Source organism: Eleutherodactylus coqui, chromosome 4, assembly GCF_035609145.1.
Source record: "Eleutherodactylus coqui strain aEleCoq1 chromosome 4, aEleCoq1.hap1, whole genome shotgun sequence".
NCBI lineage: Eukaryota > Metazoa > Chordata > Amphibia > Anura > Eleutherodactylidae > Eleutherodactylus > Eleutherodactylus coqui.
The window spans coordinates 157651155-157795333 of NC_089840.1; the positions used below are offsets into that span (position 1 = coordinate 157651155).

A 144179-nucleotide genomic window follows, 5' to 3' on the forward strand; every position below is an offset into this window, starting at 1 on the left:
TCCCCGACATTAGCACTTTATGCAACAGATGTAACACACTGCCCACGAGGCACGTCTGACCATAGTCCAATACTATTAACCCTTAAATTCCCCAGCTGTAGACTCGCCCCCACCTGGAAAATACATCCCTTTTGGCTCAAACTCCTAAAAACTAATGACCAAACCCCAATACATATTTCAATGTTTCTAGAGGCCCATGAGAATAACACCCACTACGCCTTGAAGTGGGATACCTTCAAGGCATACCTTAGGGGAAGCCTCAAATCAGCCATCTCCTATATTAAAAAATCAACATCCCAGGCCGATAAAGATCTTGAGACTCAAACATCAGAAGCTGAAAAAATCTATGTTGCCAACCCCACGGACTTTAATAGAACAAATTGGCTCGGCCTAGCCCGCCTATACAAAATCCAAATACATGAAAAAAATAAACGTAAATTATTCTTTACGAAACAACACTACTTTGAATTGGGTAACCAATCAAGTCATTTACTGGCGAATCTCATCAAACAGGAAGATCAAACAAATACGATCTTAAAAATTCAAAACACGCAGGGCATAAAACTAACAGATGCACAATCCATAACAGCTCGCTTCCAAGAATACTATGCAGACCTTTATAAGTCATCCTCGGATAAATCACTCCTGGACACTCTTAATTATCTACAAGACCTAAAATTTCCAACACTATCAACCGAACAAATAGAACAGCTGGAAGCCCCAATAACAATAGAGGAAATTCAACAAACAATTAAAGATATGGCACCCAATAAATCCCCTGGACCTGACGGCCTCCCAATAGAAATATATCGGAAATACAGCGAGCAAATAGTCCCACTTCTACACGAAACTCTTCATCAGGCCCAACTAGGAAATTCCCTCCCTCCTTCTCTATATGAAGCGTCTATTATAGTCCTTTTAAAACCTGACAAGGACCCAGTGGACTGTAACTCATACCGGCCCATCTCATTGGTAAATGTAGACTATAAAATCCTCACCAAAATCCTAGCTACCAGGCTGAACCAAGTAATACTATCCATTATACATCCTGACCAAACCGGTTTCATGCCAGGTAAATCCACCACGATTAATATTCGAAAAGTACAAACAGTGATCCAGCTGGGCAGGAAATACAACATGCCTTGGGCCCTCGTCTCACTAGACATGAAAAAAGCATTCGACTCCCTGGAGTGGAATTTTCTGGAAGCCTTCCTAACGCGTTTCGGGTTCGGTCCCAAGTTCAGACAATGGATCAACATCATATACAAATTCCCAAAGGCTAACGTAATAGTGAATGGGGTCCCCTCGGCAGAATTCCCACTTACGAAAGGCACCCGTCAAGGGTGCCCATTATCCCCAGCTCTGTTCGCCATAGCTATAGAAGCTTTGGCAATCCGGTTGAGATCTTCCGATAATGTGACGGGTGTCAGATGGGGGGGGGAGTAGAAAGCAAAGTGAGCCTATATGCGGACGATACCATTCTTTTTCTTTCAAACCCGGATATCTCCTTCTCCCAAGCCATGACCTACATAGACCAATTCTCCCAATTCTCCGGACTATTTGTGAACTGGACCAAATCCACAATTCTATACACTGACCTTAATCCCAAAACTGATCCCTATGTTACCAAATATAACCTGGCAATAGTCTCCAGATTTAGATATCTAGGGATAATCATGGCGCGTGAACACCATAATGCCATAGAAGATAATATTATTCCCTTGCAAGAAACTCTAAGACACAAATTTAAGAAATGGGCCAAATTACCATTATCAGTAGCAGGCCGTATAAACCTAATCAAAATGGCGATTCAACCTAAATGTTTATATATATTTCAACACATGCCACTACAGATCCCTAAACGGCTCTTTCAATCCTTCAACTCCCTCATCACGTCATTTGTGTGGAATTCCACCCGCCCCAAACTAAGCCTTACGACACTACAAAGGCCAAAAGACCGAGCGGGGATGGCCCTCCCAGATCTCCGATTATACTATCTAGCAGGACAGCTGAGGAATATCCAACCATGGTTCCGCTCTAAAAAGATGCCCACGGCAGACAGTTACTTGGCGGAACAAGTAAAAGGCAACAACCTACTAAATTACTTAGAATTCCCAGAATGCTCAAACTCAGCCGAAGTATTACCCCTACACAAGCTGGCACTCAGTGTCTGGAGAGAAGTTAAAAAACTACAAAATTTCCACGACGTGATGTCGGATCTCCCTCTCTGGGATAACCCCGGTCTGACCGCCTTACTTTCCATACCAGATACCCACTATTGGACCAACTTGGGAATTACTACGATAGGCGACATATATAAGGAAGGAGTATTCCCTACATTTACCCAGATATGTGAACAACTCCAGACCCCCCAACTGCAACTATTCAGGTTTTTTCAGCTGAGACATGCGCTGAACACTCAGTTCCCTCCGACCTCTACCCAAATATCAAAATTCCCCACGATCGGCATACTAAAATCACAAGGCCCCAAGGGTCTGATCTCAACCCTTTACACACACCTACTCTCTGCAAAGCTAAACTCTAATCCACTTCCCGCCTTCGATAAATGGAAAACTTGTATTCCTTCCCTAACACCGGAAGAATGGACAGAAATAGAGGAATCCCACTTAACAGTATCCCCCGCTATAAACAACAAATTGATTCAACTATACATTGTCCATCAAGCATATATAACCCCCAGTCGTCTATTTAAAATGGGAAACACCCAGTCAAACTCCTGCCATAGGTGCAACCAACCAAACGCGGACTTCTGGCATCTAATATGGAACTGCCCAGCTATCAAGACCTACTGGTCCAATGTAATAGTCCGAATAAACCAACTATTAGTACCTCCCTACATTATAAATACTGACCCCAAGATAATTCTGTTTGGCATGCTGGAGGAGGAGCACTGGCCAAAATACACCTCTATATTTCTTAAAGAAGTGCTTTTCCTGGCACGCAAAGAGATAGCCATGCACTGGATGGCCACGGACCCACCCTCGACCACACAATGGATTCAATTGGTAAACTCGATAATCCCATACGAAAAAATTATATATAAGAAGAGAGGGTGCCCAAACAAATACCACAAGATCTGGGGCACATCGCTGGAGTCCTACTCCACGCTATCTACAGACTAAACAGCATATAATCAGAAATAAAAACAAGACCAGCATGGATTGCTTCAGTTCAATTGTTTATAGTTATTTAGTTATCTCAGACTTTAGACATATACAACACAAGATTTATTTTGTTAAATAAAAAATAATAAACATGTGAATAAAACATGAAGATACAGCTAAAGTAAACCCCAGACGGGAAATTCTAAGTACAGCATTGAATTGTATTCTGATATCCTATATTTCTTTCTTCTGTATCGTATAATATGTGTGATAAATAAAGAGAAGTTAAAAAAAAAGTTTCATGGCGATTGGATGAATGGTGTAGTAATGTATAAAGGACAGACAGACAGACATTCATTCATTTTTATATATATAGATGACATCAGGAAGTGAGAGAATTAGATTTCGTACGAAAAATTTGGACGCTAATTCTTTTGCGCTTAGAATTGAATAATCGAGTTGGGACCCATTAACTTTTCCTATTTATGATATAATCAATGCTCGTGCCAAATTACATTGGGAAGTGAGAGAATTAGATTCCATACGTAAAATTTGGACGCTAATTCTTTTCCGCTTAGAATTATCGAGTTGGGACCCATTAACTTTTTCTATTCATGACATAATCAATGCTCGTGCCAAATTACATCGGCAAGTGAGAGAATTAGATTCCGTACGTAAAATTTGGACGCTAATTCTTTGGCGCTTAGAATTGAATAATCGAGTTGGGACCCATTAGCTTTTCCTATTTATGACATAATCAATGCTCGTGCCAAATTTCATGTTTCTACGACATCGGGAAGTGAGAGAATTAGTGGCAATGATGGAAATCGAACGATCTACGTAACTGTCGACGGCGCTCGCACGCGCGCCATTTATCATAGGATAGATGTACTATGCCAGTAATCTTCCCAGGAGTGTACTCAACAACTTCCCAAAGTTTCATGGCGATCGGATGAATACTGTGGGAGGGATGGACGGACGGACAGACAGTCCAATTTTATATATATAGATGAGTTTAAAATGGGTGCCAGCTGTCAGAAGCAGCCAGCTCCAACCAGCTATGGTGTGGGCTTGGCTCCCTATACCTGCAACCACCTGCTGTATATTTATGGGTGGTCCTAAATGGACTAAATGCACCTAAACCAAAAACTGAAAAGCATGAAGATTGTATTAAATGCTTTAATAAGAAACACACACTATATATATCATACATATATACACATACATACATTATATATATATATATATATATATATATATATATATATACACACACACACACACACACACACACACACACACACGCTATTTCAATAGGGAAGCATTTTGTTAGCTGGTCAGTGTTCTGTTCATTGTCAATTTGACCTTCACGGGAATGCTCAAGATTATGAAGATAGGTCAGTTTTTTCCCCGTGAAACGGTGCCATGTCTGGTGGTGCAGTTCACTGCCAATCCCTTGAATTGGAATGAGCTAGCATACAAGAAAGTCCATAAATTCAGCATGGTGCGGTTTCTGGAAAACATTGCAAACCCTTTCTTCTAATTTTGAGTATTCCCTTTAACTGGTTTTAAATATTTCTAAGACCTCGTTCAGATGGCATCATTTTGATTTAGCAATTGTAAGTGAAGACCAGAAGTGTAATCTACATTACAAAAACTGTAAAGGAAAGCTTTGCAACCCCTTCTGTGTTTTGGCTTACAAACATGGATCCAAATTACTGATTAAAATACAGCCATCTGAATGAGGCCTTAAAAACAGGCCTTGTAAAAATGTTATTAAGAAAATCACAATATTCATCTGCTTTTCTTTGTAGAATTATTGCTAAGTTGTAACACATCAAAATTACATTTAATATATAATTTCAGCCGATTGCCAAGTTTACTTTATTCTTGTATATTTCATTCGAGCCACCAGCCAATAACTTCAGCTTTGCGCAGTTACATATCATTTCTCGTTCTTCACATGTCCTTTGCTAGGAATATAATTATACAAAACAGATCGAAGATGAATTGCAGAGGTCACTTTATAAACAAGACATAGAAGGCCATGGCAAAACAGGACAAAGCAACGGGTAGATGCAGACGGGATCCAATCACTGCAGCTAGAAAAGAAAAAAAATTATTATTAACAACTGAACCAATAAACAACATTTATTAAAGAAGCACTGTGTGATTTTTCTTTTTTTTTTTTAAAGATTTTGAGAAAAACAATTACAATTTGAATGTGAAAAATCCAGTTCTGTAGCTCGCCTCCTCCAGACTATGTATTTTGCACTTTTTCCTTTGGTCTCCAGGTCACATGTCTCTGCTCTGTGCCCTGCAGGTAAAAGGTCAACTGCCATAAAAAAACTGCCTTTCTTGCCCATTGCACAGCTGTCATTTTGTAATCTGATCTTCAAAATGAAAGTTGCATTGTGATTGATTGCTGTGGGCAAGAAACAGTTTTTCTTTATTATCTGCAGGGCACAGAGTGCTGCTCATGTGACCTGGAGGACAGAAGAAAAGGGCAGAACACATGGCCTACAGGAGGTGAGCTATAGAAATGGATTCTTCACCGATATCGTGATTGATTTAGCAAAAATAAAAAAGGGGGCTTCTTTAAAAGGAGTTTCCCACTGTCCAGAAAACCTTACACAGAAGCCAGAATTTTGTATCCAGTGTCTCTTCCTCATGGTGCCAATTATAAAAACATATCTCATGGTGCCAATTATAAAAACATATTATTTCTCCTTAACCCCCAACACAGGGGTCCCCAGCCACCGGTCTGCGGACCAGGACTGGGCCGTTGGGGCTTTCTTGCTGGTCCACGGCGCTGCAGCAGACCAGCACAGTACTGTTGCACCTTGATTCCGCCGGAAGCTAGGGGCTGAGCGGGCTTTGGTGGAGTGAACACCCCCTAGCTTCCGATTGGCTAGTCCTGCGGCAGGAAGGACACTGACAGGCGAGCTATTCTGCCTACAGTAGGGAACACCGTCCGATGTGTACTACACCTGCTGCTGAGTGCTACCGCCGAGCCGACAACAGAGGAAAGTAAGGCTGTCCTGCAGAAAAGTTGTGTGGCTCGTTGTGCTGGGCTGCTGCTGCCCGCAGCGCCTCCTACGCTCCATCGTGTGCTGTCTGCTACTGGTGGCGGAGGGATTGCGAGCACAGTGGTGAGCGTGCAGGAGCGGAAAACCTAGCGTGGACCTCAGGAACTCCGCCGTCGGAACTGAACTGCCCTGCGCCGGAACAGGGACAATGCAGCAGGGCCAGATCAGCGCAGGATCAGAGATGACTGACACAAAAACTGACGGGGGTCGCTAGAGTTCTTGCAGCACAGGGGGGGGGGGGGGGGGGTGGACATGGCCACACGGACAGCACTTTGGATCCAGTGAGCGCACATCTGAGGGTGTCGGGGAGTGTAGCAGGCAGTGATTATGCATGTGTAACACACAGACTTCCCCCTCCAGCAAATCTTCATGGAATCCCAGCAGCTACTCTGAGAAAATCCTGCAGCCAATCAGGGACTGGGGGTGTCACCTGGCTGTCAAGTAGCCTAAGCCTTTCGGTGGTGACATAATATAACAGTACTGACCAGCACTAAACACTAACAGTGTGCTCTGGCGGCCCAGAGCACACTGTGTGGGCTGGCCTCAGTAGACACAACTCCCGGCAAAGAACATTATGCGGGGTGTTCCGGGGAGACCTCAGTGGTGCGGTTCCCAGCACAACACATGTGGGATGCGTTGGGACAGTTCGGCATGAAAATAAAACCAATGATTTTTAAGGATTTCATTCTCATTTGCGATGCTTTTACTGCACACTCGCATCGGTAAGGAAAATCTGCGCTGTCGACCATTGTTTTCAATAAAGTCGGCACCAGCAGCGCTGGTCACATTGAAAGCATATGGAGTACATCGGGCTCCCCTGACACAGCTGTGACAGCTATGGCAGGTGATTCCTTTATCCCCATGGGAACCATGGAGGTGAAGGAATCCCTTGCCACGGCTGTGGCAGGGGTCCGCAATGCTATTCCATTGCTTTCAATGGGGCCAGCGCTGCTGCCTGCCTATTGAAAGCAATGCGTTGCAGGCAACCCTCGAAAATCATCGCTGCGGGGGTTGCCTGCAACTCATTGCTTTCAATAGGCAGGCAGCAGCGCTGGCCCCATTGAAAGCAATGGAATAGCATCGCGGATCTCTGCCACAGCTGCTACAGCTGTGTCAGGGAAGCGCGATGTACTCCCTAAGTTTTTAATGAAGCCAACGCTGCTGGCGCCGACCCCATTGACAACAATGGTATAAAGGTAGAAAAAAGTCTGCCCACGCTGGCTCAACAATCCACCAGGATAACAATAGATCTTCTATTTGCCATAAATTTATTAAAGATAGTTTGTTCAACGCGTAGTTTGTACAACATCTCTTTATATAGTAGTTCACTTACATGTAATTGTGGCATCCCATACTGGTGGTGTTTCCGGGATCGGCATGACAGCGTGACGTATTCGTCATGTGAACGGCGTCACAATGCGGCCGTGACTTGCGGGGACATCATTACGTCACTGCGTGATGGACACGTGACCGGCGTGATTACGCCAGCTGGTTATAGTTACCTAATTGGCACGGGATCATACGGGGAGTTAGTGTAAAATGTCATGGCGTCATTACGTCATGGCGTGCAGATGTCACGGGACCGGTGCGATTACATCAGACTGTGAGAATCATTTGGAAATGCTGTAGTATAAGTATATAAACCCCGATGATTACTGCCATCCTACGGACCACAAAAGAAACCGCCATATCATATAATAATTGTTTCATAAGGCCATAAAGTACACAATATGCAATAAAAGACTTATTTAAAACAAAGACAAGGACGATAATGATGACTAAAAACATATACAATTTTTTCTATCAGTAACCGGATTCCCAGATTGGATGCTATTTACATCATATCAAATAACAGATAGATAATATATATAAATTACATCAAGTATATGTTACAACCAAAACTCTACATAGAAAATTTTTTAAAAACCATATAATGCGTAATATTATAAAATATATAAAAAAATTATGAATATATGTTTAAAATAATTCCCATATACATGTCATTTTCTATACATGTATATAAAAATCCTGTCAATAAAAGTACATAATATTAAAAAATACATCAGATTTTTTCTAATACCTCGTTAAGGCCATTTGGTACCAATGTGTCGAGTCTGAATATCCAATACATTTCCTTCTCGCGAAGTTCTTGTATAGATTTCGAATATATGGATTCAAGCGGTGTCACTTTTAGGCCCGTGTAGTCCCCGTTATGAAAATGTTAAAAATGACGGGACACGCTGTGTTTTAAGAAACCATTTTTTTATATTGCTTCTATGTTTGCAGATCCTTTCTCTTAAAGTGTTAATAGTTCTCCCTATGTATTTCATTTTGCATGGGCACTCTAATAAATAGATAACAGATTCAGTTTTACAGGGTAAATGGTGTCTAATGATTACAGGTTCCCCTTCTAATATAATTTCTTTCCTTCTATTAGTTGTTTTAGAGCAACATTTGCATTTTGTCCCGCCACATTTGTAGACCCCTCTAATTCCATTGTCTACTTTACGTATGTTATAGATTTTATTTTTTTCCTTTTTATGACATGATGGTGCCAAAAGGTTTTTCAGGGTTTTATTCTTCGTGAAGATGCATAGTGGGTTGTCTGGTATGCATTTTCTTAAGAGAGGATCTTCTTTCAATAAAGGCCAGTTTGAACGTATAATTTTCTTAATTGTACCATATTGCCTACTGTATTTGGTAGCAAAAGCTAATCTAAATTTATTTGTTGCCTCCTTATTTCCTTTATTACTCATATTTTGTACACATGTATCTGATTCTTGGTGTTCCCTATCTTTCTCTATTATATGCTGAATCAACTAAACTTTTTGGGTAACCTTTATTACAGAATCTGTCCTTTATTACTTCTGCTTGTCTTTTAAATTCATCAAAGTCTGTACAGTTTCTTCTTACTCTCTGTAGCGGTCCATAGGGTACATTCAGTTTCCACTTCTTATAATGACAGCTTCGAAAGTCTAAATAACTGTTTGTGTCAACAGGTTTAAAGTGAGTGCGAGTCGTAACTCTTTGTTCATGTGACATTAATTCAAGATCTAAATACACTATCCTATTTGAACTAATCGTATGTGTAAATTTGAAACCAAATTCATTATCCATTAGATTTATGATAAATGTTTTAGTTCTTCTTCATCTCCATCCCATATTAGCAGTAAGTTATCTATATATCTCCTAGGTAAGATCTTTTCCATGGTATCCCTTTGATAATCTGTAGTAGATGTCTCGAGTGCTTTATATATGATGGAAGGTTCTTGACATAGTTTTGCAATTGTAGGTCGATATATTCAGATAGGCGATTGGTAATCGCCTGCATGCCTGCTATGATTGGACGTCCAAGGGGGTTATATAGATCTTTATGAACTTTAGGAATGTGGTAAAAATAAGGCATACCCACTGGTGTTTCATGAATGTATTTATATTCTGGTTTCGTAATACAATTGTTAGTATGGGCCTCTGTGAGTAGTTTGTAAAATTCCACTTTGGTCGAGTCAGTTGGGTCCTTTTTTAATATCTTGTAATACTTCTTGTCACTCAATATTCTTAACGCTTCATTATTATATTGTTCGTAATCCACGATGACTATCACCCCCACCCCCTTTGTCAGCACCTCTAATGACTACGCTGTCCTCTTTAATCAAATGATTGAGTGTAATTCTTTGATTTTTAGTTAAATTATCTATCTTTGAATGTGTTCAAGTTCCTTTTTCACACATTTCTTTGAACTCCTTCAATTACGCAGTTTAAAAAAATAAAATAAAATTTATATAGAGTTTTTGTTGTAACATTTGTGATGTAATTTATATTTATTCTTCTCGATATAGAAGGAACACACTGCAGCATTATACAAATTACGGTATATATGTACACACATTATATATACATATACACACATATTAGTTATTTGATATGATCTAAATAGCATCCAATCTGGGAATCCGGTTACTGATATAACAAATTGCATAGAAGTAGGCATTGTATATGTTTTTACTCATTATCGTCAGTCTTTGTTTTAAATAAGCTTTAAATAAGTCTTTTCTTGCATATTATGCACTTTATGGCCTTCTGAAACAATTATTATAGGATATGGCGATTTCTTTTGCGGTCCGTAGGATGGCAGTAATCATCGGGGTTTATATACTTATACTACAGCATTTCCAAATGATTTTCACAGTCTGATGTAATCGTGCCGGTCCCCTGATATCTGCACGCCATGACGCAATGACGCCATGACATTTTACACTAACTCCCCGTATGATCCCGTGCCAATTAGGTAACTATAACCAGCTGACGTAATCACGCCGGTCACGTGTCCATCATGCAGTGACGTAATGATGTCCCCGCAAGTCATGGCCGCATTGAGACGCCGGTCACATGACGATTACGTCGCGCTGTCATGCCGATCCCAGAAATAGCACCAGTATGCGATGCCACAATTACATGTAAGTGAGCTACTATATAAAGAAGAGATGTTTTACTTTTGATATGTACTTGATAAAGTCGCCACATAGCGACGAAACGCGTTGTACAAACTATCTTTAATAAATTTATGGCAAATAGAAGATCTGTTATCCTGGTGGATTGTTGAGCCAGCACGGGCAGACTTTTTTCTACCTTTATACCATTAACCGTGTGGGTCCAACCTGACAGTTGGACACAGAAGGCCTGCAGCACACTCCAGACACCAGAAGGATCGACGAGCACTACTGCAAGATCCATTGTGATCTTATAAGTCCACTTGGATTTGGAGGTGTTGGTGAGGCTCCTTTTGCAGGAGATCTCACTATACACCGGGTGAGTCCTATCATTATTTACGGTTTTACTCTCTCAAATCAGTTTCTATTTTTCCTAATACTCCATGCTGCCCTTTGAAGCGCCTTCCTGACGTATTTATGTTTTCCATTGAAAACAATGGGCGATAGAGAAGATTTTTCTTAGCGCTGCGAGTGTGCTGTAAAAGTATTGCAAATGAGAATGAAACCATTGGAAATCATTGGTTTCATTTTCATGTGCTTTCACTCACTCTCGCAATGCAAGATAGGCTATCACCAGTGAGAAACCGGCCTTAACCTCATGGCCACTTGCCAGCACCGTTGAGATGGAGTCAGAGTTAGTAGAAATGTACCGACCCTGACTTAGTCTGAAAAATAAGGTACATCTATTTTATAAGTCACACCTAAGTTTTAGTTGGAAGACAGAAAAAAGAAAAATAGTTCAAACCTTTTACATGCTGTGGTTGCATTGACCGCAGCATGTAAATGGTTAAACAGAGGAGGATTGAAGGTTTCTCTGGTCCCCACTCACCAAACAGCCCAGTCCCCGTTCCTACGGCCTTAGGGAGAGCTGTGCAGTTATTCTAATGCAGCACCGTAATAAGGTACCGCAACAGAAAAAAATCCATTAGAGACCGCCGGAAAAAGGTGTATGGGTGATCACTCAGTAAAATAATATTTTCTGTCATGGATTCTGATCTCCCCCCCCCCCCCCCCCCTCACTAATCTCAGATTGTTTTCCTAATAAAACACTTCCTGAACCTTAGGTAAGCTTCATATGAGCATTAGTGTGATGACTGACTTTTTTTCTCAAAAATTCTTTCCTGTAGGACGAGTGAATTAAAATTTTTTCCTCTTAATGACTAAAATGACATTTATTCCATTGAAATATTGAAAAAGGTCACGCACAAACCACATTGAAATGTTATGTAGGCCATTTGTTCATTTTATTTAATTGTATTAAATAAATATTTATATATAAGTCATCAAACAGACTTAAGTAATAATTTAATGTACCAGAGAATAGTATAGAATTTTCCAGATTATAGAATCCTCTGCGCCGTCCGACCGGACAGTGACGGCACGCTGACGTAATTGCTCGGAAAGCTTCTGTAGAGTTCTAAAATTTTCTTGAGCTGTTTTGCAGTGTGGTATAAAACTATTATATAAGCGAGGTGTTCAAAGCAGGTAGTTGAGTTTTAACTAGCTTAATTTGATGTCAAAATTATTATTGCCTTACTATAACTATTGCGTATACTCCAGTGTTTAATTTATTATAGAGAGATCCTTGTATTATTTGATGAGCTGCATTTAACTCTCTCGGTAATTATAATTGAACAGTGAGCAATGAACATATAATTTATTAGTTTGTGGATTTTATTTTCTATAATTGGTATTTGCTTGTTATTGAGCTTTAATATATTTTATTCAATAACAGTTTCTTTAATTTGTTACGTACTTAATATTTACGTTAAGACCTTTTATATTTCAGTTGCTGATTAAAAGTCAACATGTGGTTCAGGAAGAGCTCTTCCAGCACAGAGAAGAATAAGGAAACCTGGACAAAGAACTTAGTGCAGTTTCAAGTGCCATCAAAAAGAGGCAAATTGGCAATTTATGAAGCACCCTTCAGTGAACGGACTCACATGCCCCTGAAAAGACACCTTGTTACAAGCTCAAAGCTGTCATCCCCCCCAGCAAAGGTGTGCCGCCATCATTCGGGTGAGGGCATTGAAATCCCAACCCCATATCAGTCAGCTATCTACACAAGAGTTGCTCAGGTGAAGAAGCACTTGATGAGCACGCTGCATCTGGAGAATTGGAACATACACTTTGACGGCAAACACATTGCGAACATTGAATGTCAGGCTGTGGTGCTCTAAAATGAAGCAAAAGAAATTAGGTTGACTGCGCTCACATTGAAAGATGGGAAAGCTTAAAGGGGTTGTCTCGCGGCAGCAAGTGGGGTTATACACTTCTGTATGGCCATATTAATGCACTTTGCAATGTACATCGTGCATTAAATATGAGCCATACAGAAGTTATTCACTTACCTGCTCCGTTGCTAGCGTCCCCGTCACCATGGATCCGTCTAATTTTGTTTTCTTCTGGCGTTTTTAGACGCGCTTGCGCTGTGCGGTCTTCTTCCTGGTGAATGGGGCAGTTCGTGCCGGAGAGCTGGTCATCGTAGCTCCGCCCCGTCACGTGTGCCGATTCCAGCCAATCAGGAGGCTGGAATCGGCAATGGACCGCAGAGCCCACGGTGCACCATGGGAGAAGACCCGCGGTGCATCGTGGGTGAAGATCCCGGCGGCCATCTTGGTGAAGGAAGAAGTAGGAAGAAGGAAGACGTCGCAGAGCGGGATTCGGGTAAGTAATATAATTTCTTTTTTTTTTTTTAACACATCCATTGGGGTTGTCCTGCGCCTATGGAAAAAAAAAAACCCCGTTTCGGCGCGAGACAACCCCTTTAAACTATCGCAGGAGGACTTCAGGATGTGTTAGAGGAGTTCAACCTGTGGGGATCAATTGTGATGAATAATGCCTACAAAACAAGCGTGAATACTGGCAGGAAGACAGGAGTTGTTGTTCGGCTGCAGCAAATGTTCAAAGAGAAAGGTCAACCCAAACCCAAGTTCATCAGTTGCCAGCACCATGTTTCATATAAATCATATTATAGCTTAAACCTACATGATTAGGAACATGTATAATTCTGATTTACAAAAACTGCTGGATATTCAGGCCCTGCAGACGCTACAAAGCCTGTGCAAAGTGAAAGTGTTGCAAGCGAGCATTATTTAGCCCCTTAATGACTGCTGATATGCCTTTTGACGACCTGTATCGGCGGGCTATGTATCAAGAGAGATCGTGCAGAGATACATCACGGGCGGCGCCTGTTTCTTACAGCAGACCCCTGGTGGCAGCAGCTCCAATACTCTTATAAGGGGTTATAACTATCAAGTAAGTTACTCAATACTCCGATAGGGGGTTAATATAATCGAGTATATATGATAAAGTCATTGTCAACTAGACTGGGAACACTAGTGCCCTAATGACCACCGATACGTGTTTTCACATCCTGGGTGTCTGGGCTTTGATCTACAGGGCCGTAAAAACACACTGGCCTGTAGATTAAAGCAGCGGGGTTGTGGAGTGTGATAGCTCCCGATTATCGGCTGCTGAGGGTAGTCGATAGCCTAAAGCGGTCATTGAGGGCCAACGTGTGCGATCCCCAGTCAGGCGACGGATATTATCCAATGGATAACGGCTAACAGATAGCAGTTTAAGAAGAAAAAAAAGTTTAAAAAAGTTAAAGCTTCATCTTCCCCAATAGATTGAAGCTCAAACTACTCATCTGCAGCTTCTGTGATGTCCCGCAAGGACCTGATGCCACCTTCTGCATATGAGGGCCAAATGTCAAAGTGCCGTGCACATGCGCAGAAGGCCATCAACAAAATGGCAGATGCAAGCGCAGAAGACGTGGAAGGTCTGGGAAATTTAAAATCTTCTTGCTCCTAGAGCAGTGACCAGAGGCCTCGTTGAAAGGTCCCCGGTACCATGATCACCATTATCAAATTGTATAAAAAGGAAGGCTGATCTGACACAACCAGATAGGAGTTGCGGAGTCTGCATGCATTTTAACCGCAGTAATATGGAGATCAATTAAATGCATTGCACTACACAATTTCGCTCACATTAGTGGGTCGGAATCATGTAATCCACTCACAGAAACCAGAACGCACTATGTTCTATTTTACCGCAGATATCCACGCCATAGAGCCCATGGAGCTCTATGGTAGCGGATATACCCACAGCCCATATGCAACTACATTACATTACTACATTACATTCCAGGCCATTACATTATTTTCCCGCGTAAATCGATAAGCGACGGCACAGGAAATATAAACAAACAGGTGTACTGCGCATGACTTCTTGTGTGAGTACGCAGTTATGTGCAGTACATTACGCGTCCCTACGCAGCGCCACGGCCAGGCTCATTGCTGGGATCTGCTGTGGGCCACCGAAACCGGATTCCACAGTCAGACGTGTGAGTCAGGCATTATTCAGATCACTACCTGTAACGTGTACGTAATTTACAAGTCGTCCTTGGGAACGCTCGCCTTTGTGCAGATCCAGGAGCAGCTTATTGAGAGCCTTCTGTGTGAGACTGCTGCACCTCAGTAAGCTTACGAAGCCTCAAAGAGCGCCACTTTTTACACCCCATCCCTGCCACTGAAGTCAAGAAATACCTCCCAAAAAGCATTGGGTTTGAAGCAAGCATGAGAGTGGGGGGACACTCTGTTTTGTGCCCATCCCAACCAGACCTTAGTAATCATCCGTTTTGAGACATATCACACAGTTTAACATTATTACTTTTATCAAAGATTTACGAAATGCCAAAGAAGTTGGGGGGTGGGGTGGGGGGTATATTTTTAGGGAGTATTTTTTTTTCTGCGCAATTGTGCAATGGGGCCAGGAATTTATTCAGTTGTGCCCTGAAATACAATGGGTGTTCCTCCATTACACGCCTAGCCATGTGTCCTGTTAGTAGATTGGGGCTACAATGGGAGTATTGCTGAACACAGAAGAACTAGTGCTATAACACTTGGGCTGCATCTACCCAGTTTTTGCTGCTTGAAACAAAGGAAGCGGTCATAAAAAAACTATTTATGAAAAAATTAAATTTTATTTATTTTTCACATGCTTTATAATAAATTTTTGCAAAAAATGCTTAGTACACACCTAAATAAATTCATTAGGGGTCTAGATTTCAAAATGGGGTTACTTGTGGGGGACAGTCTATTGTTTTAGCAGCTTGATGGCTCTACAAGTGAGCAATGGGGCCTGGAATTTATTCAGTTGTCTGCACATCACCAAAAGAGCCCCATACCCGCAGTGAAGATGCTGGGGACAGCATTATGTGGGGGGCTGTTTTTTTGCTGCTGGAACTGGGGCTCTAGTCAAAGTGTGTATAAGTATGAACAGTTCCAAGTATCCCTCCATTTTGGCACAAAACCTTCAGGCCTCTGCTAAGAAGCTGGAGATAGGAGTAATTTCACCTTTTAGCACAACGATTAACCAAATTAGGCCTCAGAGAAAAATCAAAAGAATGGCTTCACCAGAAGAAAATTAAAGTTTTGGAAGGGCCCAGCCAGAGCCCTGACTAAATCATATTGATGACCTGTGACCGACCTAAAATATTAGTTTCACGGTGTGAATATTTATACAACTGTATATTGTGGAACTGCCTCTCCTAATACTAGAGCTTTATACGAGTCCTAGTATCCCAAATATTATAGTCTTTGGTGGGTCAAACTATCACTTTAACATAGGATAACTCCATTAAGGTTTTGCATATCCAAGTGATTCTGACATTGTTTTTTCACCACATATTGTACTTTATTTAGGTAGTAAAAATAGACCGATAGATTTGTGTATATGTAATAAAAGCACCAAAATTGGGAACATTTTGAAAAACGCTTAATTTTTTTTACATTTTCAACTGAAATGTGTCAAATATGTGCAAACATACTGTACAAATTTTTGATCAGATATATATTTCTATCTGCTTACTTTATTGAAGAAGAACATTTGAAAAACTTTAGTTTTTCTAACCATTTAGGAGACACTTTTTTAAACAATAGTTTTTATTGAATTTTCAATTATGCATACAAAGGCATAGCAGTATGAAAAGATTTCCTATCATAACACAATAATGTAGCTATGAGCCCTATATCTTCTTTTGACACACAACATTAATTACTAACATTTTGAGGAACATTTTGTTTTCCTGCACCAATACAAGATTTCAAAGGCTCATAGGTGTCAGAATGAGAGATACCCCCCAAAATTACCCCATTAAAAAATACACTACTTAATATATTCACTGAGGGGCGTCATGAGTATTTTGACCCCACAGTTTTTTTTTCAGCCGTTGATGCAATTTAAAGGAGAAAAAAAAAAAAATTTCATATTTTTGCAAATTTGTCATTTTAAAGACATAATTTTTTTCTATAGTGCATAAGAAAATAAGGATTTACGCCCCAAAATGGATACCCCCATTTGTCCTGTGCTCAGAAACATACCCATTGTGGAACTAATCTTATGTCTGTATGCACAACAGGGCCCAAACCGAAAGGAGCAGCTGGTGGCTTTCAGAACAGAAATTTAGCTTCAAGGTGATTTAGACCCCATTGCCCACTTGTAGAACTCTTGAGCGGCCAAAACGATGGAGAACCCCCATAAATTACCCCATTTTGAAAACTAGACCCCTTAACAAATTCATCTAGGAGTGTGTTGCATTTTGTGGCCCCACAGTTTTTGAATAAATCTAAGCAAAGCAGAAGGAAAAAATTAAGTTTTTCCTTTTTTGAGTATTTGTGTCATTTTAAAAACTGTTTTTTTTTTTTTGTACAGCACACATATTAATGAAGACTTCTACCCCAAAACTGATCCTCCTCTTTTTCCCTTGTTCAGAAATCTACCCATTGTAGCCCCGATCTGCTTATAGGACGCATGGCTTGGCCTATAATGGAGGGAACACCCATTGGATTTCCGGGCACAACTGAATAAATTCCAGGCCCCATTGCTCACTTGTGCGGGAAAAAAATGACTCCCTAAAAATATCCCCCCCTCCCTTTTATGGCATTTCCTAAATATTAGATAAAAGTAAGCATGTAAAACTGTGTGGTATTTCTAAAGACAGGGGTAATTATGTGGGCCTGGTTGGGATTGGCACATGGGGCAATAAAACCGGATGTCCGCCGTCCTCCCGTGCTTTTTTGGGGGGTATTTCTTAACCTCAGGGGCAGGGATGGGGTGTAAAAGTGGCGCTCTATGAGGCTTCGTAAGCTTGCTGAGGTGCAGCATTCTGAAACAAAAGGCGCTCAACAAACTGCTCCTGGAACTGCAGAAAGAGAGCGTTCCCGGGAACGTCTTGTAAATTACACTTTAATAGGTAGCAATCTGAATAATGCCGGGTTCACACGGCCGGATGTGGAATCAGCTTGCAGGGCCCACAGCCGATCCCAGCTGTGAGCCCGGCTGTAGCCCTGCGTATGGCTGCATAATGTACTGCGGATAACTGCGTACTCACACCGGCGGTCATGCGCAGTACACTTTTTTTTAGTTTATACATCGCTTAGCGATGATGCGGGTACCCTCAGCCAGTACACAATGTAGTTGCGTATGGCCTGTGGGTATATCTGCGGCCGTGGAGCACAATGGGCTCTATGTCGCGGTAAAATAGAACATACTGTGTTCTGCTTTTTACGAGTGGATTATATAATGCAGACGCGCTGATTTGAGTAGAATTGTGTAATCTAATGCATTCGATTGATGCGCGCATTACCACAGATCAAACACATGTGGAATACATAATTCTTATCCAGTCACGTGAGACCAGCCTAAGGTAAATCGCTTTTTTTTTTTCAGTTGACCGGTGACCAGTCAATGAGGCTACCGGTCACTGCTCCAGGCTCTCTGCTACCATGGGTAAGGAGATTTTAAAATTTTCTGGGCTCCCCGGCTGTTGTGCATGTGTCTGGCATTTTGCCAGCGGCCGCATACACAGAAGCCTGGAAAGTCCACGAAGGACGATCGGGTCAGGGTTCAAATACGGAGGCCTCTGATAAGACATTTCATCTCCTCTCACCGATCGCATCAGTGAGGGGAGGTGAAACTTCAACTTTAACGTGATTGCCATTATCAACTGGATAATGGAGCTCACGTAACCAGGGACCGCATACCGCGGCATCCCGTGACATCTCCAGGCTCTTGGCTACCTTTGGTAGCCATGAGCAGGGAGATTTTAAATTCACTGGACAATTCTTGACTTTTGCACATGCGTCCGCCATTTTGCTGATGGGTGCAAGCACCAAAGCTGAGAAAGGTCGTCGGATAAAAGGTCTGATTAGAGAACAAATCTGGGGACCTTGGGTATGTCATTTTATCTCCCCTCATGGATACGATCTGTAAGGGGAGATGAAACTGACAGGTTTTTTTTTTAAACACTTTTTAACTTTAATTGATCACTGTTATCCAATGGATAACAGTGATCTTGTGACCAGGAACCATACAGCGGTCCCCGGTCACATCTCCCTGTACTCTGCTATTTTTGACAGCCCGGTGCAAAGAGATTTTGCATTTGTTGGTCCTTCCAGCCTTATGCACATGCGTGCCCCCCATCGGCGCATGCGCACAAGCCTGCGACAAGTGCAGATCGCCGTGGGACATCACAGAGGACAGGGGTGAGTATTTTCAACTGCTATCATGGAATCCAATCCATGGGGGCAGCTGAAACTAACTTTTTTTTTTTTTTTTTAACACCTTTCCATGATCTCTCAGTGATAGCTCCTGCCTGGGAGATATAATGCAGGTTTGTCTGACTTTAAGAAGTGTTATATTTGTAACTTTCTCCGGGGGTAGAGGATATTGTGAGTTTAGTTGCTTGAATGGGAAGAGAGAATCTTCTTGTGATCTAGAGGATGACCTGAGGATAGTTTATCAATAGAATTCTCCCTGGAAAACCCCTTAAACTCTTTGAAAAAAATTAAGGTTTTTGATCATTCCTTTTTCTGTCCTGATAAAGAAGCCCCATATGTATGCTTTATGGGCATCCCATAAGACATGGGGATTTATATCAGGAGAAGAAGTGCAAGTACTCCACTAAATATTTTTTCCAAATTAATCCTATGACTTAACGGAGATATAAAAATAAATAAATAAGTTTTCCGCTAAAAATATGTCAGCATTTGATTAGAGCAGAGGTTATCTGATCTCCTAAAGATTTGTAAGACCTGTAAATAGGTTAGGACTGCATGGTGTGATGTCTAAGTTGTGCAAACGCCGTTTTTTGTCATTTTTAAAATCCTGACAAAAAAAAGGGCATATTTATTACCTTTTCCATTTGGAACATCGACACCACTTTGTGGAAAAAAGGAGGGATCTAGTCTCATTGTCTAGTACAATTAAGTAGAACTCTCTATTGGATAATGCCCGTATCTCACCAATTCGTCTAGAGGTTGTAATGTGGAGCTTTTTTCTGGCTCACTAGTGTGCTAAACTGGTTAACCATCCGGATAAAGCATCCCGTAATGATGTCAGATGCCAGACAACGGGCGCCAGGAGTGGGGGAGCTAGCAGGGAGCAGGGGACACAGGAGCCAGCGCCACCAGGAGTCCAAGGATGCGGCCCATCAGTGGGCAGAAGCGGAGGAGCGGGTTACAGGAGGACAGAGTGCGGCCGTCAGGAGAGAGGTCCTGCTGGCGAGACTGCAGGAGCTGCCGACAAAGCTGATAAGTATAATCTGTGTGTCTTAGTGTGTGTGCCTGTGGGTCTAAGTGTGTGTGTGTCTCTAAGTGTGTGTTTTAGTGTGTGTGTCTGTGACTAAGGGAGGGGGTGTTATAGTGTGAGTGTAAAAGTGTCTGTATGCAAGGTGTAAATGCAGCAGGATTAGGGGATTGAGTGAGAGTGCGAGCGTTAGTTAAAAAAACAAAACAAACCAAAAAAAAAAGTGTGTGAACGGTTGCAGGCGGCAGCGTGTGAGCAAGTCTATCTTCACTACTTCCGTAATTTAATTGTAGATCCCCATTAAGCTGAGCTCCATGCCTGGCAATGTCATCCAGTGTGCTACTTGTGCAATGTATGCGGTCCTTGATCAGCCGATCGAGGGTGCATATTGCTGCGAAGATGCATGCACGTCGCACATTTTGAAGCCCAAATCCTGGATCTAAATGGGCAAATGGCAACACTGAGAGCCATTGACATCCTGGAAAGGAGTTTGGTGCTTACTGAGCAGACACTCGCTGGGGTAGAGGCAGGGGCAGATGCTAGTACGGAAGAGCAGGGGGAGCAGGCAGTAAGCTGGGTGACAGATAGAAGGAGGGGTAGAGGGCTAGTCCTGAACTGGCACAACCCAACAAGTTTGCAAAGTTGGTAGATAAGGGAGATGCCATTACAGAGCCAGCACCGCTGCAGCACAACATGCCCTCTGAACGCCAGGAAGATGACTGCTCCAGTGAGATGGGGACAGGGAGCAGGCTAGACAGGTCTCAGTGGTAGGGGACTCAATTATAAGGGGGACAGATAGGGCAAACTGCCATAAAGACCGGGATCGTCGAACAGTGTGTTGTCTTCCTGGTGCTCGATTTCGACACATTGCGGATCGGATTGACAGATTACTAGGAGGGGCTGGTGAGGATCCAGCGGTCATGGTGCACGTTGGCACCAATGAACAAGAGGTCAATGGAGGGCCCTCAAAAATGATTTCAGAGACTTGGGGTTCAAGCTTAGAAATACTACCTGCACCTAAAGCCACACTAGAAAGACAGCAGGATCTTAGGGAGGTGAACAAGTGGCTCCGGAGTTGGTGTAAGAAGGAGGGATTTTGGTTCCTGGAGAACTGGGCTGACTTTGCTGTCGGCTATAGGGTCTACCGTAGTGACGGTCTGCATCTTAATGGGGAGGGTGCAGCTGTGCTGGGTGAGACGATGGCTAGAAGGCTGCAGGAGTGTGTAAACTAGGGACTGGGGGGGGGGGCAAAAAGAGAAATAAGGGGGTAGTCAGTAAAAGTCAGACGTACGTAAAATTTGGACGCTAATTCTTTGGCGCTTAGAATTGAATAATCGAGTTGGGACCCTTGAACTTTTCCTATTTATGACATAATCAATGCTCCTGCCAAATTTTAAGTTTCTATGACATTGGGAAGTGAGAGAATTAGATTCCGTACGTAAAATTTGGACGCTAATTCTTTGGCGCTTAGAATTGAATAATCGAGTTGGCACCCATTAACTTTTCCTATTTATGACAATCAATGCTCGGGCCAAATTTGATGTTTCTACGACATTGCGAAGTGAGAGAATTAGTGGCAGTGATGGAAATCAAACGATCTACGTGGGGGGGGGGGGGCGTAACTGTCGACGACGCTCGCACGTGCGCCATTTATCGTAGGATAGTTGTACTATGCCTATAATCTTCCCAGGAGTGTACTCAACAACTTCCCAAAGTTTCATGGCGATCGGATGAATGGTGTAGTAGCGCATAAAGGACAAACAGACACGCACGCAGACACGCACGCAGACAGACATACATTCAATTTTATATATATAGACTAGCGTACCCGTCGCGCGTTGCTGCGAAGACAGACATACATACATACTACGTTTTTATATATCTAGATGACGGCAGCAGCGACCACTGAGGTTTACCGCTGGGGTATGTCACTCTTATTACTAATGGGGGGAGTGTCACTATTATTACTGCTGTGGGATGTCACTATTATCGCTGGGGTGAAGGTGTCACTATTACCGCTGGGGTATGTGTACATGTGGCAGAAATGGGCAGGGCTCTTTCAGAATAGACCGGGTGCAGATTTTGACTGCTTTTTAGATGCGGAAATGCTGCAGAATTTCATTCTGCAGTATTTCCGCGTCCAAAAAGCAGTCAGAATCTGCACCCGGTCTATTCTGAAACAGCCTTGTCCTTTTTAGAACGACGGGGGTAAAATCATACGTTGTGATAAGCCCCGCCCCCTGACGTGTTGGCACTTTGCGATACATAAGTGGGTTTTGGGTTGTAGTTTGGGCACTTGGTCCCTAAAAGGTTCGCCATCACTGGCCTAGTACATGTTTGCCCACTTCCAACTCCAATGGAGACTGACTGTAAATGGCTGGCGTGCTCTAGTATTTATGGTTTCAAGCTGTACGTGTCATTGCATACAGTCTATCTATCTATCTATCAGGGTTATTGCATACAGTCTATCTATCTATCTATCTATCTATGACATCAGGAAATCAGAGAATTAGATTTTGTAGGCCGCTGCTTCCCCCTTGCGGGCTGAATAAAATAGCCGTTGGGTGGAACATACAATTTATCCGGCTGCTGTGGCTTCTTAGGAAGATATCCTAGTACTTGTTTACCCACTTCCAACTCCAATGGTAATTGGCTGGCGTGCTCTAGTGGTTCCAAGCTGTACGTGTCATAATACAGCCTTAATGACATCACAATGCAGCTTTATAGAACATGTTGGGGCATGTTCAAGGGCGTCCGATGTTGATGACATCAGTGATGACATCACAATAGCAGGTGGCTTACTTATTCGATCTACGTGGGGGGGGGGGCGTAACTTTCGACGACGCTCGCGCGCCATTTATCGTAGGATATTTGTACTATGCCTATAATCTTCCCAGGAGTGTACTTAACAACTTCCCAAAGTTTCATGGCGATCGGATGAATGGTGTAGTAGCGCATAAAGGACAAACAGACACGCACGCAGACAGACATACATTCAATTTTATATATATAGATAACGCTGGGGTAACATAAGCTGCGCTGTGATTGGGTGTTATCTATATATATAAAATTGAATGTATGTCTGTCTGCGTGCGTGTCTGTTTGTCCTTTATGCGCTACTACACCATTCATCCGATCGCCATGAAACTTTGGGAAGTTGTTAAGTACACTCCTGGGAAGATTATAGGCATAGTACAAATATCCTACGATAAATGGCGCGCGAGCGTCGTCGAAAGTTACGCCCCCCCCCCCACGTAGATCGAATAAGTAAGCCACCTGCTATTGTGATGTCATCACTGATGTCATCAACATCGGACGCCCTTGAACATGCCCCAACATGTTCTATAAAGCTGCATTGTGATGTCATTAAGGCTGTATTATGACACGTACAGCTTGGAACCACTAGAGCACGCCAGCCAATTACCATTGGAGTTGGAAGTGGGTAAACAAGTACTAGGATATCTTCCTAAGAAGCCACAGCAGCCGGATAAATTGTATGTTCCACCCAACGGCTATTTTATTCAGCCCGCAAGGGGGAAGCAGCGGCCTACAAAATCTAATTCTCTGATTTCCTGATGTCATAGATAGATAGATAGATAGATAGATAGACTGTATGCAATAACCCTGATAGATAGATAGATAGAGACTGTATGCAATGACACGTACAGCTTGAAACCATAAATACTAGAGCACGCCAGCCATTTACAGTCAGTCTCCATTGGAGTTGGAAGTGGGCAAACATGTACTAGGCCAGTGATGGCGAACCTTTTAGGGACCGAGTGCCCAAACTACAACCCAAAACCCACTTATGTATCGCAAAGTGCCAACACGTCAGGGGGCGGGGCTTATCACAACGTATGATTTTACCCCCGTCGTTCTAAAAAGGACAAGACTGTTTCAGAATAGACCGGGTGCAGATTCTGACTGCTTTTTGGACGCGGAAATACTGCAGAATGAAATTCTGCAGCATTTCCGCATCTAAAAAGCAGTCAAAATCTGCACCCGGTCTATTCTGAAAGAGCCCTGCCCATTTCTGCCACATGTACACATACCCCAGCGGTAATAGTGACACCTTCACCCCAGCGATAATAGTGACATCCCACAGCAGTAATAATAGTGACACTCCCCCCATTAGTAATAAGAGTGACATACCCCAGCGGTAAACCTCAGTGGTCGCTGCTGCCGTCATCTAGATATATAAAAACGTAGTATGTATGTATGTCTGTCTTCGCAGCAACGCGCGACGGGTACGCTAGTCTATATATATAAAATTGAATGTATGTCTGTCTGCGTGCGTGTCTGCGTGCGTGTCTGTTTGTCCTTTATGCGCTACTACACCATTCATCCGATCGCCATGAAACTTTGGGAAGTTGTTAAGTACACTCCTGGGAAGATTATAGGCATAGTACAAATATCCTACGATAAATGGCGCGCGAGCGTCGTCGAAAGTTACGCCCCCCCCCCCACGTAGATCGAATAAGTAAGCCACCTGCTATTGTGATGTCATCACTGATGTCATCAACATCGGACGCCCTTGAACATGCCCCAACATGTTCTATAAAGCTGCATTGTGAGACCTCCTGCTCATCCTCATATACTAATATATTACACAAGACGACCTCCTCCTCATATACTAATTCTATGCGCAAAAGAATTAGCGTCCAAATTTTACGTACGGAATCTAATTCTCTCGCTTCGCGATGTAATAGAAACTTGAAATTTGGCACGAGCATTGAATATGTCATAAATAGGAAAAGCTAATCGGTCCCAACTCGATTATTCAATTCTAGGCGCAAAAGAATTAGCGTCCAAATTTTATGTACGGAATTTAATTCTCTCACTTCCCAATGTCATAGAAACTTGAAATTTGGCACGAGCATTGATTATGTCATAAATAGGAAAAGTTAATGGGTCCCAACTCGATTATTCAATTCAAAGCGCCAAAGAATTAGCGTTCAAATTTTACGTACGGAATCTAATTCTCTCATTTCCTGATGTCATAGATAGATAGAGACTGTATGCAATAACCCTGATAGATAGATAGATAGATAAATAGATAGATAGACTGTATGCAATGACACGTACAGCTTGAAACCATAAATACTAGAGCACGCCAGCCATTTACAGTCAGTCTCCATTAAGGCTGTATTATGACACGTACAGCTTGGAACCACTAGAGCACGCCAGCCAATTACCATTGGAGTTGGAAGTGGGTAAACAAGTACTAGGATATCTTCCTAAGAAGCCACAGCAGCCGGATAAATTGTATGTTCCACCCAACGGCTATTTTATTCAGCCCGCAAGGGGGAAGCAGCGGCCTACAAAATCTAATTCTCTGATTTCCTGATGTCATAGATAGATAGATAGATAGATAGACTGTATGCAATAACCCTGATAGATAGATAGATAGATAGATAGACTGTATGCAATGACACGTACAGCTTGAAACCATAAATACTAGAGCACGCCAGCCATTTACAGTCAGTCTCCATTGGAGTTGGAAGTGGGCAAACATGTACTAGGCCAGTGATGGCGAACCTTTTAGGGACCGAGTGCCCAAACTACAACCCAAAACCCACTTATGTATCGCAAAGTGCCAACACGTCAGGGGGCGGGGCTTATCACAACGTATGATTTTACCCCCGTCGTTCTAAAAAGGACAAGGCTGTTTCAGAATAGACCGGGTGCAGATTCTGACTGCTTTTTGGACGCGGAAATACTGCAGAATGAAATTCTGCAGCATTTCCGCATCTAAAAAGCAGTCAAAATCTGCACCCGGTCTATTCTGAAAGAGCCCTGCCCATTTCTGCCACATGTACACATACCCCAGCGGTAATAGTGACACCTTCACCCCAGCGATAATAGTGACATCCCACAGCAGTAATAATAGTGACACTCCCCCCATTAGTAATAAGAGTGACATACCCCAGCGGTAAACCTCAGTGGTCGCTGCTGCCGTCATCTAGATATATAAAAACGTAGTATGTATGTATGTCTGTCTTCGCAGCAACGCGCGACGGGTACGCTAGTATACTAATATATTACACAAGACGACCTCCTCCTCATATACTAATTCTATGCGCAAAAGAATTAGCGTCCAAATTTTACGTACGGAATCTAATTCTCTCGCTTCGCGATGTAATAGAAACTTGAAATTTGGCACGAGCATTGAATATGTCATAAATAGGAAAAGCTAATCGGTCCCAACTCGATTATTCAATTCTAGGCGCAAAAGAATTGGCGTCCAAATTTTACGTACGGAATGTAATTTTCTCACATAGAAACTTGAAATTTGGCACGAGCATTAAATATGTCATAAATAGGAAACGCTAATGGGTCCCAACTCGATTATTCGAGATTCTATGCGCAAAAGAATTAGCCTCCAAATTTTACATACGGAATGTAATTTTCTCACATAGAAACTTGAAATTTGGCACGAGCATTAAATATGTCATAAATAGGAAACGCTAATGGGTCCCAACTCGATTATTCGAGATTCTATGCGCAAAAGAATTAGCCTCCAAATTTTACATACGGAATGTAATTTTCTCACATAGAAACTTGAAATTTGGCACGGGCATTGAATATGTCATAAATAGGAAACGCTAATGGGTCCCAACTCCATTATTCAATTCTATGCGCAAAAGAATTAGCGTCCAACATGTTCTATAAAGCTGCATTGTGATGTCATTAAGGCTCTATTATGACACGTACAGCTTGGAACCACTAGAGCACGCCAGCCAATTACCATTGGAGTTGGAAGTGGGTAAACAAGTACTAGGATATCTTCCTAAGAAGCCACAGCAGCCGGATAAATTGTATGTTCCACCCAACGGCTATTTTATTCAGCCCGCAAGGGGGAAGCAGCGGCCTACAAAATCTAATTCTCTCATTTCCTGATGAGATAGATAGATAGATAGATAGACTGTATGCAATGACACGTACAGCTTGAAACCATAAATACTAGAGCACGCCACCATGCCCCCCTCCCCCCAACGATTCTCCCAGCAGTCATGCCTCCGCTCCCCCGCCAGCGATTCTCCCAGCAGTCAGAATGTCTCCCATCCCCCCCCCCAGCGATTCTCCCAGCAGTCAGAATGTCTCCCCCTCCCCCCCCCCAGCAATTCTCCCAGCAGTAAGAATGTCTCCCCCCCCAGCGATTCTCACACAACGGCTATTTTATTCAGCCTGGAAGGGGGAAGCAGCGGCCTACAAAACCTCAGTGGTCGCTGCTGCCGTCATCTAGATATATAAAAACGAATGTATGTATGTATGTATGTATGTCTGTCTTCGCAGCAACGCGCGACGGGTACGCTAGTATACTAATATATTAAACAGACGACCTCCTCCTCATATACTAATATATTACACAGACGACCTCCTCCTCATATACCAATTCTATGCGCAAAAGAATTAGCGTCCAAATTTTACGTACGGAATCTAATTTTCTCACATAGAAACTTGAAATTTGGCACGGGCATTGAATATGTCATCAATAGGAAACGCTAATCGGTCCCAACTCGATTATTCCATTCTATGCGCCAAGCGTCGTCGAAAGTTACGCCCCCCCCCCCACGTAGATCGTTTGATTTCCATCACTGGATGTCTGACAGTTAAAGCTGCATTGTGATGTCATTAAGGCTCTATTATGACACATACAGAGCCACGTAGATCGTTCGATTTCCATCATTGCCACTAATTCTCTCGCTTCCCAATGTAATAGAAACGTGAAGTTTGGCAGGAGCATTGATTATGTCATAAATAGGAAAAGCTAATGGGTCCCAACTCGATTATTCAATTCTATGCGCAAAAGAGTTAGCGTCCAAATTTTACGTACGGAATCTAATTTTCTCGCTTCCCAATGTCATAGAAACTTGAAATTTGGCACGAGCATTGATTATGTCATAAATAGGAAACCCTAATGGGTCCCAACTCGATTTAATTCTATGCGCAAAAGAGTTAGCGTTCAAATTTTGCGTACGGAATGTAATTTTCTCACATAGAAACTTGAAATTTGGCACGGGCATTGAATATGTCACAAATAGGAAACGCTAATGGGTCCCAACTCGATTATTCAATTCTATGCGCAAAACAATTAGCGTCCAAATTTTACGTACGGAATCTAATTTTCTCGCTTCCCAATGTCATAGAAACTCGAAATTTGGCATGAGCATTGAATATGTCATAAATAGAAAACGCTAATGGGTCCCAACTCGATTATTCAATTTTATGCGCAAAAGAATTGGCGTCCAAATTTTACGTACGGAATCGAATTCTCTCGCTTCCCGATGTAATAGAAACTCGAAATTTGACACGAGCATTGATTATGTCATAAATAGGAAAAGCTAATGGGTCCCAACTCGATTATTCAATTCTAGGCGCAAAAGAATTAGCGTCCAAATTTTACGTACGGAATGTAATTTTCTCGCTTCCCAATGTAATAGAAACTTGAAATTTGGCACGAGCATTGATTATGTCATAAATAGGAAAAGTTAATGGGAAGTTGTTGAGTACACTCCTGGGAAGATTACTGGCATAGTACATCTATCCTAGGATAGGTGGCGTGCGTGCGAGCGTCATCGACAGTTATGCCCCCCAGACAAAGATCGTTTGATTTCCATCTCAAGCACAAAAGCAAAAGGCATTACGAGCAACGGGATGCGTGTTCAACTACAAAATGATGATGCATCCGCCGAACGTTTTGCAAGACAATTCCTGGATATTGAGAATGCTGAGGTAAAATGAAAGCTGTGCTGTAATTGGTTGCAATTTCTTATACTGCTGAGGTAAAATGAAAGCTGTGCTCTGATTGGTTGCTATTTCTTATACTGCTGAGGTAACATGAAAGCTGTGCTGTGATTGATTGCTATATATTATACCGCTGAGGTAACATGAAAGCTGTGCTGTGATTGGTCGCTATATATTATACTGCTGAGGTAACATGAAAGCTGCTGTGCTGTGATTGTTATATATTATACCGCTGAGGTAACTTGAAAGCTGCGCTGTGATTGGTTATCTAGATATATAAAAACTATTGTATGTATGTCTGTCTTCGCAGCAACGCGCGACGGGTACGCTAGTTTTATATAAAGTAAACGTCACATGGTTACCTCCACGTGGTGTTTCCTGGGTAACGCAGAGAATTATGCAAAATGGTGAACATATGGTTTTCCGGTATCTCTAAAGTAAGCACGACTTCATAAGATTTTCCGTGTGAACACCAGATAAACACCAGTACCAAATTAACTCTGGCGAGGTCGGGTATATCAGCTAGTATATATATATATATATATATATATATATATATGTCTGTCTGTCCTTTTATGCATTACTACACCATTCATCCAATCGCCATGAAACTTTGGGAAGTTGTTGAGTACACTCCTGGGAAGATTACTGGCATAGTACAACTATCCTTCGATAAGTGGCGTGCGAGCATTGTCGACAGTTATGCCCCCCAGACAAAGATCGTTTGATTTCCATCTCAAGCACGAAAGCAAAAGGCATTATCAGCAACGGGATGCGTGTTCAACTACAAAATGATGCATCCGCCGAACGTTTCGCTTGACAATTGCTGGATATTGAGAATACCGAGGTAAAATGAAAGCTGCGCTGTGATTGGTTGCTATTTCTTATACTGCTGAGGTAACATGAAAGCTGTGCTGTAATTGATTGCTATATATTATACTGCTGAGGCAACATGAAAGCTGTGCTGTTATTAGTTATATATTGTACCACTGAGGTAACATGAAAGCTGCGCTGTGATTGGTTATCTAAATATATAAAAACAAAATGTATGTCTGTCTGTCTGTCTTCGCAGCAACGCGCGACGGGTAAGCTAGTCTATATATATATATAAAATTGAATGTATGCGTGTGTGTCTGTCTATCTGTTTGTCCTTTATGCGCTACTACACCATTCATCCGATCGCCATGAAACTTTGGGAAGTTGTTGAGTACACTCCTGGGAAGATTATAGGCATAGTACAACTATCCTATGATAAATTGCGCACGTGCGAGCGTCGTCGACAGTTACGGCCCCCCCCACGTAGATTGTTCGATTTCCATCATTGCCAATAATTTTCTTACTTCCCGATGTCGTAGAAACATGAAATTTAGCACGAGCATTGATTATGTCATAAATAGGAAAAGCTAATGGGTCCCAACTCAATTATTCAATTCTAAGCGCAAAAGAATCAGCGTCCAAATTTTACGTACGGAATCTAATTTTCTCAGTTCCCAATATCATAGAAACTTGAAATTTGGCAAGAGCATTGATTAGGTCAAAAATAGGAAAAGCTAATGGGTCCCAACTCGATTATTCAATTCTAAGCGCCAAACAATTAGCGTCCAAATTTTACATACGGAATCTAATTTTCTCACTTCCCAATGTCATAGAAAAATGAAATTTGGAATGAGCATTGATTATGTAATAAATAGGAAAAGTTAATGGGTCCCAACTCGATTGTTTAATTCTAAGCGCTCAACACTTAGCGTCCAAATCTTACGTACGGAATCTAATTCTCTCACTTCCCGATGTAATTTGGCACGGGAATGATGTCATAAATAGGAAAAGCTAATGGGTCCCAACTCGATTATGCAATTCTAAGCGCAGAAGAATCAGCGTCAAAATTTTACGTATGGAATCTAATTTTCTCACTTCCCAATATCATAGAAAATTGAAATTTGGCACGAGCATTGATTATGTCATAAATAGGAAAAGCTAATGGGGCGCAACTCGATTATTCAATTCTAAGCGCAAAAGAATTATCGTCCAACTTTTACGTACGGAATCTAATTCTCTCACTTCCCAATGTAATAGAAACTTGAAATTTAGCATGAGCATTGATTATGTCATAAATAGGAAAAGCTAATGGGTCCCAACTCGATTATTCAATTCTAAGCGCCAAACAATTAGCGTCCAAATTTTACGTACGGAATCTAATTCTCTCACTTCCCTTATGTCATATATATATATATATATATATATATATATATTTTTTTTTTTGAGTACACTTCTGGGAAGATAACTGGCATAGTACAACTATCCTACGATAGGTGGCGCGCGTGCGAGCGTCGTCGACAGTTATGCCCCCCAGACAAAGGTCGTTTGATTTCCATCTCAAGCACGAAAGCAAAAGGCATTATGAGCAACGGGATGCGCGTTCAACTACAAAATGATGCATCCGCCGAACACTTCGCAAGACAATTGCTGGATATTGAGAATGCTGAGGTAAAATGAAAGCTGTGCTATGATTGGTTGCTATTTCTTATACTGCTGAGGTAACATGAAAGCTGTGCTTGGTTGTTATATATATTATACCGCTGATGTAACTTGAAAGCTGCGCTGTGATTGGTTGTTATCTAGATATATAAAAACAAATGTATGTATGTCTGTCTTTGCAGCAACGCGCGACGGGTAAGCTAGTTTATTTATATAGTTGCAGGACAATTTAGGGTTAGTTTTATTCTCCTTGGCAATAAGTCTCACTGTCTCAATCTTTGCTGCTTTTATCTGATTTTTACATTATATGTTTTTAGTGCATCTTTGCTGCCTTTTTGTTTTAGTGCTCGAAACGCTTTATTTTTGCTGTTTAATTCCCCCTTTATAGCTTTATTAAAGGGGTTGTCCCGCGCCGAAACGGGTTTTTTTTTTTTTTCAATAGCCCCCCCGTTCGGCGCGAGACAAACCCGATGCATACGTTTAAAAAAAGAAACGGATAGTACTTACCCGAATCCCCGCGCTCCGGTGACTTCTTACTTACCTTGTGAAGATGGCCGCCGGGATCTTCACCCTCGGTGGACCGCAGGTCTTCTGTGCGGTCCATTGCCGATTCCAGCCTCCTGATTGGCTGGAATCGGCACACGTGACGGGGCGGAGCTACGAGGAGCCGCTCTCCGGCACGAGCGGCCCCATTCAGAAGGGAGAAGACCGGACTGCGCAAGCGCGTCTAATCGGGCGATTAGACGCTGAAGATTAGACGGCACCATGGAGACGGGGACGCCAGCAACGGAACAGGTAAGTGAATAACTTCTGTATGGCTCATAACTAATGCACAATGTACATTACAAAGTGCATTAATATGGCCATACAGAAGTGTATACCCCAACTTTGTTTCGCGGGACAACCCCTTTAAGCTATATTGTTTTTTCTCCTATTAACAAGTCTTTTATTTCTGTAAAGGTATGAACTACTCACAATAAGTAATTAGGGTGTTTTTAAATGTTTCCCACTTATTGTTTGTACTCTTATTTTTGAGGACATCCCAGTCAATAAGGTAAAGGGCATCACTAAGCTGATGGAACTTTGCCTTCTCAAAGTTTAGTATTTTCATAGCTCCCCTATAAAACTCTCTTGTAGGACAAGTTGAAATATTATTAGTCTATGGTGACCATTTCCCGGGTATCCCCAACCTGCACCCCTGTTAGGCCCAATGTCCACGGGCGGATTGAAGTCAATGGAAGCCATCTGATCCGTGTACCGCCCGCAGATGTCACTGTGTACGTGCCGCGGATCCGTGGAAAGCAGATTTGAAAGAGAAAAAAGCATTTCGCATGAGTTGGGCGCATGAAGAAAGAAGGAGACCTGCGCTGGATCTGGAGAGATAAGAAAATATCTTTTCCTCTCCATGTCCACGTACACGCAAGGATTCCACTGCGGGATTCAGCAGTAGAATTCGTGCGTGCAAGTAGACATTGGGCCTTTTCTGTCAGGTCTGCTGGTTAATATTAAGTCCACAATGGCCATCCCTCTTGTTGGGTCCGGTACAAGTTGTGTAAGGTAATTATCTTTAGTAATTGACAAAATCTTGTTACCTCTATGAGATCCACAGGATTCGGCTTTCCAGTTTCTATCCGGATATAAAGTGCCCTATAATAATTCATCATTGTGTCAGCCCCCTTACCAGTCAGACTGCCAGTATTAGGGCTTATGTCTATAAGCGTAGGTATAAACCATTGCGGGTTTTCCACATTGCTTTACACATACACAGCCCTTTGACTCTGCTGGCAGAGAACACATACGAGCTGGATAAGCACTGCGCATATCCAGTAATCTGATGACACGGACTTGCGCATTGTGATTTTTTTTCCCAAATTTCCCTCTATTCATAGCAATGCATGCGTATCAAAATGCTACCCTCTCACAGTGCAACACTTTAGATACCCTGACAAATTCCCCAACCACCTGCTTACCCTCGCTACCCTAATAACCCTAGCCGTGGGGGACATATCACCCAACCCTGGCCCACCCTGCACTGCTCTCTACCAACTCCCCCCCCCCCCATTCATTCCAAACCACCACACTAGGCCATGCGACCCCCTCTGCCCCGTTCAAATGTGCCTTATAGAACTCCCAATCTGCGTCCAACAAACTCCGAACTATCCACAAACTTTTCAACCAAACACTTCAACCTGCTCACCCTCAATGAAACATGAATAGAGCAGTCTGATTCAACCTCCCCCGATGCTTTGGCCTATGATGGTCTGCAGTTCTCCCACACCCCCAGTTCGGAACACAGACACAGCGGAGGAGTAGGCATCCTCCTCTCGCCAAACTGTACCTTCCAGGTCATTCTCTCTGCACCCTCGCTCACCTTCCAGTCATTCGAAGTCCGCACCCTACAACTCTTCCGCCCACTATCCCTGCGTGTCGCAGTTATCTACCGGCCCCCAGGTCCCATCCACTTGTTCGTAGACCACTGCGCCGCCTGGCTCACCCACTTCCTATACTGTGAAATCCCAACCCTCATCCTTGGCAATTTAAATATCCCTACTAAATGACCCCAGCTCCTCATCTGTCCCCCAGCTTTTAACACTCACCTCCTCCCTTGGCCCATCACAACTCTTGATTTAATTTTCCTCCGCCTCTGCTCTGCCTCCCACTTTAACTCCCCCTTTCCACTCTCATATTACAACCTCCTCTCTTTCTCCATCAGGCACCCTAGCATCTCCTGTGACCCTCCCATTTATTGCACCTCTAGAACCTCCAGACTGTCCACACCCAGCATTTCTTTGAGACCATCCAGTCCCCCCTGTCTCATATCTCTCTCTTCTCCTGCCCTAACCTGGCTGCGAAAAACTACCACACCACCCTCAGACGTGCTCTGGATGAAGCGGCACCCCCCCCGTGACGCAAGCAGTCAACCACAGCAACCATGGCTCACACCCCAAACACGCTTCATCCAGCGGTGCTCTAGGTGCGCTGAACGGCCGTGGAGAAAAACAGATATTTTTGGTATAACTTACCGTAAAATCTTTCTCATCCGTATCATTGGGGGCCACAGCCTAGACCATGGGATATAACCACTGCCCTAGGAGGCGACACTAAGCAAAAAAATGTTAGCTCCTCCCCCCTGGCTATATCCCCCCTGCAGGCACTCAGCTAATTAGTCTTTAGCTTAGTGTCTGCTAGGAGGCAGACGTGGTCAGTCGCGGGAAACCGGGGAGTCGGGGCTCTTCCCTGGCTCTACTGGCCTCCCGAGGGAGACGCAGGCAGGGGGTATCTCCACCACTTCTGCGGCGTCTCACCCAGAGAAGAAAAAGGGGCCCGACCCTGCAATGCGCATTGGCATCGGTTACCCGCCAGCCATAGGTTACCCGTCAGCTAATTAGTCTGTCTGCAAGGAGTAGGAAGCCAGTGGGAGTACGATTATACATATGTTTTATACATACCAAAATACCGTGTTTTGGCATAATTTTCTGCCAAACAATGACCGAAGAACAGAAAGTTCCAGCAACCGCTTAAACAAACAAGGGGTGGGTGCTGTGGCCCCCAATGAACGTGACGAGAAAGAGATAAGTTATACCAAAAATATCTGTTTCTCGTCCGTATCATTGGGGGCCACAGCCTAGACCATGGGACATCCACAAGCAGTCCCGAAAATATATTGGGTGGGCATTTACAAGTTTGACCGTGTGGTCAATGGACCGCCGCCTGCAAAATCTTCCGGCCGAGAGCGGCGTTCGATGATGCAGATATGTGAACCTTATAAAACTTTGAAAACGTATGTAGCGAAGTCCAGGTGGCTGCCTTACATACCTGAAGCGCCGAGGCTCCGTGACGGACCGCCCAGGAGGCCCCTACCGCCCGTGTGGAGTGGGTCGTAACCCGAAATGGTGGCGTGCGTCCTGAGGTACGATACGCCTCTGTTATCAAGGACCTTATCCATTTAGATATGGTGACTTTTGAGGCTGCCGAGCCCTTCCGGGCCCCCTCCAGGATCATGAAGAGGGTATCAGTTTTACGGAATTCTTTGGTTCTTTGGTTTTACATAAATCTTCAACGCCCTCACCAAGTCCAGGCGGTTCAGTGTTTTTTCCCTTGTGTGTACTGGCGTTGGACAGAAGGAAAGCAAGACAATATCTTCATTGATGTGGAAATCCTAAACTACTTTTGGTAGAAATTCTAGCGATGGTCTCAGTACCACTTTATCTTGGTGGAAAGTCATATAGGGGGTCTGTATAGACAAGGCCGCCAGTTCCGAGACCCTACGAACAGAGGTAATAGCGACCAGGAATATTACCTTCCAGGTCAGTAGTCGCATAGGAATCTCTTTCAGCGGCTCAAATGGTTGGTCTGTCATAGTCTCCAATACGAGATTAAGATCCCATGCTTGAACCGGAGTTTTCAACGGGGGTGTCGTATGGGCGACTCCCTGTAGGAATGTACGCTCAGCCATTCTGTTTGCGATTGGCCTCTGAAACAGCACCGTCAGTGCTGACACCTGCCCCCTTAGCGAGCCTACCCTTAATCCTATTTCGAGACCGATTGTAGGAATGCCAGTATTCTGGCCACCGAAAATTGCATCGGCCGCACTCGCCGCTCCTCACACCAGGTGAAGAAACGCTTCCAGACTCTGTAATAAGTAGCCGACGAGGCCGGTTTCCTGGCCCGTATCATTGTTTGAATCACCTTCTCCGAATAACCTTTTCTTAACACCTCGGTCTCAACGGCCAGGCTGTCAAAATGTAGAGACCTGGAATCCGGGTGTAGCAAAGGCCCTTGGGATAGCAGGTCTCTTCGATCCGGTAGGCGCCATGGTGTGTCGGTCAACATTTCTATGATGGTCACGTACCAGCTTCTTCTTGGCCAATCTGGCGCTATCAATATCACTGGACGCCCTTCCTGTTTGATTTTCCCTAAGATTCTTGGTATGAGAGGGATTGGTGGAAACACGTACAGGAGTTTGTATCCCCTCCACGGGATGGTCAGTGCGTCTGTTGCCGCCGCTTGCGGATCCCGTGCTCGGGCCACAAATGGAAGGATTTTGTAATTCAGTCTGGACGCCATGAGGTCCACGTCTGGTGTATCCCATTTCTGACATATCGTCCAGAATACTTCTGGGTGTAACCCCCATTCGCCGGGATCCACCGTTTCCCGACTTAGGTAATCTGCCACCTAGTTGTCTACTCCGGGAATGTAGACTGCTGATATGGAGTTCAGATGATTCTCCGCCCACGTCAGTATGCGAGCTACTTTGTTCATTACTGACGTGCTCTGTGTGCCCCCTTGATGATTGACATAGCCCACAGCTTTGGTGTTGTCCGTCTGGATGCGCACATCCTTCTTCTTGAGACTGGACCCAAAGTGCTGGAGAGTCAGGTAAATGGCTCGTAATTCTAGGATGTTGTTGTGTAACCTTGTCTCTCTCTGAGACCAAACTCCCTGAACAGACTGGCCCCCCCCCAGTGTTCCGCCCCAGCCTGAGCGGCTGGCGTCCGTCATCAATACTACCCATCGTTTTGGGCCCAAAGGCCGTCCCACCTGAAGTCTCCCAGGTTTCAACCACCACTTCAACGCATCCTGGACTTGAGGGGTTATCCGGATTCGTTGTTCCAGGGTCAGTGTGGACCTGTTCCAGCAGGACAATATCAGATGTTGAAGCATCATTGACCGGAACTGGGCAAAGGGGACCGCCTCGAAGGCTGCTACCATCTGGCCCAGAATACTCATATAGTGTCTGATGGTTAACGTTCTCTTCTGCATTAGAGACCGAACACCGTGTAGAAGCTTGTCTACTTTTGTTTGAGGTAGTAGAACTCGGTGCTGGCTGGTGTTGAATATCATGCCTAAAAACTCCAGCCGTTGTGCTGGTATTAGGCATGACCTGTCACGGTTTATTATCCAGCCAAATTCTTCTAAAGTTTCCATCGCGACGCGTAAATTCCTGATGTTGCCGTCCCGTGACGGTGCTTTTACTAGCACATTGTCCAGGTATGGTATGGCCGCTATACCCTTTGCATGGAGTAGTGCCATCACTGCTGCTAGTACTTTCGTAAATACCCTTGGGGAAGTTGACAGGCCGAATGGCAGAGCCGTGAATTGAAAATGCCTTCCCTGCATCTCGAAACGAAGGAATTTTTGGTGTGCTTCCCGAATCGGAATATGGAGGTATGCGTCCTTGATGTCTATTGAGGACAAAAATTCCCCCGGCTGCATGGAGGCTATCACGGATTTGATCTACTCCATCCTGAAGTGCTTTGTTTTGATGAATTGATTTAGTCTCCTTAAATCCAGTACTGGCCTGACTCTGCCGTCTTTTTTGGGCATTAGAAAAAGATTTGAGTAGAACCCTTGCTTCTCTTGCGCCCTTGGCACTGGTTTTACAACCCCCTGTGCCAGAAGATTTTCCATTGCCAATTGTAGATTGGCTACTCCTTCTGGGGTGGCAGGTACTCTGGACTTGCAAAATGAATCCTGCGGTCAGGTCGCGAATTAGATCGCGTACCCGGAGCCCACGATCTCCTGCACCCACTTGTCGCTCACGCGACTCCACCATGTCTCCCGAAATCGGGAGAGTCTGCCCCCCACCCTGGTGACACTGGGTGGGGGCGGCGACTCATGCCGCGTTCTTTGATCCCGCCGCCTTAGATGTTCCAGGTCAGGACCGCCATGCTTGTCTCGTCTTGAAGGTTGGACCTTTCCTTGCGTCTGTCGGGGCCCTCCTAAATTGGGACCACTGCCCTGACCCATGGCGGGAGGAGAAACGCCGAAAGGACCTAAAAAACGGTTTCCTCTTTAATGGAACCTTTTCCTTTCTTGTTGGCATTTGTGGCAATGACGTGCTTTTGCTGCCTGTGGCGTCCTTTATCAAGTCATCTAACTTGGGTCCAAAGAGCCTATTTCCCTCAAATGGTAACTTTGTTAGGACCATTTTGGACGCTGAATCGGCTGACCAACTCTTTAGCCAGAGGGTTCGCCTTGCCGCGACAGAAGCAGCGGACGCTCGAGCCACGAATTTAGCTGCATCTAGCTCTGCTGCGCATACAAACTTGTTCGCTTGTATGATATTGTCTGTCGCTTCAAGTAGTTCACTAGGTGGAGCGCCTGCCAGAATGTCTTTCCGCAGCTGTTCGGGCCCAGGCTATGGACGCTTTACTGACTCATGCGGCCGCGAAGATCGGCTGTAGGGCGGTGCCCGCAGCCTGAGATACTGATTTCATCAACGTATCCAGTTTTCTGTCTTGAGGATTAGCCAGAGTTGCCACTTCAGCTGTTGGCAACGCCGTGCCTCTAGATAGCCGTGACACCGGCGGGTCGACTACTGGGGGTACTGCCCACCCCTTTTTCAGACTCCCTGGGAATGGGTATGTAACTTCCCAAGTTGCCTAAATTTTTTGTCAGCGCTCTGCCATTCTTTATTAACGTACTGCCCCTGCAGGGGGGGACAGGGGAGGGGAGACACCGCGAAGTGCTGCCTTGGCAGGGCTTACCCGGTCTAGCAGCTGTTTTAGCGGTTCCCCTGATCCAGCTGGAGCCTCTGGTCCTGAAGCTTGAAGGCCGTCAGGTGTCGACGTGGGTCCACCACACGGAAATAGTAGCGTTGGTGACCTGGCAGGTGTGTGGCAGAAACTGCTGTGGTGCTGCTGTTGCTCGTTACAGAAGGTGCTGCTGCTGTTCGGTTGCTCACTCTGTAGCCAAAAGTCTGCAGGGCCGTATAAGGGCTGGATGCTGCGTGCTGAGAGCTGCGCACAGTGCTGGGCTCAGTAGCGCCAGACAAACGGGCTGTCTTGTGAGAGCGGCCATTCCTCTGCCTGGCTGCTTCTTTCAAGTCTGCCGCGGTCGGAGGGGGCGTGGCTTGCCCTGGAAGTCTGCCCGCGACCCGGAAGTGACGTTTTCCGGCCCAGCATCGGCGCCCCGCCCCCCGGAGCGCCGCACCCGGAAGTGACCTGCCCAGCCAGCTCCCCGGCGTCCTGCTAGCATGCCGTGCTCCTACCCCTGCTGCTGGGAGGGATGCTGCTGCCGCTGCCATCATGCCTGTTCTGCTCCATTACGTCCGCTCCTGAGGTACCTTGCGTCCTGTCAGGGAAGCTACAGTCTGTTCACATGTCGACCTGTCTCCAGCAGTGCTGCCCCCTATGCGTCACTAGTCAGAAAGTGCGCCACTCCAGGGAGGGGGAGCCCTATGGCTGGCGGGTAACCGATGCCAATGCGCATTGCAGGGTCGGGCCCCTTTTTCTTCTCTGGGTGAGACGCCGCAGAAGTGGTGGAGGCCAGTAGAGCCAGGGAAAAGCCCCGACTCCCCGGTTTCCCGCGACTGACCACGTCTGCCTCCTAGCAGACACTAAGCTAAAGACTAATTAGCTGAGTGCCTGCAGGGGAAATCTAGCCAGGGGGGAGGAGCTAACACTTTTTTGCTTAGTGTCACCTCCTAGGGCAGTGGCTATATCTTATGGTCTAGGCTGTGGCCCCCAATGATACGGACGAGAAATCAAAGAAGCCTGCAGGCCTCCACTTCAAATTCATGCTTAAAACTTATAACCTCACCCTTCATCACGCCACACAAGTTTATTCATCTCCTCAATATCCCACAATCCCAAACGACTCTTTGAAACCTTCCACTCCCTCCACAGTCCCAAAATAGAGGCCCCGTGACGAATCTCAGTGCTGGAGAACTAGTTGACTATTTCAAAGAAAAAAAAATATAGAAAATCTCCGAAAATTGCACGGCTAGCCCCAATCCTAGTCTCCTCAGCACTGCATCCATCACTCACTCACTTTTTATGTTAGAACCCACAACAGAGGAAGAAGTCTCCAAACTGCTTTACGCTGCTCTCCCCACCGCCTGTGCTAGCGACCCGCTTGCCTCTCACCTCCTCCCCAGGTTTCATTACCCACCTCACCACCATCTGAAACCTCTCCCTAACCTCTGACACCTTCCCCTCATCATTCAAATACTTCGTTATATCCCCTCTGTTAAAAAAAACCCGACTGACGCTGCCAACTACCAATCTATCTCACCTACCCTTCATCTCCAAATTACTAGAACGCCGGGGGGCGGAGCGTGCCTGCTGAAGAAGATGGAGTGCTGAGCCCGGAGCTCCATCACACCGGCACCCGCAGGAACCCCACACAGTGGCTATAGGAAGATTTGATGGGGGGGGGGGGGGGGGGGGGAACCGGCAGAGAGAAGGGGGGAGAGGCTCAGAGCACCCCCAGAGCGAACAAGGGACAAGCGGACATGCAGCGGTACTTAAAAGAACGGAGCTCCCGCTCTCCCCGCGCTCCCTCCAAGATGCCGCCGGCTGCAGGGATGTCTGCCACCAACAGTAAGGAGGGGGAAGGACGGGGCTTCTTCTGATGGAGAGGAGGGAGAAGGCTTATCCAGGAGCTTCATGAGAGAGCTTCTCTCACAAGCCCTGCACCCAGTCAAAACAGACTTGACTGAGATTAAAGAGGAGCTGAAGCAGCTGGGGCTTAGAGTAGAAGAGCTGGAGTCCACTACTGCTGCGATCACATCTCACTCCCTAGAAGTAGAAAAAACCCTGCAAGAGCACCACCTACAAATTAAAGCCCTCTTGATGCAAGAGGACATTGAAAATAGAAACAGGCGCAACAATGTGCGCATCAAAGGGCTTCCAGAGACCTGGGCTGCAGAGTGCCTAATGAAAGTCTCCAAAGAGATCTTCAGCCAGCTGCTAGGAGAAGAGAGAGCGGCGACCATTTGCATAGAGCGAGTGCACAGGGCTCTTAAACCCCCTCCCCCACCCTCGGATCCACCGAGAGACATTATTTGCAAGATTCTTGCATTCCCAGATGCTTTGGATATCCTGAAAGCTGCAAGGCAAATAAACGACATCCGTTATGGTGACGCCTCTATACGCATCTTCCAAGATTTGTCCCCATCTACTCTGGCCAAGCGCAGGCTGATGCGCCCTCTTCTGGATGTCCTAAAAACAAAGGGATCAGATATGCTTGGTTATTCCCCTTTGGCCTGGGGATAACCCACAAGGGCTGTAAGATTAATATACGGTCCCCTGAAGATCTGCATCTTTGCTGGCAACTGCTGGATATCGAGCCTCTGGACATTCCTAGTTGGCTCCCCCTGCCTGAGCCGGTGAGACTGCCCACCTTAACAGCAACAGAGATCTGGCAGCCGGTGGTCAACCACAAGTCCCCAAAAGGGAAAAAAAAAGAAAACCAGAGATGAATCCGAAGCAAGGGACACTTGAAGGACTAGCTGGAACAGTTCTGGACAGTCCACTTAAGCTGCGTGTGCCCTGGAACACGCCAACCCTCTTGCCTAAGGTCGAGGTCTATTTCAGTTCAAGGTTGCCCGGTTGATGCAAGTGAGAAGGAGAAGCCGCAGGACTTTCTACGGGCGGAGCGGCCGCCTACGGAGGGACAGACGTCTCTCCCCTCTCCGCCTCCCCTTAGGAGTTTCTCTGTCTTCACGGTTATATAGGCCAAGGATGGCCTATATTGTTAAGTATTCGTTCTTTTTTACTAAAACCCCTGCTTTTTGTTAAACTTCCTATTGGAATACCTTCCCCTTTTTAGAGGGGATCCCCGATCGTGCCTGTCAGGTCAGGCTGACTTAGTTCTCGCTCAGTTACTGAGTACTGCGTTGCTTCACCTGGATGCAGTCCGTTCTCCATTTTTCTGAGTTTTTTTTTTTTTTAATCTTTTGATTCATATCCCTGAGAGGCAACTCCTGTTGTGCTCTCAGTAAGCACCTAGGGGTGCTCCACACCATACCCATAAGCCTTCCGTCCGTCTTCCCTCCCCCTTCCTTGTCCATACCCCCTTTCCCCCCGCTCTGGTAACTGTGTAAGCAAGGTAACGTTGATTACATTTTGTACTTATTCTTGTCTTATCTCTCGCTTCAAGTAGATACGATGAACGAGTTGAAGGTTACGTCATTCAACGTCCGGGGCCTCAACACGCCAGTCAAACGCCACAACACTGCTTGTATGATCAAGAAATACGGGACGAAAATTTTACTCCTACAAGAAACCCACTTCAAGGGGATCAGATGCTTCACGCTGCCTGGTAAGCAATTTCCACAACACTTCCACAGCACACACGCGATCTCCGCCTCCAGGGGAGTCTCAACTCTCTTCCACCATTCCGTTAATTTTATATGCGATTCGCAGTACACGAATGGTGAGGGAAGAGTTTTGCTCCTGAAGGGGAAGATAGACAACACGCAGATCACTATCGCCAACTTGTATGCACCTAATACAGATCAGGTCCCATGGTTGGTAGCTCAATTGGACATATTTAAAAAATTTCGCGGTAGGCCACATTTTCCTGGGGGGCGATCTGAATCTAACTCTTAATCCCCTGTTAGACTCCTCCACCGGACGCTCCCATATACCCCAATCGAAACTAAGAAAATTGAACAAAAGCTTGCAGGAGCTGGGCCTGGTTGATGTATGGCGCCTCCTATTCCCTGTAGACAGGGACTATACGTTCCTTTCACAGGTCCATCTAACACATCAAAGACTAGATTACATTTTCGTCTCCCCGGGGCTGTTAAAAGCTCTTCAAGGGGCGCACATAGATGTGGTGACTGTCTCCGACCACGCGCCGTTACACGCAACGTTCCTTCCCTTCAGACAGCCGCCTAGAGAGTGGCGTTGGAGATTGAATGCCTCATTGCTAGACTCGCTGGAAAATGTCTCCACTATATCCGCTCAATTGGAGGAATTCTTCCAGTTAAATTCTGAGGGAGAGGTGAGTGTGCCGACTGTGTGGGAAACCCACAAGGCATATGTTAGGGGCCTGTTGATTGCTATGGGCTCCAGGGCCAAGAAGATATCCTAAAAAGAAATAGACGAAAAATTAACCCAAATTGCCACCCTTGAACAAAAAGTTAAACTCTCCCAAGTGAAAACTGTGCTGGGAAAACTGACGGAATTAAGGAAAGATCTCCAACTCTGTCTTAACGCCAAATTCAATAAAAAACACTTGTTCTGGAAACATATAATCTATATACAGGGCAATAAAGGAAGTAAATTCACGTCCTCACTAATCAAAAAAGCAAAGGCCAAAAATACAATTAACGCCATTAAAACACACACTGGGAAAATATCTATGGACACTAACGAAATAGCTAAAGAGTTCCAACACTATTATTCAGGCCTCTATAATCTGAGTAAACAAACCTCCCCGGAAGAAGCCCTGTTAGCAAAAAATAGGATTGAATCTTTCCTCCGTCAGATTCCTATACCGAGATTGAGCGAGGTGGATGCTGGTTCCTTGTTAACTCCGGTCACACAATCCGAGGTTAAGGAGTTATTAGCCTCCTCTCCTCCTAACAAAAGCCCTGGCCCGGATGGGCTCTCTTTGCCGTATTATAAGGCCTTCCAGGATACCCTGGTGCCCAAACTGACGGATTTGTTCAACTCCTTGCTTGGTGGGGCCCCTCTTCCTAGACAGGCTCAAGAAGCCCACATTACTTTAATTCCCAAAGAGAAAAGAGACCCTGCTCTTTGTAGCAACTATAGACCTATTTCTCTTATTAACTTAGATGTCAAGCTTTGGGCCAAGCTGTTGGCCAAGAGACTCGACAAGTTTATCCCTGACCTTATCAACGAGGAACAAGCGGGCTTTGTAAAAAGAAGGGAGGGCAAGGACAATTGTAGGAGACTCCCACATGCATCCCGATATGCGCAGGCACAGAATATTCCCCTGGTATTTGTTATAACCGACGCTGAGAAAGCCTTTGACCGGGTCAATTGGCAGTATATGAAAACTACTCTACTAAATTACAACATCCCGGTCGGTTTTGTGGCAGCTATCTTTTCTCTGTACGCCGCTCCTCATGCCAGAATTAAGGTTAACGACACTGTCCCCCCCTTTCGAAATTAACAATGGAACGCGTCAAGGGTGCCCACTGTCGCCCTCTCTATTCATCTTGGCTCTGGAGCCCCTCTTAGTACAGATCAGACAGGATCCCAATATAGAAGGTCTAACTGTTGGAAACTCCCGTTTGTCCTCCGCGGCTTTTGCGGACGACATCGTCTTTATTATCACTAATCCCGAGGAGGGTCTCCGCAGACTGGTCGAAACGCTGAATGCCTATGGTGAATTATCAAATTTTAAAATTAACTTCGACAAGTCTACGGTCCTGAATGTCTCGGTCCCACACGCAGTCGGCAAAAACCTAGCTAGCTCCTCACCGTTCATGTGGTCGGACACAGTCATGGACTATTTGGGAGTCAAAATCCCACAAAAAAATAGAGGATATCTATGCAACCAATTTCGTCCCACTGCTAGACCAAGTTAGAAAGCTTGTAAAAGACTATGATCTTCCCTGCATATCTTGGTTTGGTAGACGTAATATCCTTAAATCCTATATCGTTCCGATTATCCTTTACAAGATTAGAATGTTACCGATCTATTTACCTCTCAGCTTTTTCAAAACGATTCGCACGGTCTTTGCTGCCTACGTATGGAGGCAAAGAAGACCCAGGTTAGCATATAGCCTAATGATCAAAAGGAAGTCGGAGGGGGGTATAGGTCTCCCAAATATCGTGCAGCCCAGTTGAATTACTGGATGGACCTGATGTGCCCGGCAGGAGACAAGATTCTCCCTAGCCTGGCATTGGCCCACACCTACAGTGGTTCTCAGAGGGACCTATGGTTTCCAGAGAGGAAAAGATACCTTGCAAAGGGGTTCTCTCCTCTTCTGAAAGGCCCGTGTGAAGTGTGGAATAAATTGAAGGAGACGCTGACATCAGAGCCCTCCCCGGTGGCCCCACTAAATTTAATACACAATTACCTGAAGTTACCAGAGGATCCCGCCACCACCTCGGTCTGGAAAAAATTTAACCACCTTACGGTAGGGGACCTTCAGGCGCTGGCTCACCTGCCGGACGTAGATATTCTACAAACACTCCAGTCGGATTGGTCCCCCTCCTTTTTGGTGAAAGCCATGGTAACAAAGGTTATGGAGGACTTTCTTGAGAGCTATACATCTACCAGGCCCAAAACCCCATTTGAACGAGCCTTAATCGATCCCAACCCCAGGGCAAGAAGAATCTCGCAGCTCCGTTGCCACTTTATAGTCCCGCACGCTATAACCAAACCAGCATTTCTTACTTCATGGGAAAGGGAACTGGGCATTTCGTTGTCGCCATCTGACATCAAAATAATTTTGTCCACCTCCTGCGGCCTATCTCCATGTATCCTTGCCCAAGAATCCCATTATAAATTACTCATACGCTGGTACAAAACACCACAGTGGTTGGCTGCATACAAGTTGGCGCCACATAGCAGATGTTGGAGGTGTGACGCCGAAGTGGGGTCCTACCTGCACTTATGGTGGTCCTGCAAGGGACTTGAGACCTTCTGGAGGGGAGTGAACGAGGTGCTAACACCGGAGATGGTCTTCTTGTGGAGACCCTCCCAGGCGTTTCATCCGCGGAGAGACAGACTGGTGGCCCATCTGATAGATGCGGCCAAAGCCTTGATCCCGCTGTCTTGGAAGGCTGAAGCATCCCCCCTACTTTCACACTGGAAAGAGAAGGTAGATTGGATCTACAATCTTGAAGAACTGGCGAGCTGGCAGAACACACATGACAAATTCATTATAACGTGGCATCCCTGGCGTGAGTTGAGGCTCCTAGACGTTTTCTCCCAATAGTAGGTGCAGTTACCACAAACCCCCCCCCCCCTCCTCTCCCCTTCCCCGCCCCCGTTTTCCGCTAAGTGTTGTAAAACAGGTTCATGTGGTCCTCCGGTTCCCGGGGGCCCATATGGACCACTCGGGCAGTGGGAGCGCATTGTTCTCTAGTTCCCTGACCTCTCATTATTGTCTGTATTTAATGCTGTCATTTCAGAGCCAGGGTTACTGGGGTAAAAAGACTGCTGTATTATCTTCATCCCATCTGTGTTGATGCATTCCCATACCTTGCATGTTCAAAAAATCTAATAAAAATTGATTTAACAAAAAAAATTACTAGAACGGCTGGTCTAGTGCTGCCTCACACGCTTTCTTTCTGACAACTCTCTCCTCAACTCCCCTTCAGTCCGGTTTCCACACCATAGACTCGCACAAAACTGCCCTCACAAAAGTATCAAATAACCTGATGACGGCTAAGTCGAGAAGCGACAACTCCTTATTAATCCTCCTTGACCTCTCCGCAGTGTGACACTGTTGACCATGACCTCCTTCTCACTATGCATCGCTCTATCAGCTTTAGGCCTCTTGCCCAGGACCGTTTCGGACTCCACCAGCAGAATATCGCAGTGGAATCTGGCACAACGCCCCACAAAGACCCCATACTTACCTTTCCAGATCCGCCACATGATGCGCCTGGGGCGGCGCATATTCTCTTGATACTTTCTCTGCGTTCAAAGCGGAAGTATCGCAGGATGGACGGCTTCCATTCAGTACATATCAGTTCTTACCGAAAATTCCTTTTTTCCGAGTCATCCTGACGGCAGACATGGAGGTTGCACCTTGACCTCATAGGGACAGGAAGCAAGAGACTTCAAAAGGCTCCTCCCGCCTCCCATTCACCAGTGTCTTCTAAATTACTTACATGGACATGTCGTGGTTAACCAAGGAAGATATTTATTTGCTCCGAAAAAAACAACATGGTTAGTTCCATTTGAACATAAACAAGAAGAGGGTAGCTTACCCGGACATAACACAAGATAATATGCACAAATTTTCCGCATAAAAGGAAATGTCCAACATAGGAGCCTCTGGGCTACAGATTCGTGCCTGCATAAACGTTAATATAAACGTGTGAATTTTTGGGAGGGAAATACGTGCCGTCAGGATGACTCGGAAAAAAGGAATTTTCGGTAAGAAATTCATTCCCTTTTCCCGGCGTCATCCTGACGGCAGACATGGAGTATACCAGATTAACTCTTTAGGGAGGGACCACTGCTTGCAGGACCTTTCTCCCGAAAGAGAGATCGGAGAGGTCCGCATTCAGCCTGTAATGTTTTGCGAATGTGTGCAGGTTGGACCATGTGGCTGCCTTACAGATTTGGTCCGGCGTCGCCATAGCCCTCTCTGCCCAGGAGCAGGATACTGCCCTGGTTGAATGGGCCTTGAGTCCTTCCGGGATAGTTCTGTTGCAGGACGAGTAGGCCTGCTGGATGGTGGATTTTATCCAGCGGCTAATGGATCTCCTAGAAGCCGCTCTTCCTCTGCCCGGCCCCTGGAATTGAACAAAAAGACAGTCAGCCTTCCTAAAGGATGATGTCTGCTCTAGGTAGCATAGAATGGCCCTCCTTACATCCAGGCTATGGTAGTCTCTCCCTATCGTTTTGGGGATTTTGACAGAAGGATGGGAGAATAATTTTTTGCTGTCTGTGGAATTTTGAGGCTACCTTTGGAAGAAAAAAGGGGTCTGTTTTTAGTATGACCTTATCGTCCTGGACTAATAGGTAAGGTGTTTTACAAGATAGGGCCTGGAGCTCGCTTACGCGCCTCGCTGTTGTGATAGCTACCAGGAACACAGTTTTAAACATGAGGAACCTAATTGGAATCTGATCGATAGGTTCAAAGGGGTCTTTGCAGAGGCTTTGGAGAACTAGGTTCAGGTCCCATGGGGGTACTACGGCTAACTGGCCTCATTCTGCCGCTTTCATGAACCTGCGGATCAGTTTATGATCCGCCAAAGGTTGGTCTAAAATAGCAGAGAGCGCTGATACCTGTACTTTCAGGGTTCATGGTCTCAGGTTTTTATCTAGACCCTCCTGGAGGAAGTCCAAAATCTCCGCCACCAAAGTGTCAAGATTGGAGACTTCCAGCCCCCTCCAGGAGGAGAAGTTTTTCCAGATTATTCTAAATAGCTGAGGTCACAGGTTTTCGGGACTGGCGTAGAGTCGCGATAACTCTGGAGGACAGACCTTGTCTTAGTAGCGTCTGTTCCTCAATATCCACACCGCGAGGTTCAGTCTCTCTAGGTTGAGGCAAAGAACTGGGCCCTGCATCAGAAGGTCCTTCCTGGATGGAAGGCGGATTGGCTCAGAGATGGCGAGCTTTAGCAGCACCGGAAACCATGCCCTTTTTTCCCAGTGTGGGGCGATCAGGATGTTGCTCTGCTGGACCTTCTGAAGAACTCTCGGGATCAGGGGTATGGGGGGGGGGGGGGGTGTACGCCAGACTGAAATCCCAACTCTGGGAAAAAGCGTCTAGCCCCTCGGATCTAGGGAAAAGTAGGCGGGGCATTTTGAATTTTTGCTGCTCGCAAACAGGTCCACCTGTGGACTGCCCCAGGTTTCTGTAATGAGACGAAATTCCTCTTGATTCAAGGACCATTCCCCGGGGTCTAGGCCTCCTCGACTTAGAAAGTCGGCTGTCAGGTTCTGGGATCCTTTGAGATGGACCGCCGTCAGGGATTGTACCGTGGACTCGGCCCATCGGAAGATTCGGGCTGTTAATTTCAGCAGGTGAAATAAGTGAAAAGGCGGTCACATTATCAGAGAAGATCTTAACATGTCTCTTCTTTAGGATATCCTGAGCTCTGTAAAGCGCCTCCCAGATGGCCCTAAGCTCTCTGAAATTTGAGATCTGGGGATGCAACGTCGGACCCCATTTGCCCTGGAGCAAACGCTGCCCCACTTGCGCTCCCCAGCCAGACTGGCTTGCGTCGGTGACTACGGAGATGAAGGGCTCTGCCACCCATGAGGACTCTGCTTCTAGATTGTCAGTTGACCGCCACCAGCAGGGGGACCTTGTGACCGATAATGTCACGGGCATTCTGCCGTCCAGAGAGGTTGTTGCCCCGTCCCAGTTGCCCAGGATGGCTCTCTGTAGCGTTCTTGAGTGTGCCTGGGCCCAAGGAATAATGCCGATACAGGAGGTCATGAGGCCCAGGAGCCTCATTGCGTCCCTAATTGTTGTTTGTTTCTTCTGGCCGCATTTCTGTGCTGCCAGCCTAAGATTTCCCTGCCTGGGTGGAGGCAAAGACAAGGTCTGCGACACAGTCTATCTGTACCCCCAGGAAGGTCTTTCGCGTCTCCGGGAGAAGACTAGATTTAGGGAAGTTAACTATCCACCCCAGACTTTGAAATAGGGAGAGGACTCAGCTGGTATCCTCTGAGGATCTTCGGCGAGGATGCAATTACCAGGAAATCGTCCAGGTATGGGATGATGTCTATGCCTGCCACATGGAGATGCGCCACCATCTCTGCCACTATTTTAGAGAATATCCTGGGTGCCGTTGAAATTCTGAAGGGTAGGCACTGAAATTGAAAATGGCGTACACGGCTGCCTATCCTGATGGCAAACCACAGGTACTTGGTGTTCCGGCAGGACTGGGACGTGGTAGTATGCGTCCTTTAGATCGACGGTACTCATAAAGTCCCCTCTTTCGATCAAAGTTACAGCAGACCTGACGGTTTCCATCTTAAACCTTTTGTAGGTAATAAATCTGTTCAGGCCCTTTAGATTAAGGATCATTTGAAAACTGCCGTTTGGTTTTTTGATCAGGAATAGGGGTGAGTAGAAACCCAAGCCCTGCTCTGCTACAGGGACCCGGATTACCGCCCCCATTTGTAGCAGTTTAGAAATTTCGTTTTTAAAGATATCCTGCAGGGCGGGGGATTGCGTGGGGGTGACTGAAATTATTGGGGGGCCGGGTGAAGAATTCTATTCTGTACCCTTGGGCTATGAGCTGCAGGACCCACGGGTTATCTGTAATCTCCTGACATTCCCGGGAAAAGTTCAATAGTCTGCCCCCCACCTGGTACTCTTCTACGGGGGAAGGGGTTGTTTTTGTCTTACCCCTGCCTCCTTTGGGGTAGGACCAGCGCCCCGTCTTTCCTTTGCCCCGGTATGGCTTGAAGGATGGCTGACCTTTGTGGTGAAATCCTGTTCTTGCTTGATCCGGGAAACTGTGGGTTTGTCGGTAGCTCTTTTTAGGATCTCCTCCAAGTCCGCGCCAAAGATGTGCTGGCCATGAAAGGGGATGTTACACAGCCTTCCTTTCGAGGTCGTATCTGCTTTCCACGTTTTCAGCCAGACTGCCCGCCTGGCCATATTAGACAATGCGGCGCTTCTGGATGCCAGCCTCATAGATTGGGCAGATGCGTCTGCCAGGAAGCCTGTTGCTGATCTTAGTAGAGGCATGCATTCCAGTAACGCATCTCTAGGGGCCTTCTGTTTAATCTGGTCGTCGAGTTCCCCTAACCAGAGGAACATCGACCTCGCCACAGAAGTCGCTGCAATGTTGGACTCCAGCGTATAGGCCGTTGTTTGCCAGGCCCGTTTCATCAAGGCATCAACCCTGTTGTCCATCGGGTCTTTAAGGTGAGAGGAGTCCTCGAATGGAAAGGCTGTCTTTTTGGCCATTCTGGCCACCTGTGCGTCCACCTTGGGGACCTCCTCGTAGATGCTCACGTCTTCCTCCGCAAAGAGGAGTCTCTCTTTATACTCGTGGGACAAATAGAGGTGTTTGTCCGCGCAAGCCCATTCCTCCATGACTACTTTCTTCAGGGTATCATTAACCGGAAAGACGATGCGGTTCCTTGGCCTGAGCCCGCCGAACATGTCGTCCTTTACGGACCTTGGCTCGACCACATCCTTGACCTTCATCGTATCCCTGACTGCTTTGATCAGGTCATCCAGGTCCCCAGATGAGAACTAGTACTTTTTATTCTCATCCTTGGCGTCAGGGGGACGGTCAAAGAGTTCGCCATCTGACAGGTCGCCCAGGGATTGTTCAGACTCTGAGCTCGTTAGCGGTATGTGGCTAGCCCTTTTAGCGTCCCTTCTTTCCCGCTGAGCTGGGGGAAGACTGGAAATGGATGCCCGGACCTTCTCTCTAACCAGGGATCTAATATCTTCCCTGAATGCGGCCTGTTCATACGCCAGGATCTTGGAGGTACAATCGGGGCATAGCAGCTTTTTATGCGCCTCGTCTAGTTTTGTAAGACACGTCATCCTGTTTAGACCGGGTGGATTCCCTGTCCTGCAAAATATACATGCATGCACATAAGGGAAAAAACCCCACACAATGCTAAATCCCTGAGCATAACATCCCTGCAACAAGTAACACTTACAGTTTGCAGGGCTTCCATCTCTGATTCCTTTGTAGTCATAATGCCAGATAGCGTAAACAGAACCAGGTAGACAGATAAATCCTTCTCTGAGGGTGTGCTGTCAGTGGAAGCTTGCCGGGGGTCTCCATTTTTAAATCTCCCGCTGTTCCGGGTCAGCTGATGGCGTCTGGCGTCACCGCGGCACGCCACATCATTGGCCTCGCCCCCTCGACATGCCTGGAGGAGAGAGGCATCTGAGCCTGTGGCCCGCCGCTTTCCCCGGCAGAGAAACGCTGCATAGAGCTCTGGAAGGAGGAAGGAGGGGACTCAAGGACCTCTGGTCCGCCGCTCCGACCGCTGCGGTGGTGAACCCCGGGCGGTCAGACCTGTGGTCCACCGTACTCCCAGACTGCGCTGACACCCCGCAGGGAGATGGGAAGGGAAGCAGCGCTGTGGACCGTCAATCCCTCCAGTCAGCGTGCTTGGAAGAAAGGTGAGAGGGGGGGGGGGGGGGGGGGGGGGAAGCAGCCCTGTGGACCGTCCCCCAGCTGTCATCCTGCAGCTCCCCGGAGGGAGCTCCTCTTGCATGTCCCTGTAGGGACAGGAAGCACTGGTGAATGGGAGGCGGGAGGAACCTTTTGAAGTCTCTTGCTTCCTGTCCCTACGAGGTCAAGGTGCAACCTCCATGTCTGCCGTCAGGATGACGCTGGGGAAAATAGTATACGCTGCGATTGATTACTCTTGCATATGGATAGCTAGTGTCCACACGCTGGTGTGCATGGAAGACTGAAAGTCCACTGACTTTCATCGCCTCTATTGATCGCGTAACACGCAGTGAAAAACCACCCGAGGACATTAGCGGTCAGACTTCCTGCTGGTCAGACTCCTAGCATGAGTCACCATACAGTTTAGAAGGCTATGGTTATTTCTTATTTTAAGTGCATCACTATTAACCCCTTAGTGACCGCCGATGCACCTTTTGACGGTCTGACTATGTGGACTCTATTTCACACAGCCGGCAATTGACGGCCTCACTGGGCAATAGAGCCCTGAAGTCTGCGCGGGCGACAGCTACCTGCTATCAGCTGCCGGAGGTAGCAGACAGCCTGGAACTGTCATTGGTGGCAGTGGGGAGCGACCCCTAGTCACCGATATCCAATAGATAATGGCGATCACATACAAGTCTAAAAAAGTTAAATAAAGTTAACATTTCAGCTCCCCTCACGGATCAGATCCACGAGCGGAGCTGAAACTACTCCCCTCTACAAAAGCCGCAAATTGTCGGGATAATTTAACCCCTTCCCGCTCTACCGGTACGTCATGGCAGACTGGTACTTCGCGCAAAATGACGTACCGGTACGTCAGTCATCGGGATAGCGCGAGATCATGACTGTCCCGCATCGGAGATGTGCCCCCCGCTGTTAACCCCTTCCCTGCCGCGATCTAAGTAGATCGCGGCAGGGAAAGAGTTCACAGAGGGAGCGTGCTCCCTCTGTCTCCGGGTGGCTCTCGCGATGTCATCGCGAGAGCCCGGCCTGTCACCATGGCAACAGGACGCCAGATACTGGCGTCCTGTATTGCCTATGCCTATGATCGCTGTACAAGCGATAAGGCATGGCAGAGCAGTAGCTCTGCCATGCCTTACGACAGCGATCAGAGGCACAGTGCTGCAAGTCCCTCAGGGACTCAAATAGTGTAAAAAAAAAGAAAAGAAAAATGTAAAAAAAATATTAGCATAAAAAAAAAGGTAAAAAAAATTAAAACCCCACATATTGGGTATTGATGCGTTCGTAACGACTTGTACAAAAAGTTGAACATGCTTTTATTTTGTACGGCAAAAAGCGTAAAAAAAAAAAAAAAAAAAGCTAAAAAAACAGGCAAAATGCTAATTTTTAGCATTTTGCCTCGCAAAAAATGCAATAAAAGTGATAAAAAAGCCTTACATTCCCCAAAATGGTACCAACAAAAACTACAGCTCGTCCCGCAAAAAATAAGCCCTTATAGAGCTCCGTACATAGAAAAATAAAAAAAAGTTACAGGACTTTGAATGCAGCTATAGAGAACATAGTATGTAAGGCTGAATGAAGACAATGTCCATCTAGTCCAGCCTGTCTATCCTCCTGTGTTGATCCAGAGGAAGGCAAAAAACCGCAAGGCCAGAAGCCAATTAGCCCTTTTGGGGAAAAAATTCCTTCCCGGCTCCCTAATGGCAATCAGACTGTTCCCTGGATCAACCCCTAATAGTTCCTACCTGCCTGTAAACCCGGATTGACACTTAACCTAATATTTATATCCTGTAATATCCTTCTCCAGAAAGACATCAAGTCCCCTTTTAAACTCCTCTATGGATTTTGCCATCACCACTTCCTCCGGTAGAGAGTTCCACAGTCTAACCGCTCTTACAGTAAAGAATCCCCTTCTATGTTGGTGATGAAACCTACTTTCCTCCAATCGTAGCGGGTGTCCTCTTGTTACCGTCGTGGTCCTTGGTGTAAACAGATCGCGGGAGAGATCCATATGTTGTCCCCTCATGTACTTATACATGGTTATCTGGTCGCCTCTTAACCTTTTTTCAAGAGTAAATAGTCCCAATTTGGATAGCCGCTCTGGGTATTCCAGTCCCGTCATTCCATGTATTAGTTTAGTTGCCCTTCTTTGAATCCCCTCAAGCACTGTGACATCTTTCCTGAGCACCGGTGACCAGAATTGTACGCAGTATTCCATGTGAGGCCTGACAAGTGCCTTATATAATGGAAGGATGATGTTCTCGTCCTTCGCCCCTATACCTCTTTTAATGCACCCCAAGACTTTATTTGCCTTTGCAGCAGCTGACTGGCATTGGTTACTCCAGTTTAGTCTATTATCCACTAATACCCCCAGATCCTTTTCCATATCACTTTTCCCTAGTGGTACCCCATTAAGTGAATATTGGTGACATCCGTTTCTCCTGCCCATGTGCATAGTCTTACATTTTTCAACATTGAACTTCATTTGCCCTTTTTCTGCCCAAGCCCCCATCTTATCCAGGTCCGTTTGTAGCCGCACATTGTCCTCTGTTGCATTAATTATATTGTATAATTTTGTGTCATCTGCAAATATTGATATTTTGCTGTGCAGCCCCTCTATCAGGTCATTGATAAATATGTTGAACAGAGTGGGGCCTAATACTGAACCCTGTGGCACCCCGCTAGCGACTGTGGTCCAATCAGAGTACGCACCATTTATTACCACCCTCTGCTTTCTATCATTGAGCCAATTTTTTACCCACGTACACACGTTTTCGCCCAGTCCGAGCTGCCTCATTTTGTATATTAGCCTATTATGTGGCACGGTGTCAAAGGCTTTAGAGAAGTCCAGATATACAAGATCAATAGATTCTCCCTGGTCCAGCTTAGAGCTTACTTCATCGTAGAAACTGATCAGATTTGTCTGACATGAGCGACCCCTCATGAATCCATGCTGGTGAGGAGTTATTCCCTTATTCTCCTTGAGGTACTCATCAATGTCGTCTCTCAGAATCCCCTCGAAGATTTTTCCCGTTACTGAAGTGAGACTTACTGGCCTGTAGTTTCTAGGCTCACTTTTGCTCCCTTTTTTGTAAATTGGAACCACGTTGGCAATGCGCCAATCCAATGGTACTACACCGGTCTTGATAGTGTCTAGAAATATTAGGTATAGCGGCCTAGCTATCTTGTCACTTAGTTCCCTTAGTATCCTTGGGTGTAATCCATCTGGGCCCGGCGATTTATCAATTTTAGTTTTCTTTAGACGCTTCTGCACCTCCTCCTGCGTTAGGTATGAGATGTTTTGTGATGGGTTCGTTTTATTCCCCTGCATCTCGTGTGGCATTTCCTTTTCTTTTGTGAATACACTTGAGAAGAAACTGTTTAGTAGATTTGCTTTCCCTTAGTCATCATCAATGATTTCTCCTGCATTGTTTTTTAAAGGGCCAGCGCTCTCCCTGCAAATCCTTTTGCTGTTAATGTAGTCGAAAAATAGCTTCGGGTTGTTTTTGCTTTCTTTGGCGATTAGTCTTTCCGCCTCCTCCTTGGCAATTTTGATCGTATCTTTGCATATTTTGTTTTTTTCCCTGTATGATCTTAGCGCTTCTTCACTGCCTTGTTGCTTTAGTAGTTTGAACGCTTTCTTTTTTTCGTTTATTACCCCTCTTACCGTCTTGTCGAGCCACATTGGTTTCCTTTTAGTTGAGTTTCTTTTATTTTTAAAGGGAATGAACTGCTCACATGAGGTGATTAGGATCCTTTTGAACTTTTCCCATTTGTCCTCAGTACTGATATTTTTGAGGATGTTGTCCCAATTAATGTTACCGATAGTAGTTCTAAGCTCATGAAATTTTGCTTTACTAAAGTTTAGTTTCTTTGTCACTCCCTGATAAGGCTTCCTATTGATTGATAGCTGGAAGTTGATTATATTGTGGTCACTATTCCCCAAGTGCCCCTCAACCTGCACCCCCTTTATTCGGTCCGGTTTGTTAGTTAGCACTAGGTCCAGAATGGCCCTCCCTCTTGTTGGTTCCTGCACAAGTTGGTTCAGGTAATTATCTTTAATTACTCTCAAGAATTTATCACCCCTATGAGATTTGTAGGTTTCCTTCTCCCATGTTATATCTGGATAATTAAAGTCCCCCATGATAATTACTTCGTTTCGCTTTGACACCTCTTCTATCTGCCTTAGTAGTAAGTTCTCAGTTTCTTCTGTTGCTTTTGGTGGTCGATAGAAGACCCCTATCAGGATTTTGTTATTTTTTCCTCCCTGTATTTCTACCCACAGAGATTCCACCTGTTCGTCTCCTACCCCTATATCCTCCTGTAGCCTCGGCTTCAAGTTCGATTTGACGTACAGACATACCCCTCCCCCTTTCTGGTTCCTTCGGTCTCTTCTGAAGAGATTGTACCCCTGCAAATTCGCCGCCCAATCGCACTTATCATCAAGCCATGTTTCCGTAATTCCGACTATATCATAGTTTTCATCAGTCATTCTCGCTTCAAGCTCACCCAAAAAGAAAAGGAAGATTTCCAAAAAAAAAAAAAAAGGGTTTTATTGCAAAAAAGTGTAAAAACCTAAATATAAGCATTTTGGTATCGTAACGGTACCGACCCGCAGAAAAAATTTAGTGTGTCATTTATGCTGCATGATTAACGCTGTAAAAAAAAATTAAAAATCTATGGCAGAATTGTTGCGTTTTCTCTCCCTGTTATCATAAAAAAAAAAATCATAAAAGTTTTACGATATAGTCTATGTACCCAAAAGTGGCACCGATAAAAACTACAGCTCGCCACGCAAAAAACAAGCCCTTATATGGCCACGTCGACGGAAAAAAAAAAATGTTATGGCTTTTGAAAAATGGAGATGGAAAAATACCAAAAATCGCTTGGTCCTCAATGCCAAAATAGGCCGTGTCCTTAAGGGGTTAAAATTTACCTGCTCCTGGCTACGAAACGTAGCAGAGAGCCTGGAGATTTCACGGGGGCAACGATACGCAGTATCTGGTCACGTGATTGCCGTTATGCAATGGATAATAGCGATCATGTAACCTTTTGTCACAGACCCGATCCGTATAGGGAAGGTAAAATTACTTACCTAAGGCCTCCAGCAATATCCCCTAACGGGATGTTTCCCAAGCTTCGGCAAAATGGTGAACGCAAGCGCAGAAGCTGGAGAGGGCCTATGAAATTTAAGATCTCCTTGCTCCTGTCTACTTAAAGTAGCCCAGAGAATGGAGCAGTGACCGAGGGCCGCGATGAGTGGTCACCGGTCAAATGATCAGCGTTATCCAATGGATAATGGAAATCACATAAAAGTTTTAAAAAACTAAGTTTAATCTCCCCTCATCGATGTGATCGGTGAGAGGAGATGAAACTTCTTACTGGTGGACTCTGCATTTGAACTCCGATGTGAATCCTCCACGGACCTTCTCCAGCTTCTGCGCATGCGACCTTTGGCAAAATACCGAAAACATTAGCAGAAGCTCGAGAGGGCCTGGGAAATTTAAATTCTCCTTGCTACCTGGAGAGCCTGGAGCAGTGATCAGAGGCCTTGTTGTGCGGTTCCCGGTCACATGATCACCATTATCAAATGGTATAAAAAGGTAGTGATCTACTTAGGTCGATCTCACACAGCCAGATAGGAATTGCGGACTCCGCATGCTTTTTATCCGCAGATCAATCAAATACATTGCATAATACAATTCCGCTAACATTAGTGAATCGGAATTAATTACGTAATCCACTCGCAGAAAACAAAATGCAGCATGTTCTATCCTACTGCCGATGTCTGCAACATAGAGCCAGCCAATTGTGCTCTACGGTAGCCGATATATCTGCAGCCCATATGCAACTACAATGTGTACGGGCTGCCTGTGCCCGCGTCATCGCTAAGCAAAGGCAAGAGAAATATAATCAAAGAAAAGGTGTATTGCACATGACTGTCTCTGAGTACACAGTTATGCGCAGTTCATTACGTGGCCACGGCCGAGCTCACACCTGGGATCCACTGCAGGCCTCTGCAAGCGGATTCCACATACGGCCGTGTGAGCACGGCATTACTCAGGTCACTACCTGTAATGCCTACTTAATTTGCAAAAGTCCCTGGGAGCGCTCGCCTTTCTGCAGTTCTAGGAGCAGCTTGTTGAGTGCCTTCTGTGTGAGACCGATGCATCTCAGCAAACCTTCGAAGCCTCACAGATCGGCACTTTTTACACCCCATCCCTGTCACTGAGCTCAAGAAATACCCCACCCCAAAAAGCATGGGTGGAGGAGGGATAACCGGTTTTATTGCCCCATATGCCCATCCCAACCAGGCCTCCATAATTACCCCTGTTTTCCGACATACCATGCAGTTTACATTATTACATTTATCTAAGATTTAGGGAATCTCAAAAAAGGGGGGTGGGAAGTATTTTTAAGGAATCCATTTTTTTCTGCACTATGTATACAATAGAATTTATTCAGTTGTGCCCTGAAATCCATTGGGTGTTCCTTCCATTACAGGCCTAGCCATGTATCCAGTAGGCAGATTAGGGCAACAAGAAGTATGTTTCTGAATAAACAAACGGGGGTATTCTTCTTGGGGTGCAAATCCTCATTTTCATGTGCACTATAAAAAAAAAACATTTGCAAAAATATGACATTTTATTTTTTCACCTCAGTGAATATATTAAGGGGTGTAGTCTTTAAAATTGAGTCATTTGTGGTATTCTGATACCCAAGAGACTTGGCTTTGTGTAGGAAGATAAAATGTTCCTCAAAATGTTAATTAATGTTAAATTTGTACATCACCTAAATGGTTAAAAAAACAAACAAAAAACAGGTTTTTCCAATGTGTATCCAGAACAGACAGATGAAAATATATATAATCAAAAATTTGTATAGTATGTTTGCACATAGTTGACAAATTGCAGTTGAAAATGTGAAAAAACAACATTTCCAAAATTTTCCCACTTTTAATAAATATATCAAATTCTATCAGTCTATTTTTACAATGTAAATGAAATGGTGAAAAAACAATGTCAGGATTACTTGCATATTAGAGATGAGCGAACGTACTCTGTAAGGGCGATTTCGCAATCGAGCACCGCGATTTTCGAGTACTTCACTACTCGGGTGCGCTGTGGGGCGGGGGGTTGCAGAGGGGAGTGGGGGGTAGCAGCGGGGAACAGGGGGGAGCCCTCTCCCTCTCCCCCCCACTCCCCGCTCACCCGAGTACTTTTTACCCGAGTAGTGAAGTACTCGAAAATCGCGGTGCTCGATTGCAAAATCGCCCTTACAGAGTACGTTCGCTCATCTCTATTGCATACGCAAAACCTTTACGTTGTTAAAGTGACATGTCAGATTTCCAAAATTTGGCCTGGTCATTAAGGTGCTAACAGGCCTGGTCACTAAGGGGTTAACTTAAAAAGTCTTAGTTTTCCCCATAAACTGCACCACACCTATCCACGGGCTGGGTCTATTACTGCAGCTCCCTGTCATTCACTTGAACAAAAATGATATGAAAAAACAGTCTTCCCCCTTACAGACATTCTTGTCCACCTGATGGAGAATGGGGCTGGTTTGGTTGGGACCGTGGAGACCTGGGTGCAGTGCATGGAGGAAGCTGATTTAATCCTACAGATGTATGCTGTTTGTTAGAAGAAATGTTTGTCCTTTATTTTCCGTGCCTTTATATAATGTAAATTGGAAATTATTATGAAAAATCCTAATAAAAGTAGATTTAAAAAAAAAAAAAAAAAAAAAAAAAAAGGTGTGGCACTGCTACTGGAAAATAAAGGATCCTTTCTTTCCTAATACTGTACAATACCTTTAAAAAGCAGGCAATCTGTCCAGTTAGAAGAATTTACTTAAAATTAAAATACACACACTTACCTTTATAGAAAACTCCCCATACTCCTTTCTTCTCAGACAAAAGCCAACAACGTAAACGTGGAACCTTCCTGAAATAAGCGCAGGTACATATAAAAAGCAGAGCAAAGACCAGAAGTCCATCCAAGGTGTAGGCTAAGAGATAGAAGAAAAATAAATCAATGAAAGTTCTAAAACCAAATGTTACAATCCTTACATTTACACAGTTAAGGCTTATTCAGATGACCGTATAACGTCTGGGTTCTTACGCCCGGCCGATATACGGTTTCCCTCTGTGCAGGGGGAGGAGGCTGGAAGAGCCGGGAGCGGTGCACTGAGCTCCCGCCCCTGCCACTATTTGCAATGGGAGGGGGCAGAGCTAAGTTCTGAGACTTAGCTTCGCCCCATCCCACTCCCTTCCATTGCAAATAGTGCTGAGGGCGGAGAGGGGGCGGGAGCTCACTGCACTGCTCCCGGCTCTTCTAGCTTCGAGCCTCCCCTCTCAACCCTCTCCCCCACCACCACCACCACCTGCACAGAGGGACACAGTATATCGGACAGGTGTAAATATCCAGCCGATATACAGTCGTCTGAATAAGCCCTTAAGCTCCACTCAAACACCACTTTAACCCCTTCATGCCCTAGGGTAGTAATGGTGGGACTGGCAGACATGGGAGGTGCCAGCTGTCTGACAGCTGACACCCACGATCAGTGAGAATGACGATTATGGCGGTTAATCCTTTAACTGCCACTGTCAATGCCATTCTAACTGCTGAAATCAGCTGCTGGTATGCAGCCTACTTAAAGTCAAAATCCGCACCTAAGGTGTGTATTTTGATTGTTTCACTTTACCACAGAAAATCTGCAGTATTTCCACTACATGTGAACATACCCTTCCGGGGGTGCAACAACGGGCTCATCAAGAGAAAAGAGGCATGCCTAATTCAGCATTTCATGAATCAGCCTGCCAGTAATATGGTGGTCACAGGTTTCCTTTGAATAACTTATTCAACACAATCAAAAGCTAATTTTAGCATAGAAATAAACTTAGAAGACAGAACGCTTCTGGTCTTAGCCCAGGTAAAGCAATCGGTGGCAACTACATATACGAGGGGATGCTGATAAGTCTTTGGCTTTGTATTCTTTTTGTTTCTATGGTAATGAATGTTACATCACATGAAAGCCTTGTGTTTAATATAGGTTTTCAAAGTTTTGTGTTTGTAGCTTATGGCAACAGTGATCTAGGCACACGGGAAAACAAAATGGCGGAGTCTAAGGCGAAATTTACAGCAAACGAGAGCAGAGGAGTGATAAAATTCTTGTTTCTGCAAGAAAAGTCTGCAAAGGATATTCATGGTGATATGTCGCAGACATTGGGGGATCAATGCCCTTCATATTCTGCAGTTAAGAACTGGCTTGCCGAATTTAAATCGGGCCACTTCAGCACCAATAATGAGGAACATCCTGGACAACCGAGAGAGGTTGTTGTTCCGAAGATCGTCGATGCTGTGCACAACCTCATACTGGAGAATCAGCGAATTTCAGCTAAAGGAATAGCAGACATCATGGGGATTTCTCGTGAACGTGTTTGTGTCATTATCCATGAACATTTGAACATGAAGAAGCTATCTGCAAAGTGGGTCCCCAAATGTTTGACAATAGATCAGAAAAGCATGCGAGTGAAAACTTCCCAGTCCATTTGTCAGCGTTTCTGGACTGATAAGAACTTCCTGGATTGACTGGTCACTATGGATGAGGCCTGGATTTATTTGTATGACCCTGAAACCAAGGAGCAGTCAAAAGAGTGGAGGCACAGTGGTTATCCTCGCCCAAAGAAGTTCAGGGTGCAAAAATCAGCCACTAAGGTGATGGCGTCTGCGTTCTAGGATAAGGAGGGGGTGTTGCTAGTGGACTACCTTCAAAATGGTTCCACCATCAATGGAAGGTATTACATTGAACATTTGAACCAATTGAAGGCAGCTCTGAAGGCCAAAAGGCGCGGCAAGCTGTCCAAAGGAATCTTGTTCCTGCAAGACAACGCCTCCGCTCACATTGCACAAGCGACCACGGCAAAACTAGTGGAGCTAGGCTTCCAGCTGGTTGACCAACCACCTTATTCACCAGATCTAGCTCCCTCCGAGTATCATCTGTTTCCAAACCTGAAGAAACAGCTCAAGGGTACCAAATTTCACACCATTTCTGATGCCATGGCTGCTACGGATGACTGGTTTGAGGCAAAACAGAAATCTTTTTTGCAAGGCTTACAGAACTTGGAATACTGATGTAAGAAGTGTGTTGACATCAGTGGAGAGTATGAGGAATAAATGTAAAGTTTCATCTTCCTATCTCATTTCTTTCTAGGTAAAGCCAAAGACTTATCAGCGCCCCCTCACACAGGCAGACAGACCATGATTGATTAAAGGACTACAGAGCTGTCTTATTATATTGCCGATATATTTATGCCCAATTAACTGCCTGTGAGCCTGATGCACTTGCATAGAAAAAGGTTTTTAGACTTTTAAAATACAGGAGAAAAAAAAATAAAAAAAACCCCAAAAAATTATTTCCCTAAATATCAAGTAACAAAAACATAGTAGTAAAAATAGGTTGCGTACATTTCTCCTAAAGTTAAAATGAATACAAAGGAAACACTGATGTATTTCTATCGCAGAGATATCATTAGAAAGTAAAGGGAACCGGTCATCTATAAGCACCACAAACTAAAGTTATGGCGTTTATAGTTTAGGCGATGTGGGGTCGAGGGAGCAGGGTCTCTCATACTCACAGGGTCCCCCAGCAGTCAGCGTATGCACTGCCAGCGGGACTCTTTAGACTAAGCATGCGCACAACTTTCTGAAACAATTCCCGCTGGTGGTGCACTGACTTTGCTGGGGTGGTGGGACACCACAGGAACAGGGCGAAGATGAGAGACAGCTCCTTGGACTCTACATCACCTGTACTGTAAGCACCATAACCTAGTCTACAATGCTTATAGTGGGTGGCACGCCTGGAAATTTTCCAGGACTAGCTCCACTGCTCATAGTGATATAGCCTGGAAGATTTCCAGGCTATGTTTCACTATGGGACCATAAACTGTGGCATTGTGTTCTGCACTCACTGCCAGCAGTCCCACAGAGAACCAGTGCAGAACTTAAAAAAAAAAAAAAGAAGCGGGAAGATATAACCGATCTGCTGGCAACTTGCGGCTTCTTTTTTTTTTAACTCTTGCACTGTTTACACAATGCCACGGAGATCATTCGTCAGAAGCCAGCCGATGGTTCCCGTGGCAGGGAGAGTCTGTCAGATGATGAATGCGAACCAGCTCTCTGCTGTTTAACCCTTTATATGCCACAGTCTGTGCGACCACAGCATGTAAAGGACTGTCACCATCGGACCCCCCGCAATGTGATTAGGGGGTCCTGATGGGTCTCTGTGGCACCCAGAGGCTTGAATATAGCCTCCAGGTCTGCCAGCTGAATTAGGCTATGATGCTCAAAATCATAGCCTGTCTAATACCCTGCTATGCCTCAGCATAGCAGAGTATTAGAAGAATAAAAAAAAGTATTGATGTAAATCCCCTAGCGGGACAAAAAAAATTTTAAAGTAAATTTTCTGTCAACATAGTTGTGTGAGCTCATTTTGTGCGGTACGTCCCGTTTCCATTGGTACCATTTTTGAATACATACACTTTTTGATCACTTGTTATTAAATTCTTTCTTAGAGACCGGGTGACTAAAAAAAGTGCATTTCTGGGGGTCATTTATTTATTTTTTGGACGACGTTACTTTGATAGATCAGACTTTTACAGACGCAGTGATACCAAATACGTATTTTTGCTTATCATTTCGATTATTTTATGGTAATTATGGCAAAAGGTTTTTTTTTAACTTATTACTTTAATTTTAAATAATTAGTAAAACTTTATTGTTTTTATTATTACTTTTTCTTTTAGTCCCCGGGGGAAAAAACAACTAGCGATGCTTTGATAGCTCCTGCAGTATGATGTAATACTATAGCATTACATCATACTGCATTCTGACAGGCAATCTATCAAGCCACTCCACGGGGATGGCTTTATAGGCATACTGCCAAGACAGTCCTGGAGCCTTTCAGAAGGCCCCAGGCTGCCCTGGAACCAACATAGCTCTTCCTATCTCACTGTACATCTTTTGGGGGGATTTAAATGACGCTGTCAGAATTGACAGCCGCATTTAAAGGGTTAACAGCCCAATCGGCCGCGTGGCATGTCGGGACTGTTGTCCGCGGGTGTCGGCTGTTGTCAGCTGTTTCTTACAGCTGACACCCATGAAGTATGGAAGGAGATAGCAACGTTCTCTCCCTTTATACACGTCCTGCAATGGCAAGATGTAAAAACACTATAGGGCTGTCACTAAGGGGCTAAAATATCACATTTATCCTGCTGTATAGTGGAAGCCAACAGAGAAAAATGCACAACGCCAGAATTGAGCTTCTTATGGTCACTTTGTTTAGAAAAAGGAAATTGAATAAAAAGCGATCAAAAATTTATACATACTTCAAAACTTTATGAAAACTACGTCTTCCCACAAAAAAAAAACGAGGCCTCACCGAGATGCATTGATCGAAAAATATAACAGTTATGTGGTCACCTCACCTCCAGCTGGCTGACTCCTCTGCTTCCTGTGATGTTACGTACATTCACAGGCATTCTTCTTCCTGCCCGGCAATGTACGCTACATCACTAGTTCACAGCCAAGCGGCGAGTGCCGAGCTATTGCAGAGATTGCTAATGCCAGCTGTCTCTGCAATAAATCAGCATTCCTCCCTAGCCAGTGAAGGCTACAGCATAGGGAGGTGACATTCACTGATCTGCAGGAAGAAGAATGTGAGGAATGTTGGTTTCTAGAGATGAGCGAACGTACTTGTCCGAGCTTGATACTCGTTCGAATATTATCGTTTTCGAGATGCTCGTTACTCGAGACGAACACCACGCGATGTTCGAGTTACTTTCACTTTCATCTCTGAGACGTTAGCGCGTTTCTGGCCAATAGAAAGACAGGGAAGGCATTACAACTTCCCCCTGTGACGTTCAAGCCCTATACCACCCCCCTGCAGTAGATGGCTGGCGAGATCAGGTGTCACCCGAGTATATAAATCGGCCCCTCCCGCGGCTCGCCACAGATGCATTCTGACATTGTTCAGGGAAAGTGCTGTCTTGCTGGAGTTGCTATAGGGAGAGTGTTAGGAGTTATTTTAGGCTTCAAGAACCCCGACGGTCCTTCTTAGGGCCACATCTGACCGTGTGCAGTACTGTTGAGGCTGCTTTTTGCAGTGTTGCACATTTTTTTTTTGTATATCGGCCGTGCAGAGCATTGCGTCCTCAGTCTGCAGTAATTTTACATAGTCCAGGGCCAGTAGTGGTGAGGCAGGGACAGTGAAAGACATATACTGTGTATATAGGCCGTGGGCTTTTCAAAAAAAATTTGGGAAAAACACATTCTATTTGGGCTGCCTGTGACCGTCCTGAGTGTACTGCGTCTCTGCTGGGGGTAGTAGTCCTAATTAATACGCAGCCAGCTAAGTGTTACAGCAGGCCTGCGCAAAATTCTTTCCTGGCTCTGCGTTGCCCGTCACATCACCGCTGTCATCCTGTCCAGAGGGAAACAGTCTGCAGTAATTTTATATAGTCCAGGGCCAGTAGTGGTGAGCCAGGGACAGTGAAAGAGATATACTGTGTATATAGGCAGTGGGCTTTTCCAAAAAAAATTTGGGAAAAAACATTCTATTTGGGCTGCCTGTGACCGTCCTCAGTGTACTGCGTCTCTGCTGGGGGTAGTGGTCCTAATTAATATGCAGCCAGCTAAGTGTTACAGCAGGCTTGCGCAAAATTATTTCCTGGCTCTGCTGGGCGTTCCGTAAGCGAAGTCAGCCTCCAACCACAGGCCAATAAGCGGCACATTTAATTACAGCGTTCTGTTTCTGCTCTGCGCACGCACACACACGCACGCGGTTTGTCTGCGCGAAATCAAGCACAGAAAACAAACCGCGGCATGCTCCATTTCTGTGCGGGGCTCGCTTGGAAAACCCCCACACAGAAATGTCACTCCCCGGCTGCCAGCTCCGGTCTGCACATGCGCCGGCTGCCCGGCAGTCGGCACATTTAGGAGACGGAGCCACGGGAGCGGGTGAAGTGGCCTAAGCCACTTAAAGTAGGATTCCTACGCTGTTCATGTACAAGAGGAGTGAGGCAGACTGAGCAAGTGTGACCACTGAGCATGTGAGGCACTCACTAAGCGGCATCATATTTAACAGCAAATATCTAAACACAAAGGACATCTTTAACCACTTTCTGCACTCAGCATTGCTCACATCAAGGACTAGCGATTTCCGTTTCACTTGGACAGCAGGAACACTGCACCCCCTAGCTGAACTGAATGGATCATTTCCATCTGTCCAGTATTTTACAGGACAAAACATCATGGAACGCCTTAAAGGGATTGTGCAGGGAGATTTTCAGTAACTGGTTTAGTTTACAGTAGAAGCATAAAAAAAAGATGTAATCTCCTTTCCCGCAGATTTAGTTCTACCGCTGCCCAGTCCCCACTAGTGCAGAGAGCCAACACAAGACCTGAGTGACCTCTGATCCCAACCAGCAACCCCCAAGAGTTCTTGATCAAAAGTAACGTGGCACTGCGGTAGTGTGCTACAGGGACAATAAACCAGCATGCTTAACCGTGCTTCTCTGTGGTTTTGCAGCGGTTACTGATGTAGTGGCCTGGAAATAGGCACTACATAGCACTGTTTAGTAATGGGAACCGGTAATAGAATAACTGGCCTAGGGATTTAACCCCTTAAGGACACGGCCTATTTTGGCGTTGAGGACCAAGCGATTTTTGGTATTTTTCCATCTCCATTTTTCAAAAGCCATAACTTTTATTTTTCTGTCGATGTGGCCGTATAAGGGCTTGTTTTTTTGCGTGGCGAACTGTAGTTTTTAATCGGTGCCACTTTTGGGTACATAGACTATATCGTAAAACTTATTTTTTTTTTTTTATAACAGGGAGAGAAAACGCATCAATTCTGCCATAGATTTTTTTTTTTTTTACAGCGTTAATCATGCAGCATAAATGACACACTAAATTTTTTCTGCGGGTCGGTACGGTTACAACGATACCAAAATTCTTATATTTGTTAGGTTTTTACACTTTTTTGCAATAAAACCCCTTTTTTTGGAAATCTTTTTTCCTCTATAGCTGCATTCAAAGTCCTGTAACTTTTGAATTTTTTTATGTACGGAGCTCTGTAAGGGCTTATTTTTTGCGAGACGAGCTGTAGTTTTTACTGGTACCATTTTGGGGAATGCACGGCTTTTTTGATCACTTTTATTGTAATTTTTGGGAGGCATTTTGCCAGTTTTTTAGCGGGCTTTTTTACGCTTTTTGCCGTACAAAATAAAAAGAGTGTTCAACTTTTTGTACACGTCGTTACGGACGCGTCAATACCAAATATGTGGGGTTTTAATTTTTCCCCTTTTATGCTAATATTTAAAAAAAGCACAAAGGTTTTTTTTTTTTTTTACATACACACACACAATTTGAGTCCCTCCGAGGGACTTGCAGCACTGTACCCATGATCGCTGTGATAAGGCATGGCAGAACTACTTCCCTGCCATGCCTTATCACTTATACAGCGATCATAGGCATTGGCAACACAGGACGCCAGTGTCTGGGTCCTGTTGCCATAGCGACAGGCAGGGCCCTCGCGATAACATCGCTAGAGCCGGCCAGAGACAGAGGCAGCGCGCTCCCTCTGTGAACTCTTTCCCTGCCGCGATCTACTTAGATCTCGGCAGGGAAGGGGTTAACAGCGGGGGGGTGGGGGAGGGGCAGCGCATCTCCGATGCCCGCCCCCGCTCTTGCAGTGGGAGGCCGGCTATGACTGACAGCCGACTCCCGCTGCGGGATAGCGCGAGATCATGACTGACCTCGCGCTATCACGATGACGTACCGCTATGTCATGTTGCAGGAAGTACCAGGCTCCCATGATGTACCGGTACTTTTAGCTTTAATGCCATTGTAGTAATATGAATGAACATGTGAGTTGGTGGAAATGCATCATGTACAGGAGAGCTCAACCGTTGTGATTGGGACGCCAGGAGCAGCGACACGAGACGGAGGTACGAGCGGGGAGCTGAAGGGGACAGTGGAGCAGCTCAGCAGCCGAAGCAGGCGCGGGGGCAGCCGAAGCAGGCGCGGGGGCAGCCGAAGCAGGCGCGGGGGCAGCCGAAGCAGGCGCGGGGGCAGCCGAAGCAGGCGCGGGGGCAGCCGAAGCAGGCGCGGGGGCAGCCGAAGCAGGTGCGGGGGCAGGAGTGACCAGTGAGACCGGAGCGCAGCAGCCGGCGCCAAGAGGCCACCAGGAGTTCAGCGGAGCAGCTGAGACAGGAGGGCAGAGTGAGCGGCCGCCGGGACAGCGGGTGACGTCACCAGGAGGAGCGGAGGAGCTGATAAGTATCTTCTGTGTGTGTTTGTGAGCTAAGTGTGTGTCTTCTGTGTATCTGGTTAGTGGTGTCGTGTGTGTGTGTGTGTGTGTGTGTGTGTGTGTGTGTGTGTGTGTGTGTGTGTGTGTGTGTCTGGGGGTCTAAGTGTTTGTGAGGGGGGAATAAAAAAAAAAAAATTTTTGACTGGTTGCGCATAAGTGTCAGCGGGTAAGAGGTTGCGCGAGAGCGGCAGCGTGTGAGGGGTTGCGGCAGCGGGTGAGGGGTTGCGGCAGCGGGTGAGGGGAGTGTGAACAAGTCTATCTTCACTACTTCCACAAGTAAATTGTAGATCCCCATTAGGATGAGCTCCTGAGATCCCCATTAGGATTGCCTGGCAATGTCATCCAGTGTGCTACTTGTGCAATGTATGCGGTCCTTGATCAGCCGATCGAGGGTGCATACTGTTGTGCAAGATGCGTGCACGTCGAACATTTAGAAGCCCAAATTCTGGATCTAAATGGGCAATTGGCAACACTGAGAGCCATTGACATCATGGAAAGGAGTTTCGTGCTCACTGAGCAGACACTCGCTGGGGTAGAGGCGGGGGCGGATGGTAGTACGGAAGAGCAGGGGGAGCAGGCAGTCAGCTGGGTGTCAGATAGAAGGAGGCGTAGAGGGAATAGATCCAGGGAGGCTGGTCCTGAACTGGCACAACCCAACATGTCTGCAACGTTGGCAGATGAGGGCGATGCCATTACAGAGCCAGCACCACTGCAGCACGACACGCCCTCTGAACGCCAGGGGGATGACTGCTCCAGTGAGACTGGGACGGGGAGCGCAGGGCAGGCTAGACAGGTTCTAGTGGTGGGGGACTCAATTATTAGGGGGACAGAGAGGGCAATCTGCCATAAAGACCGGGATCGTCGAACGGTGTGTTGTCTTCCTGGCGCTCGAGTTCGACACATCGCGGATCGGATTGACAGATTACTGGGAGGGGCTGGTGAGGATCCAGCAGTCATGGTGCACGTTGGCACCAATGAACAAGAGGTCAATGGAGGGCCCTCAAAAATGATTTCAGGGACTTAGGGTCCAAGCTCAGGGCAAGGACCTCCAGGGTAATTTTCTCGGAAATACTACCTGTCCCTAAAGCCACACTAGAAAGGCAGCAGGATCTTAGGGAGGTAAACAAGTGGCTCCGGAGTTGGTGTAAGAAGGAGGGATTTGGGTTCCTGGAGAACTGGGCTGACTTTGCGGTCGGCTACAGGCTCTACCGTAGGGACAGGCTGCATCTTAATGGGGAGGGTGCAGCTGTGCTGGGGGAAAAGATGGCTAGAAGGCTGGAGGAGTGTTTAAACTAGGGACTGGGGGGGGGGGGGGGGAGGGTAAAATGAGAAATAGTGGGGTAGCCAGTGTAATTAGCGATCTGGGTCCAAGCAAAGGGAATGGGGGACGAGCAGGGGGTGGGGTTAGTACAGTTAGAACTGATAGATCAGCCATAAGTACGAATAGCAACAAAACAAATTTAAAAAACAAAAAAAATGATAAATTGTATGACCACGAATGCACGAAGTCTGATCGGTAAAGTGGGTGAGCTTGAAGCGAGAATGACTGATGAAAGCTATGATATAGTCGGAATTACTGAAACATGGCTTGATGATAAGTGCGACTGGGCGGTGAATTTGCAGGGGTACAATCTCTTCAGAAGAGACCGAAGGAACCAGAAAGGGGGAGGGGTATGTCTGTACGTCAAATCGAACTTGAAGCCGAGGCTACGGGAGGATATAGGGGTAGGAGACGAACAGGTGGAATCTCTGTGGGTAGAAATACAGGGAGGAAAAAATAACAAAATCCTGATAGGGGTCTTCTATCGACCACCAAAAGCAACAGAAGAAACTGAGAACTTACTACTAAGGCAGATAGAAGAGGTGTCAAAACGAAACGAAGTAATTATCATGGGGGACTTTAATTACCCAGATATAACATGGGAGAACGAAACCTGCAAATCTCACAGGGGTGATAAGTTCTTGAGAGTAATTAAAGACAATTACCTGAACCAACTTGTGCAGGAACCAACAAGAGGGAGGGCCATTCTGGACCTAGTACTAACCAACAAACCGGAACGTATAAAGGGGGTGCAGGTTGAGGGGCACTTGGGGAACAGCGACCACAATATAATCAACTTCCAGCTGTCAAATCAATAGGAAGCCTTATCAGGGAGAGACAAAGAAACTAAACTTTAGTAAAGCAAAATTTGATGAGCTTAGAACTACTATCGGTAACATTAATTGGGACAACATCCTCAAAAATATCAGTACAGAGGAAAAATGGTAAAAGTTCAAAAGGATCCTAATCGCCTCATGTGAGCAGTTCATTCCCTTTAAAAATAAAAGAAACTCAGCTAAAAGGAAACCAATGTGGCTCGACAAGACGGTACGAGGGGCAATAAACGAAAAGAAGAAAGAGTTCAAACTACTAAAGCAACAAGGCAGCGAAGAAGCGCTAAAATCATACAGGGAAAAAAACAAAATATGCAAAGATACGATCAAAACTGCCAAGGAGGAAGCAGAAAGACGGATCGCAAAAGAGCAGAAACAACCCGAAGCTATTTTTCAACTACATAAACAGCAAAAGGATTTGCAGGGAGAGCGCTGGCCCTTTAAAAAACAATGCAGGAGAAATCATTGATGATGACGAAGGGAAAGCAAATCTACTAAACAGTTTCTTCTCAAGTGTATTCACAAAAGAAAAAGGAAATGCCACACGAGATGCAGGGGAATAAAACGAACCCCTCACAAAATATCTCATACCTAACACAGGAGGAGGTGCGGAAGCGTCTAAAGAAAACTAAAATTGATAAATCGCGGGGCCCAGATGGATTACACCCAAGGATACTAAAGGAACTAAGTGACGAGATAGCTAGGCCGCTATACCTAATATTTCTAGACACTATCAAGACCGGAGTAGTACCATTGGACTGGCGCATTGCCAACGTGGTTCCAATTTACAAAAAAGGGAGCAAAAGTGAGCCTGGTAACTACAGGCCAGTAAGTCTCACTTCAGTAACGGGAAAAATTTTCGAGGGGATTCTGAGAGCCGCCATCAATGAGTACCTCAAGGAGATTAAGGGAATAACTCCTCACCAGCATGGATTCATGAAGGGTCGCTCATGTCAGACAAATCTGATCAGTTTCTACGATGAAGTAAGCTCTAAGCTGGACCAGGGAGAATCTATTGATCTTGTATATCTGGACTTCTCTAAAGCCTTTGACACCGTGCCACATAATAGGCTAATGTACAAAATGAGGCAGCTCGGACTGGGCGAAAACGTGTGTAAGTGGGTAAAAAATTGGCTCAACGATAGAAAGCAGAGGGTGGTAATAAAGGGTTCGTACTCTGATTGGACCACAGTCGCTAGCGGGGTGCCACGGGGTTCAGTATTAGGCCCCACTCTGTTCAACATATTTATCAATGACCTGATAGAGGGGCTGCACAGCAAAATATCAATATTTGCAGATGACACAAAATTATACAATATAATTAATGCAACGGAGGACAATGTACGGCTACAAACGGACCTGGATAAGCTGGGGGCTTGGGCAGAAAAATGGCAAATGAAGTTCAATGTTGAAAAATGTAAGACTATGCACATGGGCAGGAGAAACGGTGTCACAAATATTCACTTACTGGGGTACCACTAGGGAAAAGTGATATGGAAAAGGATCTGGGGGTATTAGTGGATAATAGACTAAACTGGAGTAACCAATGCCAGTCAGCTGCTGCAAAGGCAAATAAAGTCTTGGGGTGCATTAAAAGAGGTATAGGGGCGAAGGACGAGAACATTATCCTTCCATTATATAAGGCACTTGTCAGACCTCACATGGAATACTGCGTACAATTCTGGACACCGGTGCTCAGGAAAGATGTCACAGTGCTTGAGGGGGTTCAAAGAAGGGCAACTAAACTAATACATGGAATGACGGGACTGGAGTACCCAGAGAGGCTATCCAAATAGGAGAAGGTTAAGAGGCGACCAAATAACCATGTATAAGTACATGAGGGGACAACACATGGATCTCTCCCGCGATCTGTTTACACCCAGGACCACGACGGTAACAAGAGGACATCCGCTACGATTAGAGGAAAGTAGGTTTCATCACCAACATAGAAGGGGATTCTTTACTGTAAGAGCGGTTAGACTGTGGAACTCTCTACCGGAGGAAGTGGTGATGGCAAAATCCATAGAGGAGTTTAAAAGGGGACTTGATGTCTTTCTGGAGAAGGATATTACAGGATATAAATATTAGGTTAAGTGTCAATCCGGGTTTACAGGCAGGTAGGAACTATTAGGGGTTGATCCAGGGAACAGTCTGATTGCCATTAGGGAGTCGGGAAGGAATTTTTCCCCCAAAAGGGCTAATTGGCTTCTGGCCTTGGGGTTTTTTGCCTTCCTCTGGATCAACACAGTAGGATAGACAGGCTGGACTAGATGGACAATGTCTTCATTCGGCCTTACATACTATGTTACTTGGAGTGGGAAGGGGTTAAGTCAGTTTACACAAGGGATTCAGGTAACCTAGCAACCAGTTAGAAAGAAATGCATAGAGACTCAGGTGAGGCAGGGAGAAACCAGATAGATTGTGATTGGCTGCAGACAAACTGGTCAGGTGACAGACGATAAATAGCCGGACCATGGTCGCAGGTGCCACAGACTGAGACGCAGCAGGCAAAGTAAATGCCAGAGAGAGAAGGCAGAATAAGTTTAAGAAATAAGTAAAGAGTAGTGAGAAGAGAGGCACCAGGCAGAGAGAGAGAGCACCAGAAAAAAAGAAGCACCCGACAGGAGAAAAGAATGTGCCAGGCAGGAGAGAGAAGCAAAAAGAGACAGAGAAACAAAAAAAAGAGAAATTTGAGAAACAGCTTTAATAGTGAATAAAAAAAATAAAATAAAAAGATGTTAATATAAAGAGATAGAGATAAATAAATATAAGTACAAAGAAGGATAGAGAGAAGAAATCCAGAGTAAGCTCCCAGTGTATAAATGAGTTAACGTAGACACGGGTGTCTACATTGTTGCAATTTGTTTATCAGTTATTTTGCACTGAATGTAATGAAGAAAACCGCCTCATTTACCGGAAGTGATGATCGCTAGCAAAAAAAAAACCTCTCTAAAAAGCGAGCGTTTGAGCGATAATCGTATCTAAAAGCGCGGCCATCATGCACTTTTCGTGCACTGCTAGCTGATTGTTAAATTCTGGTCAACCTAAAAATCGTTGTGCGGTCTTATGAGGACCGCGCGTCGAGTTCTCCGTGAGTAGTGCTGATAGCATTGTTTGCCATCGGAGAACAAAGGAGCTGAATGGAGATAAGAGCCCTCCGGCTATTAACTGTATTCAGCTAAAAGCTTCATTTGCACGCTAATAAGCTATTAAGTAGTGGAGTAGCTACTTAATAGTTTATGCAAAATGATTGCTCAAAGTTGTCACTCAAACTGCCTTTATTTATTAAAACAATTTAAGTAAAATATCTGGCTCTGTGTATTATTCCACGCCTCACCACTCTCAACTACAAATTGTGCCCAAGGGCACTGGCGTCCAAACAAAACAGATCACAATTAAACGCCAGCCACAAATAATAAAATTAGCGCTCACCATAGCGATTTGCGGCGGCACTACACATCACAGGGGCACACCAAAGAAAAATATATATACACACACACACACACACACACACACACACACACACACACACACACACACACACACGTATATATATCTACATATACACACAAACACACACAGTATTATTGCATCTTGACGCCAACTTACCAACACCACGTGGGAGCACAGTGCCAGAGAGCCTACAGCAGAAGCGTGGGGCACAGCGCGGGAACGAAATACAGGAGCTGAGAGCAGAGGGCCGGGGAGCACAGTTAATGGCTTGGGAGCTGAGACGACAGAGTTATACTGGCGTGGCAGGACCTGCAGCCAACCCATCTTTTCAAGCCAATCAGATACAGGGGGCGTCACCCCCATCACCCTTGTCTCTACCTGGTTCCTGGTGGCGTCAAGATACAATACCACCCATTGACACTTGCATTTTTATATACAATGCAAACAAATCTATTTATATACCAGACAGAACAATCTGTATATTTACCTTCCCCCAATGTGGTTCCAATGGCGGGTATACCGGCTGCTCTCAGTAGCTTCAGCAATAACAGTCCTTTATGGGGCCCTCCTGCATACATGGGCCCCTGATGTCTCCCCAGATCTGCTGCCATGAACAGAGGGAGGGCCGTTGAGAGAGCGGACCAGGCTCTCACCCTGCAGTTGCTTCTCGCCACTTCCTCCTCAACCCCGCTCTCCTTGCACCAGATTGTGTTTTCTGCAGGCTTCTTCCCTCCTCCACAGGCCATTGTCAAGGCGATATTGGCACTCATCTATTTTTGTCTGCTCTACTCAGACAGAACAAGCCGATAGAAGATCTCATACTAACAACAGCATGGAGGGTGAGAGAACTTGCTGCACAGCCAGCGGGTCACATAAAATAAGGTGACGGACGGATTCAGCCCACGGGTTTTGTGTTTGACATTTATGCTTTAGACAGTGTTCACATATGCTGCCGTTTTGCTGGGTATTTTGGTGTAGATCTGCAGCAGATTTCAATCAGTTTGAATTCAATTGAAAGGGTGAAATCTACTGCTGATCTGCATATAAATTATCATACTGGTCCTACGGACAAGTGGTTTGAAAAGTTAATGTTCATTTAAAGTCTACCTAACCTTTCAGAAGAAGCTGCCATGTATGTGCATGAGGGATAACACATTATCTGGCCATTAGGACTTGTATTCTGTACTATTACTCTTTTTTCACCTCTGCAGGGTGCATATCAGATTCTCTGTCCTCTGACTTGTGGGAGGTGCCCGTTGCTGTGCAGTGTTCTTTGTCAGGCCCCACATGGAATACTGTGTACAGTTCTGGACACCGCTGCTCAGTAAAGATGTTGCAGTGCTTGAGGGGGTTCAAAGAAGGGCAACTAAATTAATAATGGAATGAGAGGACTGGAATACCCAGAGACTAATCAAAATAAGGACTTTTCAGTCTGGAAAAAAAGCAACTAAGTGGCAATCAAATAACTATGTATAAATATATTAGGGGACAATACAAGGATCTCTCCCATGATCTGTTTATACCCAGGACTGCGTCGGTAACAAGAGGGCATCCTCTATGTCTAGAAAAAAGCAGGTTTCATCACTAACACAGAAGGGGGTTCTTTACTGTAAGAGCGGTGAGACTGTGGAACTCTATGCCCAAGTACATGGTTATGGCAAAATCTATTGAGGAGTTTAAGAGGGAATAGACATCTTTCTTGAGTGGAAAGATATTACAGGATATAGACATTAGGTGACCAGCGGGTTTGTAGTTCCGGGTCTTATATTGAGATAGGATCTATCAAAGGTTGATCTAGGAATTATTATTATTGCCATTACAGAGTCGGGAAGGATTTTTTCCCTAAATAGGCTAATTGGCTTCTGCCTCTGAGTTTTTGCCTTCCTCTGGATCAACTAGGCATTGAAAACAGGCTGAACTAGATGAACATAGTCTTCATTCAGCCTAACATACTATGTTACTATAGACTGAGTAATGAACTGCTGATTTGTCTCTAAATGTCTAACACAGACAACAAAATCATGCACTGTATACAGCAAAGGCAAGCAGTGCAGATGTGATTTCTGTAGCTAACACACACTAAACAGTGACCAAGTATAAGCTTGTAAGTAGTGTGTCTGTGCAAGTGTCTCTTTCCATCCTCCACCCTCACTTATGCCAAGAGCAGACTGGTCATCAATCCCATCAAGAGAAATCCCAGTGGGCCAGTTGGGTCCGTCAGCAGGAGTGGATATTTTATTTTACAACTAGCTTGCGCGTTGCTGCTAAGACAGACAGACATACATTCGTTTTTATATATCTAGATAACAACCAATCACAGCGCAGCTTTTTTAGGTTACCTCAGTGGTATAATATATAACAACCAATCACAGCGCAGCTTTTTTAGGTTACCTCAGTGGTATAATATATAACAACCAATCACAGCGCAGCTTTTTTAGGTTACCTCAGTGGTATAATATATAACAACCAATCACAGCGCAGCTTTCATGTTACCTCAGCTTTATAATATATAACACCCAATCACAGCGCAGCTCATATCTTACCTTAGCAGTATAAAATATAACAACCAATCACAGTGCAGCTTTCATGTTATGTCAGCAGTAGGAGAAACAACAACCAATCACAGCGCAACTTTTATTCTGCCTCAGCAATATAAAAAATAGTAACGAATCACAGCGCAGCATTCATTTTACCTCAGCGGTATAATATATAGCAACCAATCACAGCACAGCTTTTATTTTACCTCAGCATTCTCAATATCCAGGAATTGTCTTGTGATACGTTCGGCGGATGTACCATTTTGTAGTTGAACACGCATCCCGTTGCTCGTAATGCCTTTTGCTTTTGTGCTTGAGATGGAAATCAAACGATCTTTGTCTGGGGGGGCATAACTGTCGACGACGCTCGCGCGCGCCACCTATCGTAGGATAGATGTACTATGCCAGTAATATTCCCAGGAGTGTACTCAACAACTTCCCATTAACTTTTCCTATTTATGACATAATCAATGCTCGTGCCAAATTTCAAGTTTCTATTACATCAGGAAGCGAGAAAATTAGATTCCGTACGTAAAATTTGGACGCCAATTCTTTTGCGCCTAGAATTGAATAATCGAGTTGGGACCCATTAGCGTTTCCTATTTGTGACATATTCAATGCCCGTGCCAAATTTCAAGTTTCTATGTGAGAAAATTACATTCCGTACGCAAAATTTGGACGCTAACTCTTTTGCGCATAGAATTGAATAATCGAGTTGGGACCCATTAGCTTTTCCTATTTATGACATAATCAATGCTCGTGCCAAATTTCACGTTTCTATGACATTGGGAAGCGAGAGAATTCGATTCCGTACGTAAAATTTGGACGCTAATTCTTTGGTGATTACAATTGAATAATCGAGTTGGGACCCATTCGCTTTTCCTATTTATGACAATCAATACTCGTGACAAATTTCCTGTTTCTACGACATTGGGAAGTGAGAGAATTTGTGGCAGTGATGGAAATCGAACGATCTACGTGGGGGGCGTAACTGTCGACGACGCTCACACGCGCGCCATTTATCGTAGGATAGTTGTACTATGCCTATAATCTTCCCAGGAGTGTAGTCAACAACTTCCCAAAGTTTCATGGCTATCGGATGAATGGTGTAGTAGCGCATAAAGGACAAACACACACACAGACAGGCATACATTCATATATATATATATATATATATATATATATATATATATATATATATATATATATATATATATATATATATATATATATATAGACTATAATTGTGGATTTGCACTAAAATGAAAAAATAGTTATGCTCACCTGTGTTATTCCTCCCACTCCTGGTATCTGGTTCCCCACTAACATCCAGGTATAGCGATCACATGACAAACACGATTGCTTTGGCCAATTTTCGGCCTTAGTGTTGGTGAGGCCAGGTACTAGCCACACCAATCAAATAATCATGCTACCTGAAGTCAAACCGGGAACCAGTGTGCTGAAACTGCAGAGATGAGAAGGAAGGATAAACAGGGGGATACTAGCACTGAGTGACACACCATAGGTGTCATAATATAATGTACCATGAATGGGAAGATGGTGTAAGGGTTTGGAAACCACAGCCAAGTGGTCAGAAAAGTGACAAGCCGGTCCCCAACTGTACGCTCTCATTTTTGCAACTAGCACACATAAAAATAGTTATAAATGAATTCCTATCCAAACATAAATCAGCTAGACCAAAGACAAACTTCGAGAATGTCTTATTAGAGGACAAACCCAGCGCCAGGAGAATTTCCAATATTAGGAAGAACTTTATAGCCCCTCCAATATATACCAAACCAACCTTCCTAATATCATGGGAAAAGGAATTAAAGATCACATTATCCATGACAGACACTAAATTAATCCTAAAGCTGGCTTACGGTTTATCCCCCTGTGTTCTGATGCAAAAAAGTCATTATAAACTACTAGTCCGTTGGTACAAAACCCTCCAATGGCTTCACGACTACAAACTAGCCCCCAACAACAAGTGCTGGAGATGCAACTCCGCAATAGGCTCCTACCTACACATTTGGTGGGAATGCCCGGGAATCACTCCTTTTTGGAAGGAGATAGAAAAAGATTTAAGAGTTTTCACACCTAATATAATTATCTTACCGGAGATGGTCTTTCTTTGGAAACCCTCCCCACATTTCCATCCATATAGAAACAAACTAATAGCATTTCTATTAGACACCGCTAAAGCACTGATTCCCCTTAACTGGCTTCAACAAAATCCTCCCTCCATAACTCAATGGAAAGAAAAAGTAGACATGATATGCAGTATGGAACAGCTGACAAGCTGGTCAAGAGGCACCCACGAAGATTTCATCCTAACATGGCACCCTTGGAGGGAAGCGAGGAAGGAACAGTAGGATTAATAGAATTCTTACCGTTTGACCCACAATCCGGAAGTAAGACGATAACCCCGTACAACAACAGGGGAGGATGGGAGCTGCGGTTGGGTTCGGACCTCAGGCGTTGAATGAGGGGATACAACTCCATCCCTCGGCGGGAGGAGAGACGGGGCGAGGGAGAGAGCGATCCAGGTGAATTCAGAACCTCACCTATAGTAGTCCACACACCTTTTTCGTATTACCACCCCCCCCCCCAGCCTTTCCCCTCTTCCCTCCCCGTTGCCCCTTTTTCTATCTTACGTGTTAGATAGTCAAGTTACAAAGTTAGATTTAAGATCAAGATGCGATACATATCTACAAGAGCGATTCCGAAGATAGAGGTTCCTCCCGGGTGTCAACCACCAGAACCTGGCAGTAAATAAGTGGGAGCTCCCTGACTCCATTATAGCCAGACCTGAGTTCCAACAATCCCCTAACCCATAGCTTTATAACCTATAAGATTACAGCCTTCCCGGGCACATTGTCTCTTATAGACCAGAGAAACTCGGCGCGGGGCACCTTGAGAGAAGCCTCTGACATGTATTTTATGTACAATTTAGGAATAAATTACTGCCTGCTTTGTATTGCATACTATGTGGAAAAGTATATTGGAAACTTAATAAAAAACATCTGATTAAAAAAAAAAAAAAAAAAAAAAAAGAAAAGTGACAAGCTGTGAATGGGAGAAGTTGTCATATCAATGAGGGCCAGATGGTGAAGAAAAAGGGAACGGGGAGAGAGCTGCCCATAGTACAGCTGATTGGTGCCCAGGTGTGTACAAATACAACATACCTTACCATAATGAGACATTCCTGAAAAGTTGGGTGACAAGTAATGAAGTTATCATTACATTGTCACTCAGCTCTTCCAGGATCCTGAATGGCAACTGCATTTCAACCACATAAATCGCTATAACTAGTCAAACATGGCATTCAGGGTTCCTGGAAAGCTGGGTGACAAGTAATAGGATCACCGTTACATTTACACTTAGCTGTCCCTGGTGCCCAGATGGCAGGCTGACCAAGTGGTATATACTTCATTTCGAGGAGGTACTACTGCTCTTTACCGAGGTGCGTCTTATAAATCGAAAAATACAGTAATTATTTAGTCCTAATAGGAACATTGTATAATCAATACAGCAAGGAATTATTCCCTGTGAGTCAAAAGTTTCCGCCCACCATCGTGCTCGCCCGTGTATAGCCATCCTAAGGCTTTTCTGCTGTATGACGCCATCTGGGAAAGTTCAAGCTTCTGATGTAAATCCTCACTAGAAATACTCCAGTTCCATTAAAAGATACTCCTCTATTTGTAGCAGAAATGTAATAATACATATAAGATTTTTTTAAAATGCACCCGATGCGGTTCAAGTAAAAATGGCCCCTTGATCACAGCTATACAGACAAACAAAATGACACCTTAAAACCACAAACACCCAATCACGTGAGTACTAGCGGGCTGCCGTGTGCCCCAACATATAGGCCAATCACGTAAGTACTAGCATGCGAAGTGCGCCCCAACATACCAGGTAATTACATAAATACTAGCATGGCGCCGTGCGCTTAAGCATACGGGCCAGTCACGCAACTACTAGCGTGGCGCTATGCGCCCCAATGGGCGTGACAGGCACACAGGTAATAGCATGACACCATATGTTTCAACATACAGATCAACCACGAAAGTGCTAGTGTGGCGCCATGCGCCCCAACATGTAAGCTAATCACAGGAGTCTTAGCTAGCGCCGTGCGCCCCAACATGTGTGATAGCACATAACGTTACAATGTGTCTGAATATACACACTATTATACAGCATTCTCCAGTCACCTCTGACAAGTTTCTGAAGCCCTTCTATCCGCAGAGCTTCTAGAACTCAGCACGGCCTGCGAGGGGACGACATCAAGTCACACGGGGTGACCGGCGAGGGGAACGACCCCAAAACACACGGGGCGCGCCGGCGAGGGGAACGACCCCAAGACACACGGGGCGCGCCGGCGAGGGGAACGACCCCAAGACACACGGGGCGCGCCGGCGAGGGGAACGACCCCAAGACACACGGGGCGCGCCGGCGAGGGGAACGACCCCAAGACACACGGGGCGCGCCGGCGAGGGGAACGACCCCAAGACACACGGGGCGCGCCGGCGAGGGGAACGACCCCAAGACATACGGGCGCGTCGGCGAGGGGAACGACCCCAAGACATACGGGCGCGTCGGCGAGGGGAACGACCCCAAGACATACGGGCGCGCCGGCGAGGGGACGGCCACATCACTCACTGGGCGGAAGGCGAGAAGTCGGCCCTATTATACACTGGGCGGAAGGCGAGAAGTCGGCCCTATCATACACGGGGCGGAAGGCGAAAAGACAGTCGCATCACACACTGGACGAACGGCCCTAGCATACACGGGGTGGACGGCAAAAAGACAGCCGCATCACGCACGGAGCGGGCAACCACATTTACTGCAGCCCCACCAGCTCGCATACCGTTAGTCATAGTGCAGGTCTTCTCTTCGTGTTCGCATATATTGCTCTTCAGCATTCACCTAGCGCTGCCGATTCCAGCCACCTCATTGGCTATTCTGCAGCACGTGGGTTCTCAGCGTGCACTCGGATGCATATTTGGTATTTCAGCCGCACTTCAGTAGCTGTCAGCGATTCCAGCGACCTGATTGGTTGTTGGGTACACACCTCCCTTTGGAGCCGTGCACGAGTGCTACTTCACAAGAGCCACGGGGGTTTAGGGTTTAGGCTTAGGTTTAGGTCGGCTGCACACGGCCGGCCGTGATGGGTTCCGCGGCGGAGCCCGTCACGGCGCCCCGCAGAGACCCCCAAACTTACCTGCAGATCCGGCGTCCTCGCTCCCGCATGGCGCTTCGGCGTCACATGACGTGGCCGGCCACATCATATGATGCGGCGGCGGTAGGCGGGGAAGCGGTTTCACGCTATCTTCCGCTGTGCTACAGCTGCAATGGAAGCCGTCTGCGCGTACACCTGCAGTAAATAGAGGTCGGGTGATTTTTTTGCGGTGCGGAATTCCGCGGTGGAATTCCACACCGTGAGCACTGAGCTATTAGGTTCAATAGAACCTAATAGCTGCGGGCAACGCAGCGATTTCTGCCACGAATTACGCGGCGGAAATCCGTTCGTGGAAAGGAACCGTTAGGCCTCCTTCCCTCGGACAAATTTCCACCGCGTAATACGTGGCGAAAATCCGCCACATTGCCCGCAGCTATTAGGTTTTATTGAACCTAATAGCTCAATGCTCACAGTGCGGAATTCCATCACGGAATTCCGCACCGTGAATTCACCCAACCTCACCCGTGGCATGCTTTATTTGCCGCAGGTGTACGCGCGGACGGCTTCCATTGCAGCCAATGGAAGCCGTCCGTCACGCTATCTTCTGGAAGATAGCGTGAAACCGCTTCCCCGCCCACCACCGGCGCGTCATGTGACGCTGTGGACGCGTCACATGACGCTGCGGCTGCCGGTGGGCAGGGAAGCGTCATGCAGGACGGAAAACGCCGAATCCGCAGGTAAGTATTGGGGTCTCTGGGGGGCACCGTGACGGGCTGGCCTTAGGGTTAGGGTTAGGTTTAGGGTTACATTTAGGGTTAGGGTTTGGGTTTAGGGTTAGGGTTACAGTTTAGGGTTAAAGGGGTTGTCCCGCGAAAGCAAGTGGGGTTATATACTTCTGTATGGCCATATTAATGCACTTTGTAATGTACATTGTGCATTAATTATGAGCCATACAGAAGTTATTCACTTATCTGCTCCGTTGCTAGCGTCCTCGTCTCCATGGTGCCGTCTAATTTCAGCGTCTAATCGCCCGATTAGACGCGCTTGCGCAGTCCAGTCTTCTTTCTTCTGAATGGGGCCGCTCGTGCCGGAGAGCGGCTCCTCGTAGCTCCGCCCCATCACGTGTGCCGATTCCAGCCAATCAGGAGGCTGGAATCGGCAATGGAACGCACAGAGCCCACGGTGCACCATGGGAGAAGACCTGCGGTCCACCGTGGGTGAAGATCCCGGCGGCCATCTTACTAAGGTAAGTAAAAAGTCGCAGCAGCGCCGGGATTCGGGTAAGTACCGGACGTTTTTTTTTTTACCCCTGCATCGGGTTTGTCTCGCGCCGAACGGGGGGCCTATTGAATACAAAAAAAACCCGTTTCGGCGCGGGACAACCGCTTTAAGGTTGGGGTTACTTGCCGACCCTTCTACGGCCCTGCTTTCCTATTTAACGGGGCGGCCACTCGTGCACATCTCCAAAGGGGGTGTGTACCCAACAACCAATCAGGTCGCTGGAATCTCTCACCGCTACTGAAGTGCGGCTGAAAAACCAAATATGCCACGCGGACACACTTCTTCAGCCGTGTACGATGAGCTGTGCACGCGGATCATGTGATCTGTGACATCATCTTGCCGTTGAATTGGCCGCGTATTCCGCAGCACTATTTGCCTGGAGAGGAACCTGATGCTTGGACGACTTTTCTACAAGTTACAACTTACGCAACCTGACTTTTTTGCACCTTTTTTCAAAAATACGTGTGGAGACGCCACCTGAGATTTGTGCGCTACGTGTGGAGACGCCACCTGAGATTTGTGCGCTACGTGTGGAGGCGCCACCTGAGATTTGTGCTCTACGTGTGGAGACGCCACCTGAGATTTGTGCGCTACGTGTGGAGACGCCACCTGAGATTTGTGCGCTACGCGTGGAGACGCCACTTGGGATTTGTGCGCTACGCGTGGAGAGTACGCCACCTGAGATTTGTGCGCTACGTGGGGAGACGCCATCTGAGATTTGTGCGCTCCGTGTTGAGACGCCACCTGAAATTTGTGCGCTACGTGTGGAGAGTATGCCACCTGAGATTTGTGTGGTGCGTGTGGAGACGCCACTTGAGATTTGTGTGCTACGTGTGGTGTGTACGCCACCTGAGATTTGTGCGCTAAGTGTGGAGACGCCACCTAAGATTTGTGCGCTACGTGTGGATACGCCACCTGAGATTTGTGCGCTACGCGTGGAGAGTAGTCCACCTGTGATTTGTGCGCTACGTGTGGAGACGCCACCTGCGATTTGTGCGCTACGCGTGGAGACGCTACCTGAGATTTGTGCGCTACCTGTGGAGAGTACGCCACCTAAGATTTGTGCGCTACGTGTGTAGACGCCATCTGAGATTTGTGCGCTACGTGTGAAGACGCTACCTGAGATTTGTGCGCTACGTGTGGAGAGTACGCCACGTTAGATTTGTGCGCTACGTGTGGAGAGTACGCCACCTAAGATTTGTGCGCTACGTGTGGAGACGCCACCTGAGATTTGTGCGCTACGTGTGGAGAGTACGCCACCTGAGATTTGTGCGCTACGTGTGGAGAGTATGCCACCTGAGATTTGTGCGCTACGTGTGGACAGTATGCCACCTGTGATTTGTGCGCTACGAGTGGAAAGTACGCCACCTGAGATTTGTGCGCTACATGTGGAGACGCCACCTGATATTTGTGCGCTACGTGTGGAGTGTACGCCACCTGAGATTTGTGCGCTATGCGTGGAGACTCCACCTGAGATTTGTGCGCTACGCGTGGAGATGCCAGCTGAGATTTGTGCGCTTCGTGTGGAGAATACTCCACCTGAGATTTGTGCGCTACGTGTGGAGCTGCCACCTGAGATTTGTGCACTACGTGTGGAGAGTACGCCACCTGAGATTTGTGCGCTACATGTGGAGACGTCACCTGAGATTTGTGCACTACGTGTGGAGAGTACGCCACCAGATTTGTGCGCTACCTGTGGAGACGTCACCTCAGATTTGTGCGCTACGTGTGGAGACGCCACCTGAGACTTGTGCGCTACGTGTGGAGAGTACGACACCTGAGATTTGTGCGCTATTTGTGGAGATGCCACCTGATATTTGTGCGCTACGTGTGGAGACGCCACCTGAGATTTGTGCGCTACGCGTGGAGAGTACTCCACCTGAGATTTGTGCGCTACGTGTGGACAGTATGCAACCTGAAATTTGTGCGCTACGTGTGGAGACGCCACCTGAGATTTGTGTGCTACGTGTGGAGAGTATGCCACCTGAGATTTGTGCGCTACATGTGGAGACGCCACCTGGGATTTGTGCGCTACGTGTGGAGAGTACGCCACATGAGATTTGTGCGCTATACGTGGAGACGCTACCTGAGATTTGTGCGCTACGCGTGGAGACGCCACCTGAGATTTGTGCGCTACGTGTGGAGACGTCACCTGAGATTTGTGCACTACGTGTGGAGAGTACGCCACCTGAGATTTGTGCGCTACATGTGGAGACGTCACCTGAGATTTGTGCACTACGTGTGGAGAGTACGCCACCAGATTTGTGCGCTACCTGTGGAGACGTCACCTCAGATTTGTGCGCTACGTGTGGAGACGCCACCTGAGACTTGTGCGCTACGTGTGGAGAGTACGACACCTGAGATTTGTGCGCTATTTGTGGAGATGCCACCTGATATTTGTGCGCTACGTGTGGAGACGCCACCTGAGATTTGTACGCTACGCGTGGAGAGTACTCCACCTGAGATTTGTGCGCTACGTGTGGACAGTATGCAACCTGAAATTTGTGCGCTACGTGTGGAGACGCCACCTGAGATTTGTGTGCTACGTGTGGAGAGTATGCCACCTGAGATTTGTGCGCTACATGTGGAGACGCCACCTGGGATTTGTGCGCTACGTGTGGAGAGTACGCCACATGAGATTTGTGCGCTATACGTGGAGACGCTACCTGAGATTTGTGCGCTACGCGTGGAGACGCCACCTGAGATTTGTGCGCTACGTGTGGAGACGTCACCTGAGTTTTGTGCGCTGTGAGCGTGTTAAATGACGCGGTCGGCCCGTCACATTACGCTGCGGCTGGCGGTGGGCAGGGAAATGTGATGCGGGACGGAAGACGCCGGATCCGCAGGTAAGTATTGGGGTCTCCGGGGGGCACCGTGACGGGCTCCGCCGCAGAATTCCTGAAATTTGTGCGCTACGTGTGGATAGTACGCCACCTGAGATTTGTGCGCTACGCGTGGAAAGTACGCCACCTGAAATTTGTGCGCTATTTGTGGAGATGCCACCTTATATTTGTGCGCTACGTGTGGAGACGCCACCTGAGATTTGTGCGCTACGTGTGGAGCGTACGCCACCTGAGATTTGTGCGCTATGCGTAGAGACGCCATCTGAGATTTGTGCGGTCCGCGTGGAGACGCCAGCTAAGATTTGTGCTCTACGTGTGGAGAGTACGCCACCTGAGATTTGTGCGCTATGCGTGAAGACGCCACCTGAGATTTGTGCGCTACGCGTGGAGACGCCAGCTGAGATTTGTGCTCTACGTGTGGAGAGTACGCCACCTGAGATTTGTGCGCTACTTGTGGAAAGTACGCCACCAGAGATTTGTGCGCTACATGTGGAGACGTCACCTGAGATTTGTGCGCTACGTGTGGAGACGCCACCTGAGACTTGTGCGCTACGTGTGGAGAGTACGCCACCTGAGATTTGTGCGCTATTTGTGGAGATGCCACCTGATATTTGTGCGCTACGTGTGGAGACGCCACCTGAGTCTTGTGCGCTACGCGTGGAGAGAACTCCACCTGAGATTTGTGCGCTACGTGTGGAGAGTACGCCACGTTAGATTTGTGCGCTACGTGTGGAGAGTACGCCACCTAAGATTTGTGCGCTACATGTGGAGACGCCACCTGAGATTTGTGCGCTACGTGTAGAGAGTACGCCATCTGAGATTTGTGCGCTACGTGTGGAGAGTATGCCTCCTGAGATTTGTGCGCTACGTGTGGACAGTATGCCACCTGTGATTTGTGCGCTACGAGTGGAAAGTACGCCACCTGAGATTTGTGCGCTACATGTGGAGACGCCACCTGATATTTGTGCGCTACGTGTGGAGCGTACGCCACCTGAGATTTGTGCGCTATGCGTGAAGACTCCACCTGAGATTTGTGCGCTACGCGTGGAGACGCCACCTGAGATTTGTGCGCTACGCGTGGAGACGCCAGCTGAGATTTGTGCGCTTCGTGTGGAGAATACTCCACCTCAGATTTGTGCGCTACGTGTGGAGCTGCCACCTGAGATTTGTGCACTACGTGTGGAGAGTACGCCACCTGAGATTTGTGCGCTACATGTGGAGACGTCACCTGAGATTTGTGCACTATGTGTGGAGAGTACGCCACCAGATTTGTGCGCTACCTGTGGAGACGTCACCTCAGATTTGTGCGCTACGTGTGGAGACGCCACCTGAGACTTGTGCGCTACGTGTGGAGAGTACGACACCTGAGATTTGTGCGCTATTTGTGGAGATGCCACCTGATATTTGTGCGCTACGTGTGGAGACGCCACCTGAGATTTGTGCGCTACGTGTGGAGAGTACGCCACCTGAGATTTGTGCGTTACGTGTGGAGAGTACTCCACCTGAGATTTGTGCGCTACGTGTGGAGAGTACCCCACCTGAGATTGGTGCGCTACGTGTTGAGAGTACGCCACCTGAGATTTGTGCGCTACGTGTGGAGAGTTCCCCACTTGAGATTTGTGCGCTACGTGTGGACAGTATGCCACCTGAGATTTGTGCGCTACGAGTGGAAAGTACGCCGCCTGAGATTTGTGCGCTATGCGTGGAGACGCCACCTGAGATTTGTGCGCTACGCGTGGAGACGCCAGCTGAGATTTGTGCGCTACGAGTGGAAAGTACGCCACCTGAAATTTGTGCGCTATTTGTGGAGATGCCACCTTATATTTGTGCGCTACGTGTGGAGACGCCACCTGAGATTTGTGTGCTACGTGTGGAGCGTACGCCACCTGAGATTTGTGCGCTATGCGTGGAGACGCCATCTGAGATTTGTGCGCTACGCGTGGAGACGCCAGCTGAGATTTGTGCTCTACGTGTGGAGAGTACGCCACCTGAGATTTGTGCGCTATGCGTGGAGACGCCACCTGAGATTTGTGCGCTACGCGTGGAGACGCCAGCTGAGATTTGTGCTCTACATGTGGAGAGTACGCAACCTGAGATTTGTGCGCTACTTGTGGAAAGTACGCCACCAGAGATTTGTGCGCTACATGGAGAGACGTCACCTGAGATTTGTGCGCTTCGTGTGGAGACGCCACCTGAGACTTGTGCGCTACGTGTGGAGAGTACGCCACCTGAGATTTGTGCGCTATTTGTGGAGATGCCACCTGATATTTGTGCGCTACGTGTGGAGACGCCACCTGAGTCTTGTGCGCTACGTGTGGAGAGTACTCCACCTGAGATTTGTGCGCTACGTGTGGAGAGTACGCCACGTTAGATTTGTGCGCTACGTGTGGAGAGTACGCCACCTAAGATTTGTGCGCTACGTGTGGAGACGCCACCTGAGATTTGTGCGCTACGTGTGGAGAGTACGCCACCTGAGATTTGTGCGCTACGTGTGGAGAGTATACCACCTGAGATTTGTGCGCTACGTGTGGACAGTATGCCACCTGTGATTTGTGCGCTACGAGTGGAAAGTACGCCACCTGAGATTTGTGCGCTACATGTGGAGACGCCACCTGATATTTGTGCGCTACGTGTGGAGCGTACGCCACCTGAGATTTGTGCGCTATGCGTGGAGACTCCACCTGAGATTTGTGCGCTACGCGTGGAGACGCCACCTGAGATTTGTGCGCTACGCGTGGAGACCCCAGCTGAGATTTGTGCGCTTCGTGTGGAGAATACTCCACCTGAGATTTGTGCGCTACGTGTGGAGCTGCCACCTGAGATTTGTGCACTACGTGTGGAGAGTACGCCACCTGAGATTTGTGCGCTACCTGTGGTGACGTCCCCTCAGATTTGTGCGCTACGTGTGGAGACGCCACCTGAGTCTTGTGCGCTACGTGTGGAGAGTACGACACCTGAGATTTGTGCGCTATTTGTGGAGATGCCACCTGATATTTGTGCGCTACGTGTGGAGACGCCACCTGAGATTTGTGCGCTACATGTGCAGAGTCCGCCACCTGAGATTTGTGCGCTCTGCGTGGAGAGCACGCCACCAGAGATTTTTGCGCTATGTGTGGAGAGTACTCCACCTGAGATTTGTGCGCTACGTGAGGAGAGTACGCCACCTGAGATTTTTGCGCTATGTGTGGAGAGTACGCCACCTGAGATTTGTGCGCTACATGTGGAGAGACCACCTGAGATGTGTGCGCTACGTGTGGAGACGCCACCTGAGATTTGTGCGCTACTTGTGGAGAGGACGCCACCTGAGATTTGTGCGCTACGTGTGGAGACGCTCCTGAGATTTGTGCGCTACTTGTGGAGACGCCACTTGAGATTTGTGTGCTACGCGTGGAGAGTACGCCGCCTGAGATTTGTGCGCTACGTGTGGAGAGTACGCCACCAGAGATTTGTGCGCTACGTGTGGAGAGTACGCCACCAGAGATTTGTGCGCTACGTGTGGAGAGTACGCCACCTAAGATTTGTGCGCTACGTGTGGAGATGCCCCCTGAGATTTGTGCGCTATGCGTGGAGAGTATGCCACCTGAGATTTGTGCGCTATGTGTGGAGAGTACGCCACCTGAGGTTTGTGCGCTACGTGTGGAGATGCCATCTGATATTTCTGCGCTACGTCTGGAGACACCACTTGAGATTTGTGCACTGCGTGTGGAGAGTACGCCACCTGAGATTTGTGCGCTATGCGTGGAGACGCCACCTGAGATTTGTGCGCTACGCGTGGAGACTCCACCTGTGATTTGTGCGCTATGCGTGGAGACGCCACCTGGGATTTGTGCGCTACGCGTGGAGACGCCACCTGGGATTTGTGCGCTACATGTGCAGAGTCCGCCACCTGAGATTTGTGCGCTCCGTGTGGAGAGTACACCACCTGAGATTTGTGCGCTACGTGTGGAGAGTACGCCACCAGAGATTTGTGCGCTACATGTGGAGACGTCACCTGAGATTTGTGCGCTACGTGTGCAGACGCCACCTGAGACTTGTGCTCAACGTTTGGAGAGTACGCCACCTGAGATTTGTGCGCTACGTCAGGAGAGTACGCCACCTGAGATTTGTGCGGTACGTCAGGAGAGTACGCCACCTGAGATTTGTGCGCTGCGAGTGGAAAGTACGCCACCTGAGATTGGTGCGCTATTTGTGGAGATGCCACCTGATATTTGTGCGCTACGCGTGCAGAGTACGCCACTTGATATTTGTGCGCTACGTGTGGAGAGTACTCCACCTGAGATTTGTGCGTTACGTGTGGAGAGTACTCCACCTGAGATTTGTGCGCTACGTGTGGAGAGTACGCCACCTGAGGTTTGTGCGCTACGTGTGGAGATGCCATCTGATATTTCTGCGCTACGTCTGGAGACACCACTTGAGATTTGTGCACTGCGTGTGGAGAGTACGCCACCTGAGATTTGTGCGCTATGCGTGGAGACGCCACCTGAGATTTGTGCGCTACGCGTGGAGACTCCACCTGTGATTTGTGCGCTATGCGTGGAGACGCCACCTGGGATTTGTGCGCTACGCGTGGAGACGCCACCTGGGATTTGTGCGCTACATGTGCAGAGTCCGCCACCTGAGATTTGTGCGCTCCGTGTGGAGAGTACACCACCTGAGATTTGTGCGCTACGTGTGGAGAGTACGCCACCAGAGATTTGTGCGCTACATGTGGAGACGTCACCTGAGATTTGTGCGCTACGTGTGCAGACGCCACCTGAGACTTGTGCTCAACGTGTGGAGAGTACGCCACCTGAGATTTGTGCGCTACGTCAGGAGAGTACGCCACCTGAGATTTGTGCGCTACGTCAGGAGAGTACGCCACCTGAGATTTGTGCGCTGCGAGTGGAAAGTACGCCACCTGAGATTGGTGCGCTATTTGTGGAGATGCCACCTGATATTTGTGCGCTACGCGTGCAGAGTACGCCACTTGATATTTGTGCGCTACGTGTGGAGAGTACTCCACCTGAGATTTGTGCGTTACGTGTGGAGAGTACTCCACCTGAGATTTGTGCGCTACGTGTGGAGAGTACCCCACCTGAGATTGGTGCGCTACGTGTTGAGAGTACGCCACCTGAGATTTGTGCGCTACATGTGGAGAGTTCCCCACTTGAGATTTGTGCGCTACGTGTGGACAGTATCCCACCTGAGATTTGTGCGCTATGCGTGGAGACGCCACCTGAGATTTGTGCGCTACGCGTGGAGACGCCAGCTGAGATTTGTGCGCTACGAGTGGAAAGTACGCCACCTGAAATTTGTGCGCTATTTGTGGAGATGCCACCTTATATTTGTGCGCTACGTGTGGAGACGCCACCTGAGATTTGTGCGCTACGTGTGGAGCGTACGCCACCTGAGATTTGTGCGCTATGCGTAGAGACGCCATCTGAGATTTGTGCGCTACGCGTGGAGACGCCAGCTAAGATTTGTGCTCTACGTGTGGAGAGTACGCCACCTGAGATTTGTGCGCTACGCGTGGAGACGCCAGCTGAGATTTGTGCTCTACGTGTGGAGAGTACGCCACCTGAGATTTGTGCGCTACTGGTGGAAAGTACGCCACCAGAGATTTGTGCGCTACATGTGGAGACGTCACCTGAGATTTGTGCGCTACGTGTGGAGACGCCACCTGAGACTTGTGCGCTACGTGTGGAGAGTACGCCACCTGAGATTTGTGCGCTATTTGTGGAGATGCCACCTGATATTTGTGCGCTACGTGTGGAGACGCCACCTGAGTCTTGTGCGCTACGTGTGGAGAGAACTCCACCTGAGATTTGTGCGCTACGTGTGGAGAGTACGCCACGTTAGATTTGTGCGCTACGTCTGGAGAGTACGCCACCTAAGATTTGTGCGCTACGTGTGGAGACGCCACCTGAGATTTGTGCGCTACGTGTAGAGAGTACGCCACCTGAGATTTGTGCGCTACGTGTGGAGAGTATGCCTCCTGAGATTTGTGCGCTACGAGTGGAAAGTACGCCACCTGAGATTTGTGCGCTACATGTGGAGACGCCACCTGATATTTGTGCGCTACGTGTGGAGCGTACGCCACCTGAGATTTGTGCGCTATGCGTGGAGACTCCACCTGAGATTTGTGCGCTACGCGTGGAGACGCCACCTGAGATTTGTGCGCTACGAGTGGAAAGTACGCCACCTGAAATTTGTGCGCTATTTGTGGAGATGCCACCTTATATTTGTGCGCTACGTGTGGAGACGCCACCTGAGATTTGTGCGCTACGTGTGGAGCGTACGCCACCTGAGATTTGTGCGCTATGCGTGGAGACGCCATCTGAGATTTGTGCGCTACGCGTGGAGACGCCAGCTGAGATTTGTGCTCTACGTGTGGAGAGTACGCCACCTGAGATTTGTGCGCTATGCGTGGAGACGCCACCTGAGATTTGTGCGCTACGCGTGGAGACGCCAGCTGAGATTTGTGCTCTACGTGTGGAGAGTACGCAACCTGAGATTTGTGCGCTACTTGTGGAAAGTACGCCACCAGAGATTTGTGCGCTACATGGAGAGACGTCACCTGAGATTTGTGCGCTTCGTGTGGAGACGGCATCTGAGACTTGTGCGCTACGTGTGGAGAGTACGCCACCTGAGATTTGTGCGCTATTTGTGGAGATGCCACCTGATATTTGTGCGCTACGTGTGGAGACGCCACCTGAGTCTTGTGCGCTACGTGTGGAGAGTACTCCACCTGAGATTTGTGCGCTACGTGTGGACAGTATGCCACCTGTGATTTGTGCGCTACGAGTGGAAAGTACGCCACCTGAGATTTGTGCGCTACATGTGGAGACGCCACCTGATATTTGTGCGCTACGTGTGGAGCGTACGCCACCTGAGATTTGTGCGCTATGCGTGGAGACTCCACCTGAGATTTGTGCGCTACGCGTGGAGACGCCACCTGAGATTTGTGCGCTACGCGTGGAGACGCCAGCTGAGATTTGTGCGCTTCGTGTGGAGAATACTCCACCTGAGATTTGTGCGCTACGTGTGGAGCTGCCACCTGAGATTTGTGCACTACGTGTGGAGAGTACGCCACCTGAGATTTGTGCGCTACATGTGGAGACGTCACCTGAGATTTGTGCACTACGTGTGGAGAGTACGCCACCAGATTTGTGCGCTACCTGTGGAGACGTCACCTCAGATTTGTGCGCTACGTGTGGAGACGCCACCTGAGACTTGTGCGCTACGTGTGGAGAGTACGACACCTGAGATTTGTGCGCTATTTGTGGAGATGCCACCTGATATTTGTGCGCTACGTGTGGAGACGCCACCTGAGATTTGTGCGCTACGTGTGGAGAGTACGCCACCTGAGATTTGTGCGCTACATGTGCAGAGTCCGCCACCTGAGATTTGTGCGCTCTGCGTGGAGAGCACGCCACCAGAGATTTTTGCGCTACGTGTGGAGAGTACTCCACCTGAGATTTGTGCGCTACGTGAGGAGAGTACGCCACCTGAGATTTTTGCGCTACATGTGGAGAGACCACCTGAGATGTGTGCGCTACGTGTGGAGACGCCACCTGAGATTTGTGCGCTACTTGTGGAGCGGACGCCACCTGAGATTTGTGCGCTACGTGTGGAGACGCTCCTGAGATTTGTGCGCTACTTGTGGAGACGCCACTTGAGATTTGTGTGCTACGCGTGGAGAGTACGCCGCCTGAGATTTGTGCGCTACGTGTGGAGAGTACGCCACCAGAGATTTGTGCGCTACGTGTGGAGAGTACGCCACCAGAGATTTGTGCGCTACGTGTGGAGAGTACGCCACCTAAGATTTGTGCGCTACGTGTGGAGATGCCCCCTGAGATTTGTGCGCTATGCGTGGAGAGTATGCCACCTGAGATTTGTGCGCTATGTGTGGAGAGTACGCCACCTGAGGTTTGTGCGCTACGTGTGGAGATGCCACCTGATATTTCTGCGCTACGTCTGGAGACACCACTTGAGATTTGTGCACTGCGTGTGGAGAGTATGCCACCTGAGATTTGTGCGCTATGCGTGGAGACGCCACCTGAGATTTGTGCGCTACGCGTGGAGACTCCACCTGTGATTTGTGCGCTATGCGTGGAGACGCCACCTGGGATTTGTGCGCTACGCGTGGAGACGCCACCTGGGATTTGTGCGCTACATGTGCAGAGTCTGCCACCTGAGATTTGTGCGCTCCGTGTGGAGAGTACACCACCTGAGATTTGTGCACTACGTGTGGAGAGTACGCCACCAGAGATTTGTGCGCTACATGTGGAGACGTCACCTGAGATTTGTGCGCTACGTGTGCAGACGCCACCTGAGACTTGTGCTCAACGTGTGGAGAGTACGCCACCTGAGATTTCTGCGCTACGTCAGGAGAGTACGCCACCTGAGATTTCTGCGCTACGTCAGGAGAGTACGCCACCTGAGATTTGTGCGCTGCGAGTGGAAAGTACGCCACCTGAGATTGGTGCGCTATTTGTGGAAATGCCACCTGATATTTGTGCGCTACGCGTGCAGAGTACGCCACTTGATATTTGTGCGCTACGTGTGGAGAGTACTCCACCTGAGATTTGTGCGTTACGTGTGGAGAGTACTCCACCTGAGATTTGTGCGCTACGTGTGGAGAGTACCCCACCTGAGATTGGTGCGCTACGTGCTGAGAGTACGCCACCTGAGATTTGTGCGCTACGTGTGGAGAGTTCCCCACTTGAGATTTGTGCGCTACGTGTGGACAGTATGCCACCTGAGATTTGTGCGCTACGAGTGGAAAGTACGCCGCCTGAGATTTGTGCGCTATGCGTGGAGACGCCACCTGAGATTTGTGCGCTACGCGTGGAGACGCCAGCTGAGATTTGTGCGCTACGAGTGGAAAGTACGCCACCTGAAATTTGTGCGCTATTTGTGGAGATGCCACCTTATATTTGTGCGCTACGTGTGGAGACGCCACCTGAGATTTGTGCGCTACGTGTGGAGCGTACGCCACCTGAGATTTGTGCGCTATGCGTGGAGACGCCATCTGAGATTTGTGCGCTATGCGTGGAGACGCCATCTGAGATTTGTGCGCTACGCGTGGAGACGCCAGCTGAGATTTGTGCTCTACGTGTGGAGAGTACGCCACCTGAGATTTGTGCGCTATGCGTGGAGACGCCACCTGAGATTTGTGCGCTACGCGTGGAGACGCCAGCTGAGATTTGTGCTCTACGTGTGGAGAGTACGCCACCTGAGATTTGTGCGCTACTTGTGGAAAGTACGCCACCAGAGATTTGTGCGCTATTTGTGGAGATGCCACCTGATATTTGTGCGCTACGTGTGGAGACGCCACCTGAGTCTTGTGCGCTACGTGTGGAGAGTACTCCACCTGAGATTTGTGCGCTACGTGTGGAGAGTACGCCACTGTAGATTTGTGCGCTACGTGTGGAGAGTACGCCACCTAAGATTTGTGCGCTACGTGTGGGGACGCCACCTGAGATTTGTGCGCTACGTGTAGAGAGTACGCCACCTGAGATTTGTGCGCTACGTTTGGAGAGTATGCCTCCTGAGATTTGTGCGCTACGTGTGGACAGTATGCCACCTGTGATTTGTGCGCTACGAGTGGACAGTACGCCACCTGAGATTTGTGCGCTACATGTGGAGACGCCACCTGATATTTGTGCGCTACGTGTGGAGCGTACGCCACCTGAGATTTGTGCGCTATGCGTGGAGACTCCACCTGAGATTTGTGCGCTACGCGTGGAGACGCCAGCTGAGATTTGTGCGCTTCGTGTGGAGAATACTCCACCTGAGATTTCTGCGCTACGTGTGGAGCTGCCACCTGAGATTTGTGCACTACGTGTGGAGAGTACGCCACCAGATTTGTGCGCTACCTGTGGAGACGTCACCTCAGATTTGTGCGCTACGTGTGGAGATGCCACCTGAGACTTGTGCGCTACGTGTGGAGAGTACGACACCTGAGATTTGTGCGCTATTTGTGGAGATGCCACCTGATATTTGTGCGCTACGTGTGGAGACGCCACCTGAGATTTGTGCGCTACGCGTGGAGAGTACTCCACCTGAGATTTGTGCGCTACGTGTGGACAGTATGCAACCTGAAATTTGTGCGCTACGTGTGGAGACGCCACCTGAGATTTGTGTGCTACGTGTGGAGAGTACGCCACCTGAGATTTGTGCGCTACATGTGGAGACGCCACCTGGGATTTGTGCGCTACGTGTGGAGAGTACGCCACATGAGATTTGTGCGCTATACGTGGAGACGCTACCTGAGATTTGTGCGCTACGCGTGGAGACGCCGCCTGAGATTTGTGCGCTACGTGTGGAGACGTCACCTGAGATTTGTGCGCTGTGGGCGTGTTACATGACGCGGTCGGCGCGTCACATTACGCTGCGGCTGGCGGTGGGCAGGGAAATGTGATGCGGGACGGAAGACGCCGGATCCGCAGGTAAGTATTGGGGTCTCCGGGGGGCACCGTGACGGGCTCCGCCGCAGAATTCCTGAAATTTGTGCGCTACGTGTGGATAGTACGCCACCTGAGATTTGTGCGCTACGTGTGGAGAGTACGCCACCTGGGATTTGTGCGCTACGTGTGGAGACGCCACCTGGTATTTGTGCGCTACATGTGCAGAGTCCGCCACCTGAGATTTGTGCGCTCCGTGTGGAGAGTACACCACCTGAGATTTGTGCGCTACGTGTGGAGAGTGTACGCCACCAGAGATTTGTGCGCTACATGTGGAGACGTCACCTGAGATTTGTGCGCTACGTGTGGAGAGTACGCCACCTGAGATTTGTGCGGTACGTCAGGAGAGTACGCCACCTGAGATTTTTGCGCTGCGAGTGGAAAGTACGCCACCTGAGATTTGTGCGCTATTTGTGGAGATGCCACCTGATATTTGTGCGCTACGCGTGCAGAGTACGCCACTTGATATTTGTGCGCTACGTGTGGAGAGTACTCCACCTGAGATTTGTGCGCTACGTGTGGAGAGTACTCCACCTGAGATTTGTGCGCTACGTGTGGAGAGTACCCCACCTGAGATTGGTGCGCTACGTGTTGAGAGTACGCCACCTGAGATTTGTGCACTACGTGTGGAGAGTACGCCACCAGATTTGTGCGCTACCTGTGGAGACGTCACCTCAGATTTGTGCGCTACGTGTGGAGATGCCACCTGAGACTTGTGCTCTACGTGTGGAGAGTACGACACCTGAGATTTGTGCGCTATTTGTGGAGATGCCACCTGATATTTGTGCGCTACGTGTGGAGACGCCACCTGAGATTTGTGCGCTACGCGTGGAGAGTACTCCACCTGAGATTTGTGCGCTACGTGTGGACAGTATGCAACCTGAAATTTGTGCGCTACGTGTGGAGACGCCACCTGAGATTTGTGTGCTGCGTGTGGAGAGTACGCCACCTGAGATTTGTGCGCTACATGTGGAGACGCCACCTGGGATTTGTGCGCTACGTGTGGAGAGTACGCCACATGAGATTTGTGCGCTATACGTGGAGACGCTACCTGAGATTTGTGCGCTACGCGTGGAGACGCCACCTGAGATTTGTGCGCTACGTGTGGAGACGTCACCTGAGATTTGTGCGCTGTGGGCGTGTTACATGACGCGGTCGGCGCGTCACATTACGCTGCGGCTGGCGGTGGGCAAGGAAATGTGATGCGGGACGGAAGACGCCGGATCCGCAGGTAAGTATTGGGGTCTCCGGGGGGCACCGTGACGGGCTCCGCCGCAGAATTCCTGAAATTTGTGCGCTACGTGTGGATAGTACGCCAGCTGAGATTTGTGCGCTACGTGTGGAGAGTACGCCACCTGGGATTTGTGCGCTACGTGTGGAGACGCCACCTGGTATTTGTGCGCTACATGTGCAGAGTCCGCCACCTGAGATTTGTGCGCTCCGTGTGGAGAGTACACCACCTGAGATTTGTGCGCTACGTGTGGAGAGTACGCCACCAGAGATTTGTGCGCTACATGTGGAGACGTCACCTGAGATTTGTGCGCTACGTGTGGAGAGTACGCCACCTGAGATTTGTGCGGTACGTCAGGAGAGTACGCCACCTGAGATTTTTGCGCTGCGAGTGGAAAGTACGCCACCTGAGATTTGTGCGCTATTTGTGGAGATGCCACCTGATATTTGTGCGCTACGCGTGCAGAGTACGCCACTTGATATTTGTGCGCTACGTGTGGAGAGTACTCCACCTGAGATTTGTGCGCTACGTGTGGAGAGTACTCCACCTGAGATTTGTGCGCTACGTGTGGAGAGTACCCCACCTGAGATTGGTGCGCTACGTGTTGAGAGTACGCCACCTGAGATTTGTGCGCTACGTGTGGAGAGTTCCCCACTTGAGATTTGTGCGCTACGTGTGGACAGTATGCCACCTGAGATTTGTGCGCTACGAGTGGAAAGTACGCTGCCTGAGATTTGTGCGCTATGCGTGGAGACGCCACCTGAGATTTGTTGCGCTACGCGTGGAGATGCCAGCTGAGATTTGTGCGCTACGTGTGGGGAGTACGCCACCTGAGATTTGTGCGCTACGTGTGGAGAGTACGCCACCAGAGATTTGTGCGCTACGTGTGGAGAGTACGCCACCAGAGATATGTGCGCTACGTGTGGAGAGTACGCCACCTGAGATTTGTGCGCTACGTGTGGAGAGTACGCCACCAGAGATTTGTGCGCTAGGTGTGGAGAGTACGCCCCCAGAGATTTGTGCGCTACGTGTGGAGACGCCACCTGAGATTTGTGCGCTATTTGTGGAGATGCCACCTGAGATTTGTGCGCTACGTGTGGAGAGTACGCCACATGAGATTTGTGCGCTATGCGTGGAGACGCCACCTGAGATTTGTGCGCTACTTGTGGAGACGCCACTTGAGATTTGTGCGCTACGTGTGGAGAGTACGCCACCTGAGATTTTTGCGCTACGTGTGGAGACGCCATCTGAGATTTGTGCGCTACGTGTGGAGATACCCCCTGAGATTTGTGCGCTATGCGTGGAGAGTTTGCCACCTGAGATTTGTGCACTATGTGTGGAGAGTACGCCACCTGAGGTTTGTGCGCTACGTGTGGAGAGTACGCCACCAGAGATTTGTGCGCTACGTGTGGAGACGCCATCTGAGATTTGTGCGCTACGTGTGGAGAGGACACCCCCTGAGATTTGTGCGCTATGCGTGGAGAGCACGCCACCAGAGATTTTTGCGCTACGTGTGGAGAGTACTCCACCTGAGATTTGTGCGCTACGTGAGGAGAGTACGCCACCTGAGATTTTTGCGCTATGTGTGGAGAGTACGCCACCTGAGATTTGTGCGCTACATGTGGAGAGACCACCTGAGATGTGTGCGCTACGTGTGGAGACGCCACCTGAGATTTGTGCGCTACTTGTGGAGAGGACGCCACCTGGGACTTGTGCGCTACGTGTGGAGACGCTCCTGAGATTTGTGCGCTACTTGTGGAGACGCCACTTAAGATTTGTGTGCTACGCGTGGAGAGTACGCCGCCTGAGATTTGTGCGCTACGTGTGGAGAGTACGCCACCTGAGATTTGTGCGCTACATGTGGAGAGACCACCTGAGATGTATGCGCTACGTGTGGAGACGCCACCTGAGATTTGTGCGCTACTTGTGGAGAGGACGCCACCTGGGATTTGTGCGCTACGTGTGGAGACGCTCCTGAGATTTGTGCGCTACTTGTGGAGACGCCACTTGAGATTTGTGTGCTACGCGTGGAGAGTACGCCGCCTGAGATTTGTGCGCTACGTGTGGAGAGTACGCCACCAGAGATTTGTGCGCTACGTGTGGAGAGTACGCCACCAGAGATTTGTGCGCTACGTGTGGAGAGTACGCCACCTAAGATTTGTGCGCTACGTGTGGAGATGCCCCCTGAGATTTGTGCGCTATGCGTGGAGAGTATGCCACCTGAGATTTGTGCGCTATGTGTGGAGAGTACGCCACCTGAGGTTTGTGCGCTACGTGTGGAGATGCCACCTGATATTTCTGCGCTACGTCTGGAGACACCACTTGAGATTTGTGCACTGCGTGTGGAGAGTACGCCACCTGAGATTTGTGCGCTATGCGTGGAGACGCCACCTGAGATTTGTGCGCTACGCGTGGAGACTCCACCTGTGATTTGTGCGCTATGCGTGGAGACACCACCTGGGATTTGTGCGCTACGCGTGGAGACGCCACCTGGGATTTGTGCGCTGTGGGCGTGTCACATGATGCGGCCGGCGCTTCACATTACCCTGCGGCTGTCGGTGGGCAGGGAAGTATCATGCGGGAGGGAAGACGCCGGATCCGCAGGTAAGTATTGGGGTTTCTGGGGGGCGCCGTGACGGGCTCCGCCACAGAATTCCTGAAATTTGTGCGCTACGTGTGGAGAGTACGCCACCTGAGATTTGTGCGCTACGTGTGGAGAGTACTCCACCTGAGATTTGTGCGCTACGTGTGGAGAGTCCGCCACCTGAGATTTGTGCGCTACATGTGCAGAGTCCGCCACCTGAGATTTGTGCGCTTCGTGTGGAGAGTACACCACCTGAGATTTGTGCGCTACGTGTGGAGAGTACGCCACCAGAGATTTGTGCGCTACGTGTGGAGAGTACGCCACCTTAGATTTGTGCGCTACGTGTGGAGACGCCACCTGAGACTTGTGCGCTACGTCAGGAGAGTACGCCACCTGAGATTTGTGCGCTACGTCAGGAGAGTACGCCACCTGAGATTTGTGCGCTATGTGTGGAGAGTACGCCACCTGAGATTTGTGCGCTGTGAGTGGAAAGTACGCCACCAGAGATTTGTGCGCTATTTGTGGAGATGCCACCTGATATTTGTGCGCTACGTGTGGAGACGCCACCTGAGATTTGTGCGCTACGTGTGGAGAGTACGCCACCTAAGATTTGTGCGCTACGTGTGGAGATGCCCCCTGAGATTTGTGCGCTATGCGTGGAGAGCATGCCACCTGAGATTTGTGTGCTATGTGTGGAGAGTACGCCACCTGAGGTTTGTGCGCTACGTGTGGAGATGCCACCTGATATTTCTGCGCTACGTCTGGAGACACCACTTGAGATTTGTGCACTGCGTGTGGAAAGTACGCCACCTGAGATTTGTGCGCTATGCGTGGAGACGCCACCTGAGATTTGTGCGCTACGCGTGGAGACTCCACCTGTGATTTGTGCGCTATGCGTGGAGACGCCACCTGGGATTTGTGCGCTACGTGTGGAGACGCCACCTGGTATTTGTGCGCTACATGTGCAGAGTCCGCCACCTGAGATTTGTACGCTCCGTGTGGAGAGTACACCACCTGAGATTTGTGCGCTACGTGTGGAGAGTACGCCACCAGAGATTTGTGCGCTACATGTGGAGACGTCACCTGAGATTTGTGCGCTACGTGTGGAGACGCCACCTGAGACTTGTGCGCAACGTGTGGAGAGTACGCCACCTGAGATTTGTGCGCTACGTCAGGAGAGTACGCCACCTGAGATTTGTGCGGTACGTCAGGAGAGTACGCCACCTGAGATTTGTGCGCTGCGAGTGGAAAGTACGCCACCTGAGATTTGTGCGCTATTTGTGGAGATGCCACCTGATATTTGTGCGCTACGCGTGCAGAGTACGCCACTTGATTTTTGTGCGCTACGTGTGGAGAGTACTCCACCTGAGATTTGTGCGCTACGTGTGGAGAGTACTCCACCTGAGATTTGTGCGCTACGTGTGGAGAGTACCCCACCTGAGATTGGTGCGCTACGTGTTGAGAGTACGCCACCTGAGATTTGTGCGCTACGTGTGGAGAGTTCCCCACTTGAGATTTGTGCGCTACGTGTGGACAGTATGCCACCTGAGATTTCTGCGCTACGAGTGGAAAGTACGCTGCCTGAGATTTGTGCGCTATGCGTGGAGACGCCACCTGAGATTTGTGCGCTACGCGTGGAGACGCCACCTGAGATTTGTGCGCTACTTGTGAAGACGCCACTTGAGATTTGTGTGCTACGCGTGGAGAGCACGCCACCAGAGATTTTTGCGCTACGTGTGGAGAGTACGCCACCAGAGATTTGTGCGCTATGTGTGGAGAGTACGCCACCAGAGAATTGTGCGCTACGTGTGGAGAGTACGCCACCTAAGATTTGTGCGCTACGTGTGGAGATGCCCCCTGAGATTTGTGCGCTATGCGTGGAGAGTATGCCACCTGAGATTTGTGCGCTATGTGTGGAGAGTACGCCACCTGAGGTTTGTGCGCTACGTGTGGAGATGCCACCTGATATTTCTGCGCTACGTCTGGAGACACCACTTGAGATTTGTGCACTGCGTGTGGAGAGTACGCCACCTGAGATTTGTGCGCTATGCGTGGAGACGCCACCTGAGATTTGTGCGCTACGCGTGGAGACTCCACCTGTGATTTGTGCGCTATGCGTGGAGACGCCACCTGGGATTTGTGCGCTACGCGTGGAGACGCCACCTGGGATTTGTGCGCTGTGGGCGTGTCACATGATGCGGCCGGCGCTTCACATTACTCTGCGGCTGTCGGTGGGCAGGGAAGTATGATGCGGGAGGGAAGACGCCGGATCCGCAGGTAAGTATTGGGGTCTCTGGGGGGCGCCGTGACGGGCTCCGCCACAGAATTCCTGAAATTTGTGCGCTACGTGTGGAGAGTACGCCACCTGAGATTTGTGCGCTACGTGTGGAGAGTACTCCACCTGAGATTTGTGCGCTACGTGTGGAGAGTCCGCCACCTGAGATTTGTGCGCTACATGTGCAGAGTCCGCCACCTGAGATTTGTGCGCTTCGTGTGGAGAGTACACCACCTGAGATTTGTGCGCTACGTGTGGAGAGTACGCCACCAGAGATTTGTGCGCTACGTGTGGAGAGTACGCCACCTTAGATTTGTGCGCTACGTGTGGAGACGCCACCTGAGACTTGTGCGCTACGTCAGGAGAGTACGCCACCTGAGATTTGTGCGCTACGTCAGGAGAGTACGCCACCTGAGATTTGTGCGCTATGTGTGGAGAGTACGCCACCTGAGATTTGTGCGCTGTGAGTGGAAAGTACGCCACCAGAGATTTGTGCGCTATTTGTGGAGATGCCACCTGATATTTGTGCGCTACGTGTGGAGACGCCACCTGAGATTTGTGCGCTACGTGTGGAGAGTACGCCACCTAAGATTTGTGCGCTACGTGTGGAGATGCCCCCTGAGATTTGTGCGCTATGCGTGGAGAGTATGCCACCTGAGATTTGTGCGCTATGTGTGGAGAGTACGCCACCTGAGGTTTGTGCGCTACGTGTGGAGATGCCACCTGATATTTCTGCGCTACGTCTGGAGACACCACTTGAGATTTGTGCACTGCGTGTGGAGAGTACGCCACCTGAGATTTGTGCGCTATGCGTGTAGACGCCACCTGAGATTTGTGCGCTACGCGTGGAGACTCCACCTGTGATTTGTGCGCTATGCGTGGAGACGCCACCTGGGATTTGTGCACTACGTGTGGAGACGCCACCTGGTATTTGTGCGCTACATGTGCAGAGTCCGCCACCTGAGATTTGTGCGCTCCGTGTGGAGAGTACACCACCTGAGATTTGTGCGCTACGTGTGGAGAGTACGCCACCAGAGATTTGTGCGCTATATGTGGAGACGTCACCTGAGATTGTGCGCTACGTGTGGAGACGCCACCTGAGACTTGTGCGCAACGTGTGGAGAGTACGCCACCTGAGATTTGTGCGCTACGTCAGGAGAGTACGCCACCTGAGATTTGTGCGGTACGTCAGGAGAGTACGCCACCTGAGATTTGTGCGCTGCGAGTGGAACGTACGCCACCTGAGATTTGTGCGCTATTTGTGGAGATGCCACCTGATATTTGTGCGCTACGCGTGCAGAGTACGCCACTTGATATTTGTGCGCTACGTGTGGAGAGTACTCCACCTGAGATTTGTGCGTTACGTGTGGAGAGTACTCCACCTGAGATTTGTGCGCTACGTGTGGAGAGTACCCCACCTGAGATTGGTGCGCTACGTGTTGAGAGTACGCCACCTGAGATTTGTGCGCTACGTGTGGAGAGTTCCCCACTTGAGATTTGTGCGCTACGTGTGGACAGTATGCCACCTGAGATTTGTGCGCTACGAGTGGAAAGTACGCTACCTGAGATTTGTGCACTATGCGTGGAGACGCCACCTGAGATTTGTTGCGCTACGCGTGGAGACGCCAGCTGAGATTTGTGCGCTACGTGTGGGGAGTACGCCACCTGAGATTTGTGCGCTACGTGTGGAGAGTACGCCACCAGAGATTTGTGTGCTACGTGTGGAGAGTACGCCACCAGAGATTTGTGCGCTACGTGTGGAGAGTACGCCACCTGAGATTTGTGCGCTACTCGTGGAGAGTACGCCACCAGAGATTTGTGCGCTAGGTGTGGAGAGTACGCCACCAGAGATTTGTGCGCTAGGTGTGGAGAGTACGCCACCAGAGATTTGTGCGCTACGTGTGGAGACGCCACCTGAGATTTGTGCGCTATTTGTGGAGATGCCACCTGAGATTTGTGCGCTACGTGTGGAGAGTACGCCACTTGAGATTTGTGCGCTATGCGTGGAGACGCCACCTGAGATTTGTGCGCTACTTGGAGACGCCACTTGAGATTTGTGCGCTACGTGTGGAGAGTACGCCACCAGAGATTTGTGCGCTACGTGTGGAGACGCCATCTGAGATTTGTGCGCTACGTGTGGAGATCCCAGCTGAGATTTGTGCGCTATGCGTGGAGAGTTTGCCACCTGAGATTTGTGTACTATGTGTGGAGAGTACGCCACCTGAGGTTTGTGCGCTACGTGTGGAGAGTACGCCACCAGAGATTTGTGTGCTACGTGTGGAGACGCCATCTGAGATTTGTGCGCTACGTGTGGAGAGGACGCCTCCTGAGATTTGTGCGCTATGCGTGGAGAGCACGCCACCAGAGATTTTTGCGCTACGTGAGGAGAGTACGCCACCTGAGATTTGTGCGCTATGTGTGGAGAGTACGCCACCTGAGATTTGTGCGCTACATGTGGAGAGACCACCTGAGATGTGTGCGCTACGTGTGGAGATGCCACCTGAGATTTGTGCGCTACTTGTGGAGAGGACGCCACCTGAGATTTGTGCGCTACGTGTGGAGACGCTCCTGAGATTTGTGCGCTACTTGTGGAGACGCCACTTGAGATTTGTGTGCTACGCGTGGAGAGTACGCCGCCTGAGATTTGTGCACTACGTGTGGAGAGTACGCCACCAGAGATTTGTGCGCTACGTGTGGAGAGTACGCCACCAGAGATTTGTGCGCTACGTGTGGAGAGTACGCCACCTAAGATTTGTGCGCTACGTGTGGAGATGCCCCCTGAGATTTGTGCGCTATGCGTGGAGAGTACACCACCTGAGATTTGTGCGCTACGTGTGGAGAGTACGCCACCTAAGATTTGTGCGCTACGTGTGGAGATGCCCCCTGAGATTTGTGCGCTCCGTGTGGAGAGTACACCACCTGAGATTTGTGCGCTACGTGTGGAGAGTACGCCACCAGAGATTTGTGCGCTGCATGTGGAGACGTCACCTGAGATTTGTGCGCTACGTGTGGAGACGCCACCTGAGACTTGTGCGCAACGTGTGGAGAGTACGCCACCTGAGATTTGTGCGCTACGTCAGGAGAGTACGCCACCTGAGATTTGTGCGGTACGTCAGGAGAGTACGCCACCTGAGATTTGTGCGCTGCGAGTGGAAAGTACGCCACCTGAGATTTGTGCGCTATTTGTGGAGATGCCACCTGATATTTGTGCGCTACGCGTGCAGAATACGCCACTTGATATTTGTGCGCTACGTGTGGAGAGTACTCCACCTGAGATTTGTGCGCTACGTGTGGAGAGTACTCCACCTGAGATTTGTGCGCTACGTGTGGAGAGTACCCCACCTGAGATTGGTGCGCTACGTGTTGAGAGTACGCCACCTGAGATTTGTGCGCTACATGTGGAGAGTTCCCCACTTGAGATTTGTGCGCTACGTGTGGACAGTATGCCACCTGAGATTTGTGCGCTACGAGTGGAAAGTACGCTGCCTGAGATTTGTGCGCTATGCGTGGAGACGCCACCTGAGATTTGTTGCGCTACGCGTGGAGACGCCAGCTGAGATTTGTGCGCTACATGTGGGGAGTACGCCACCTGAGATTTGTGCGCTACGTGTGGAGAGTATGCCACCAGAGATTTGTGCGCTACGTGTGGAGAGTACGCCACCAGAGATTTGTGCGCTACGTGTGGAGAGTACGCCACCTGAGATTTGTGCGCTACGTGTGGAGAGTACGCCACCAGAGATTTGTGCGCTAGGTGTGGAGAGTACGCCCCCAGAGATTTGTGCGCTACGTGTGGAGACGCCACCTGAGATTTGTGCGCTATTTGTGGAGATGCCACCTGAGATTTGTGCGCTACGTGTGGAGAGTACGCCACATGAGATTTGTGCGCTATGCGTGGAGACGCCACCTGAGATTTGTGCGCTACTTGTGGAGACGCCACTTGAGATTTGTGCGCTACGTGTGGAGAGTACGCCACCAGAGATTTGTGCACTACGTGTGGAGAGTACGCCACCTGAGATTTTTGCGCTACGTGTGGAGACGCCATCTGAGATTTGTGCGCTACGTGTGGAGATACCCCCTGAGATTTGTGCGCTATGCGTGGAGAGTTTGCCACCTGAGATTTGTGCACTATGTGTGGAGAGTACGCCACCTGAGGTTTGTGCGCTACGTGTGGAGAGTACGCCACCAGAGATTTGTGCGCTACGTGTGGAGACGCCATCTGAGATTTGTGCGCTACGTGTGGAGAGGACACCCCCTGAGATTTGTGCGGTATGCGTGCAGAGCACGCCACCAGAGATTTTTGCGCTACGTGTGGAGAGTACTCCACCTGAGATTTGTGCGCTACGTGAGGAGAGTACGCCACCTGAGATTTTTGCGCTATGTGTGGAGAGTACGCCACCTGAGATTTGTGCGCTACATGTGGAGAGACCACCTGAGATGTGTGCGCTACGTGTGGAGACGCCACCTGAGATTTGTGCGCTACTTGTGGAGAGGACGCCACCTGAGATTTGTGCGCTACGTGTGGAGACGCTCCTGAGATTTGTGCGCTACTTGTGGAGACGCCACTTGAGATTTGTGTGCTACTCGTGGAGAGTACCCCGCCTGAGATTTGTGCGCTACGTGTGGAGAGTACGCCACCAGAGATATGTGCGCTACGTGTGGAGAGTACGCCACCAGAGATTTGTGCGCTACGTGTGGAGAGTACGCCACCTAAGATTTGTGCGCTACGTGTGGAGATGCCCCCTGAGATTTGTGCGCTATGCGTGGAGAGTATGCCACCTGAGATTTGTGCGCTATGTGTGGAGAGTACGCCACCTGAGGTTTGTGCGCTACGTGTGGAGATGCCACCTGATATTTCTGCGCTACGTCTGGAGACACCACTTGAGATTTGTGCACTGCGTGTGGAGAGTACGCCACCTGAGATTTGTGCGCTATGCGTGGAGACGCCACCTGAGATTTGTGCGCTACGCGTGGAGACTCCACCTGTGATTTGTGCGCTATGCGTGGAGACGCCACCTGGGACTTGTGCGCTACGCGTGGAGACGCCACCTGGGATTTGTGCGCTGTGGGCGTGTCACATGATGCGGCCGGCGCTTCACATTACTCTGCGGCTGTCGGTGGGCAGGGAAGTATCATGCGGGAGGGAAGACGCCGGATCCGCAGGTAAGTATTGGGGTCTCTGGGGGGCGCCGTGACGGGCTCCGCCACAGAATTCCTGAAATTTGTGCGCTACGTGTGGAGAGTACGCCACCTGAGATTTGTGCGCTACGTGTGGAGAGTACTCCACCTGAGATTTGTGCGCTACGTGTGGAGAGTCCGCCACCTGAGATTTGTGCGCTACCTGTGCAGAGTCCGCCACCTGAGATTTGTGCGCTTCGTGTGGAGAGTACACCACCTGAGATTTGTGCGCTACGTGTGGAGAGTACGCCACCAGAGATTTGTGCGCTACGTGTGGAGAGTACGCCACCTTAGATTTGTGCGCTACGTGTGGAGACGCCACCTGAGACTTGTGCGCTACGTCAGGAGAGTACGCCACCTGAGATTTGTGCGCTACGTCAGGAGAGTACGCCACCTGAGATTTGTGCGCTATGTGTGGAGAGTACGCCACCTGAGATTTGTGCGCTGTGAGTGGAAAGTACGCCACCAGAGATTTGTGCGCTATTTGTGGAGATGCCACCTGATATTTGTGCGCTACGTGTGGAGACGCCACCTGAGATTTGTGCGCTACGTGTGAAGAGTACGCCACCTTTGATTTGTGCGCTACGTGTGGAGAGTACCCCACCTGAGATTGGTGCGCTACGTGTTGAGAGTATGCCACCTGAGATTTGTGCGCTACGTGTGGAGATACCCCCTGAGATTTGTGCGCTATGCGTGGAGAGTATGCCACCTGAGATTTGTGCGTTATGCGTGGAGAGTATGCCACCTGAGATTTGTGTGCTATGTGTGTAGAGTACGCCACCTGAGGTTTGTGCGCTAAGTGTGGAGATGCCACCTGATATTTCTGCGCTACGTCTGGAGACACCACTTGAGATTTGTGCACTGCGTGTGGAGAGTACGCCACCTGAGATTTGTGCGCTATGCGTGGAGACGGCACCTGAGATTTGTGCGCTACGCGTGGAGACTCCACCTGTGATTTGTGCGCTATGCGTGGAGACGCCACCTGGGATTTGTGCGCTACGCGTGGAGACGCCACCTGGGATTTGTGCGCTGTGGGCGTGTCACATGTTGCGACCGGCGCTTCACATTACTCTGCGGCTGTCGGTGGGCAGGTAAGCATCATGCGGGAGGGAAGACGCCGGATCCGCAGGTAAGTATTGGGGTCTCTGGGGGGCGCCGTGACGGGCTCCGCCGCAGAATTCCTGAAATTTGTGCGCTACGTGTGGAGAGTACGCCACCTGAGATTTGTGCGCTACGTGTGGAGAGTACGCCACCTGAGATTTGTGCGCTACGTGTGGAGAGTCCGCCACCTGAGATTTGTGCGCTACGTGTGCAGAGTCCGCCACCTGTGATTTGTGCGCTTCGTGTGGAGAGTACACCACCCGAGATTTGTGCGCTACGTGTGGAGAGTACGCCACCAGAGATTTGTGCGCTACGTGTGGAGAGTACGCCACCTTAGATTTGTGCGCTACGTGTGGAGACGCCACCTGAGACTTGTGCGCAACGTGTGGAGAGTACGCCACCTGAGATTTGTGCGCTACATCAGGAGAGTACGCCACCTGAGATTTGTACGCTATGTGTGGAGAGTACGCCACCTGAGATTTGTGCGCTGCGAGTGGAAAGTACGCCACCTGAGATTTGTGCGCTATTTGTGGAGATGCCACCTGATATTTGTGCGCTACGTGTGGGGACGCCACCTGAGATTTGTGCGCTACGTGTGGAGAGTACTCTACCTGAGATTTGTGCGCTACGTGTGGAGAGTACGCCACCTTAGATTTGTGCGCTACGTGTGGAGAGTACCCCACCTGAGATTCGTGCGCTACGTGTGGAGAGTATGCCACATGAGATTTGTGCGCTACGTGTGGAGAGTTCCCCGCCTGAGATTTTTGCGCTACGTGTGGACAGTACGCCACCTGAGATTTGTGCGCTACGAGTGAAAAGTACGCCGCCTGAGATTTGTGCGCAATTTGTGGAGACGACACCTGATATTTGCGCACTACGTGTGGAGACGCCACCTGAGATTTGTGCGCTACGTGTGGAGCGTACGCCACCTGAGATTTGTGCGCTATGCGTGGAGACGCCACCTGAGATTTGTGCACTATGCGTGGAGACGCCACCTGAGATTTGTGCGCTACGCGTAGAGACGCCACCTGAGATTTGTGCGCTACGTGTGGAGAGTACGCCACCTGAGATTTGTGCGCTACGTGTGAAGAGTACGCCACCAGAGATTTGTGCGCTACATGTGGAGACGTCACCTGAGATTTGTGCGCTACGTGTGGAGACGCCACCTGAGAGTTGTGCGCTACGTATGGAGAGTACGGCACCTGAGATTTGTACGCTATGTGTGGGGACGCCACTTGAGATTTGTGCGCTACGTGTGGAGACGCCACCTGAGATTTGTGCGCTACGTGTGGAGACGCCACCCGAGATTTGTGCGCTACGCGTGGAGAGTACGCCACCTGAGATTTGTGCGCTACGTGTGGAAAGTACGCCACCTGAGATTTGTGCGCTACGTGTGGAGAGTACGCCACCTGAGATTTGTGCGCTTCGTGTGGAGAGTACGCCACCTGAGATTTGTGCGCTATGTGTGGAGAGTACGCCACCTGAGATTTGTGCGCTATTTGTGGAGATACCACCTGATATTTGTGCGCTACGTGTGGAGACGCCACCTGAGATTTGTGCGCTATGTGTGGAGAGTACTCCACCTGAGATTTGTGCGCTACGTGTGGAGAGTACGCCACCTTAGATTTGTGCGCTACGTGTGGAGAGTTCCCCACCTGAGATTTGTGCGCTACGTCAGGAGAGTACACCACCTGAGATTTGTGCGCTATGTGTGGAGAGTACGCCACCTGAGATTTGTGCGCTATTTGTGGAGATACTGTTAAGAAAATTGTAGATCAATGTATCAGTTAATTATTCTATATTGCCTTGTAGAGCATGATACTGGTATGAGTAGTGAAAGGGTTAAAATATAACCCTTCTTTAGGCCTCCATGTCTTCTCAGGAAAGATGATAGTCTACTAGACCCCCCATGTATGCATATCTATAGACAGGAAGCTACACACTACAGGGGGTAAGTCTGTAAAGTATTACATGCATTCCTTTCTCCTGAATTCATAGTGGTCTCATTGTATGTAATAGATACACCCTAGAAGGTGTAACTTATGTTAATCATTTTTTATCTTAAGCCTATCATATATTCTATCCATCTTGAAGGTATATACGTTTTGCTATGATGTCATTTAGGCTATATATGCTTTGTCCACCTCAGAATAAAGCAGAAAATCACTTGATACCATATAAAGTTGGTTTGATTTGAATTTCTCCTGGGCTCAGACTTCTGCGCGAGATCTGGGATCGTTTCTCTTTGATAACACATAAATTCTCCTTACATTTTTGGTCCTTCGAACCGGAATCACTCACTGCAGAGGGAGAGGACAGCCTGGCTGTGAAAAGGTGGGTCTGAAGTACTCTCCGATCATTAAAAGACCTCCGTCTTGCTTAGACGTAATTAGAGGCCAGTCGGGCATCCTGTCTGAAACAGTGACGTTTTTCCGAACTAGCCGGAGAATTTGGAAGCCTCCCAGATAACGTGTAGTAAGTATAACAATGGTTCAACTTTTCTTCTCTCTTCTTCTTCTTCTGTATACTTTAGTGTTAGTAGAATTTACAATGTGTATTGTAAATGAGAGGCAATCATAGACGAAGGGACAATAGCAGTAGTCTATGTGAAATGTGTAAGGTAAATGAGAAGTATAGACGAATGGGTTGCCAAAGGGGCAATAGCAGTAGTCTATGTGAGACCATAGCCATTGTGAGAAGGCTACAGGAAAGAATTAACTCCGTGCGACACGTAAAAAGTGGTTAGATGACGTCATGGGACACAGGGGTGTCCAGGAACTTTACTTCTTATCTTTCTATTACTTTCTCTTTGATATTGTGTTATAGAGTAACTAAGAATATGAAGAGGGCGGCCGCCTACTAACATAATGTACTATTTGTATTGCTGTCTTATATTGCATGAAGCGAATGTGTGAGTGATTGAGATGAGTGGAATAAATAAATAAATTAAAAGTCCTAGTTGTAAAGAATTATGTGATACAATACGGACAAAATCAGCTAAAAGATCAGCAGAAATACGGATTATCCGCTGCTGAAGTCTGGTTAAAAGAAGCCCCAAACTGTCACGCCCATATAAAAATAGACCCCCGACAGTTTGATGAACAATTCAAAGGGTTAATGAGGAGTTCCAATTGAATGAAAAATAGAGAGAGCAGATAGAATAATTCTATGGCCAGATTGGAGTTCTGTAGAAGGAAATTAGAATGGGAGGGGAGGAGATGGTAGACCCCTTCCATAGTATAATCAGGGGGCATGAGAGATGATCCTAATGCTGCATATAATCAGCCATTAAGGAACACGTTAGTAAGTGCAGTAAAGAAGGAAATAGGAGGTTATATAATGAGATACATAGTTACCCTGAGAATGGGATCGTTGCAGGATGTTTTGCAATATGCAAAACATGCAGAAAAGTGTTACAAAGAAAAGGGTCAGAAAGTGAGGGGTTTTTTTTATACAGGGAGAGGAATGTGATATGATGGTTCAAGTAAGTAAGAGAGGTCATTGGACAGCGAGAGGATGTGAAAGTAGAGACAGAGGAAGAAGCAGAGGTGGGATGCAGCTCGGGGATTTAAATGTGTGTTTGAATAATGGAAGTCTAGTGATTTTGCCTGAGAGTGCCCTGAGAAACAATGTTCTCAGCCACCTTGGGGAAAAATGACTAGGAGGGGTCGATGTACAACACTTGGAGGATCTCATGGCAATCTCCACTGCCTGAGATAGATCTCCAGGTGAATGGGTGGATGATTACTCTCCTGGTGGGCTCAGGAGCCACTAGGACATTAATACATCCCAATGATGTACCTGATGTAAAATGTATTAATAGTCATATCCTGGTCAGAGGGGTTAATGGCCGGACCCACAGGGAATCCCTCTCTGAACCAGTTATAACAGACCTAGAGACAAATAAGCCTGTGAAATGTCAGATTATATAGTCCCGAATATGTCCAGTAAATGTGTTGTAATGAGATATTATGATAAAATTAGGTATACCTTCACCAGAGTACCTCAGGGCTGCTGTGAACCTCCAACAATTTTCTCCCAGGCTATGTCAGTACACTTAGCCCAGTTCCAGCCTCTTAGAGGTAGTCAGCGACTACTGCATGTTGGTAGTCAGCAGCAGACAGTGGAGAGCATTGTGGGGGGGACACAGTCGCACTCTTGAGGTTTATTTATGAGCAAGGCCATAAAAGTAAACAGGTAGAAACTCCAATACGGTCAGCAAACGGTTAAATATTTGGGGTATAACCTGTCAGATGAAGGTAGGCAAGCAATTCTGGAGGTCCCAAAACTATGAGCAAATGATCTCCTTTTTGGGAATGAGAATGTTACGTGTGCTGCTGGGATTTGTTGTTCTATTGTGTTTCCAGCAGCACAGCACTCACAGGGTTAATGATTGAGCTGGCTGGGTGTGGTGCTGTCTGCTAGCCAATCCCCTGGTCAGTCTATATGGCCCCTCAGGTGGGCCGTCATGAATGCTTGTCTGGTGAGGTTTGCAGTGTGACTTGGTTCATGTCCATTTGTACAGTTATATACTGTCAGTTTTGTGTTAGCTTGCTGTGTGTCCTGTCCTGTTGCAGCGTGCGGTGTGAACGGTGTCCGGTTCTGCTGGACTCCTGGTTAGTGTAGGGACTAGCAGTATAACCAGGAGCCGTGAAGTGGCCTGCTAGCTTTCAACATCTTGTACAACATGTCAACCAATACCTGGTATTTATATTCAGCTTCCAATCTGTTACTAGTGGTTGCATGTTGTATGCGGTGTATTCTGGGTCTGTCATGTGGCATGTGAATGCATCCTGTTCTGGTGTGTGGCTCCTAGGATCAGCTAGGGCCCAGATCCGAAGACCGCTGGGCTGCCCTTATTAGGGCAATGTCCCCGCTTAGGTAGGGCCACTATCATCCTCCCTTGTAGCACAGGGTCAGTTGCCTGAAACCGGTGTGAGTCCCGTGTGACCCTGGTGATACCCGTGTGCGTCCCCTTTGGTCATGATCATGTGGGTTCCGTGCTTTGCTTGCCCACACGATCGTAACAGACAAACTTCTACAGCTCCTGGATCTCAAATTCTGCATCTCTGACAGCGCTTCTTACCAGAATCATCTATGATGACCCTCTGGCTGCAGCCAGCAGGATCCAGTGAGATGGGCTGTACATAGCCTTTTTTTTTTTTTTTTTTTTTTTAACGGAGATCTTACCTAAATCGTTCTTCAGATGTGCAGCAGTTTTGAGCCATGGCCTGTGTCATGTCTCAACAGGGGGGATGGTGGCACTCATATGGGAAGTATTCACAGCCTAGGGGTTTACAAACTACTCTAAAAAAAAATTTTTTTGTCTTGTATTATTTGTGCTAAACAATGCAGAAGGGAGTATAAGACCAGGAGGGGGCGCCGTCCGACACATGGGGGATGCTGGGAGAGCTCTGAGTGTAACTTCTATAGAAGGAGTGACGAGCGCCATACTGGTAGATCTGCTCCCTGACCTACTGACTGCAATCCCTGCTAGCCGTCATAAACCGCTCCTGCAGTCACACCGTTTCTGCCGTCACACGGCTAAATGTCTGACCATTGTCTGTGTATAGCATCTCTCACTCTTCACTTCGCCATACCGTGCACATCTCCAGCCCTTTACCTTCTGTATCCCCCATTACCTGTAGTATGTAAGCTTGTTGGAGCAGGACCCTCACCCCTACTGTCTGTATCAGCTGATTACTATGTAACCGTGGTTCTGTAATGTTTGTATTTTGTCTTTCTGTATTCCCCGTCTATGTAATCGCTGCGGGATATGTTGGCGCTATACACAAAGATTATTATAAATGTGTGTCAGATGAGGGACTTGTTGGCATTGCACACAAAGGGGTAAGGCGTGGCTAGATGCTTGCCTGGCTTGATAGTACTCCTAGTCAGGCCACGTCCCTGACGGCCATCTTAGTGCTAGTCATGGCCTGCGGCCATTTTAGTACTTGCTGTAAGACCTTCAGCCGCCGCCCAGGCGCCATCTTGGCTCCTTACATCCCATAGCTGTACCTTCTACCTGGCATCCCAATGCTTGCACTTGTAGTACACTACACCAGTGATTAGTGCCTCCTCTGAACTGCATAGGAATAGTCAGCAGCCTCCATCACTGTCCTCTGTGTGTTGATGATATGTTGTCTACCTTATTAAGTGTGTGCTATAAGGTGGGGTCAGCTCACAAATGGTTAAATCATCTGTTACATGGGAATGCTTGTTTCACCCCCACCTTTCAGCTTTAGAGTTCAGTGAGAAAAAGGGAGGGCGGGAGTGTGACTGACTCTAGCCATGCTCTGCTTGCTTGATATGAATAGACCTGTAATGAAGATGATCAGGAATGAAGTTTAGTATAAACCTGTGTGAATAGGGAACGTCCATTCTTGCTGTTATTTGTGTACATGTCCGTTCTGTGATTGGTTTGCAGTGATTTTGATTGTTAAATGGTGTTTTCAATGTGATAATGTCATGTAAGATATAATAATAATGAAGTTGTTGATAATGTGAGAGCTGAGTGTCCCTATTACGGGAAGGATAGCACAAGGATGCTGCAGTTATCTGAAGGAGTCCAGCCACAGCTAAAGCTCTGTTTATCTTACTCCATCACCTCTCCTTGATAAGAGAAATTCCTGAGGGGGGTTGTTAACGTTGGAGGACCAAGCGACTGCAGATGATTGGAGTAGTAGTAGTTGTGTGAATCTTAATGTTATGCAGTAAATATTGTGTATAGAGAATGTTAATAATTATATGAGATAGAAAGACTTGACCCCACGATAGATAAAAGTTAATGACAAGTCCTCACGGTGTGATGAACGTAAGATGTGTGATTAAGCTTCTTAACTCTACCTACACCCCACAGATAAGTGATCCATGTTATACATTGAGTTTGCTGCTTCCACCTGTGAGCTGGGACCAAATACCTGCTGTTGCCTCTGATCCTGGGGTTATACTTGCTTCGCGCTACCTGGTAATGGGACTGAGGCAGACTACGGGAGACTGCCTGAGGGATGCTGTGCGGAGAGGAGAACCGTAAGGGGCACGCTGTCTCTGGGATATGGCCTGAGCTACAGAGGGCACGCACTGACGTGTGATGGTTGTGTGGTGACCGGGCCTGGAACAGGTGCCAGGTACAGCCCCTAACGGGATTGTGCTTGGTACAACTGATAATGCCTATATACCTCATGACCTCCGAGGGTAACAGCAAGGGCCGTGTCCGGAGAACTAGGGACACCTCTCCCAAAGGTTCCTCTGACCCATCGGGGTCCCAAGGGGGGTACCGGACGAGTATGGGACGAGAAATCGGATGGCTGCAGGGGGTTTGAGTCTCTTCTTGCATGGTGGGTAACAGTGAATAAAAATGTAGACTGGATTATATATATATATATTATAACCAACAGAGATTTGTTAATTATACAAGAGATGCAATCAAGGGCCTAGCGGAACAACTAGGACACACCTTACACTTATTGCATGGCAAAATAGAATGGCTCTTGTTATATGTTACTAGCAGAAAAAGGAGGAGTTTGTAAAATGATTGGAGGATATTGTTGTACTTTCATTCCTAATAACACAGCACCTGATGGTAGTGTTACTCGAGCACTGGAAGGGTTAAATGCATAATAAAATGAACTAGCTGATAACTCTGGCATAGACAATCCATTCACAGACTGGTTGGAAGCTTGTTCGGATACTGGTCACAAGTCATATACTCCACATTAGTCTCTATGTCAGTATTTGCCTCCATTCTAGTACTTTGCGGTTGCTGCTGTATCCGAGGACTGTTACAAAACCTTATTATTATTAACACTTCCATCACCAAAACTATGTTTCAAAATATACAAGATGACGAAGAACAGGATGATTTACTGGGTCAGGTGACCACCTTTTATGACAAGTGATGGTTAAAAGTTCTATGAAGAAAGCACCATTTTTCTTTGATGATTTTGAAGTGTGACATTTTGATTCCAGTGCGTTCTGATTGTACCGGAGGATCGCTCTAATAACTGAGTGACATTTCAATAAATAAGATTTTATATCATGATGGACAATCATTTATATATGAAGAAAGAAACATCAATCTCATAATAAATCAAGGCCAAGCTTCTCTTGGAGGCGGGCCTAATTGTGGGTACAATTGGTGGAATGACTTTATATATATATATATATATCAATGTAATGCTTTTATATGAAATAATTATATACTTAGTCTTGAAGTGTGAACCCAGGCGTCCTGGTAATAAAGCTTCGGGCCGTAGCCAGGGGGTCTGTGGTAGAGTCATTATATATGTGTATTTACTATTATACTGTGTTGATGTATTGATCTAAAGTGGGGAATGTTAAGAAAATTGTAGATCAATGTATCAGTTAATTATTCTATATTGCCTTGTAGAGCATGATACTGGTATGAGTAGTGAAAGGGTTAAAATATAACCCTTCTTTAGGCCTCCATGTCTTCTCAGGAAAGATGATAGTCTACTAGACCCCCCATGTATGCATATCTATAGACAGGAAGCTACACACTACAGGGGGTAAGTCTGTAAAGTATTACATGCATTCCTTTCTCCTGAATTCATAGTGGTCTCATTGTATGTAATAGATACACCCTAGAAGGTGTAACTTATGTTAATCATTTTTTATCTTAAGCCTATCATATATTCTATCCATCTTGAAGGTATATACGTTTTGCTATGATGTCATTTAGGCTATATATGCTTTGTCCACCTCAGAATAAAGCAGAAAATCACTTGATACCATATAAAGTTGGTTTGATTTGAATTTCTCCTGGGCTCAGACTTCTGCGCGAGATCTGGGATCGTTTCTCTTTGATAACACATAAATTCTCCTTACAGATACCACCTGATATTTGTGCGCTACGTGTGGAGACGCCACCTGAGATTTGTGCGCTACGTGTGGAGAGTACTCCACCTGAGATTTGTGCGCTACGTGTGGAGAGTATGCCACCTTAGATTTGTGCGCTACGTGTGGAGACTACCCAACCAGAGATTGGTGCGCTACGTGTGGAGAGTTCCCCACCTGAGATTTGTGCGCTACGTGTGGACAGTATGCCACCTGAGATTTGTGCACTACGAGTGGAAAGTACGCCGCCTGAGATTTGTGCGCTATTTGTGGAGATGCCACCTGAGATTTGTGCGCTACGTGTGGAGCGTACGCCACCTGAGATTTGTGCGCTATGCGTGGAGACGCCACCTGAGATTTATGCGCTACACGTGGAGACGCCAGCTGAGATTTGTGCGCTACGTGTGGAGAGTACGCCACCTGAGATTTGTGCGCTAAGTGTGGAGAGTACGCCACCAGAGATTTGTGCGCTACATGTGGAGACGTCACCTGAGATTTGTGCGCTACGTGTGGAGACGCCACCTGAGACTTGTGCGCTACGTGTGAAGAGTACGCCACCTGAGATTTGTGCGCTATTTGTGGAGATGCCACCTGAGATTTGTGCGCTACGTCTGGAGACGCCACCTGAGATTTGTGTGCTACGTGTGGAGAGTACTCCACCTGAGATTTGTGCGCTACATGTGGAGAGTACGCCACCAGAGATTTGTCCGCTACGTGTGAAGAGTACGCCACCTGAGATTTGTGCGCTACGTGTGGAGACGCCACCTGAGATTTGTGCGCTACGTGTGCAGAGTAAGCCACCTGAGATTTGTGCGCTACGTGTGGAGAGTAAGCCACCTGAGATTTGTGCGCTACGTGTGGAGACGCCACCTGAGATTTGTGCGCTACGTGTGCAGAGTAAGCCACCTGAGATTTGTGCGCTACGTGTGGAGAGTAAGCCACCTGAGATTTGTGCGCTACGTGTGGAGAGTACGCCACCTGAGATTTGTGCGCTACGTGTGGAGAGTAAGCCACCTGAGATTTGTGCGCTACGTGTGGAAAGTACGCCACCTGAGATTTGTGCGCTATTTGTGGAGATACCACCTGAGATTTGTGCGCTACGTGTGGAGACGCCACCTGAGATTTGTGCGCTACATGTGGAGAGTACGCCACCTGAGATTTGTGCGCTACGTGTGAAGAGTACGCCACCTGAGATTTGTGCGCTACGTGTGAAGAGTACGCCACCTGAGATTTGTGCGCTACGTGTGAAGAGTACGCCACCTGAGATTTGTGCGCTACGTGTGGAGATGCCACCTGAGATTTGTGCGCTACGTGTGGAGAGTAAGCCACCTGAGATTTGTGCGCTACGTGTGGAGAGTAAGCCACCTGAGATTTGTGCGCTACGTGTGGAGAGTAAGCCACCTGAGATTTGTGCGTTACGTGTGGAGAGTACGCCACCTGAGATTTGTGCGCTACGTGTGGAGAGTAAGCCACCTGAGATTTCTGCGCTACGTGTGGAGAGGACGCCACCTGAGATTTGTGCGCTACGAGTGGAAAGTACGCTACCTGAGATTTGTACGCTACGTGTGGAGAGTAAGCCACCTGAGATTTGTGCGCTACGTGTGGAGAGTAAGCCACCTGAGATTTGTGCGCTACGTGTGGAGAGGACGCCACCTGAGATTTGTGCGCTACGTGTGGACAGTATGCCACCTGAGATTTGTGCGCTACTTGTGGAGAGGACGCCACCTGAGATTTGTGCGCTATTTGTGGAGACGCGACCTGATATTTATGCGCTACGTGTGGAGACGCCACCTGAGATTTGTGCGCTACGTGTGGAGCGTACGCCACCTGAGATTTGTGCGCTATGCATGGAGACGCCACCAGAGATTTGTGCGCTACGCGTGGGAACGCCAGCTGAGATTTGTGCGCTACGCGTGGAGAGTACGCCACCTGAGATTTGTGCGCTACGCGTGGAGACGCCACCTGAGATTTGTGCGCTATGCGTAGGGAGTATGCCATTTGAGATTTGTGCACTACGTTTGGAGAGTACGCCACCTGAGATTTGTGCGCTATGTGTGGAGCGTACGCCACCTGAGATTTGTGCGCTACGTGTGGAGACGCCACCTGATATTTGTGCGCTACGTCTGGAGACGCCACCTGAGATTTGTGCGCTACGTGTGGAGAGTACGCCACCTGAGATTTGTGCGCTATGCGTGGAGACGCCACCTGAGATTTGTGCGCTACGCGTCCAGACTCCACCTATGATTTCTGCGCTACGCGTGGAGACGCCACCTGAGATTTGTGCGCTACGCGTGGAGACGCCACCTGGGATTTGTGCGCTACACGTGGAGACGCCACCTGGGATTTGTGCGCTGTGGGCGTCACATGATGCGGCCGGCGCTTCATATTAAACTGCGGCTGTCGGTGGGCAGGGAAGCATCATGCGGGAGGGAAGACGCTGGATCCGCAGGTAAGTATTGCTGTCTCTGGGGGGCGCCGTGACGGGCACCGCCGCAGAATAACTGAAATTTGTGTGCTACGTGTGGAGAGTACGCCACCTGAGATTTGTGCGCTACGTGTGGAGATGCCACCTGAGATTTGTGCGCTACGTGTGGAGAGTATGCCACCTGAGATTTGTGCGCTACGTGTGGAGAGTATGCCACCTGAGATTTGTGCGCTACGTGTGGAGAGTATGCCACCTGAGATATGTGCGCTACGTGTGGAGAGTATGCCACCTGAGATTTGTGCGCTTCGTGTGGAGAGTATGCCACCTGAGATTTGTGCGCTACGTGTGGAGAGTATGCCACCTGAGATTTGTGCGCTACGTGTGGAGAGTATGCCACCTGAGATTTGTGCGCTACGTGTGGAGAGTATGCCACCTGAGATTTGTGCGCTACGTGTGGAGAGTACGCCACCTGAGATTTGTGCTCTACGTGTGGAGATGCCGCCTGAGATTTATGCGTTACCTATGCAGACGCTAACTGAGATTTGTGCGCTATGTGTGGAGAGTACGGCACCTGAGATTTTTGTGCTACGTGTGAGGAGTACGCCACCTGAGACTTGTGCGCTGCGTGTAGAGACGCTATTTGAGATTTGTACGCTACGTGTGAAGAGTACGCCACCTGAGATTTGTGCGCTACGTGTGGAGAGTACGCCACCTGAGATTTGTGCGCTACGTGTGGAGAGTTCCCCACCTGAAATTTGTGCGCTACGTGTGGAGAGTACGCCACCTGAGATTTGTGTACTACGTGTGGAGACCCCACCTGAGATTTGTGTGCTACGTGTGTTGATTACGCCACCAGAGACTTGTGCGCTACGTGTGGAGAGTACGCCACCTGAGATTTGTGTACTACGTGTGGAGACGCCACCTGAGACTTGTGCGCTACATGTGGAGATTACGCCACCTGAGACTTGCGCGCTTCGTGTGGAGACGCCATCTGAGATTTGTGTGCTACGTGTGGAGACACCACCTGAGATTTGTGCGCTACATGTGGAGACGCCACATGAGATCTGTGCACTACGCATGGAGAGTACGCCACCTGAGATTTGTGCGCTACTTGTGGAGAGTACACCACCAGAGATTTGTGCGCTACGTGTGGAGAGTACGCCACCTGAGATTTGTGCGCTACGTGTGGAGAGTACGCCACCTGATATTTGTGTGCTACGTGTGGAGACGCCAATTGAGAGTTTTTTGCGCTACATGTGGATAGTACGCCACCTGAGAGTTGTGCGCTACGTGTGGAGAGGACGCCACCTGAGATTTGTGCGCTACGTATGGAGATGCTACCTGAGATTTATGCGCTACCTATGCAGACGCCACCTGAGATTTGTGCGCTATGTGTGGAGACGTCACCTGATATTTGTGCGCTACGTGTGGAAAGTACGCCACCTGAGATTTGTGCGCTACGTGTGGAGATTACGCCACCTGAGACTTGTGCGCTACGTGTGGAGATTACGCCACCTGAGACTTGCGCGCTACGTGTGGAGACGCCACCTGAGATTTGTGCGCTGCGCGTGGAGAGTACGCCACCTGAGATTTGTACGCTACGTGTGGAGAGTACGCCACCTGAGATTTGTGTGCTACGTGTGGAGAGTACGCCACCTGAGATTTGTGCGCTACGTATGGAGATGCTACCTGAGATTTATGCGCTACCTAAGCAGACGCCACCTGAGATTTGTGCGCTACGGGTGGAGCGTACGCTACCTGAGATTTGTGCGCTACATGTGGAGACGCCACATGAGATCTGTGCACTACGCGTGGAGAGTACGCCACCTGAGATTTGTGCGCTACGTGTGGAGAGTATGCCACCTGAGATTTGTGCGCTACGTGTGGAGAGTACGCCACCTGAGATTTGTGCGCTACGTGTGGAGACGCCACATGATATCTGTGCACTACACGTGGAGAGTACGCCACCTGAGATTTGTGCGCTACGTGTACAGAGTACGCCACCTGAGATTTGTGCGCTACGTGTGAAGAGTACACCACCTGTGATTTGTGCGCTACGTGTGGAGAGTACGCCACCTGAGACTTGTGCGCTACGTGTGGAGACGCTGTTTGAGATTTGTACAGAGAGCACAGGGGTCTGGAGGATGCTTGTAGGTTGTATAGGGGCCTTGAGGATGCTTGTGGAGAGCACAGGAGGGCTGGAGGATGCTGCTAGAGAGCACAGGGGGGTAGGAGGATGCTTGTAGAGAGCACAGGGGGGTAGGAGGATGCTTGCAGAGAGCACAGGGGGTAGGAGGATGCTTGTAGAGAGCACAGGGGGCCAAGAGAATGCTTTTAGAGAGCACAGGGTTCTGGGGGATGCTTGTAGGGTGTATAGGGTCCTGGAGGATGCTTGTAGAGAGCACATAGTTCTGGGGGATGCTTGTAGGGTGTATAGGGGCCTGGAGGATGCTTGTAGAGAGCACAGGGTTCTGGGGGTTGCTATTAGGGTGTATAGGGGCCTGGAGGATGCTTGTAGAGAGCACAGGCTTCTGGGGGATGCTTGTAGGGTGTATAGGGGCCTGGAGAATGGTTGTGGAGAGCACAGGAGGGCTGGAGGATGCCTGTAGAGAGCACGGGGGGCAAGGGCTAGAGGATGCTTGTAGAGAGCACAGGCGGGGCTGGAGGATGCTTGAAGAGAGCACAGGCGGGGCTGGAGGATGCTTGAAGAGAGCACAGGCGGGGCTGGAGGATGCTTGAAGAGAGCACAGGCGGCGCTGGAGGATGCTTGAAGAGAGCACAGGCAGGGCTGGAGGATGCTTGAAGAGAGCACAGGCGGGGCTGGAGGATGCTTGAAGAGAGCACAGGCAGGGCTGTAGGATGCTTGTAGAGAGCACAGGGGGGCTGTAGGATGCTTGTAGAGAGCACAGGGGGGCTGTAGGATGCTTGTAGAGAGCACAGGGGGGCTGTAGGATGCTTGTAGAGAGCACAGGGGGGCTGGAGGATGCCTGTAGAGAGCATGGGGGGGGGGCTGGAGGATGCTTGTAGAGAGCATAGCAGGGCTGGAGAATGCTAAAAGAGAGCACAGGGGGGCGGGAGGATGCTTGTAGAGAGCACAGGGGAGCGGGAGGATGCATGTAGAGAGCACTGAGGGGCTGTAGTATGCTTGTAGGGTGTATAGGGGCCTCCAGGAGGCTTGTAGAGAGCACAGGGGTCTGGAGGATGCTTTTAGGGTGTATAGGGGCCTGGACGATGGTTGTAGAGCGCACAGGGGGAAGGAGGATGCTTGTAGAGAGCACAGGGTGGTAGGAGGATGCTTGTAGAGAGCACAGGGGGGTTGGAGGATGCTTGTAGAGAGCACAGGGTTCTAGGGGATGCTTGTAGGGTGTATAGGGGCCTGGAAGATGCTTGTAGAGAGCACAGGGGCTGGAGGATGCTTGTAGGGTGTATAGCGGCCTGGCGGTTGCTTGCAGAGAGCACAGGGGTCTGGAGGATGCTAGTGGGGTGTATAGGGGCCTGAAGGATGGTTGTGGAGAGCACAGGAGGGCTGGAGGATGGCTGTAGAGAGCACGGGGGGAAGGGCTAGAGGATGCTTGTAGAGAGCATAGAGGGGCTGGAGGATGCTTGAAGAGAGCACAGGGGGGCTGAAGGATGCTTGTAGAGAGCACAGGGGGGTAGGAGGATGCTTATAGAGAGCACAGGGTGGCTGGAGGATGCTTTTCGGGTGTATAGAGGCCTGGAGGATGCTTGTAGAAACCACAGGGGTCTGGAGGATGCTTGTAGGGTGTATAGGGGCCTGGAGGATGCTTGTAAAGAGCACAGGGGTTGGTTAAATGCTTGTAGAGAGCACAGGGGGGGTTGGAGGATGCTTGTAGAGAGCACAGGGTTCTGGGGGATGCTTGTAGGGTGTATAGGGACCTGGAGGATGCTTGTAGAGAGCACAGGGGTCTGGATGATGCTTGTAGGGTGTATAGGGGCCTGGAGGATGCTTGTAGAGAGCACAGGCTTCTGGGGGATGCTTGTAGGGTGTATAGGGGCCTGGAGGATGGTTGTGGAGAGCACAGGAGGGCTGGAGGATGCCTGTAGAGAGCATGGGGGGGGGGGGGGGGGGGGCTAGAGGATGCTTGTAGAGAGCACAGGCGGGGCTGGAGGATGCTTGAAAAGAGCACAAGGGGGATGAAGAATGCTTGTGGAAAGCACATGGGGGCTGGAGGATGCTTGAAGAGAAAACAGGGGGGGCTGGAGGATATCTGTAGAGAGCATGGGGGGGGCTGGAGGATGCCTGTGGAGAGCACAGGGGCTGAAGGAAGCTTGTAGGGTGTATAGGGGCCTTGAGGATGCTTTTAGAGAGCACAGGGTTCTGGGGGATGCTAATAGGGTGTAAAGGGGCCTGGAGGATGCTTGGAGAGAGCACAGGGTTCTGGAGGATGCTTGTAGGGTGTATAGGGGCCTGGAGGATGCTTGTAGAGAGCACAGGGGTCTGGAGGATGCTTGTAGGGTGTATAGGGGCCTGGAGGATGGTTGTGGAGAGTACAGGGGTCTGGAGGATGCTTGTAGGGTGTATAGGGGCCTGGAAGATGCTTGTAGAGAGCACAGGGGTAGGAAGATGCTTGTAGAGAGCACAGGGTGGTAGGAGGATGCTTGTAGAGAGCACAGGGTGGTAGGAGGATGCTTGTAGAGAGCACAGGCTTCTGGGGGATGCTTTTAGGGTGTATAGGGGCCTGGAGGTTTCTTGTAGAGAGCACAGGGGCTGGAGGATGCTTTTAGGGTGTATAGTGGCCGAGCGGTTGCTTGTAGAGAGCACAGGGGTCTGGAGTATGCTTGTAGGGTGTATAGGGGCCTGGAGGATGGTTGTGTAGAGCACAGGACGGCTGGAGGATGCCTGTAGAGAGCACGGGGGGGGGGGCTAGAGGATGCTTGTAGAGAGCACAGGGGGGGCTGGAGGATGCTTGAAGAGAGCACAGGGGGGCTGAAGGATGCTTGTACAGAGCACAAGGGGCTGGAGGATGTTTGAAGACTGCACAGCGGAGCTAGAGGGTGCTTGTAGAGAGCACGGGTGGGGCTGGAAAATGCTTGTGGGGTTTACAGGGGGCTGAAGGATTCTTTTAGAGAGCACAGCGAGAGGGCTTGGGATGCTTGAAGACAGCACAGAAGGGCTGGGTGATGCTTGTAGAGAGCAAAAGGAGGACTGGAGGATTCTTGTAGAGAGCATAAGAGGGCTGGAGGATGCTTGTAGGGTGTTTAGGGGCCTGGAGGATGCTTGTAGAGAGCACAGGGTTCTGGGAGATGCTTGTAGGGTGTATAGGGGCCTGGAGGATGCTTGTGGAGAGCACAGGGGCTGGAGAATGCTTGTAGGGTGTATAGGGGCCTGGAGGATGCTTGTAGAGAGCACAGTGGTCTGGAGGATGCTTGTAGGGTGTATAGGGGCCTGGAGGATGGCTGTGGAGAGCACAGGAGGGCTGGAAGATGCCCGTAGAGAGCATGGGGAGGGGGGGGGGCTGGAGGATTCTTGTAGAGAGCACAGGGGGGCTGGAGTATGCTTGTAGAGAGCACAGGGGGGCAGGAGGATGCTTAGAGAGCACAGGGGGGGCAGGAGGATGCTTGTAGAGAGCACAGAGGGGCTGGAGGATGCTTGTAGGGTGTATAGGGGCCTGGAGGATGCTTGTAGAGAGCACAGGGTAATGGGGGATGCTTGTAGGGTGTATAGGGGCCTGGAGGATGCTTGTGGAGAGCACAGGGACTGGAGGATGCTTGAAGAGAGCACAGGGGGGCTGGAGGATGCTTGTAGGGTGTATAGAGGCCTGGGGGATGCTTTTAGAGAGCACAGGGGGGTAGTAGGATGCTTGTAGAGAGCACAGGGGGTAGAAGGATGCTTGTTGAGAGCACAGGGGGTAGAAGGATGCTTGTAGAGAGCACAGGGGGGGGGGGCTGGAGGATGCTTGAAGAGAGCACAGGGGGGCTGAAGGATGCTTGTACACAGCAGAAGGGGGCTGGAGGATGTTTGAAAACTGCACAGCGGAGCTAGAAGGTGCTTGTAGAGAGTACGAGTGGGGCTGGAAAATGCTTGTGGGGTTTACAGGGGGCTGAAGGATTCTTTTAGAGAGCACAGAGGGGCTTGGGATGCTTTTAGAGAGCACAGAGGGGCTTGGGGATGCTTGAAGACAGCACAGAAGGGCTGCGTGATGCTTGTAGAAAGCAAAAGGGGGACTGGAGGATTCTTGTAGAGAGCATAAGAGGGCTGGAGGATGCTTGTAGGGTGTTTAGGGGCCTGGAGGATGCTTGTAGAGAGCACAGGGTTCTGGGAGATGCTTGTAGGGTGTATAGGGACCTGGAGGATGCTTGTGGAGAGCACAGGGGCTGGAGAATGCTTGTAGGGTGTATAGGGGCCTGGAGGATGCTTGTAGAGAGCACAGTGGTCTGGAGGATGCTTGTAGTGTGTATAGGGGCCTGGATGATGGTTGTGGAGAGCACAGGAGGGCTGGAAGATGCCTGTAGAGAGCATGGGGAGGGGGGGGCTGGAGGATGCTTGTAGAGAGCACAGGGGGGCTGGAGTATGCTTGTAGAGAGCATAGGGGGGCAGGAGGATGCTTAGAGAGCACAGGGGGGCAGGAGGATGCTTGTAGAGAGCATGGGGGCTGGGAGGAGGGGCTAGAGGATGCTTGTAGAGAGCACAGGCGGGGCTGGAGGATGCTTGAAAAGAGCACAAGGGGGATGAAGAATGCTTGTGGAAAGCACATGGGGGCTGGAGGATGCTTGAAGAGAAAACAGGGGGGCTGGAGGATGTCTGTAGAGAGCATGGGGGGGGGGGGCTGGAGGATGCCTGTGGAGAGCACAGGGGCTGAAGGAAGCTTGTAGGGTGTATAGGGGCCTGGAGGATGCTTGTAGAGAGCACAGGGTGATCTGGAATATGATTTCTCCAGCAGGCTTTGGGGTATTTTGTCGCTTTCCGAATTGAGTATCGTGTGCACACATCATTGAACCAGAATCAGACACAAATGCTGGTCTAAAAACTGGGAGAGTCTCTACAATGTGTAGAGGCTCAGGCCTTTTATTATAACACATGACAACCGCCCTTTAATGGGCGTGCAACAGATTACATCAGTAACATATAAGATTCTCATTTGTCGGATCATATAGAATCCCCCACCTCTCTGCCCACCCCCTTCCAAGTGTTGAGGCAGCATGGACTTCGTCCTCTAGCTGAAGTCATCTCCGTGTAGTGATGAATCATTGTTTACCTAGCTTCAGGATGAGAGTGGAAGGGGGCCTAGGCAAACACTCAGTATTGAACACAGGATATACACGACACTATGGCCTTTTAACTCTTAGAAACTGGTTGAGCAACTTCTATGTACTTAGAGCAAATATATCACCCATCCATTGGCTAGCAAATACCATGATTAGATTGTGTGTGTGTCCTTTAAACTCTTGAGCTAAAAGTCATTACAACAACAAAATACATTTGGGTTATATTAATCGATAGACATTTTATAAATAATCATCATGTCTATCACAATCCCCCCTTAAAATGTCTATCCTCTAATTCTCTATCTAATTTTCAGTTTTCTGCGCATGTGCCTATAACTGGAGCGCGTTGAAGGTTCGTTTTAGGGTCTTCAAGTGGGTGTAGGACTTGTCCACTCCTTCTGGGGATGCATTCAGCAAACTCATGGTGGGGGCGGCTTTTCCAGCATCAGTTTCACAGGTCTCTCTGACACAGGGGATAACACAGCAGACTAGAACAGAAAAGGTAACCATCAGTTCACATACAACAGCGACGCCCGTCTGTGCCAGGATCCTTTACCACCCGCTCATCCATGGCGAGTGCTGGTCCCAAAAGTTAGCTCTTTTTAGTTAGTGCGGTCAGCTTCTTAATGGCAACTGCGTCTTTACCCGCGGGTCACGTGTCGTCTGGGATGTAGGTACAACAAGTCTCCCCTATCATCTTACAGACACTCCCCTTTTTAGCTAAAGTCATATCTGAGGTCACTCTATTTTAAAAAAAGTCAATAGTCGAGGTAGGTCCTATTGGTCGACTAGTCCCTATAAGGCGTCTCTAGTATAATTTATAAACCACTGCTAATTATAATAAACATAATTAATCCAGTCAACATTTATTTACCCTAATGATCAGGAAAATGGACTCGAATCTAGTTTTAACTTGGTCTCTAATTTTTAAAACTTGTCAGGTACCCCCCTTGGCTATCCTATGACGTCAATGTACACGTGTAGATCAAAGCTACCACCAGGGGTCTCTCTTCTCGCTCTAGCATAATGTTACAATACTAGTAGCGTGCACAGGTACGCACGGCGTGGGACTCCCTAATCTTCACCCACACCAAAGTCCCTCCTGGAGATAGTCCTAATGGTGAACACGTCCAAGTCGCCTCACCCTTGCGTCAGGGTTTTCCCACTGCCCGTAAGTCCCTACTCCTAAGAGGGGGGGATCCCTACCTCACCTCAGAGGGAGGCCATGGATTCCCTGGGCTCATTTCCAGGCATCCATACCCTCTATCTGTACAAGTTAACACCCCACAGGGTGTGCCCTCGCCGGAACCTAAGGTCTTCTGCACTATCCCTAGGCAAATGGGAATTCCACTGACAATCCATCTTAGGAGATCGGGGCAGGCGCAGTACTAGTACATTTCTCCTTTTTCTTTGGTAGCGTATGTGTTTGGCATTATCGGAACTGGCTCTTCATCTTTTTCAAACAAGGGAAACGTTGGTGTCTGACAGGATGTGGAGGAGCATAAGGGCTTTACTAAGGCACACTCCCCTGTCCAATTACCCTCCAGGCGGGTCCTCTACCTCATGTCTCCACAAAGCCAGTAAACGTCTCCTAAGGACTGGACCTGATTCTGCATCTATTCCCCTCCTATCATACTGTAGGAGGAGCAATACCCGTTGGTGAGTTCCCCAAAAATCTCCCTCCACCCTGCCTATTTGCCTGGCAGGTGTAGTTTCCAGGGTAGTCAGTAATACTCTCTCCGGTGCAAAACACTTAAGTAGTTATAGAGTATTCCTTCTTCCATTTCTCACGGACAGTGTAATTAGCGGAAATGTTCGTGAAGAGACTAAGCATCTACAGGGAGATTTAGGGGGACCATCCCCGAGTGTAGTCGGGCACTACCGCACACGCAACAGTTAGACTTGTTGCTCCTGTTAGCATTGTACCTCATCAACTCCAACCAGAGATTCTGGTCAGAGTAGCCAGTCGCTACTGTCAAGGTGTCCTCAAAGGTAGGGTCGGCTATGATCATCATGTTCGTCAAGGTCTTTATCTTACGGCGGAGGGGGTTAATTATGGGCACGGGACTAAGTGAAGGCTTCCATTCGGCTGCATCTACCATATCCCTTATTTTAAACTTCCCTAAGGGATCTGTCCTCCCGTACCGGTATGTCCCCAGACTATAAGTCTCCCCGTCCCCCGGGCTTGGATCTCCCATGGTTAATGTAAAAACCGCATTAAAACCAAGCAACATACTAAGTTCAGCCTTCCAATACCTGCTGTCCTTATTATTCTCAAGGAGGGTTATACGACTAATTAGGGATTTCCCGCTCTTATTTTTCTTATTTAAGGCACTTCGCGGTTTATAGGACTAGTCTGTTCCTGCGTTACATCCCACTAATCCCCAATTACGGCAGTCTTCTCCCCAGACGTTATCAGTGGCGCAAACATATTGTATTCCCCGGGTATATAAGTCATATAACCAGCCGGACTGGGCTAAATCTGGCCTGCGGTGGGATCTTGCGCCTAGACACGGGACCACAGTACAATAGTCGAAGGAATATGCGGCTACTTGAGCATTGGACGAGTTATACTAGAAGGTAACCATACCCTCATATTCTTCCGACTAAGGATTCCAGTTGCCACCCTCCTCTCTTACTAGCCCTAACCAGAGTAATGTCTTTGGCACAACTTAAGACTGGTCTCCCGGATCTGAAGCTTTCTTACAGTATGAAGCGTGGATCCATGTAAGTCTTTCGGCTAGTTTCACAGCTGTGGCAGTAGTCAGAAGCACCTGGTAGGGGCCATCAAATCGGGGCTCAGGAGGGTGCTTCCTGAGGAACTTCTTGACGCACACCCAATCCCCAGGCTGCAAGATATGTGTCCCAGTGTCTGCCTCTGAGTCTGGAAGAGAACACCTGTGCATGGGCTTTGGTTAGTTCTTTAACAACGGAAATCACATACTCAGTCAACACATCAGATTGTAATTGTAACCACTGAGGATAGTAACGACCTAGCCTTGGGGCTAGCCCAAACAATCTCGTAGGGAGATAATGTATAATCCCCCCTGGGTTCATATCTAACACTGTATAAGGCTATTGGATTACAGTCTTTCCAAAGTGGCGTCATTTTTAAGTATCTTACTTTTAGCGTGCCACTACGTCTCTCCACCTTTCCACTACACTAAAGATGGTAGAGTGTGTGAAAGGCCTGGGATACACCCAGAGCAGACATGACATGTTACATTCACCTGCGAAGTTTATACCTCTGTCTGACTCTGAATCACTTCTGGTACCCCATATTCACAGTTTACCTCGTTCATGAGCTTCTTTGCGGTTACCTACTTGTTTACCTTGGTAACAGGGTCGGCCTCCAACCTGCAAAGACATCAACAACAACAAGCACGTAGTCATACTTCCCAACAAGTGGGAGCTGAACGTAGTCAATTTGCAATCCCTAAAATGGGTAGAGTGGTCCCGGCAAGTGTGATGTGGCAAATTTACTTCTGCCCTGACTCACCTATGGCATAGATCATGCTAAACCGGACAAATGATGCAGCAGCTACAGAGAATCTAGAAGTCGCCCAACCTCTTTCAAGCGTCGTCGTCATTACTGCTTTACTAGGTGGGTCTTTCCGTCCATCAGCTGGGCCATCATGGGATACAGGAACTGTGGTGGGCAAGTGCTGTTGACTGGTCACCACACGCTGTCCTGTTTCTGCTGCTCCCATATTAGTCCATTTATTCTTTCCTTCCTTGCTGGCTGGTAACTGTAAAAGTCTTTAGCATATCAAAGTCCAAATTTTTGTCAATGTCCAAAGTTTTTTTACCACTGACTCATGCTGTCAGTATCTTTCTTCTTTCTTCCACGGCTTGAGGGCCGCTGCCTTTGCTATGCTGTCAGCGAGGGTGTCGTCTCTCGCCTCTCCAGTGTAGGAATCGGTGCGAACTCTCAACTTTGTCAGGTAGAAGCAGGGCCTCCATGCGACTCTGCACCGCTGCACCATACTCAATTGGTTGTCCTGCTAAGGTAAAAACTGTCTGGCCTTCCATATTGGGCCGTAATCATGAGCTGTGCCAAATGCATACCAGGAGTCAGTGTAAAGGATTGCCGGTCTTACCTCTCGCCACTCTACACGCCTCAGTGAGGGCCTCCAATTCCGCTTCTTGTACTGTGACATGCGGAGGCAGAGCTTCTGCTTCTAGGACATCTTGTTGTGTGACCACTGCATATCCGATGTGGAGTCATCAATCCTCACCCTGATACCATCTGCAAAAAGCTCAACATATGCATTATCAACAGAGGTTCTGATAACTGTTTGCATACCTGCAGTTTCTTACTGAATTAGTACTAAATAATCGTGCTGATGTTCTATTTCCCATGGCTCGGAACCTTGTTATCTTATTCCATTTATTTATTTATTTATTTTCAAACCCAATAGCTGATCTACAACACCTAGATCATCTATGACCCAGATCACCTATGCCTCCCCCCTTTTGAACCGCAATACTCAATGGAAAAAGAGTCATTGCGTTCAAACCAGTAAACCAAGAGGCACAAAAACAAGCACTTTGTAGGTCAAGGTGACATTGTATGCAGCGAAGTCTGAGCAAAAATCTCCTTACAAAAAATTTTTTTTTTCCTTTCAGGTCGCAGTTAGCATTTTTTAACACAAGGGGGCGCCACACAATTCAAATTTTACGTCACCCAGTGTAATAGTATTTCAGGGTATGGCCAGCGTTTAGCTTTTACTCTCCTGTCGGAATATAATTATAGCTTCAGTGTAGACTGACACTAGAATATACAAAAGACTTAAAGAAAAACTAAAAAATACGGATGAATTAACATCCTACTCTGGGCAATTCAGTCCCTCTTTCTTCACATAAAAAGTAAAATTACTTCACCAAATTGCATGAAAAAGTTTGCTGGGTGACTATAGGGAAATTATTCCATCTGTAGGAGCCTTCCATAACATCATCGGTCTGAGTATGCATTGGAGAAGCGGGCAGTGGAAAACAGAGCCCCTGGGAACATGAGAGAGCGTCCCCTGTCATGTATTCCTGGTCTCTGCCCCCCATGCATCAACTCCAATCTTCCATGCACTATAAACCAGCTTAGTCATCTACTATGTCCCAAGCTGCATCTCCACAAAGGTTTGTTTCCCTGAACTTATCACACATCCAAAGTGGCCACATCTTGGAGTGTAACAAAGTCTGGTCAAACAAAACCTTACTTCAGACAATCATGATGTTAGCACTGGATACAGTGGCATTGGGGAATATAGGCCTCCCAAATGCAGCAAAATGGCCGCCAGAGGCAGAAAGGGGCGGGGCTACAAATCTCCCAAGTGAGGCAAAATGGCTGCCGGAGGAACGGGCGGGGCCAGGGGCAGCAGCACTCCCAGGTGAGGCAAAATGGCTGCTGAGCAGCAGCACTTCCAGGTGAGGCAAGATGGCCGCTGGAGGAGGAAGGGGCGGGGCCAGGTCCTGTCCCGGATGGGGAGGGACCGGAAGTAACATCACACACCCTGAAAGTGAGCACATGGGGGGGGAGTAACTTCAGGGTGGGGGCAGGCCTCACTACATTTACTGCAGAGTCACACTATGTTGGATTGTAAACATTGCAAGCACGGCCGCCATTACAGGGAGGGGCTGTAGTCAACACAAAGACATTACATTGTTCATAAGCAATACACATACCCCCCTACATGCTTTCCCCTCTTCAATCTCTTAACTACATTATACCTCCTCCTAGCAATCTAAAAACACCTTTCTTTCTGCTAGGCTTCCTGCTCATCTTCTGAAAACTTTCTACAACCTATCTTATCTGTCTATAACCTGGCATTTCTTTCTGCAACTTTTCCTGGTCCTTTCCCATTGTTCAGTAACCAAATCACAAGCTCTATGACCTTTGTCCTTGCTCACTTTGCTCAACTCTATGCTACCTGCTTATTCTATTCTATTCAAAGTTTCTGCACACAATACTGTTTCTCTTGTAAAATCTGCTTTCTTCAAATCCTTCCCATATAACCTCTTTCCCACTCAGAATTATAATGCACATTAATTCTACAAAACACAGGGAACGACAAAGTAAACAGAAAGGGTTAATTGGAAAAAGCTTTCAGTTCACTCTTATCAGCAGCCCTCCCCCCAACAATAAACACTGCACATTCTTTCTATAATACCAGACAGACGGGATTACTGGAGAATACCCACAACGGCTCAAGGTATATATATATCTCATCTACCTTTTTTAACAACCCACCGTCTAGTAATCCCCAAGAGCACTTCTTGTACACGATCTAGACAGGACATTTAGCTATACACAGAGACTGACGATTATTTTCAATGACCAAAACCTCAATAATATTCTGGAGAAATCAGCCGTCACAAAGCACGACTATACTTCATACGTATATACCTTTCCACATATGAGAACATAACACGCTCAATCATAAAGTTAAGTATACGTATCATAAATCTTCCTAACCTCACACTAGTTTTACCTAGGAGCACGTGTCACTGGCGTGTTCCCTCAGACCTAAACAGCCGAGTCCGCCCTCCCGACACATTAACCCTCACAGAATTTATCTCTTGGTCTTGCATAAACAATTTTTAACCGTCTCAGACATAACAGCATACACAGCGTACAAAATACCCCTAGACAGGTAACGTGGTGGTTTTACCGAGTGGACAGAACTAGAGTTATTACCTGTCTTTCAGTGAAGGTCGAGTCTGGATCAGGAACAGGCAGAAAAGCAGTCAGAACCCAGCTTTGACACAGGTAGATAAAGCAATCTTACCGTGTTCTGTAGATTTTCGGGCCCCTGAGTTCTGCGTGCCATCTGCCGATCTCTGTACGTTCCAGGCTGTGACCTCACAGATCCACTCGCTCACACAGGGACTCCACTGATCTGGAATATGATTTCTCCAGCAGGCTTTGGGGTATTTTGTCGCTTTCAGAATTGAGTATCGTGTGCACACATCATTGAACCAGAATCAGACACAAATGCTGGTCTAAAAACTGGGAGAGTCTCTACAATGTGTAGAGGCTCAGGCCTTTTATTATAACACATGACAACCGCCCTTTAATGGGCGTGCAACAGATTACATCAGTAACATATAAGATTCTCATTTGTCGGATCATATAGAATCCCCCACCTCTCTGCCCACCCCCTTCCAAGTGTTGAGGCAGCATGGACTTCGTCCTCTAGCTGAAGTCATCTCCGTGTAGTGATGAATCATTGTTTACCTAGCTTCAGGATGAGAGTGGAAGGGGGCCTAGGCAAACACTCAGTATTGAACACAGGATATACACGACACTATGGCCTTTTAACTCTTAGAAACTGGTTGAGCAACTTCTATGTACTTAGAGCAAATATATCACCCATCCATTGGCTAGCAAATACCATGATTAGATTGTGTGTGTGTCCTTTAAACTCTTGAGCTAAAAGTCATTACAACAACAAAATACATTTGGGTTATATTAATCGATAGACATTTTATAAATAATCATCATGTCTATCACAAGGGTTCTGGGGGATGCTAATAGGGTGTAAAGGGGCCTGGAGGATGCTTGGAGAGAGCACAGGGTTCTGGAGGATGCTTGTAGGGTGTATAGGGGCCTGGAGGATGCTTGTAGAGAGCACAGGGGTCTGGAGGATGCTTGTAGGGTGTATAGGGGCCTGGAGGATGGTTGTGGAGAGTACAGGGGTCTGGAGGATGCTTGTAGGGTGTATAGGGGCCTGGAAGATGCTTGTAGAGAGCACAGGGGGTAGGAAGATGCTTGTAGAGAGCACAGGGGGTAGGAAGATGCTTGTAGAGAGCACAGGGTGGTAGGAGGATGCTTGTAGAGAGCACAGGGTGGTAGGAGGATGCTTGTAGAGAGCACAGGCTTCTGGGGGATGCTTTTAGGGTGTATAGGGGCCTGGAGGTTTCTTGTAGAGAGCACAGGGGCTGGAGGATGCTTTTAGGGTGTATAGGGGCCTGGAGGATGGTTGTGTAGAGCACAGGACGGCTGGAGGATGCCTGTAGAGAGCACGGGGGGGGGGGGGGGGGGCTAGAGGATGCTTGTAGAGAGCACAGGGGGGGCTGGAGGATGCTTGAAGAGAGCACAGGGGGGCTGAAGGATGCTTGTACAGAGCACAAGGGGGCTGGAGGATGTTTGAAGACTGCACAGCGGAGCTAGAGGGTGCTTGTAGAGAGCACGGGTGGGGCTGGAAAATGCTTGTGGTGTTTACAGGGGGCTGAAGGATTCTTTTAGAGAGCACAGCGGGGCTTGGGATGCTTTTAGAGAGCACAGAGGGGCTTGGGGATGCTTGAAGACAGCACAGAAGGGCTGGGTGATGCTTGTAGAGAGCAAAAGGAGGACTGGAGGATTCTTGTAGAGAGCATAAGAGGGCTGGAGGATGCTTGTAGGGTGTTTAGGGGCCTGGAGGATGCTTGTAGAGAGCACAGGGTTCTGGGAGATGCTTGTAGGGTGTATAGGGGCCTGGAGGATGCTTGTGGAGAGCACAGGGGCTGGAGAACGCTTGTAGGGTGTATAGGGGCCTGGAGGATGCTTGTAGAGAGCACAGTGGTCTGGAGGATGCTTGTAGGGTGTATAGGGGCCTGGAGGATGCTTGTAGAGAGCACAGGGTAATGGGGGATGCTTGTAGGGTGTATAGGGGCCTGGAGGATGCTTGTGGAGAGCACAGGGACTGGAGGATGCTTGAAGAGAGCACAGGGGGCTGGAGGATGCTTGTAGGGTGTATAGAGGCCTGGGGGATGCTTGTAGAAAGCACAGGGGGTAGAAGGATGCTTGTTGAGAGCACAGGGGGTAGAAGGATGCTTGTAGAGAGCACAGGGGGGGGGGCTGGAGGATGCTTGTAGAGAGAACATGGGGGCTGGATGATGCTTGTAGAGAGCACAGGGGGCTGGAAGATGCTTATGGAGTTAAAGGGGACTTGAGGATGCTTGTAGAGAGCACAGGGGGGCTGGAAGATTCTTTTAGGGTGCACTGGGGAGCTGGAGAATGCTTGTAGAAAGCACAGGGGGGCGGAGAGAATGCTTGAAGAAAGCACAATGGGACTGAAAAGGATGCTGGTCGAGAGCACAGGGAGCTAGAGGATGCTTATAGAGAGCACGGGGGGGGGGGGGCTGGAGGATGCTTGAAGAGAGCACAGAGGGGCTTGGGGATGCTTGAAGACAGCACAGAAGGGCTGGGTGATGCTTGTAGAAAGCAAAAGGGGGACTGGAGGATTCTTGTAGAGAGCATAAGAGGGCTGGAGGATGCTTGTAGGGTGTTTAGGGGCCTGGAGGATGCTTGTAGAGAGCACAGGGTTCTGGGAGATGCTTGTAGGGTGTATAGGGGCCTGGAGGATGCTTGTGAAGAGCACAGGGGGGCTGGAGGATGCTTGTAGGGTGTATAGAGGCCTGGGGGATGCTTGTAGAGAGCACAGGGGGGTAGGAGGATGCTTGTAGAGAGCACAAGGGGGCTGGAGGATGTTTGAAAACTGCACAGCGGAGCTAGAGGATGCTTGTAGAGAGTACGGGTGGGACTGGAAAATGCTTGTGGGGTTTACAGGGGTCTGAAGGATTCTTTTAGAGAGCACAGAGGGGCTTGGGATGCTTTTAGAGAGCACAGAGGGGCTTGGGGATGCTTGAAGACAGCACAGAAGGGCTGGGTGATGCTTGTAGAGAGCAAAAGGGGGACTGGAGGATGCTTGTAGAGAGTATAAGAGGGCTGGAGGATGCTTGTAGGGTGTTTATAGGGCCTGGAGGATGCTTGTAGAGAGCACAGGGTTCTGGGAGATGCTTATAGGGTGTATAGGGGCCTGGAGGATGCTTGTAGAGAGCACAGTGGTCTGGAGAATGCTTGTAGGGTGTATAGGGGCCTGGAGGATGCTTGTAGAGAGCACAGGGTAATGGGGGATGCTTGTAGGGTGTATAGGGGCCTGGAGGATGCTTGTGGAGAGCACAGGGGCTGGAGGATGCTTGAAGAGAGCACAGGGGGGCTGGAAGATGCTTGTAGAGAGCACAGGGGGGCTGGAGGATGCTTGTAGGGTGTATAGAGGCCTGGGGGATGCTTGTAGAGAGCACAGGGGGGCTGGAGGATGCTTGTAGAGAGAACAGGGGGGCTGGATGATGCTTGTAGAGAGCACAGGGGGCTGGAAGATGCTTATGGAGTTACAGGGGACTTGAGGATGCTTGTAGAGAGCACAGGGGGGCTGGAAGATTCTTTTAGGGTGCACTGGGGAGCTGGAGAATGCTTGTAGAAAGCACAGGGGGCGGGGAGAATGCTTGAAGAAAGCACAATGGGACTGAAAAGGATGCTGGTCGAGAGCACAGGGAGCTAGAGGATGCTTATAGAGAGCACAGGGGGGGCTGGAGGATGCTTGAAGAGAGCACAGGGGGGCTGAAGGATGCTTGTACAGAGCACAAGGGGGCTGGAGGATGTTTGAAAACTGCACAGCGGAGCTAGAGGGTGCTTGTAGAGAGTACGAGTGGGGCTGGAAAATGCTTGTGGGGTTTACAGGGGTCTAAAGGATTCTTTTAGAGAGCACAGAGGGGCTTGGGATGTTTTTAGAGAGCACAGAGGGGCTTGGGGATGCTTGAAGACAGCACAGAAGGGCTGGGTGATGCTTGTAGAAAGCAAAAGGGGGACTGGAGGATTCTTGTAGAGAGCATAAGAGGGCTGGAGGATGCTTGTAGGGTGTTTAGGGGCCTGGAGGATGCTTGTAGAGAGCACAGGGTTCTGGGAGATGCTTGTAGGGTGTATAGGGACCTGGAGGATGCTTGTGGAGAGCACAGGGGCTGGAGAATGCTTGTAGGGTGTATAGGGGCCTGGAGGATGCTTGTAGAGAGCACAGTGGTCTGGAGGATGCTTGTAGGGTGTATAGGGGCCTGGATGATGGTTGTGGAGAGCACAGGAGGGCTGGAAGATGCCCGTAGAGAGCATGGGGAGGGGGGGGGCTGGAGGATGCTTGTAGAGAGCACAGGGGGGCTGGAGTATGCTTGTAGAGAGCACAGGGGGGGGGGCAGGAGGATGCTTAGAGAGCACAGGGGGCAGGAGGATGCTTGTAGAGAGCACAGGGTTCTGGGAGATGCTTGTAGGGTGTATAGGGACCTGGAGGATGCTTGTGGAGAGCACAGGGGCTGGAGAATGCTTGTAGGGTGTATAGGGGCCTGGAGGATGCTTGTAGAGAGCACAGTGGTCTGGAGGATTCTTGTAGGGTGTATAGGGGCCTGGAGGATGCTTGTAGAGAGCACAGGGTAATGGGGGATGCTTGTAGGGTGTATAGGGGCCTGGAGGATGCTTGTGAAGAGCACAGGGGCTGGAGGATGCTTGAAGAGAGCACAGGGGGGCTGGAAGATGCTTGTAGAGAGCACAGGGGGGCTGGAGGATGCTTGTAGGGTGTATAGAGGCCTGGGGGATGCTTGTAGAGAGCACAGGGGGGTAGGAGGGTGCTTGTAGAGAGCACAAGGGGGCTGGAGGATGTTTGAAAACTGCACAGCGGAGCTAGAGGGTGCTTGTAGAGAGTACGGGTGGGACTGGAAAATGCTTGTGGGGTTTACAGGGGTCTGAAGGATTCTTTTAGAGAGCACAGAGGGGCTTGGGATGCTTTTAGAGAGCACAGAGGGGCTTGGGGATGCTTGAAGACAGCACAGAAGGGCTGGGTGATGCTTGTAGAGAGCAAAAGGGGGACTGGAGGATGCTTGTAGAGAGCATAAGAGGGCTGGAGGATGCTTGTAGGGTGTTTATAGGGCCTGGAGGATGCTTGTAGAGAGCACAGGGTTCTGGGAGATGCTTGTAGGGTGTATAGGGGCCTGGAGGATGCTTGTAGAGAGCACAGTGGTCTGGAGAATGCTTGTAGGGTGTATAGGGGCCTGGAGGATGCTTGTAGAGAGCACAGGGTAATGGGGGATGCTTGTAGGGTGTATAGGGGCCTGGAGGATGCTTGTGGAGAGCACAGGGGCTGGAGGATGCTTGAAGAGAGCACAGGGGGGCTGGAAGATGCTTGTAGAGAGCACAGGGGGGCTGGAGGATGCTTGTAGGGTGTATAGAGGCCTGGGGGATGCTTGTAGAGAGCACAGGGGGGTAGGAGGATGCTTGTAGAGAGCACAGGGGGTAGAAGGATGCTTGTTGAGAGCACAGGGGGTAGAAGGATGCTTGTAGAGAGCACAGGGGGGGGGGCTGGAGGATGCTTGTAGAGAGAACAGGGGGGCTGGATGATGCTTGTAGAGAGCACAGGGGGCTGGAAGATGCTTATGGAGTTACAGGGGACTTGAGGATGCTTGTAGAGAGCACAGGGGGGCTGGAAGATTCTTTTAGGGTGCACTGGGGAGCTGGAGAATGCTTGTAGAAAGCACAGGGGGCGGAGAGAATGCTTGAAGAAAGCACAATGGGACTGAAAAGGATGCTGGTCGAGAGCACAGGGAGCTAGAGGATGCTTATAGAGAGCACAGGGGGGGCTGGAGGATGCTTGAAGAGAGCACAGGGGGGCTGAAGGATGCTTGTACAGAGCACAAGGGGGCTGGAGGATGTTTGAAAACTGCACAGCGGAGCTAGAGGGTGCTTGTAGAGAGTACGGGTGGGGCTGGAAAATGCTTGTGGGGTTTACAGGGGTCTGAAGGATTCTTTTAGAGAGCACAGAGGGGCTTGGGATGCTTTTAGAGAGCACAGAGGGGCTTGGGGATGCTTGAAGACAGCACAGAAGGGCTGGGTGATGCTTGTAGAGAGCAAAAGGGGGACTGGAGGATGCTTGTAGAGAGCATAAGAGGGCTGGAGGATGCTTGTAGGGTGTTTATAGGGCCTGGAGGATGCTTGTAGAGAGCACAGGGTTCTGGGAGATGCTTGTAGGGTGTATAGGGGCCTGGAGGATGCTTGTGGAGAGCACAGGGGCTGGAGAATGCTTGTAGGGTGTATAGGGGCCTGGAGGATGCTTGTAGAGAGCACAGTGGTCTGGAGGATGCTTGAAGGGTGTATAGGGGCCTGGAGAATGCTTGTAGAGAGCACAGGGTTCTGGGGGATCATAATAGGGTGTATATGGGCCTGGAGGATGCTTGTAGAGAGCACAGGGGGGCTGGCGGATGGTTGTGGAGAACACAGGAGGGCTGGTAGATGCCCGTAGAGAGCATGGGGGGGGGGGGCTGGAGGATGCTTGTAGAGAGCACAGGGGGGCTGAAGTATGCTTGTAGAGAGCACAGGGGGGCAGGAGGATGCTTATAGAGAGCACAGGGGCGGGAGGATGCTTGTAGAGAGCACAGAGGGGCTGGAGGATGCTTGTAGGGTGTATAGGGGCCTGGAGGATGCTTGTAGAGAGCACAGGGGGGGCTGGAGGAAGCTTGTAGAGAGCACAGGGGGGGCTGGAGGAAGCTTGTAGAGAGCACAGGGGGGCAGGAGGATGCTTATAGAGAGCACAGGGGCGGGAGGATGCTTGTAGAGAGCACAGAGGGGCTGGAGGATGCTTGTAGGGTGTATAGGGGCCTGGAGGATGCTTGTAGAGAGCACAGGGTAATGGGGGATGCTTGTAGGGTGTATAGGGGCCTGGAGGATGCTTGTTGAGAGCACAGGGGCTGGATGATGCTTGAAGAGAGCACAGGGTGGCTGGAAGATGCTTGTAGAGAGCACAGGGGGCTGGAGGATGCTTGTAGGGTGTATAGAGGCCTGGAGGATGCTTGTAGAGAGCACAGGGGGGAAGGAGGATGCTTGCAGAGAGCACAGGGGGTAGAAGGATGCTTGTCGAGAGCACAGGGGGGGCTGGAGCAAGCTTGTAGAGAGGACAGGGGGGCTGGAGGAAGCTTGTAGATAGCACAGGGGGCTGGATGATGCTTGTAGAGAGCACAGGGGGGCTGGAGGATGCTTGTAGAGAGCAAAAGGGGGACTGTAGGAAGCTTGTAGAGAGCACAAGAGGGCTGGAGGATGCTTGTAGGGTGTTTAGGGGCCTGGAGGATGCTTGTAGAGAGCACAGGGTTCTGGGGGATGCTTGTAGGGTGTATAGGGGTCTGGAGGATGCTTGTGGAGAGCACAGGGGCTGGAGGATGCTTGTAGGGTGTATAGGGGCCCGGAGGATGCTTGTAGAGAGCACAGGGGTCTGGAGGATGCTTGTAGGGTGTATAGGTGCCTGGAGTATGCTTGTAGAGAGCACAGGGTACTGGGGGATGCTTGTAGGGTGTATAGGGGGCCTGGAGGATGCTTGTGGAGAGCACAGGGTTCTGGGGGACGCTTGAAGGGTGTATAGGGGCCTGGAGGATGCTTGTAGAGAGCACAGGGTTCTGGGGGATCATAATAGGGTGTATAGGGGCCTGGAGGATGCTTGAAGAGAGCACTGGGGGGCTGAAGGATACTTTTAGAGAGCACAGGGGGCTGGAGGATGCTTGTAGGGTGTATAGAGGCTTGGAGGAAGCTTGTAGAGAGCACAGGGGGGCTGGAGGATGCTTGTAGAGAGCACAGGGGGGCTGGAAGATGCTGGTAGAGAGCACAGGGGGGCTGGAGGATGCTTGTAGAGAGCACAAGAGGGCTGGAGGATGCTTGTAGGGTGTTTAGGGGCCTGGAGGATGCTTGTAGAGAGCACAGGGTTCTGGGGGATGCTTGTAGGGTGTATAGGGGTCTGGAGGATGCTTGTGGAGAGCACAGGGGCTGGAGGATGCTTGTAGGGTGTATAGTGGCCCGGAGGATGCTTGAAGAGAGCACAGGGGGGCTGAAGGATACTTTTAGAGAGCACAGGGGGGTAGGAGGATGTCTGTAGAGAGCACGGGGGGGAGGGCTAGAGGATGCTTGTAGAGAGCACAGGCGGGGCTGGAGGATGCTTGAAGTGAGCACAGGGGGGGCTGGAGGATGCTTGTAGAGAGCACAGGGGGGCTGGAGGATGCTTGTAGAGAGCACAGGGGGGCTGGAGGATGCTTGTAGAGAGCACAAGAGGGCTGGAGGATGCTTGTAGGGTGTTTAGGGGCCTGGAGGATGCTTGTGGAGAGCACAGGGGCTGGAGAATGCTTGTAGGGTGTATAGGGGCCTGGAGGATGCTTGTAGAGAGCACAGTGGTCTGGAGGATGCTTGAAGGGTGTATAGGGGCCTGGAGAATGCTTGTAGAGAGCACAGGGTTCTGGGGGATCATAATAGGGTGTATATGGGCCTGGAGGATGCTTGTAGAGAGCACAGGGGGGCTGGCGGATGGTTGTGGAGAACACAGGAGGGCTGGTAGATGCCCGTAGAGAGCATGGGGGGGGGGGGCTGGAGGATGCTTGTAGAGAGCACAGGGGGGCTGAAGTATGCTTGTAGAGAGCACAGGGGGGCAGGAGGATGCTTATAGAGAGCACAGGGGCGGGAGGATGCTTGTAGAGAGCACAGAGGGGCTGGAGGATGCTTGTAGGGTGTATAGGGGCCTGGAGGATGCTTGTAGAGAGCACAGGGGGGGCTGGAGGAAGCTTGTAGAGAGCACAGGGGGGGCTGGAGGAAGCTTGTAGAGAGCACAGGGGGGCAGGAGGATGCTTATAGAGAGCACAGGGGCGGGAGGATGCTTGTAGAGAGCACAGAGGGGCTGGAGGATGCTTGTAGGGTGTATAGGGGCCTGGAGGATGCTTGTAGAGAGCACAGGGTAATGGGGGATGCTTGTAGGGTGTATAGGGGCCTGGAGGATGCTTGTTGAGAGCACAGGGGCTGGATGATGCTTGAAGAGAGCACAGGGTGGCTGGAAGATGCTTGTAGAGAGCACAGGGGGCTGGAGGATGCTTGTAGGGTGTATAGAGGCCTGGAGGATGCTTGTAGAGAGCACAGGGGGGAAGGAGGATGCTTGCAGAGAGCACAGGGGGTAGAAGGATGCTTGTCGAGAGCACAGGGGGGGCTGGAGCAAGCTTGTAGAGAGGACAGGGGGGCTGGAGGAAGCTTGTAGATAGCACAGGGGGCTGGAGGATGCTTGTAGAGAGCACAGGGGGGCTGGAGGATGCTTGTAGAGAGCAAAAGGGGGACTGTAGGAAGCTTGTAGAGAGCACAAGAGGGCTGGAGGATGCTTGTAGGGTGTTTAGGGGCCTGGAGGATGCTTGTAGAGAGCACAGGGTTCTGGGGGATGCTTGTAGGGTGTATAGGGGTCTGGAGGATGCTTGTGGAGAGCACAGGGGCTGGAGGATGCTTGTAGGGTGTATAGGGGCCCGGAGGATGCTTGTAGAGAGCACAGGGGTCTGGAGGATGCTTGTAGGGTGTATAGGTGCCTGGAGTATGCTTGTAGAGAGCACAGGGTACTGGGGGATGCTTGTAGGGTGTATAGGGGGCCTGGAGGATGCTTGTGGAGAGCACAGGGTTCTGGGGGACGCTTGAAGGGTGTATAGGGGCCTGGAGGATGCTTGTAGAGAGCACAGGGTTCTGGGGGATCATAATAGGGTGTATAGGGGCCTGGAGGATGCTTGAAGAGAGCACTGGGGGGCTGAAGGATACTTTTAGAGAGCACAGGGGGCTGGAGGATGCTTGTAGGGTGTATAGAGGCTTGGAGGAAGCTTGTAGAGAGCACAGGGGGGCTGGAGGATGCTTGTAGAGAGCACAGGGGGGCTGGAAGATGCTGGTAGAGAGCACAGGGGGGCTGGAGGATGCTTGTAGAGAGCACAAGAGGGCTGGAGGATGCTTGTAGGGTGTTTAGGGGCCTGGAGGATGCTTGTAGAGAGCACAGGGTTCTGGGGGATGCTTGTAGGGTGTATAGGGGTCTGGAGGATGCTTGTGGAGAGCACAGGGGCTGGAGGATGCTTGTAGGGTGTATAGTGGCCCGGAGGATGCTTGAAGAGAGCACAGGGGGGCTGAAGGATACTTTTAGAGAGCACAGGGGGGTAGGAGGATGTCTGTAGAGAGCACGGGGGGGAGGGCTAGAGGATGCTTGTAGAGAGCACAGGCGGGGCTGGAGGATGCTTGAAGTGAGCACAGGGGGGGCTGGAGGATGCTTGTAGAGAGCACAGGGGGGCTGGAGGATGCTTGTAGAGAGCACAGGGGGGCTGGAGGATGCTTGTAGAGAGCACAAGAGGGCTGGAGGATGCTTGTAGGGTGTTTAGGGGCCTGGAGGAT

At 48.4% G+C, this 144179-nt stretch overlaps 1 protein-coding gene across 1 annotated transcript; it reads right to left on the bottom strand.

The window, feature by feature from the left end:
• Nucleotides 1–3186: 3186 nt before the first annotated feature.
• On the bottom strand, nt 3187–81541 carry TMEM167B (transmembrane protein 167B). The gene is made up of 3 exons (XM_066600337.1): nt 81420–81541; nt 59910–60041; nt 3187–5227 (listed from the first exon to the last, which is right to left on the bottom strand). Exons 1-3 carry the CDS (start codon nt 81472–81474, stop codon nt 5145–5147), a joined length of 270 nt encoding a protein of 89 aa, XP_066456434.1. The 5' UTR covers nt 81475–81541; the 3' UTR covers nt 3187–5144.
• Nucleotides 81542–144179: the final 62638 nt, after the last annotated feature.

What these genes read in the sequence shown, in the direction of transcription:
- TMEM167B (XM_066600337.1), bottom strand. Translation starts at nt 81,474, where the DNA reads ATGCTGAAGAGCAATATATGCGAACACGAAGAGAAGACCTGCACTATG. An exon ending in GACCTGCACTATGACTAACG is followed by an intron (nt 60,042 to 81,419) that starts GTATGCGAGCTG and finishes TCTATCTCTTAG; the next exon opens with CCTACACCTTGGATGGACTT. An exon ending in ATGGGGAGTTTTCTATAAAG is followed by an intron (nt 5,228 to 59,909) that starts GTAAGTGTGTGT and finishes TTTCTTTTCTAG; the next exon opens with CTGCAGTGATTGGATCCCGT.